General features: G+C 44.8%; 3 protein-coding genes across 19 annotated transcripts; all 3 read right to left on the bottom strand.

The window, feature by feature from the left end:
• Positions 1 to 31,447: 31,447 nt before the first annotated feature.
• rcc1 (regulator of chromosome condensation 1) lies at positions 31,448 to 40,596 on the bottom strand. Of its 11 annotated transcripts, none has more exons than XM_023807555.2 (10): positions 40,439 to 40,596; positions 38,906 to 39,013; positions 38,412 to 38,599; positions 37,272 to 37,451; positions 36,342 to 36,438; positions 36,045 to 36,167; positions 34,011 to 34,157; positions 33,116 to 33,235; positions 32,549 to 32,701; positions 31,448 to 32,048 (listed from the first exon to the last, which is right to left on the bottom strand). In XM_023807555.2, the coding sequence occupies exons 1-10, from the start codon at positions 40,503 to 40,505 to the stop codon at positions 31,873 to 31,875; spliced, it is 1,359 nt and encodes a 452-aa protein (XP_023663323.1). In that variant the 5' UTR covers positions 40,506 to 40,596; the 3' UTR covers positions 31,448 to 31,872. The 11 variants fall into 11 exon arrangements, with proteins under 11 accessions (XP_023663323.1, XP_023663324.1, XP_023663328.1 ...); XM_023807556.2 differs by having other exon boundaries at positions 38,930 to 39,013; XM_023807560.2 differs by lacking the exon at positions 40,439 to 40,596 and adding an exon at positions 39,624 to 39,874.
• A 1,854-nt stretch (positions 40,597 to 42,450) lies between these two features.
• phactr4b (phosphatase and actin regulator 4b) lies at positions 42,451 to 93,890 on the bottom strand. 7 transcript variants are annotated; one of them, XM_023807616.2, is made up of 16 exons: positions 93,546 to 93,889; positions 92,813 to 92,931; positions 79,028 to 79,072; positions 58,521 to 58,697; positions 58,013 to 58,093; positions 55,511 to 55,882; positions 53,854 to 54,234; positions 49,547 to 49,660; positions 48,176 to 48,722; positions 47,141 to 47,460; positions 46,732 to 46,897; positions 45,681 to 45,736; positions 45,251 to 45,312; positions 44,634 to 44,771; positions 44,265 to 44,341; positions 42,451 to 43,999 (listed from the first exon to the last, which is right to left on the bottom strand). In XM_023807616.2, exons 3-16 carry the CDS (start codon positions 79,038 to 79,040, stop codon positions 43,984 to 43,986), a joined length of 2,520 nt encoding a protein of 839 aa, XP_023663384.2. In that variant the 5' UTR covers positions 79,041 to 79,072; positions 92,813 to 92,931; positions 93,546 to 93,889; the 3' UTR covers positions 42,451 to 43,983. The 7 variants fall into 7 exon arrangements, with proteins under 7 accessions (XP_023663384.2, XP_023663385.2, XP_023663387.2 ...); XM_023807617.2 differs by having other exon boundaries at positions 93,661 to 93,889; XM_023807619.2 differs by lacking the exon at positions 92,813 to 92,931 and having other exon boundaries at positions 93,546 to 93,890.
• Positions 93,891 to 136,659: 42,769 nt separating this feature from the next.
• On the bottom strand, positions 136,660 to 141,277 carry LOC111841666 (endothelin-2). The gene is made up of 5 exons (XM_023807572.2): positions 141,095 to 141,277; positions 139,995 to 140,145; positions 139,328 to 139,441; positions 138,642 to 138,716; positions 136,660 to 138,528 (listed from the first exon to the last, which is right to left on the bottom strand). Exons 1-5 carry the CDS (start codon positions 141,156 to 141,158, stop codon positions 138,438 to 138,440), a joined length of 495 nt encoding a protein of 164 aa, XP_023663340.1. The 5' UTR covers positions 141,159 to 141,277; the 3' UTR covers positions 136,660 to 138,437.
• Positions 141,278 to 144,179: the final 2,902 nt, after the last annotated feature.

The raw sequence follows: 144,179 nt of genomic DNA, 5'->3' as shown, positions 1-144,179 counted from the left end.
AATGTGAGATGGGAAGGAAAGGGCAGGAGACACTGGTCCCTCCACATACCTGAAAGTGCTAACAACTTGTTAAGGAAATAAAGCCACCCTTAATTTTGCAGCGAGAGAAATTGGGGCCTTCTAATGGAAGGTTTCCTTAACCCCTCCGCCTGTTGTGCTCCGAGGGGGGGGCTGTCAGGCTCCCTGCTCTATCCCGCTTAAATAAATGGATAAATAAGTGACTGACCAACAAGGGACAGTTTCCCGTGGCTAGTTAACGACCATCAGCGTGGTCTGAGGAGCAGAATTTCTTTCAACGTTCCCCGTCTGATCTCTGTTCCTCCAAAGCCCCTTTTCCAATTATTCGTTTCAGCCACAAACATCAAAACAGCAAATCTGTGAAGTTGACAGAGAAATCATGTTCATGTGGCAGTTAGACACACTGAATTACAGTTTTTAGGTAGCAGGTTAATATGTGATTTTGTGTGCTATGCACATTTTGTGATATTCTGGCAGGGTCCTGTAACATACCTTTTATAAATATCAGCTGTTTGTAGACATTTTGCTATACTACAGATGTACCATAAAACAATAAAAGCACATATTGGAAAACCATTATTTTCATATTTCCATCCATCATCCACAACCACTTATATTATACAGGGGTGTCTATCTAAGGAAGCATAGGGCACAAGGCAGGGGACACCCTGTACGGGATGCCAGTCCATCACAGGGCACAAGGCAGGGGACACCCTGGACGGGATGCCAGTCCATCACAGGGCACAAGGCAGGGGACACCCTGGACGGGATGCCAGTCCATCACAGGGCACAAGGCAGGGGACACCCTGGGTTGGATGCCAGTCCATCACAGGGCACAAACTGTGGGTAGTTCTAATTACTGCAAAAGTGCAAGAAAACCAGAGAACCTGAAGACGCCCTCGAAAGCACAGCATAGACCATACAAGCTCTTCACACAGAGCCAGGGGCAGCAATTATGCCCACAACCCCAGATGTGTGAGGACACAGGGCTCCCCTCTGAGCCAAACCACAATCGTTTAACAAGGAAACCTGCTTCACCACTCAAAGGCATCCAGAAATGTCTGTTTCAAGGCAATGGTCTTAGTTGTACTATGACTTGCATTTAACTATATGTAAGATACACACACTGTTTATATTACTTATCTCTTGATATGTCCATAAGTGGGATAACTAAATAATAAAATATTTATAAATAAGTAATGATTAAAATGTGGCTGCAGTTACTCTTGGGGTTAATCCACCATTCAGAGAAGACATAGCTATAACCAGGCAGTGACTGACCGCACAATAATCCCAGTCACCAGGGTCAGTATATACATGCCTGTCAGTGTGGGATTTACCTGTGTGCTGTGTGTTAAAGGGAGTGAAGTCCATGCCAGTGTGGGGGTTTCGATCTCTGCCTGCCAGATTACTGTGAGGTTAGCACTGCCCTACCCAAAAACAAGCAAAGGAGGAGTCAAATTATAGCAACAGGTGTCAGGACGAACACTTTCTCCTTGTTAATAAAAAGCAGTTACAGAAAATGGATGGATGGATGGATGGATGGTCAGATATAAAAACTCTATGTTGGATCCCCATTTTACTTTACAGTGCTGTCACTCCCACACAAGGAAATAATAAAATTTATAATAATAATAGTAAAAATAATAAACCAAACTTCACAGACCAGCCACTATCAAACTCCACAGCCCAATGATTTGCTGTAGATTGTTTGAACTCTTTTAATGTTACTGGGCACTGTCAGGGGAAAACACATTTGCAAAATGATGTTCAGTAACTATACAAAAGGTTATATTTGCTTAAGCGATAACACATTTGTAAAATTCTGCAGCACAAATTGCCAGTTACATATCACACACCTAGTAATTTGAAAGAATGACTAGAACATCCCATGGCAATGACTTCTACAAATACAGACATAAAACAGTACGCCACCAAGGAGTCTTTGAATTCATATTTGTTTTGTTGTTTCATAACCATTTTCATAACCATAAAGGCATTAATTTCCAAAAAATAAGGACAATAGACTGTTGTGTTATTCCTTCAATGTCTCGAAACAATTTTAATGAACAAAAGCATAAATAATAACAACTCTAGGACTTGAGGTTGGATGACCCAGCTGTACTTTCCAGTTACAAACACATTAAATCCACCCACCTACCATACTCAGTCATCCAGTGCAGGGGCCTACAGGCAATCCCAGACAGTAGAGGGCAATCCCAGACAGCAGAGGGCAATCATAGACAGCAAAGGGCAATCCCAGATAGCAGAGGGCAATCCCAGACAGCAGAGGGCAATCCCAAACAGTAGAGGGCAATCCCAGACAGCAGAGGGCAATCCCAGACAGCAGAGGGCACCCCCGCCGTGGCAGCACATCACATAGCACACACCCGTTGGGCAATAGAGGGCCATCAAGTCACCTAAATGCATGTTTTTTTAACTCACAGGAGGAAACTACAGACACAAAGGGAAGACTCACAGCTGGAAACACATAAAGCCCAAGGCAACACCCCCTTTGCAAATTACGCTTTAAATCATAATAAAATTACATAAAATCAGACAGCTCCAGTGAAGTTCAGAACATTTATCTCGCCATTTAATGAATACTTGACACCTAACTTGTAGATAAATGCTGGAATATTTCCACTAGAATCTCACGGCAGTATTTCAGCTACAATCATAGTCTTCAAAGACAGCACGCACTGTGCTCTGTTAATTACTAGAAAAAAAAACATACAAACATGGACAAATTTGTTAGTACCCTTGCAGCTTATTGAAACACTGCTCCTGAAAAGTGATTCAATTAAAAGCAATTGTCTAATGTATACCTGCATGCCTTTAGTATGTGACAGAGTAAACTAATAAAATTGTGAAAAGAAATGATTTGTTGTTTATTTTACAAGGATATGCAAAAATATTATGGACAGATTTGTTGGTACTGCTAAAGAGACTATTTATCCTTGCATAATAGTCATGTTTCAAACTAAGTATTTAACCTTAATTAGTATCACAGGTGCCTTCAAGCTATTCATCAGCCATTCAGCCTATTTAAACTTAAAGAACATGCTACTGTGTTGTTTGGTATCATTGTGTGCACCACACTGAACATGGACCAGAGAAAGCAAAGGAGAGAGCTGTCTGAGGAGCTCAGAAAGAAGATTATAGATAAACATGTTAAAGGGAAAGGTTGTAAGACCATCTCCAAGCAGCTTCCTGTTCCTGTGACCGCAGTTGCCAATATTATTAAAAAGTATATAGTTCATGGGACTGTAACCAAACTCCCAGGATGTGGACACAAGAGGAAATGCAAGAAGACCCAGGAGGGCTCCACTATTGACAGAAAGACATAAAAAGCCAGAGTGGAATTCGTCAAAATGCATGTTGACAAGCCCCAAAGTTTCTGGGAGAATGTCCTTCAGACTAATGAGAAAAAACTGGAGCTTTTTGGCCAGTCACATCAGTTCTATGTTTACAGAAGGAAAAATTAAGCTTTAAAAGAAAAGATCATCATACCTACTATGAAACATGGAGGTGCTCAGTTTTGTTTTGGGGCTGCTTTGCTGCATCTGGCCCAGGGAACCTTGAATCTGTGCAGGACACAATGAAGTCTCAAGACTACCAAGGCATCCTGGAGTGGAACATACTGCCCAGTGTCAGAAAGCTCAGCCTCAGTTGCAGGTCATGGGTCCTCCAACAGGATAATGACCCAAAACATACAGCTAAAAGCCCTCAGGAACGGCTGAGAAAAAAACATTGGACTATTCTTAAATGGCCCATGAGCCAAGATCTAAATCCTACTGAACATCTATGGAAAGATCTGAAAATTGCAGTGTGGAGACTCCACCCTTCAAATCTGTTACAGCTTGAGCAGTTTGCTCAGGAAGAATGGGCCAAACTACCTGCAAATGCAGATGTCTCATTGTGAAGTACAGAGATCGCTTGTTGGCAGTGATTGCTGTAAAAGGTGGTGCCACAAAATATTAAATTAAGAGTACCATCTTATTTGTCTGTGCCATTTTCATTTGTTTATTGATTCAGTTTAATATTTTATGATTAATCAAAAGCAAAGTCTGATTTGTGTTAAATATGGAATAAACAATAAGGGATGCCATTAAACTTTTCTCAGTTTCAAGTTATTTCAGAGAAAGTTGTTTTTTGATTTTTGATGGAAGGGTACCAACAAATTTGTCAACGTCTGTATCTGAGAGGAACAGACAGTATTTTGCAATTCTGCAATATTTTAGCACATGTTATAATAGGGACCCTTTGTTTTAAAATCAGATATATTGACCATTTCCCATCACAATGTCAATCACTGCATCATAACCTTTACAGTGTCACATGCAGCCTGGTTTGTGACGTAATCACAGTAACACACTAAAATATATCAAGCAAAACAGTGACACAGATTTAATACTGTGTCATGCATGATAATCGCACGTCGGAACAGGCAAGGCAGGTCCCTCTTAAATAATGAAAAATGCAGCCTACATCTGCAGTCACGGGATCCATCCTTAGATAGCTGACCTAGATCCAGACAGTCTCACGGAAGCCTGAACGTATGACTGGGTGCTGTCAGCTTTCGAACCGCTGCAGAATACAGAGCGTCTCTGAGGCACTGCAGCCTGGAATGCTAATGCTGAGAGTATGTGACGTATATTACTGCTCTTAAAAGAGGAGAAACACCACGGAGCTCCCACTCCGACAAACGCCACAGGCCACTGAGTCCTTCCTAATTAACCTCAAAGACCCGAAGTAAACAGGACTGTCCTGACAGAAACAGCCATCGTGCGACAGCGGCCGCCATTTCCGTCTGTGTGTAATGCCAAAGCCAACCAGCAACTGTCGAAAATGGTGACAAATTGATGTTGGGAATGAGACGCCAGTCCGTCGCACTGCATGCACTCACGCACAGGTACATGCTGTGGGCAATTTAGGGACATTCAGCAGAACATATGCTTTTGGACCATGAGGGAAGACTGGAGAAAATGATCTACTCTGCCCATCTATCTTTTGTTAGCTCTTATGGGGTGTTGGTGCTAATCACAGAGAACGGAAGGCACATTTATGCATACAACCGGATTCTTCTTTTCATTGGTCTAATAGTGGTTCTGCTTTTGCTTCTAGGACTTCACTGCCTCCTTAACATTAGGGTTTGGGGTTTATGCCTACCTGAGGTGTCTCAAAAAACAAAGTACGACAAAGCTTTCTCAATATTTATTTATCGTGTATCTCTTGTGATGGGAAGATAGGAAGGGTTGAAACAGCGGGACTGTCGCCATGGCGGCCACCTTGAGGCGACACGCATCCGGCCTCCACGCAGGTGACCAGACACAGTGGTAGCGCCCCTCCTCCATCCCAGCTCAAGCCGGACCCATCATATTGCACTCGGGGAGGGGGATCTTTCCTATTTTCACCTAATCTTCACCGGAGAGCAGAACCTGACACCCAGCCTCCCACACATAATCACAGCTCTAAGAATCTGACATAATCTGTGGGGGGAGGACGAGATTGCCCCTTGCTCTGTGGTTAGTGCTGTCTCAGATGCTGTCAGAGCTGAACTCGGGGAAAACAGCTAAACTTAAAGTTGTGTTGCCAAAAAAGCTCGATCCACACCCGGGTGTCACTCCCCCGTTATCTCCGTGCCTGCTGGTGTCCCGCAGCCTGCTGTTAGAAGCTGACGCAGGGCCTCCGGGCCGCTGTCTCTGGCATCACTGGCCCTGCTGACGTCAGGGCTGCACGCTTCCGCACTCATTCGCGTGGAGACTGGGTCAACCACGCCGCAGCACCAGCAGCCATTGACGTCAGCGCTTCTGCGCCACCCGCCACTGTTTCATCAAAGGGACGAGGGGGCTCTCTGCTGCCTCGCTGCTCGCTAACCGCCGGTGATGCCAACACCGGTGAGTGACAGGTGAACAACATGCCACTGACAGGCCATTTTCTTTCCTTACCTTCAGTGTGAAGGTTCTGTTCATACGTCCCAATTTAGTATTCAAAGCACATCAGAAGCTTGGCAGATGCAGACGGCCAAACGAACAACAAACAAACAATAAATGAACGATAAAGCAAAGCGTCAGTTGCGGCCTTCACTCTTCTTGTCAATACACAGTCGCTATAGTGCGACTGTTACAGTAGCCTCTGCTTTCGCTCACGTCTTTGTATTTTTTTCTCAAGGGTCACAACGTAAGAAAAATCCCCGTGTGGAGGAGCTGCTAATTTCTTTGCTTATTTTTCGTCCCCAGGAGCCCACAGATCAGGGGCCGACGGAGTGTCTGTAATTATTCAGGCTATCTGAACCTTAGCAGATGAGAAGACGTGCTAATTATGGGAGACGGGCGTCCCATGGGAGCGGCGCTGTCCGCCACGATCTGAAGCTACTTCAGAGCTGTCATTAAAACACATGCCTGTCTGTAAATATTTAAACAATGTAGGAAGAGATCAACCTGTACGGTTAATGCTGATGTAAATGCTAATGCTACCAGTCACTCTCCCTGACCAACCAGAAGTAATGAATGATTCTGAGCAAGTGCAACACCTTTCAGAGGTAATGCTCTTACAGGGGTATACTGCATACTCTTTATGTGTCAATTATTTTGCACTTCAACGCACCAAATGTTTCTATTAGTATGGACACAATTTAGCAACACACCCACAAGCATACACTAATCCATTACCTACCTGCTTATTAATAATAAATATTAATAGTCAACTATAACTGGTCTTAATTTATTCCTTTATTAATTTTGCTTTTCCTTTTAGAGTTGTTTACCCCTGAAGAATTTTAGTGATTCAGTCATCCAAAGTGATCATTAAAATTCATTGCTAAGCAAAAGCTAATGTAATATATTATCTGGACACATAAACAATTAGCTTCATACTCTTTTTCATAGTACTTATTTTATAAAACCACAGGCTAATTATAAGGCAATACTATTATTTATGACCAAATTTCTACTGTGTCAAAACTGGATGTGATTTTTTTTTTTTTGTACAAGCCATTTGTACCTTAAATTACTTCCTCACAAAACACTCCTCTACAGATAAATCAATACAGCTTAGAGCGCAGTGGGCACATCTCATTAAATGGAAGTGCTCTACTTGTATAGAGTTAATGGAGATAGCTTGCAGTCACATCAGGCTGCAAGGCAGAGCATTCGGACAATTTCAGGTCTATAGCTTGATAGCTGATGAAGGATCTTAGCCCTCTTGGGAAAAAAGATGCAAATGCAGACCGTTGGCCAGGAGAAAAACCTGTGTAGGAAGCTGCACCAAACACATTTTGAAATACAGCACTCGTCAAACGTCTGCTTGCACATCCTGATATACTGTACACCATGGTATACACCATTTTTATGTATGTGCTTGCATTGCATCATGCACATTTTTGTAAATTAGGTGAAATTGCTCTTTTGGTGGGTGTACCAGGTTTACTTCAAATTAAAGTACTTGTTGGCACGGGCTCACAGCATGAGTGGACTGCAGTGGACTGCATGTTAAAACGCTTGGAAATGAAAGATTCCATCCATCGTCTAACCGCATATCCTGGCCTGGGTCACTGGGGGTCAGGAGCCTATCCCAGAAGCACTGGAGATGAGGCTGGGGACACCCTTGATGGATGCCTGTTAGATTCTTTACACCTGACAAAAATGACAAATTGACTAAGGTGTGAGATGCAGTCAATCAGTGACACCACAGTCATTTCATGCTGACTATTAGTGCACTTGTAGAACATTTGTGATTTCTGTGGTTTCCCAGGTCTGCTAGCCATGTGCTGAGGTGACAGCCCCGAGAGTCCCGTCGCTCTTCATTCTGACATTTTCCCATCTACAAGGTCATCGTCCTTCATTGTCAATTAATCAGAGGGACCCTTTAAGGACATTGAAAGGGGTCGGGTGTCCTTTCAGGTGTCCTTGGGAGGCAACTTGAAATTTGGACTAAAAACATGTTGCGGTGAGTAAGCAGGGAGTGGCACAGAAGCAGCATGCTGGTGACGCTGTGCTGTGCTCATGCTGACACATCCTTCAGAAGGTCTTTTGCTGGTGCTGAACACTGACAGGTGCTGTGAACAGAAGGATTCTCCCGGCATGCATGTGAATTATTAAATGTCAGGCATTATGGTGAGGTGAAGGAAATGGCCTTAAAGATCACAGCCACCTAAAGCTCAGTCTGGGCTAAGATGTCGCTGGATGGATTGGTGGTTTTAGTGATGCCCTGGGAGAAAGATCTAGTATCTCATATCTACTGAAACAGTTTTGATCTTATCTTCACCAGCTCGGGGGCACCCCCGTGATGTCATGCAGATACTCCACGTAACTACGACCATGCCTCCCAGGGAATCCCTGTTTGTAAGAACCATCCAATCAGGGAAGCCCATCCTTGTCAGTGGCTTACCTCACCGGTGGCCACACCCCCTCCACGCTATGATTGGGAATCGCATATTGCCTTTCCTACTGTTGCTGGTGTGCCAGACGCAAGATCTCCTTGGTTTCCCTACAGTTCGAATATTTCACTGCTGAGTCTGTCCTGTCTGTCTGCCCCTTTTTCCTGACTATGTTCTGCCCTCAGATTACGAGACCCGCCTAGCACATTGATTGCCTACGCACATCGCCTGACCTTCGCCTGCCCACTGACCACCACCTTCTTTCCTGATTTGGATTCTGTCTGGATTACTCAGGCTTTAATCTGGACTGTCAACTCCTAATAAATCAGCTTTGGGAACCTGACTCCGCAGAAGTGTCATCCTTACTGTGCATCCCCTTACATATCTGTTGTTATGCCCCAGTATTGGCATCATTCAAGCAGTTAAAATTAATACTTTAATAATTAATACACTTCTTTATACAATGACATGCCAATTTAAATAAAGAAATTTGCTGTTATGTAATCAGCATTGTGGTCAATATTTCATTTAGACTTCATTTCTGACGTTCCTGCTGTTGCTTTTCGCTCTACATGGGCCTTTGAAACACCTCGTGAGATTTTGGTTTATTCTGTGAGGTATCCCAATCACTCTGGCCAAAAATTATGGGCTGATATTTGTGCCACTAGAAACTGAACATGGATTTTGTATATTTGAATCTGCAGTTATCCGCATTACAAAACTGAATCTGAATTCCAGTAACTTGAAATAGCATTTATCCTACCTCGAAAAATTCAGTTCGCAAATTCAATTTCAATCTAGTGTGACACACATCCGGGTCCTTGAGGAAAAGTAATCGACCGCAGATTCACAACGCAACTCATTTCCACGTTTACGGCAGTTCTGCAGGTCGCGGACTCGCGGTAAAGAGGAGGCGTGTGCCCGGGTGTCGCAAGCGCAAATGCGGGATCATATACGTAATAAAAATTAAGCAGTACCTGCACTGCTATATTTTAATCTATATTTTAATTAATTTTACACAACCAGCAGCTGTTGTTATGAGCCCCAGTCTAGGGTTGGGGCGTGACAGAGGGAAAGGGGACGTGGAGTGAGAAAAGGACAGGGTCTGATGGACAAGGGAACACACGTGGACAAAGGGGTATTTTTGTATATTTTTCTGTTTTTACTGACACACCACAGACACAGAACAAATAAACCCGGTGCAAAAGGACTCAGGAGTGACTATAGCGAAAACAAATAAAACCCAGCTTCCGAACGCACCCCAAAGCTAACTTACGTAAGATCAGAGAAAACAAAAACGACAAATTCTACACCTTACTCCCTATCCAAATAACAGCATACAACATAAGCTAGCAAAACAAAAATGGCATTCACTCCCTATGCACCTGACATACACACAGAGATCAAGGCGTCAAAGCCTGAGGGCTGCGCAAAGACGTTACCCGAGGGATCGAAACCAAATAGCAAGTAAACCGAAGCGAAAGTAGCCTACAGATAAGGGCAAAGCGAAAATCAGAAATTCAATAAACCAAATAAATCATACACAGTAATATCCATCAAAGAAAAGCAAACCAACAACAATAATTAAGCATACAGCGTTGTGGGCGGAGTCTGCGCATGGAGGCGGAGCGAACGTCGAATAGAGAGCGAGTTAGAAGACGATGCTGGGCGGAGTCTGCAGGTGGAGGCGGAGCGAATGTCGAATGGAGGGCGAGCTAGAGGACGAGCTGAACTTACAGCGGCGTGTAACACAGTGCAAACTCCATGGCTTCAAAAAGGAAACGTAGTGTCATGTCCCTCCAAAAGAAACTTGATGTCATTACAGAGATACGAAAAGGAAAATCACACAGAGTTGTTGCAGACCATTTTGGAGCCTTGCACCTCATAAATATCATGTAGTTTGTATATGTACACATGTACATATATGTTGTACTGTACTGTTCGTGTATTTCTAAGTTACGGGCATTTCTTACTCACGGGCACCCCTCTGTCCCATTCTGCGCGGATAAGGGAGGTTTGACTTTACATTTCTTTCAGATGAGGCCTCTTTTTGGCTTCTCCTGGTGCTTTAAACTTCAAACAAAGTTCCTTTTCATTAACGGAGCAGAGAAGCAGCTGCCTCACAGAAATAAACATGGCTGTCTCGTCAGTTTCTCTCCATTGTATTCCAGATTCCTGTGCCCGAGCCAGAGGTTTTGATGCGCATCTCTTTCACACGCCCCTTGTCTTTCCCTCCCCCTTTTTCATATTATGCGTTACTTTCTTGTTGCTGCCAAGGACACAATTCCTCCATTAGCAGATAGCAAGCAACGGCCAAACAGGGCTGTTTTATAGGGCACCCAGGCAAGATACCAGGGCAATTTATTTCCTCCTTCAGCCAAATGGTTTCTGAATAATAAGTGAGCATTCAGTAACTTAAAAATAGCAACAATAAGTGAAGGATTAATCATTTATTGAAAACAGATTGCAGTCCACCCTTTTACATCGCAGGGGTTAGGGGTTAGGGGTTTTTGGTCCTTGGCAAGCAAAGTGAAGAAATGTGAGATACAGAGATCAATGCGAGATGTCACATGAGAGGATTGACATCCTCCAAACCAGCACTGTACATATACAGCACTGGAAAAAATGAAGAACCCACTGTATAATTTTTTTAAATCTGCATTGTTTAATCCTGCTTTAATCCTGGTTCTGATGGCAGAAAGCTAAGCTGTGAGGCAGGCTGCTTCCAGGCTCAAAGTTTCTAAGGCAGCAGTACACAACAAGTTAAAGCAGGAGACACTGGAAATAATCAAAATACCAGCCAGCCAGAGGGCAGAAGCAACTTTCTAATGCCAGAGATGACTGTCAACTTATCCGGCAGTGCCTCATAAATTGGAGAATGACCTCAAGTGACCTTCAAAAGGGATGGGAAACATTAAGTGGGGTGAAGTGCACTGCTAGGACAGTTCGTATCGGGCTCCTAGAAGCAAGACTGAAGACACATAAAGCAAGGAAGAAGCTCTTCATTAATGAGAAACAGGGAAGAACCAGGCTGAAATTTGCAAACAAATGTATATTTTACAGAGGCACACTAAATTGAGAAATGAGTGAAACTGAAAATTTTGCTCTGGTCTGTTGTGTTATATACATTAATAATACATTAATAAGTTACTACTTTCTGTGTGTTGACTGCTGGCCTTCGCATGTTGACTGAGTTTTGCAAAACTCCCAAAAAAATCTAATTTGATTTTTTATCCCAAACCTGCGATATTTTGAAACTGCAATGGGGAAACTCACGAGGCAAAATTATCAGTGATCAACATTCAAGATAAATTTGCTGATTGGCCAAGTGTTCAATTTCTTAAATGTTCATCCACAACAAACAAACAACAAACAGCATACAAATAAATGAATGTTACATAGATCACAAACAATAAGACATTTATTCACTGTTTTCATGTACCTCTGTAGCACACTGGGGATATTGCCCTTTCTCAGTTGCATGCTTTAGGATTCAGACATTAATCATGTATTGTAATGAGAGATTGATTGGCCATTTGTCAAAGTAACTGATGGTGCAGCAAGGAAAAATTATGCCGTAATTCATGATAAATCCAAAGATGTGCAAGCTTGAAGGGCATGACCTCTGAATTAATTCCACTAGTAAAAACATCAAATAGAAAAAAGAGATGGTCGTCTGTGTCATTCATTATAGATTACAGGTTAGGGAAGTCTTCCTAAGGCATAAAGCCTATTAATTTTAATAGTATTTCACATGATGACCAAAAATAAGATATTCAGAAATGCACACAGCACAAAAAAGGTCAGACTGACTTAATTTGATTCCGCTGCAGGGATTTTATTGCCCTGATGTTTATTTGTTATGCGCAGAACAAAAACATCGACCAGCCTTTCTTGAGTCTAAGTGTCAGAGGAAGAAATGGTCAGAGGATGAAAAATTGTAAAATTGGAATGTTGCTGGTGGTACTTTTCTTAGCTGGTGCCCCGTAACAGCACATTATTATGAGGCAAAACACAGTAAATGTTCCAATAACTTCCACTTCCAGCTCAGTCTATGAGCTTCTAAGTAATCGCTGGCACAGAGTTAACTCAACTCCTCACCTTTGTTCACAGACATTAGGAGATGGTGGGGGGGGGGGGGGGTGCTTCATTCTATTGGCGCCGGAACAATAATAAGTCAAAAAAGAATGACTCAGTACAGTCTAGTTGTTATTCGGAGTGTGTTCAATTTCTAGTTGAATCAAGCATAGCTAGGGGCATATTGTCGTGCAAGCTTAAATAGCCAAACACATTTTCAGCACTTCAGAGAGCATTCAGGAGAGGAAACAGAAATACATTAAGTCAGGGGTTCTCGTGTTGGACCAAGTAGCACTTTGGATCAAACCAAGGTAGCCAATGGTGCAAAACAATTATCGTAACCTGAATGCACATGCATGTGCACTCACACACATAGACACAAACACAGACACACTCACACACATAAACACAAACACAGACACACACAAACGCAAACACAGACACACTCACACACATAAACACAAACACAGACACAGACACACACAAACGCAAACACAGACACACTCACACACATAAACACAAACACAGACACACTCACACACATAGACACAAACACAGACACACTCACACACATAAACACAAACACAGACACAGACACACTCACACACATAAACACAAACACAGACACACACATAAACACAAACACAGACACACTCACACACATAAACACAGACACAGACACACACAAACGCAAACACAGACACACTCACACACATAAACACAGACACAGACACACACAAACACAAACACAGACACACTCACACACATAAACACAGACACAGACACACTCACACACAAACACAAACACAGACACACTCACATATACATGCAAACACAGACACACACAAACACACACAAACACAGACACACACACACACGCAAACACAGACACACTCACACACAAAAATTGGCACCTTTTCAGTGAGGGGATCAGCCAGCTTGGCGTGGCAAAGCTTTGACATGTCAGGGGTGAGTGCAATGCGCTTTAAGCGCGGCTCTGGTCCAGCATTGTCACTACTGCAGGTACCCGAAGGATAATCCTTCTCTGCCATAGTGGCTCTGCTCCGGTTGAGCTGCTGTCTTCCATCAGCCGTGACAAAATACCTGTCATTTCTGTTCTGTTGGCAAGTGTGGAGCTAATCTGTGTCTGTGGACGATCAAGATAAAAAAAGCTCAAGAACTGCCGCTCGCAGCTTTGAGCTACGTTAACCCCACTAATGTGTCATTACTGAGAACATTAAAAACATCTTCATCAACTGAAAAATGATTAAGGATATATATTTTTAAAGCCTGATTTATTGCTTTAAGTTGTTGGTCCATTACGTAACTGTGGAGCATGTTTCTGTGGAGGTCTTTAAGTAAGAAATGGGAACATTGTCGCTGTCAATGTAACAGTTTCTTAAAATTTCACAATGGTGCACATACCTAAAGGAAGAGATGAACCATCTTTTTCAAAGATGTTCCTGGAACATATTGCTACAGACCTTTGCACAAAAAAGGAATATAATAATTCAACCACTGTGCCTTATACTGAGATGTTTTTTTTTTAATTTCCCTTTTAACATTAACTTTACTTGAAGCTGTCATCAAAAAGTTAAAGTTATATGTGGCATTATAAACCTTCATAATGCATCATAATGATCAGTATAAGAATTAATAAAGCTTTACAGCATCTTCTATTGACAGTGATGATTATAATACTTCATAGGCTCCAATAATGCATTATGACGATATCTATAGTACGGTGTGATGGCCGAGGCCACACAGGGTAATGTTTCTGCATCATACCCTCTTTCATGTCATTAGATTTTTGTTTGCACTATTTTATTTGCAGTCACATATTTAGGTAAATCATCTTGCAAGTTTGGTTTTGTTAAGAGTTAGTGTATCTTTAAATTGTTGGTGATGGAATGCACACATACTGACAGTATGAAGGTATTTCTTTTTTGTCGTGATTAACTTTCTTTTTACTGAGTTACCCGGTGGTTGGGGAGGTCCTGTCCTACAGCAAACAAGGGCGTGGCTGACAGCTGAGGGGCAAGGAACAGTGGCGATCGCCAAGCGGTTGCCAAGTGAAGGGAGAATTTTTTTTTATCATAGTTAGATTGCGTGGGTTAATATTATAGGTGTTTAGGTGTGTCGTCGTCGTCCCCCTCCTTGTGTGTGTAAATGGCCCAGGCATGTCGCTACTTGTATCTCCTTATGTTTGAGTTGGGGAGAGACAGTTTTGAGTTTTGTTTGAGTTAAGCTCTTTTGTGCATTAGTTTATATAAGGTTTCATTATGTTTTTTTGCCTTCTTTTTGGCCTATTAGTTGTGTATATGATTTGATATTGGTTATTTTGGGTAATAAAACCCAGTTTCTTTATTAATCCTTCTGCATCCTCATGGCTTTACTGTTTGGTTCCCTAACATGCGGTATAGCTAAGAGCTTCATATAGCATTCACAATGCATAATAAATATGTGCTATGCCTATTTATAAATATTTATAGCCATGTTTATAATACTTTATGAATGCATTATAATGTGTTTTGGATATGTTCATAGATTCTTATAGACATGGCGTTCGTAGAAAGTGTTGGCACATTGATTTATTAAGCAGACACATCAAAAACAAAGTACAATTGAGAAAGCAGGATCGGACCCTCCCTGGAGCGACTGGATTTAAAGGCCTTGCTCAGGGGCCCAATGATGACATCATTCTGCTGACTTAGGATTTGAACCAACAACCTTCCAATCATCAGTCCTATCCCATCTATTATCAACTTTATGAGAGGAACAAGAGAACACCCTCTAGCATCACTTTTTATTTTTTCCAACAGGGTACACTAATATTCTGAGGAGCTCTCATCTCCAGTGCACGACTCACCTGCTTCAGCTTACATCTCGTGGAAAAGAATCTCTCTTCCACAGGCAGTTTGACAGGTTAGCAATTCCTGTGCGAATGGCTCAGCTGCCAGCCTTTAGTCTGAAACACTGCGATGGAACAGCTGGCCTGCAGAGGCCTCAGCAGTGTTTGATAAGCCATAAATCAAAGGTGAGTATTCTCGCTGGAGAAGGGGAATCATTTTGTCATTTTGGGGCAAGCAAAGGAATAACAACAGTTCCAGTTATTTTTATAACAGTTTATATAACGGTTTAATTATTTAATTAATTATTACTTTTCTTTTACATTTCATTTTTTAAAGGAATGCAAGGGCTGTTTATTGATAAACATCTATCAACATTATGGAAGTCATCACACATTTTAAAATATTCTCACGGAGCTCTGCATTTTTCATGAACCCTGCCAAACTGCACTGAAAATCGATAAATCACATTTTCTCAAATGCAACTTATGGAATATGAATACCAACAACTGCTTAGCAACCAAGAACACATCTACTGAAAGGAAGGCTGAAACATTAAATCCTAACGTCAGCTCGAAAAATTCAAGTCTTTTTTGTTCTAAATTGGGTTTCAGTAACAAAAAGACCTCGGGGTGAGTTTCCCGAAGCCTTCTTAATGCTACGTCATTCGTAAGTTCTATCTTTTAACATAGAACTTACGAACAACTTAGTGTTAAGAAGGCTTCAGGAAACTCATCCCTGTTCAAAAGAAAATCTAGAGTTGTACAAATCATACAAACCCTATAATAGCTGATCACTCACATGTAGCAAAACCATAATATAAACTTTTACACACAAAGATACAACACACTGAGTTAACGCAGATGCACCAAAGCGAGCCTATCTCGGGGCAGTGTTTCCCAACCCAGTTCTCAGAGACTGCCAGAGAGTCCACGTTTTTGCTTCCTCCCTGGTCCCAGCACACCTATACCAGGTATTCAGTGATCTTGATTGGCTGGGAGCTGGGACAGAGCACAAATATGGACTGTCTGGACGTCCCTGAGGACTGGGTTGAGGAGCTCAGTCTCGGGGTATTTAGACTGACACCTGATACGACATTGCCATCTTTCTGCCCTCGCCATTCATGAGAGTTGTTCCTCAGTGAATGGGACCACAATTAAATAACTATGGCACCAGTCTTTCACTGAATATGCATATGCACATGACAACGGTTGCTATCAGATCTCTGCAAATCTGGAAAAAAGTCTGACAAATGGTGCCTGACATTTAAAAGCTTGAAAAGGAATTTGGGCGGCTGGTGTTCAGTGAAGGATTTGACAGCTTCTCTTGAGTCACACAAGTGCCCACAAGTTTAACACATGGAGGGGCAAGAAAACAGAGGAGAAAAAAAATTAATTTCCTTAGAAGGAGAATTGGCCATAATAGACTTCCGACTACTGCTGTAGTCACTAGGCAAGTGCTCCTTTGAGTGTCCTTCCAGTGTAAAAGCTTTCTCGCCTGAATTATCAGCATATACACAGGTAGCATTCAACGTTGACACACTTGTCAGAGACATGACGCAAGACAAAGTACAAAGTTCTGCTATTCATGACGCTTAAAGAAAACTATTCATTAGTTTCAAAGCAGCAAAGGTTTGAAGCTAACAAAATAACATGTATACATTCCAAAAATATTTATGCCAATTAGTAGCAGCTGATCTCCAAGCTCATTGTGCCAGCCAATTATAGTCAACAGAATATAATCTTTCTGCTGATGAACCTCACAAAACTGCTGAGGGAACTTCAGAACAGATGAAGGGTTTCTGTAGACTGTAGATTGGCGCAGACCACATTAATATAGGTGGAAAACTTCACAGCCAGCATTAAGCATACGCCCAGTAGCTCCCAGAAAGCCAGTGACTCTGGGAAAGAATCTCACCACCTACACTAAGTATGAAATATGTAGGTGTGCTGTTACCTTGAACCTATTTACTCTGAGTTTTCTCACACTGTAGGTATTTAAGACACTAGGAGAGCACAACTCAATAAGTATCGGCTGATGGTTTTGCTTTGTTAGTGAAGGAAAAATGAAGAAAAACTGCATTCAGGAGAAGTAATCTTCAAGATTGACCTACATCTAATCATCTCCCTGTGTGACTAACAAGACCCATGAATGTGATTGGCTGGACATTGCTGTAATACACTGTAATAGAGCTGGACCCAGGAAGACAGCCATGTTTTCCTGTCAGCAAGCATCGCCATGCCCTCATTTCAGTGTTTTTTAGTCTGTCTCAAATTCCCTGCAATGTTTTATTTTGGTACTATGCAAGGAAAGGGATGTGTAAAGCTCACAGTGAACAGGTTCATCATGCTCTCTGGGTCTCAAACACATAGACAGCTCACAGTAATCCAATTCTCTGGGATTCAAACACATAGACAGCTCACAGTAATCCCATTCTCTGGGATTCAAACATATAATCAGCTCACAGTAATCCAATTCTCTGGGATTCAAACACATAGGCAGCTCACAATAATCCCATTCTCTGGGATTCAAACACATAGACAGCTCACAGTAATCCCATTCTTTGGCATTCAGACACATCGACAGTTCACAGTAATCCCATTCTCTGGGATTCAAACACATATACCGCTCACAGTAATCCCATTCTCTGGGATTCAAACACATAGACCGCTCACAGTAATCCCATTCTCTGGTATTCAAACACATAGCCCGCTCACAGTAATCCCATTCTCTGGAATTCAAACACATAGACAGCTCACAGTAATCCCATTCTCTGGGATTCAAACATATAGACAGCTCAGAGTAATCCAATTCTCTGGGATTCAAACACATAGGCAGGTTACAGTAATCCCATTCTCTGGGATTCAAACACTTAGACAGCTCACAGTAATCCCATTCTTTGGCATTCAGACACATAGACAGTTCACAGTAATCCCATTCTCTGGAATTCAAACACATAGACAGCTCACAGTAATCCCATTCTCTGGGATTCAAACATATAGCCAGCTCACAGTAATCCAATTCTCTGGGATTCAAACACATAGGCAGCTCACAATAATCCTGGCATTCTCTGGGATTCAAACACATAGACAGCTCACAGTAATCCCATTATTTGGCATTCAAACACACATACCGCTCACAGTAATCCCATTCTCTGGGATTCAAACACATAGACAGCTCACAGTAATCCCATTCTCTGGTATTCAAACACATAGACCGCTCACAGTAATCCCATTCTCTGGAATTCAAACACATAGACCGCTCACAGTAATCCCATTTTCTGGGATTCAAACACATAGACTGCTCACAGTAATCTCATTCTCTGGGATTCAAACACATAGACAGCTCACAGTAATAATACTCTCTGGGTTTCAAACACATAGACAGTACGCAGTGATCCCATTCTCTGGGATTCAAACACATAGACAGCTCACAATAATCCCATTCTTTGGGTTTCAAACATATGCAGCTCACAGTAATCCCATTCTCTGGCATTCAAACACATAGACAGGTCACAGTAATCCCATTCTCTGGGATTCAAACACAGACAGCCCACGGTAATCCCGCTCTCTGGGTTTCAAAGCTTTGTTTCTCCTATTGCTAATTTTGAAAGTTTCTACACTATCATAAAAAAGGCACAGATGGTACATTTACTTACAGGTAGGGTACAATTGGCAGACCCTTGAGAGTACAGCCCCAGTAACAAGTAATTGTACCCTCAAAGGTACAAAATGATTTTTTACTGACAGTGTACAGTGCTTCAGTCAACGTCAAACCTCACCTTCTGAGTGTGAGTGGCAGGAATCATGGAGAAAATTATTTGGGGAACTACTAGGTATCTAGAGTGATGGATTAGTGCTTCACAAGACTGGAGATTGTGATAGTCCAAAAAGGCCTACTGAGTCCCCTGGTGTACTGAGGGATACTTTCTGATATCATCATATAAATAAAACTACAACAACAATGAAATAATTTCTGTCAGTTCAAAAATAATGAACTGGACTTAACAGACTGACAGCTAAAGGAAAAAAGAATGGCCAATCACATTAATGTTAGGGGTAATTAACAAAATGTATCAACCAACAGCCCCATAGCAACCGATTAATTATTTATTAAAGACACAAATCCATTAAACATAACTTTGAAGGGTTATATGACTAGGGCAATGAATTAGTGCAATCATTCTTCTTCAGTGACTAAATATTGCATCATAAACACATCTCGCTTCTGTTTTGTAGAAAAATAGTAAGACATGTTTTATAATAATATTTTATCATTTAAATTGAAATAAATGACATAGAAATGGTTCTTGCAATTATTTTCAATCAGTGCCACAAAGAAGTCATTTTTATAGTCTAGCATAGCATATTATTTGATAGTTTGGCTATCTCCTTGATTATAAGGTGGGGGAAAATGTTCAAAAATTGATTTACAAATGTTTTCCTAGCAAGAAATAAATCCTATTTTCAGATGTGACATGAGATTCAACAGCGATAAAATCATAGCATTTCCATCTGGGTACGGAGAAACATCTATCTGCCTCACTACTGAACATCTATTATCAAACTTCACAAGCGTTACATAGGCTGCATAGAGACTAATATGTCACATATCGTTTGCCATTCTATTTGTCAAAATAAGCAGCCAACTGAGGGAGTATTTTTGATGACAAAACTAAACTTGCTTTCTTATGCTCTTTCTGCGTTTAAAACAGGATACATAAACTGAACATCGTACTATTATCCAAAATGCCCTTCCACAGCTCTGGTACATCAGCAGAATGCATCATGATATCCTGCACATGGTCGTATTTCGGTGAGAGTCAGCATGGTGGCTCACTGGGTTGGACTGTGGCTTCCTACCTCCAGCTTCTGATTGCTGTCCCAGTGCTGTGTGTGTTACCGTGGTTACTCTGAAGCTCTCCCCAGGGCCTCGAAACTGCCCTCAGACTGAAAGTGTATGCCCTGAGCTGCACTATCATCCTCTGTACAGAATGCCCTGTGCTTCCCTGGATTGGCTCCAGACTATTTATTGAAGGAATTTGTTTTTCGGTGTTATAATTAAGGAAAACATATTGGTCCTTTTTCTCTCAAAATTGCTTTTTCATTTAATATTACAAGGTTACTTTTTATGTAACGGGCAAAATAAACCAACAGCACCTATTGTACATCCTGGCACTCACAGATTGCTGGAGTTCCCCGTGGTGACGGGGGTCAGATAGATGCGTGACGTTTGTCACTGTTATTATTTATGATGAGCTGTGGCTTGGGAAACAGGCAGAGCTTACAGAAGCCCACACATCAGGCCCCAGCACACCACTGCATGGCTGCGCAAGGCTAATTCATAATTATACCTAGAGCAAAAGGAGCAAGAGTCAGTCCTACAGGAGGAGGTCCCAATGGCAAGCATGCGGGGAGAGCTGGAGTTCAAAAACATCCGCTGCCATCCAAGTGGACAGATTTATGTACAGTACTAGTGTGTCTATAAAAAGTATGAAAAACTACAACAGATATTAGCCATCAGACAGGTATTTAAAACAGAAAAGAGTGAGAAATTACGGGAAAAGAGGATCAAATACATCGTAGTGTGAAAGAATCGGACTCATTGAATGAATTGTTCCTAAGCTGAACCATCACTTTTGGGGTTAGGCAGGTGGGGACCAAGCAGACGAAGTGTACAATGGAAGGATCTACCCCCCCCCCCAGGCCTGGGGCTCTACTGCTCAACTGACTTCACTACTGCAGCTGCAGTGACACCAAGTGGCAAAGAATGTAACATATTATTAATAAAAATAAGAAAACTCTGGGAGTCACTGTCTCAGCATCAAATGCCCCTGCTCAGCCTCCAGCCTATTCTGGGTAAGCACTGAAAGCTTTTGGCATATTGGCTCGGGGCACATTTGCATCATTCTTTTGAAGGTTCCTTCATTTTTAATAACTTTTTTGTTTCTTGTATGTCTCAGAATTCTACCTTGTAATTTTGCAAGATTTTTGTTGTTGACTCAGAACACATCGATGTAAATAATTAATAATACAAAAAGATCAAATTCAAGCAGTTTTGTAACCGCATTACAAAAAGATCTGTAATAGGATGTTTCACCATGTCAGTTTTTAGAAAAAAGGCAATATGACCGTGATTCCAGTACAATTATAGGGCTATCACCTCCTTGCCCCTTTCTCTGATGGTGCAATAATCAATTGTCACTCAATCATTGTGTTGCTGAGTGGTTAACGGTCTCTAACCCCATTAACACCCAATGTACAGTGTGCAGTGGTGTTGATGCTGCACTACACCTAAACCCTCTGAACCCCCCCCCCCCCCCCCACCCCCCCCTTTCGCTGCCACCTGGAGGCCGCTGTTGTCTAGGAGATGGTTGTGAGATTCATGATGGGCTGAGGCAGCCACCTTCCCAAGAGCGTAATGTGAGGCACACTGTGCTTCATGAGTGCTTTCACACTGAAGAACAGGGGCCTGTATTACAAAGGGGGGTTACTGGCTTATCGGGGTAACATCGGATTTAAGGTACCACAGTTTAAATGGACTTCATATTCGTTCACTTACATTTTGCCCAGACTAACCTTAAATCCGACAACTTACCCTGATAAGCCAGTAACCCCGCTTCGTAGTACAGGCCACAGGTGTTTTGCCCTAGTCTGGAGTAGGGACTAAAAAAAGGGTTCCAGAACTGCCTGCAAGGAACCACAATTCAGCCAAGTTCCTGCAATGTGAACACAACAAAAGTTCCTTGTTCCAGAAAATGGTTCTGGTTCCTGAAATAATTTCCTGCATCGCAGTAACCGTGATCTCATTTTAATGATTGGTCTATGCTATGAGTCTAGCCCCCATCACCCCCACCCCTACCACCGCCCGATTAACCCCCAGGCTGTTAAGGTGTGTGTGTGTGTGTGTTGGTGCAGGTTATGGCTGCTGAGTCCAGCTTTATTTACTTAATTAGCAGTATGCTTATGACATACCTGACTATTTCAGTGATCTGGGAAATTAATTTCAGAAATTGACTGCACTTATATTCTCTGTTGCTGTAAAACATGCTTGGACCAATAGAACTTCCAGACACCCCCCTGCTGCATCTTCACCGAATCTCCAATCTTTTCCTCTACCAGCATCCCCCTCTATAAGTTATCCAGGTAATGAGCGGTAAGGACTGATGGGATCTATTATGAACCTTCTCCTAAGTAAGTGGGAGGCCATGAAGAGCTTGTCTACTTTCCTGACTTTGTGTTTGCATTCGGACACCACTGCTCAGACTCCCTGAAAACTATTCATGCAAACATTGAGCTAAAACACACAAATCGGACAGCCTAGTCGTCTCATGAGTATGCTGGATAATGACTACGGAACACCCCTGACTTCTCACAAAAAAGTCTCCTAGATCAGTCTGGCTTCATAGCTTTGGACACTCCACCGAGTCTGGCTTCATAGCTTTGGACACTCCACCGAGTCTGGCTTCATAGCTTTGGACACTCCACCGAGTCTGGCTTCATAGCTTTGGACACTCCACCGAGTCTGCCCTCCTCACTGTTGTGGAGACTCTGAGAGCCAAAATAGCTAAAGATTTGTTCTGATCCTACTAGACCTCTCTGCAGCTTTTGACACAGCTAATCACTGAATCATCTTGGCCACCCACTTTCAAATTGACATCACATGGGCTGCTTTCCGCTGCTTTGACTGATACCTCTCAGACTGATCATTCTGAGAGGCTATGGGGTGCAGCGGTGTCCAAATCACATCAGGCACAAACTGGTGTCCCCCAAGGCTCTGTCCTTAGTCCTCTCCTCTTCTCTCTTTACAATACCTCTCTAGGTCAGATCATCCAGTCACATGGCTTCTCCTATCATTACTACGCCAATGACATCCAGCTCTAATTCACCTTCTCCCCTGATGACATCACACTCTCTACTTAGATCTCTGCATGCCTGGAGGACATCGCAGCCTGGATGAGGGACCATCACCTGATTCACCTCCAGCTTAATCACACCAAGACTGATCTTCTTCTTCCCTGCCAGCCCTACAATCCATGACATCATTGTCCAGTTTGGATCCAAGCTGTCTCCATCAAGGTCTGCCAGCAGTCTATGGGTAATGGAAGACAGCCAGTTGTCCTTTGCTGAGCAAATACCAGTGATCTTCCAGTCTTGTAGATTTACCCTGTATAGCATCAGGAAGATCAGGCCTTTTTTTACCTCAGTATGTAGTTAAGCTTTTAGCCCAGGCACTCATTACCTCACAACTAGACAAGTACAATTCTCTACTAGCAGGTCAAACAGCTTGTGCTATCAGACCTCTCCAGATTATTCAAAACATGGCATGTATGATATTCAGTCAGCATTGGTAGTATCTATAGTATTGCTCTCAGGCCCAGAAAGCATCAGAGATGTTTAATATTACTAATATATTAGTTTCTGTATTGATTGCAACAGTTATATAACACCACTGTATGGTTGCATGTATTTAGTCTATATACCAAGGCAGACTATTATTGATCTTCAATGACCACATACTTGCAGGTAGTAAAGAAAACATTTTAATTAACACCTGTGGCCTGTACTACGAAGCGGGGTTACTGGATTATCACGGTAACTTGTCGGATTTAAGGTAGTCTGGGCAAAATGTAAATGAACGAATATGAGGTCCATTTAAACGGTACTACCTTAAATCCGACAAGTTATCCCGCTTCGTAGTACAGGCCACTGGACAAATGTTCAGGGCCTGTCAAATCATTAGGAACCACAAGCGGCTGCTTAGTGCAGCAACTTCTTAGAGGGCGCTGACCTAACAAACTGCTGGCTTCTTCACACTGAAGGTCAAGTGGTCTATCAGGAAGAAACAGTAACACTCCAGTCAGAAGAAAATGTGCCTGCTTACCATGCACAAGGCGTGAACGCAATCAGCAGAGTAATTCAATTCATTTTCACAATAATCAGTCTCCAAAGTAACCTGCAGGGGTCTTGGCCAGTGGCCCCCGGACTGGTTGGCTTTCTGTCCCTAAGTGACACAGTTCATTCCCAATGGTACCGTCCGGAATGTAAATAAAGTCATCATTCAACAGGACTGGAATGATCTCGCGAAGGGAATATGCCCTCCGAGTATCAGAGGGAGTATAAGTCAAGGGCACAATGGCCAGTGGTACCAGTTCAAGTCAAGGGCACAATGGCCAGTGGTACCAGTTCAAGTCAAGGGCACAATGGCCAGTGGTAGCAGTTCAAGTCAAGGGCACAATGGCCAGTGGTACCAGTTCAAGTCAAGGGCACAATGGCCAGTGGTAGCAGTTCAAGTCAAGGGCACAATGGCCAGTGGTACCAGTTCAAGCCAAGGGCACAATGGCCAGTGGTACCAGTTTAAGGCAATGGCATATAAGGATATGTCACATAAAACTTACAGGAAGTGAATAGGTAGAAAGGGGGATGATGTTAGATTGATGGATGTTCTGATTTTGTAAAGGGTCTACAGCAGGTCCAGGTCCACTGGATTATGAATGGAGGTTACTGGGGTTGGTGTGTGGCTCTGCAGGTTAGAACACTGTGATCAGAAGATTGCTGATTTGAATCCTGTGATGATTTCATCACTGGATCCTTCAGCAAGACCCTCCAGTGACTGGCTGCCCCTGCTCTCCCACTAATGTATATCACTTTGGATAAAAACATTTGCTCAGTTAACATAAAAGAGCACAAGGAAACCCACAGAAAAGGTTTCTCCGATTGCTTGATCCTGGAAATGCTGTGCAATGATAACCTGTCATAATCCTACATCCCAACAGAAATGTTCTTAGTGAAAATGTGAATTGAACCTCCATCTTCATTATCACTGTCAGGAGGATAATGTATATATCCAAAGCAACTTACAATTTTATTAATTTATAGAGCTTGATATGGGATTTAAACCAATGCCCTTCAGGTTATAGGTTCAAGTCCTTAATTAGTGTGCTGTGCTATTATGCAACTCAAGGCACATATACTATCAGTGTCCAGATTCAAACAAACACAATCAATACTAGGGGTGTAACAATGTATCGATTTGTATCGACGTATCGATTTAACGGCAAACGATCCGGTGCATCGACGTGACTGCATAAATGTCGATGCAAGCGTTTACGGTTCCAGTATTGTTTTCATGATCCACTCCGACATATACATGATTTACACCAGGGCTGCCCAATACGTCGATCGCGATCTACCAGTCGATCGCAAAGATAGTGTGGGTAAATCGTATGGCATTAAAAATAGAGGATGGATGACGCGTTCAACCGCGCCAGCTGCTGCAAATCTCTAGCAAACTACCGAGTCGCCTAGTTAGCCTCCAATTTATTTCTACTAAACTTATAAGAAAGGGTATGAAAATGAATGGGGGAGCTGGACCAAGTAAGAAGCCAAAAACCTACCAGTTCCATACGGAATGGGAGGAGGACTGTTTTTTCCCACCATGTCATATTCGAAGTGCATTTGCCTCATCTGTCAGTCTACCATTGCTATTCTGAAGAAGGGAAACGTGGAGCGGCATTTCCGGACAGTTCATAAAAACTACGACACTAACTTCCCTCCGAAAAGCGAGCTGAGAAAGCGAATGGTGAAGGAACTAAAATCCCAGTTCAATTCAAAAATACTTTATTTATTCCAAAGGGAAATTATTATTAATAATAGCAATAATAGTAATAGTAATAATAATAATTATAATAATAAATACTCTATTTTTATACATAAATATATGTTTTGCATTTTTATAGTAGGTAGATCATTTTGACTTGGTCATTTATATAAGTAGTTCGCAAGCTGGCGTACCTTCAGAGCGGTGTTTAGTACGGCAGATGACACAGGACGTTACGCTCAGAGCACAGAATCTCCTGAACACGCTGACCATTTAATTTTTCTTAAAATAACCTCTCAAAGAAGATTATTGACATACTTGTCTCATGGCCACAGCCGAGTGAGAGCGGCCAGCGATGTGAAAACAGCCGAGTGAGAGCGGCCAGCGATGTGGCCACAGCCGAGTGAGAGCGGCCAGCGATGTGAAAACAGCCGAGTGAGAGCGGCCAGCGATGTGGCCACAGCCGAGTGACAGTGATGTCACCATAGCTGCTGAACACTGGCCTCATCACCTCAAATAATCAACCCTTCATTAAAAATTAATGCAGAGAGCAACTTAAGAAGAGTCACTTTGGTGGATTAAATGAGAGCTGGAAATACATTTTCTGTACGGTACATTGCATCTACTAAGTTCTAAGGCGAGTGGCTTGTGACGTTGTATTTATTTGCATAGTTAAGCCTTACAGCGGCCTTGTCAGCATTCAGCTTGCACTTCTGGTAAAATCTAGGGAACACAGCCTCCTCTCCTGTGCCTCTGTCCTGCTCTTGAGGCAGACTTTGCCCAACAATACATTCCAAAAGCATAAGAACCAAGATATCTACACTATCAGACACTGGGCATGGAGCTCTCTGTTTGATTACTGCAGTGTCTGTAACAAACTGGCATACTACATATTCTTGTTGTTACACTGCCCTCCATACATCTTAGAATATAAATGAAGTCTTTTCTGTCTATAATTAAGAGTGATTAAAGCCTGGTACTACTCTCTGCTTCATGGATAGTAAATTAGATGGAGGGGGGGCAGGGCCTCCAGTGGGCATGGCCAGGATGGAGGAGGGTATTCAAATAATTAAAACTGGTTTTAACTACAGGGTCTGGAATGCTAAATATTCACAATTAACAATCTGCAATCCCTGTCACCCCCCCCCCAGTGGTGAGTAACGTCCTGGCGATTCTGACCATTTGTTACCCATTCCACTCCTTGTACTGGTTCCCTCCAGCAACATGTAAGTCAGGAACCTCTTGCTGAGACCCAAAGCAGATGGTTCAGTGATTAAACAATTTTAACTGTTTCTGTTTTCATTCCAGAATGGGGGTATGTACTAAACATGTCCCATGATGCCTGAGTCACAGCGAGTCACAGCGATCACACTCGTGAAACAGCAGCTGCTGAACAAAACAGAGCAAAGGCCTTGGCCTCATCCTTCAGGCAGCGAACCCTACAGCTCGGCCAAGCTGTGGAGCCACCGGCCTACGTGCCTCTAAGTGTGAAAAGCACACTCATCACTCCTGATAATGATTCTGACTACCGCTGCATGAGCCTCCTTTAATTCCAGGGTTGCCATGGTACCAGCCCTCGTCTTCACTATCTGTGATTTGACAGATTTTCAGTGTCTCAAAAGACAAAGAATGAAATTAAAATGGTTTTAACCAAAATGTAAAGAAGTCTCATCTCTTTTCTTTTCCTCAATTTCACTTGCGATAACCATGAAAATTTCACTCATGCAAAGGAATAGGGAAATACAGCCAAATAATAACTTTGGAATAAACAAACTTTGCTGGAAAGTATAATAGACAATACAAATACAAAATAGGTCAGGTATACACATCTGCTCCAAATATCCCAATCTTGTCAAACTTTCAGTCTCAAAGCAGCCTGACACAAATATCAATCATGTATCATTTTTTTAAAAAAAGGATTTGATTCTTCCTTGTTTCATATTTATTGCTGACAGTCATAAAATATTCAGTCGGACTGAAACCTATCAAAGTTGCAAACAGTGAGATAAGCTTCTCATAAACAAGGACAAATCTTCATGAATCTCTGTGCAAGCACATTGGACCAGTGTTTTCAATTTGTTTCAGCATTTGATCAGTTTTTTCATTATGGAACAAAAACAGTCCTGACTCCTTAAGGATGCAGCCAATCACAAAAGTGACAAGAGCCGCTACCAGCTTGCATTAGTAAAACACAGAGCCTCTTCCTGACAGCATGCAGCCACAAATACATGGAGAAACACAGGGATCATCCCATGTGAAGAAAGGGAATGTGTGGCTAATTCTGCCCAAAGCATCATGACCTTTTTATACTAGACAAGACAAATAAGCAAATAAAAGATTTTCCAGCAACAGAAATTTAAGAGTGCAACTGGAGGGATGGGGATAGTTTAAAGAGTTATTTTCCACAAAGTTAAACCCCAGAATAAAAAGAAATTACAATTAAAAATAATTAGTAGACATTATAACAAACATTGATCCATATTCTAACTGCTTTCCTGGCAGGGCTGCAGGGGGCTGGAACCTGTCCAAGCAACACAGGGCATGAGGCTGGCAACAACCAGGATGCCAGTGCATTGAAATATTTAGTAAATATTTTGATGGCTCTCACATATTTTTCATATCCTGAGTCACAGAAATCCATCCATCCAACGATTTTTCCTAACAATATATCTGACAGTGGTGGATAGTTCAGGTCCATAAAGTAAAAAACCAGACCAAGATTTTTGTTTCAACCAACCAGTTGAGTCCTCTGTGCCTGTGACTCTTTATGCTCAGCTGCTTGGTTCTTGGTCTCGATTTTTACTTTCTGTAATTTTCCACCACTGATATTAGATGCAGACTCACAGTGAACCTTTTGCCCATCACAGGAAAGACAGGGCAGGAGGCCAGACCTCACTGGAACGGGACGTCAGTCAGTCACACACTCTCACATTACACTTAGAACGACGAGTTATTTAGGAATGTGTGATGACGACGGAGCACTTAGAAGAAACCACACGAACACGGCGAGGACTGCAAGCTGCTCACGTATCAGAGTCCAGCACCGGGTCGGGTACCTGCAGATAGTTGCTGAAACGGGCGGATTTTAACGTCCTGGAATTTTACAGGCGGGTATGCGGGTGGGTAATTCATCACACACAGGTGGGTAGCAGGTCAATCAAAACAGTATTGTAGCCTGCAAAAATAACATATAAGCGAAACTATCTATGCATTAGACCATCATGTAGAAATTGTCATCATCACAGTGTGTTCAGTATGTCGGGGGTACCTTAGATAACCGCCTCGACAAACAAGCGAGCGGCACTCCAGGACTCGTGCTCCCGTGAGGCGTTGCGGTAGGGAATAATTTGCATGTGGGGAAATTGCGGGTATTTGTTTATGTTTTTGGGAAGATTAGAGGGAGAGTAGTTGTTATAAAATAGAAGTAGGGAATTGTTGTGGGTAATTTTTTTTGTGTTTTAATAAACAGTTGATTTGGATCCTTCTCGCCAGTCACCCTCCTCCAGAACGTTAGCGAGTAGCTGTGTGAGTGTTTGTGGCGTTGGATAGTTACTTGCACGTACCAGTGGGGGTGCTGTATTTTTTGTGTATAAAACTGCTCTGCAAGGCTCGTTGAGCCGAGAAATAAAGAATCCTTGCTGGAGCATCACAGTATGTATAGCTTAGATCTATCTGATTTGATTTTGTGTTAAACAGACTTTTTTGTTTCAATTCAAAATTCATGTAGGCCTAGCACTTGTCACGTTGAGAGGTGCATAGAAAAAATAATTGTGTATAATTTATCACGGGTATTGGGGGGTAATGGGTGGAATGTTAACGGGCCCTGATTAAACTTTGACAGGTGTGGTGCTGTACTGTGCAGGTCATGTATAGAGCTGGGGGCAGGAACTCAATCCACAGGCACGGAGATGCAAGGCCACCATTATGGAAATATGTACTGGGCAGTGTGTTATTAGCTGGTCACAAAATGAGACCATGATGCCATAAGCAGCCCAATGGCAAAAAGCAATCTGGGACACACTGAGGAAACAGGGCATAGTCTTCGCAGTTCGTGTATTGCAGCTTCAGAAAAGCCAGGTACATAAGAGAAGTTAAAAGAAAACAGCACAACTGATACAGTAATTATGACGCTGGTCTTCAGACCACAATGGTACCTCTACGAAATCCTCAGAGGGTTGTAACCTGGCCCATAGATTCCAGTTCCGCAAATTAGGCTAACTGGTAAACAACCTTTGAAAGGAGCAGTAATGCATGACACAGACTGTAAAATATTTAGTTTTTCTTTGCAACCTCCGACAGCAAGAAGATCCCAGACACTTACTGTCAGACAGACCCCTTTAATACCCGCCTCCACCATCCACCTGGGAAATTTCACACGCTGAAGAACGACTCGTGTTTGCATAGAGGTTGTACACGTGTGTGGATCCTTATCATAAGGGGGGGGGGGGAACCCGAGAAAGGACAGAACAAAAGACAGCACCAGGAGAGTTTTTAGAAGGTAGGGCAAGAGGCTGTTAGGATTTCAAAGACTTACTTAAAAACAAGATGTCACATTGAAACTAGAGCCTACATAATATACATCTCATTATGAGTAGATAATGTGAGAGGAAAGTAGCATAATCATAACATATTCACTCTATACTGCCAAGAGGCTTCAAATCATAATGTCAAACTGGTATTTCTAAGCTTAGACTGTATTATTCAAAATTTCATCTAAACACCTGTCATTTGGCTACAAATGTCATCAGAATGCCCTCTAGTGGTCACAGTGTGCAGGAAAGCAGAGTGAAAGGTCCTGTGACTACGGGCGGGTATCATGAAGCAGGATTACTTGCTTACCCCAGCTTAAATGGACTTTATATTCATTCACTTACATTTAGCTCAGCCTACGAAAAATCTGACAAGCAAGCAAGAAATCCTGTTATGTGATACAGGCGCCTGCAAAATTACAAATAGCTGGCAAATTCAAAATTTCTCTTCTCAGTTGCATCTATTTTTTGCATTTGGAACAAAAATGATGTAGACTATATATTCATTTAGGCTGCATCCTACATAGATACTACCCCTATTTAAAGCACATAAATCATGCATCTGAGTATAGCTGATGCTTTCAAATATTAAAATCTGGATTATTTAGGGAAGCAAGAAGATTCTTCAGGTAGCTGCTCATATTTTTGTACTCAAATTCCTGCCCATCCTATTATCAGGCCTCAGAGGTTTAAATCTAGGAATAATCAGATAACACACAGAGTCCTTTCCAGTTGGTACACAAACGTAGCACAGCCAAACGAACAGGAACAGCAGCTGTGATACAGCAGCCTGACAATGCATGCGGGAATTTCCCCTTCGAGGGACAGAAACCAGCATACATATAAACAAACATTAAAATATCTCCTATTTTCGGTTGAGTGCCAGTTTAAAAATGTAGGACTATAGGATTTCACTGCCTAAACGTGGGCTTAGATGACAGCGACAAGCAGGCTCAATGCACTAGAAGTGTGAGACACTTAGAAATAGGCCACACTTTGGTTGGTCTGAATTTTGGATTTTTATTGCTTTGACCAAATATCACTTTAAAAGTCTGCAAACAGGACTATTAAAAGGTGATCGATTTCCTGCACACAGAAAACTTCAGAATCCCTGAATGTCATACTAAAGGATATCATTAAAAATAATTAAGAAAACAAAAAGGAGCAAACTAGTTTAAAAAAATAATTTTGCTATCCCCCCCCCGAACATCCTGCCTTAGCCTCAGTGCGATGTTTGGCTCCATAGGAGTAGGAGTGAGACTCGGACAGCAACCAGCACCCAGCTCCCTCATCTCCCCTCCCTAAATGGCCTCTTTAGGGCGACAGGGCGCAGCACGGGAAGCCTCACCATCCCACATCCTATCGATCTACACCTCAGTATAGATCAATGGTTTATAAACCCCTCCCACATGGTGTCCAATCAGCTGTCCTGCTTGTCTTTGACCAGCAGAACTGTGTGCTGCCCCCCGCTGGACACTGTCAAAACTACACGGTTCTCCAGCTGCTTCCCAGCCATCTCCACCGGGGTCCACTCGTCATCCTCCTCTCCGGTGCCTAACTGCATGTTGGTCCCCATGCCCCAGGCAAACACCAAGCCTGAAACGAGACAAGTAACCTGGGGTTTGAGGTTCAAGTCTGGGACAAGTTTCTTTAAATACACAAGAATGCAGCAAATGTATTCAGTGTTTGAGCACCTATCACAGATCCCAGTGCAGTTGTTTTTTAGAACCACGCGCCTGGCAGCATGGAAGCAGTAAGCAGAACAGCACTGTGGTAACATCACATTCTCATGGGAGGGGGGCACAGAAACACACACAATGTTGGCAGATAAACAGATCATGTACACTATAATACACAGTCTAGTTGCCTACTTGACGGCAAGAATTTATTCCAGAACATATTTACCGTTATTTGCTTCTTGAGACACCCCCAATCAGAAGTTCAAGGGAACACAGCAGTTTGCCAACTTGATAAGAGTCAAACCCACCCGATTCGTCACAAGTGTAATGCCCAGTAGAGTCAATGGTCTACCAGTGACCACGGAAACCAAGCCCGATCTAGATGGGCATCTTCAGCGAGACGTCACGGCCGCCTACCCTGCTTTGTGACAGCGTAGCTGACGGAGGCCCCGCAGGCCACCACCTTCACCCCCTCCAGGCCGCCGATGGGAGTGGGCTCGCTCTTCTCCTCAGCACCCTGGCCCAGGCCCAGCCGGCCGTACTCAGCTCGGCCCAAGCTGTAGACCTTCCCTGGTTGGAGAGACCATGCAGACGCTGACTCAACACTATCCAGCCCCCCCCACACCAATACAGGTCAAAAGAGCTAAACTTCCAGTCAGTCACTGACTGCTATTAAGCCAACAGGAAGCAGAACTAAACACTGGAGGGGGGTTTGGGTTTGGGAGTTCAAAGCCACCCCCATTTAAAAAAAAATAAAATAAAAATATATAGCAAAAGCTATTCCCTAATGCTTGTCGTTTTTAAGACATTTACAACTTGTTACATTAAAGGAACTGCTCAGGTAAGGAATCCTGTTAAAGCGGGCAAGGACATGAACCAACAACCGCCTGGCTTACAACTCTGTGAGCCCGAAGATGCCCGCACCGGACAAATACCAGAGAAATATTTGTTGTATTGAAAACCTTCCATTATTTTAAAACTCACCCTCGGAATCCAAGCAGACTGTGTGATGCTGGCCTCCGGAGAAGCCAACCCAGGAGGTCGTGGAGTTCTTGAAGGCTGTGAGTTTAATGGGGGCAAAGCAGGTGGTGGTGCCTGGGGTCCCTACAGGGAGAACAATAAGGTCAGAGCACTGAAGTTACCCTGAGGGCCTCACAGAGAACAATAATAGGGTACTGGCCAATACTCAGTCATAAACATCCAGCCTTGGAGCACATTACAATACACAAATACCAATGCTTATCTAACAGCTGCTATTAAATCAGCTCATCTACAAATATTTGCTCAAAGGAAAGTTTTCAAATGCTGTTGTCTGCCATACAAATAAAGTTCTCTGGCAGGGTGTCAGAGCTTTAATCAAACCTACAGAACACAAAGATTAACAGTAATGAATCCAGGGAAGCAGGAAATGGGTCACTGAACAAACAACCAACACAATACTAAGCTATTAAATGATTAAATCAGCCAACAATATTTCACCCACTACCCCCCCCCCCCAAAGTTTACGTCAATGAAAGCAGGCTGAGGACAGCTAGATACTCAGAAGTCACCTATAAAGCTTCACGCCGTCAGGCCTGTACAAAGTGGATTTTACTACCGTATGCTAGTGCTGCTTACCATTTAAATAACAGTGTAAATCAGGGGTGACCAATCTTATCCGCAAAGGGCCGGTGTGTATGCAGGTAACTGGGATAACCTGTAGGTCAGCTGTTCAAACCCAGGTGTGAGGACTCTTCAGCCAATCAGTCCTCTAATTAGTAATCTAATTAGGGAGTTGCAGCGAAAACCCGCATAAACACCGGCCCTTTGCGGATAAGATTGGCCACCCCTGGTGTAAATGATGGCTGGTCAGTAAACAAATGAAAATAATCAAGCTCACCTAGCTGGTGGTAGTTGGAGAGGCCAAAGCCGTAGACGTGACCCTCTTTGGACACAGCGAACGTGAAATAGGCACCGCAGAAGACGTCGGAGAAACGGACCTTTCCTCTCGACCGAACCGGGATGGTCTGTGGCACCAGTAGTCGCTCTGAAGTCAGACAAGGAGAGAAGCAGCAGCGTTTCAGAAGCGCCAGGGTCCAGCAGACGCAGTGCAGATGCAGTGCAGACGCAGTGCTCAAAAACACACGACAGAGCAGCAAAATTCAGCACCAAGGTAATGCTGTTCATAAAGACCTTTAGCCAACAATGACAGCTGCAGAATTACATATTTTAGAAAATTAACAATAAAGGGTTCAATGAAATCTTTGGCTATACCCAGCAGTGTTCATTAGGTAAAATTAGCAGCTTACGCATGTTGTTTTCTCATGGTACCAACTAGGGGTGGGTGGTACACCAGTGTCATAGTCATCACTGGTGTGACTGTCTGCCACAATATGGATTTACACTATACCATTAACACCGCGAGAATTCAGCATGTCAATTATAAAACAGCATATTTATAAAAATAAAGCACTTTATTTCCTTCAAAGCTTTATTTGTAATGTAAATACTCATCGTTAAATAGTATATGTAACCGCTTTATCTGTGTTGTGTCAATTTTCTATTAAACGAAGAGGCGAAGTGTTGCAATAGCAAATTAAATTCAAAATAAACTGATTTTATATATACACACATAAGCGGGGTGTATATGTGCTGGCTTAGCGAATGTTATTTTAATTTGCTGCTATATATACACACACACATATATACATACATACACACACACACACACACACACACACACACACACACACACACACACACACATATATATAGGTAACCAGGTTATTTTGTTTAGTGTGTGTGTAAGATATATCTATCTATATATAGATAAATCTATCTATCTATCTCTCTCACACACACACAAAAAGCAAATTAAAACTTATTTGCCAAACCAGCATATATACACCCCGCTTCCTTCATACAAGGCGCGTAGTACAAGGCACAGTTACCCAGTTCACACTAGAACCGCCCGTTTTCCACACCAATGAATGTCAAACTCTAACTTCAGGCAGGACTCAAGTCGGCGTGTGCAGCCCATTTCTTTGCGATAATGTGTCATTAGTGTTAATAACAGCAGCGAATCTAACAAAAAGTCATAATGTTCCTAACAGAGCGGCTGCTCAGTCCTGAAATCCTACAGCTGAGAAGTTTTCAAACGCAGCATTTTATAAAATGCTGGATAAATGGATTTTAGATAATTGGTGATTTCCCGCATGTCAAAGATTACCTTAACAACTGTATAACGTAATGTTATTTTTATACAATCAGCTCATGTTTTCAGGGTTGCCAATTCACATGCATCTGGTGAGACACTCAGAAATGTTACAGCAAATATATATTATTACATTACATACCTAAAATAAGCGACATCAAAAGCGTTGGGGTAGTTTGCAAACCCTACAGACTATTTAGAAGGTAATAAAATGGTTAAAAACATGTAAATGCCTTTGCATGCGTTTGCAGACTTCTCGAATTGAAATTCTCACTTGAGCCAAAGTAGTAACTGCGTTTTATTTGGACTGTAAAATACCCTGTTTTTGGCTGAAGCAGCTTGTTGCTCGGACAATTTTAAAACAAATGAGGAAACATTATCTATGACATTTTATGTCTTTGTGGGAAAAAACCACCCAGATCCATCTAAAAGTGTTTTTAATATATTATAAAATATATATCTTTTTTTTTTTTTTTTTTTTTTTTTTACATAAAGGGATATGCTACTCCTCCCAAAACTAGCAAAAAAGTAACAGCGATATAATACCGTCACCGTCCAAAAAGCAGAAAATACCGTGATAATAATTTGAGGTCACATCGCCCACCTCTAGTACCAACACAAGACCCCAAGTCCCTCATCACCAAGCTACTGGGTGTATAAGGTAGGGCCGCAGTGCACAGCATGGCCACAGGAGGCTGCTGTCGAGGCACAGTGTCTTACCCAGGCCTTTCCGGCCCCCTCTGTTGGCAAAGCGCTCTGGGACCCGCCCCAGCTGCCCTTGCTCCCCACAGCCTGAGCTGTACAGGTCTCCCTCCATCGTCAGCATCATCAGATGGTCATTTCCTTGGACAAACAACAGCAGCAAGGGTCAGTCTCAAAGTTTCCATCTGGTGTCATTCAGAAAACTGATCTCCAGTCAGTGCCAACAGCAACGCCAGCAGAGAACGCCCTGATGCTTTGGTGCCAGCACTGCCAATGAGATCTGCCTGACAAGTGTCCCTAGGGGCGAGGTCTTACCCGAAGCAATTTTAACCACACGTTCTTCAATGGGAACCTTGACTGGTAAAGTGCATTTTTTCATGGGTTCCAGTAGACCAATTACTCCATTGTTGTCCTAAAAATCAATATGAAGCATAAAGGTGGAATATCATTAAACATAGAGATGCTGGGGCAGGACAAAATAGACAGTATATTCTGGGCTTTACATTTACTATGCATTTAAAAGGAAAGCAAAAAGCTGAAATGCTACAGATGGTGGACAAGGCAGCACACGGTACCACTGCCCGACACTACAGGCCATCAGCACGCCGACACGTTCCTGGGCCTAATGCTGCATTCCATTTGCCTCGGGATCCGATATTACGTCACATCCGCTAAAAACTCGGGAAAACCGAGTCGGATCTGTTCCATTTGCCACAGAAGTAGCAATACCATGGACCCATATGAAAAAGCAAGATTTTTTGCTTAGCCGGACAACTTGTAGGATTTAAGGTACCTCAGTTTAAATGGCCTTTACCTTCGTTTACTTACAATTAGCCCAAACTACCTTAAATCCGACAAATAATCCGACTAATCATGAAATCCAATTCTAGGCTGGTTAATTGCCATTGTTAGCAATATCAGTTGATGACACATTACGTGCGGTGCTTTACGTATAAAACTCTGTAGCAACACGTCCACAGATAAGTTGGACGGTATAGTGTGTGCGACCAATTTAATGAGCCAGAAATGAGAAGTAGTGCTTAAACAGGATAAAACAACAACTTTCCCTTCTGTTGATAAAGGGCGCAGCCATCTTCGATTCTGAACTCGGGATCCTCTGCGTTATCCGAGATATTTCTCGGATCTCCGATAAATGGGAGCGCGCATGTCGTCACTTCTGGCTTCGAAACTCGGAATCCGAGTTCCCAGGGCAAATGGAACGCACCATAAACGTGGCCCGCTTACCCTGAAGGAGCCCCAGATGTAGACCTCCCCCTCCTCGGTGAGCGCCGCCGTGTGACTGTCGCCGGCCGACACCTGCACCACCTTCTCCTTCAGCTCCACCTTCCCGGGACTCATTTCTGAGCCTTCTTCTGAGGTGTCCCGACCCAGGGCCCCCTCGTCATTGCAGCCAAACGTGTAAATCTGGGAGGGGGGGGGAGGAGCTCATTCGCTTATACATCCAGGGGCCAGAACTACGAAGTGGGGTTACTGGCTTATCAAGGTAACTTGTTGGATATTAAAGGTGCCACATTTTAAATGGATTTCATATTCGTTCACTTACATTTTGCCCAGACTACCTTAAATCCGACAAGTTACCCCGATAAGCCAGTAACCCTGCTTCGTAGTACAGGCCACTGGTCGAAGTCTCTTAACCCAGGACCAGCAGTAAAACTGCTAGTTCTGTACCTCAGAAATAGAACTAATTAACCTAATTCAGGTAAATACACAGAGCACAGAGGTTATGAACCAGTACACAGTGTAGGGCTCCTGAACCAACAGGAAAAAATTAGTTACAATAATTCCCTTGTTCTGCATGAAAGACTATGAACACAGTAAAATACACATCACCTTTTAAAATGAAAGATGACAATGAACAGACTGGACTAAAAACTCGAAGACACGCACTCATATTCAGACATGTCTAACACTGACTCTTCCCCTCAAGAAACTTGCTGGCTGTTTAGTAGTTATTAGTTCAAATGTTATGATACACAACAATATGCTATATATTGTACATATACATCATTATTGAGAACTGCTGTCCAAACTAATCAGATCTATGTGAACAAAAACTTCAAAATAGATTTTCCAAAAATTACTTATGAACGTTCAGTGGAATATAGTGCATTGTGTAAGCAAGCTGCTGCAAAGTATTTGCAGTGATCTTCAGGGGGAACCAACATTTTTGAGCAACTTAAGGTATTATTTGTGTACATGCAGTTTTGTTTATAGGCCAGTGCTGCAATCAATCCCTGTACCGAAGTGCCACAAAGATTTACTACTTAAATTACAGGGCAGTAACTGTTCATGAGCAACCATTCAAGGTGAGAGCACTTCAAGCACCAGGACCGAGGCCAAGGCGAATAAGTGCGAGCTACTCACACTGCCCGTGTCACTGAGGCAGACGGTGTGCATGCCCCCTGCCACGGCCTGTACGACTGGCTCCGGGAGGGGCACCAACGCCGGCTTCTTCCGCTCCATCACGTCCTCACCCAGGCCCAGCTGGCCCACGTCACCCTGTCCGAGCACCAGCACCAAACCGTTCTCTGTCCCATAGCTGCTGTGGGAAACTGGGCAGGAAGAGAGGACTTGTTGGAAACACGTTAGGGGATGAAACAAGGCAGGTCTGCCAGAACAGTTTACGTTGGAGTTGGTAATCGGGTGCAGAATCATAGGTCATAATAATAGGCAAACAGTCATAGCAGTGCTCTTTACATGACCATTACTTTATCGGACTACATCAAGCAAAAATATTACCACGACACAAACCATATACAGCATTCTTCCATGTGGTCAAACACACGAATACTTCCAGCATAGTTAAATGTTTATAAAACCTTCGTCTTACGCCGTATGCAAAGAAATCGGTTTCTCACGGGTATCAGGAATGGCCGGTGTACCTTTCACTTTTTTAGGACCCTTGGCGTCATCCACATGGCCCACCCTTTTCACTGCCTTCTTCGCAGGCATGTCGGCGGTAAACGCTAGACAGAAAAGCAGAGGGACAGATATTCAGACATACTGCTTTCTTTATCAGCACTATAGCTGTTCAAAAACTTCTAGATCTCATCTAACACATCAGCGTGAAAAGTGAGGCACACTGGTAGCCCACAAGTGTGCAACTCTCACAATTCACTCAACGGCGAAACTGTAACGTTTAACAAGCCAAAGCAACTCAGCCATGTCAACACGGAATTTGTAGCTTTTGTTTTTCCTCCAGAACATAGGCAAAAATAATTCATTTCAGTTAGAGGATATCAGCACGTAACTGTGAAAAGCATAACTTGAATCATACTTCGATAGAGAAGCAAACAGGCTAAGGAGTAGTCTCAGTGTAACTTTAAACAAAATACACTAATTAAAACAAAGGACCTCGTACGTGTCTTTAAAAAGAGAAAGGTCGTTTTAGGAGACGCAGCTGGTCCAACGTGCAAAGAACTGCAAAGGCGCCGTCCACGCGCGTCGGGGCTCAAGACGGTCGCGGGAAATGTGCGTCACAACAGGAGAGACACGCCTTTCAAAGCGGCAAACACGCAAAATGAACTCTTGGTTGGCGCATCCGGATTAAAAAGGACTTTAAAAAGACTAACTTACTTTGGGTGTATTGCCCTGGTGGTGTTCCCCCTCTCTGACTAACTTTCCAGTGCTTTACGTGCTTCTGGTCACGTAGCAGCTGCTGCAAACGCACAATCAGTTCCTTCTTCGAGAACCGATTGAAAATAGCATAAGGAAATATGATTGATAGGGGCCGATGCAGAAAGTAGGACAAGACGGAGTATGGCTCTTGCCCTAGAGCAGCAGCTGCTGTCACACGGCATCACGCGGCGTTTTGAACTACACATTTCTCCGGTGTCCCCCCCAGCACGGTGGTAGAGACGGGTGGGCCGATCTGTTTCCTGGTTCAAAGTGCTAAATGATGACTCCCGCTAATTTTTTAAAAGGCCCCATTTATACAGGCGATGTCCGGAATTTGGCTACGGGGCGCCTGGCTCTCATCCACTTGATAAGTCCTTATAGATAGTTTGGCTACAATTTACAAATTCTTAAAGTTAGTAAAAATTCAATTGACCATATAAGCGACAGACGGTAGCTGCTAGGAGGCATTAACTGTCTTCTTAAAAAACAACGGAAAAAAAAATCACTGTTAAATTAGCCACGGATCACCACGTACACTGAAAACAATAACCAAACCGATGCACTTATGCAAGGGTCGGTAAATGAAAATGACAGCGCTGTTGCATAAAACAGCTTCAGCTAATTTGCTAGCTAATCAGCAACAATTTTAACATTTAATATCTAACTGGTGGACACGTCCTTCCCCTTAGACGCTGCATATAGCTAAAGCACAAAAATAGCTGTTATATGGATTAGAGCGGCAAAGTTAACGACCCCATTCATTGCAAACTTACCAGATCCGTCGCTTCTCTTATTGTGTGTTAGAAACCCTCGATCACCTTCCCTACTCATTCCGTCCATGTGGCCTGTGCTTTAAAGAGACAGTACGCCCTGGACCGGTCGGCCGACAGCCCATAATATGTTATGAAGCCCCATATCTTTATCAGATCGAAATTAAAGAAAACTTGATACAGAATTAGCACATTAATTCATCGTTCGCAAATTCGTAGATAATATACACACCGAGATACAAATGCAGGGATATTATGAGATTTGATAATCTCTTTGTTATTTAATCTGGGAATTTGTAATAGTTACTAATGTTACGGAATTTCTGTTAATGCAACACCTGAAGGAGAGTTCCCTTTTTAAAGCGAGACTTGACGTCTCAGGAAATATTTCGCTATACAATCGCAATGAATTCAAAATATATCTATAAATCAAAGACTTTATGGGTCGTAATTAAATCCGATATTTATATTGATAGCGCCATTAACGAACATCTGAAAAAAACTAAGCGTAAGTATTTTACTTCTGAAATACATTTTCTGCTCTGGGAGATTTATTCGCTGATTCCGTATAATATCAGGAGATATTTTAAAGGATATATTCAAGACAAACATATTGGGGAAGAAGGGAAAGACGGCATATACAAATTCGCCAAAATCACAACCAGGGGCACGGCTACAGATTTTGGATTCCATAACAGCAAACCGTATTGGCCTCCAACCCAGATCAATCCAATTATTTCACATTTTTTAGGGCTCCTGTTAGTCGGGGGACGTTGGAATCGTACTAACCAACCCCACCCACTCTCCTTACGGCGCCCCTGACCACGGCTGAGAAACATTCCGTTTCAGAAAGATGCCTCTGTAGCAAAATGCATAGAGATATCTTTCATTCTTTTGGTTGTGGAAGTCTAGGGTGTTTTTTTTTCTTTGCTAGAACATTTATGCACCAGGGTCCTTTCCTATTTAAAATGAACAAATACAATTAAAGCGCGAGTGGATGGTGCTCTAGATTTCTTTCCCTAAACCACAGCAGTGTAACGATTACCTTAGCTCTGATTATAGTACCGTACAGCTTGCAGTTGCCAGAAATGCTTTTGATAAACAGCCGCTGTTCGTCAGTACTTTAGCCGAACAAACGCGTTTCGCCACTAGATGTCGCTAAAGACAAACAAGAAACAGGCGGACTTTTCTCATGTTCTGTGTTTTCTCAAGCAAAACACACACACTCGTCCTCGTTCAGCGACCGTTCGCATATACGCCTGCAGTACAGATAAATGTAACGAATAATGCGCGCAGTTACTACCAAATTTCGTAAGCCTGACAACAACTCACGCCGGAGTGAGAGAGACATTTGAAGGAGATTCACAAAGGATAAAAGAAATTTGAGTACAGAAGGCTTAGGTCAAGTCATAAACACAGTTGCAGTCATGCCTTGGCTACAGTAATTTTCATTTACTGACCATTAAGCTTAACGACCGCTGGAATGCAGGTCGGTCACCAAGCTAAGAGCGATTGTGTTAAATATATTTAGTAATAAATGTCATCACCAAAATCAAAAGTATCATTTGTACAGATTACTTCAATTGTACATGTTGCATCATTCTTAGTCGCTCACCATTATATTCTGGTCTTAAGTAATGTATTTGATCGTGTTTGGTTCCGTTATCCACTCAAACATTATTCCTTGTCTTAATTTCAACACATTTTAATAATCATCCACAATGCTTCTCTAAACATAATTACTCTGTAGCTGGAAAATCGACAAACACATACCTATTGTATCATACATATAAGCAGGGGCGATGCTAATGACTTGGGCCCCACCAAAGCATATATTTTAAAAATTTTTTGGGGCCCCTGTCACTGAGGAATCATCCTAAGTCCACCCCCCCCCTTTACGGCACCCCTGCATATATATGAAACTGGGATTCTGTGCACCTTTCAGTAATTGTGGGTAACCATTTACCCCCAAGACTTCATTCAACAACATACACAAATACAGGACAGAACAGTAATAATTGTTTAAAGCTTTTAATATTCGGTAGTGACCATTTTTAGCTAAACAGAGAAATCGCTGTCAATTACTAAAATTCAATGAAGTGTCTTAAAAAAAAAACTATACAACAGTAACATAAAATAGAACAGGTATGTTTATATCCCATTTCTCATAGTGTTGTTCAATCATACACGAATATTTTGAGCTTAAAAACAACAACAACCTAATACTTTTATTATATTTAAAATATTTTAAACGATAGGAAGACAAGATATACACGACAGTCAGTTTAATCTACAGGATAAATCTATACAGCAGAGGACTTGGGTCTCCACTGGGCCACAAGCAATACGGGATAAAACAAAAAGTACAAACATGTTCCTGCCGAAAGGGTTTCCCCGTCAGCCATCGCAGTGATGCGTTACTGTAGTGGTTCTCTCCTACAGAGAGCTGTACAACCCTGACTTTTTCCAAATTAAGGTGCCATGTTTTATCCCCCCGTTGTTAAATCTGGTTTGTCAGTCTGGTTTTTAAACTGCTAAAAGTGATCTGTAGTAGGTCCATTAAAAACACAAAATGCCATTAAAATGATTGGCCAGTTGGGATACCTATGGCTGTCACAGCACTGGACAGGTGATATACAATGACTGTATGCTATATTAAGAATGGAAATTAAACCATGGCAAAAAATATAAATTAATAAAAAAAAAACACTAGTTTTTCTTCTATGGCAAGGGACTGTTGAGGTCACCTCAGCCCAACTCCCCAAATTGGGGGGGGGGGGGGGGGATCACCCTGGCTCCCTTACCACAAAAAAAGTCCTCATTTCAGAACAGATCGTACATTAGGAAGAAGGAAAAAAAAAAACAACAAAAAAAACCTTGTGCATTACCGAAATCTTCATTATAACTTTCCAGGTTAATAGTCTAAGAAAAATTACAGTAATCTATACACACACACACAAATTCACAATTTTTCCAGAATGCCATCACTCTTTCCGGAGACACTTGCTTCAGGAGTCTCTCTCTTCATTGTCATTTTGTTTTCACTTCATCTCAGCCAGTATCTTGCAGCTCTTATTGTAATAATTTTCACCTTCAATATTAACTACTGTTATGATTATTATGTTTCCTGATGAAGAAGGAAAGAGAAATCAAGTGTTCCGTAAAAAATGAAGGAAAAAGGCCACCCGAATGTTCTCCAGAGGAATGGGGAGGGTGGGCTTGTGGCCTATAGGGGCCTTAGCGCCCCTGGGGGGCTGAACAGCACAGACAGCCTCTAAACCTCTCCCTCCTGCCACCTCTGCCCTCTTGGCACTATGGCTCCTCCCGAAGTCCCCGGAGAAGTACTGCAAGCACGCAGGCGCTTAATCCTGTGTGTGGCTGCAGTGGTTGTGAGCAGCTATGGGAGGAGTGGTTCTCCTTGCAGTGTTCCTGATGAGCAGTACTGTACATTCAGAATGATAAAGGCAGTCCATCCTGGGAGCATGAGGCCCAGGGGCCTGGCCAGGCTCTCTCATTCTTTAAGTGCTTCGTCTTCCAGTTGCTGGAGTCTAAGGCCGGTGAAATCTGTAAATGCGAAGAGAAGAAACACATTAAGACTGCTTCATTAAAAAGAAAAGAAAAAGAAGAAACAAAAATAGTGACATCTATTTGTGCAATTTAAAGGGCCGGTTTCCCAGATTCATAAGAACAGGACTGCAGAGAGCGGAAGAGAGCAGAGAGCGGAAGACAGCAGTGAGCGGAAGACAGCAGAGAGCGGAAGACAGCAGAGAGCGGAAGACAGCAGAGAGCGGAAGACAGCAGAGAGCGGAAGACAGCAGAGAGGACATACCTCGTATAGATCCTGCTCTCTTCATGGACCTCCATCTCAGAGCTCTTGAATTCATTCAGCTCCTTACGAATTGCGGCCTGAATGTGCAGGTGGGGGTAGGGAAGAAAAGGGAAATAAACTCCGGAAATTATCTCCATTACTCCATCAATACGTGCCGTGCATCAAATAAACTCACTGAAATAAATTCATAGTCATATAAAACCATGATAGTGGCATGACTGATGTACACTAAATACTACATACTTCTATTTTATAAAATATCAGACCATATGAAGTGATATGGCGTAATATAGGTGTTTTATGCATGAGATAATATTTTCATATAATTATTAACTTATTAGGAAATGTCTCTGAAGGGGCAGCCTTTACTTTGTCAGCAGGAGTGAGCTTGGTCCACGGCTTGTCAGCACGTCGGTCGTAGTCCTGGGCGTTGGTGACCTCCACATACTCATGGAACCTTAGGATTTTCCTGGCCTGGAGCTCAGCTACTGTTGGTCTTTGACTTAACTGGGGGGGGGGGGGCAGATGGTCATAACAAGCACGTTTTAGCAAGCAGCCAGTGAGGGACACAGTAGCTAAAGAACAGTGAGAGAAACAAATCCAACTCACAGGCAGTGAGATTTAGTACTTGGAAAAAAAAACATTGATTTTCACATTTCAGGCAGTTATGGAAAATGAAGTATGACTTTTACCTTTATGAGTGGTCAGTTTCATAAATATATAAAATTTGTTCTGCAAATGAGCCAGACAAGACCTTCGGAAATTATCGTTATGTGGCTGCCAACTATTCAAAGTTGGCTTCTCTGTATCTCTTGATACCCTGTACTCCCTGGTAATATTCAACACAACTCTGCTATGCATCTTATCAAAAAGTTGATTTTGGGAGAACCAGCTCAGTGAGCAGGTCAGCAGGAACTGAAAATCAGGACAATGCAAATGAACAAGGCAGCGGTGGACAGAGCCACACACAGAGCGCATGTCCTTACCTTCCTGGTGAGCCTTCGTTTGATCTCCCGCACCTCAGCCTGCCTGTCTGCCTCGTTCTTGGCTGAAAACGGGAGGGAAATGTGCTCACCATGGGGCTTATAACGCTATTTACGTGGCTTGACTCTATTGCTAGGTTTGCAGTATTACATGTTAAAAAGCAGGTACAAACATAACAGCCAGATTTGTTTTCAGATGTCAGCATCCAGCTATCATTGTCTTTTGCGAACGCTCTTAAATGGTAACTGAATTCTGCCTTCTCTGAATGACCAGAGGTTCGGGGTAAGGAGGGAGGCCTGGTAAAAAGGGATAGATGCTAGGAAATGAGTCTGAGGGGGAGAGGGGTCGGGCCCCAGGAAGATTAGAGTGCAAACGAGAATGAGAATTTAAAGGATGAAGAATATGGAAGCTGCAGGAAAAAGGAGGACTGACGCTGTAGGATATTCCTCTGCTCCAGCTCCTCCGCGGTGGGTCTCTGGCTCAGACGCCTGTGGGGGACAGGAGAAGCACTCATCAGCCACAGGCACCGCGACTCTGGGGCCATGAACAGCCCATCATCCTCTGTCCACCTCAGCCATCCTCACAGCACTGCCTTACTTACCAAGGCAGACTGTACGTGTATGACAACGCTTCAGAGAGGGGAGGGAAAACAGACAGAGAGAGACAGAGGGCAGACACAGCCAGAAAGGCAGAGACAGACCCGAGAGAGACAGACAGAGGGCAGACACAGATCTGAGAGAGAGAGAGACAGACAGAGGGCAGACACAGATCTGAGAGGCAGACACAAACCTGAGAGAGAGAGAGAGAGACAGACAGACAGACAGAGAGAGACAGAGGGCAGACACAGATCCGAGAGGCAGACACAAACCCGAGAGAGAGACAGACAGACACAGACAGACAGAGGGCAGACACAGATCCAAGAGACAGAGAGAGACAGACAGACAGACAGACAGAGGGCAGACACAGATCCAAGAGACAGAGAGAGAGAGAGAGAGAGACAGACAGACAGACAGACAGACAGAGGGCAGACAGACAGACACAAACCCGAGAGAGACAGACAGAGGGCAGACACAGCCAGAGAGGCAGAGAAAAAAATCAGACTGACAGAGACATCAAGAAAAAGAGGTCTACAGAAATAAACACAGCGGGAAACAGACAATTGAGAGAGACAGACCAACACAGAGAAAGACTGAGGGCAAACACAGCCAGAAAGGCGGCAAGAGACAGACAGACCATTCATTCAATGACTAGCCTCACCACAAATCTAAATATTACCCTCTTAATAGGCAAGTCCTTCTGATCTTCACTCATACACAGATGGGTTTACTGACTGACTAAAGGTCTTATCTGCACTTGAGCTAAGACTGTGCATGCCCGTTGGCCCTGTGTGAGTACTGTAAAAGGACAGACATGTCTCTGCGTGTGTCTGACAGTCATGCTACGTGATGACGCACGGACAGGCATGTGCGCAGGCCCCACGTACCGGGTGAGCGCCGTGCCGATCTGCGTGCGGATCTCCTCCCACTGCTCCCGGTTCTGCCACGTCACCGTTGCCTGCTCCTCCCTGGCCTGCCGTTCTGGAGCTGAGGGCCGGCTGCTGAGCTTCAGAGCCAGGGTGTCCTTCCTCTTCACGCGGCTAGCCAGGGCACCTGGGTGAGAGACACAGGCAGCGTACCACCGTGATGACAGAGCTCATGGTGGCTTCACGAGGATCTCCTGTCTGCCTCCCAGGAGTTACCAGACATTCCCGGCTCCCAAAGGTCTACTTGTACTACTCCGGACCTGCGTCTGTAACACTGCTTGTATTTATTTAATTCAAAGAATTAACTATCGTTTATAACACCACCCCAGCTCCCGAACAGGATAACCAGTAGGGAATGACTTGGACATACTGGGTGGGCTTTCATCCTCCTCATCCTCAGAGTCGTCGTCTTTGTAAAGCACAGGCCCGTCCGAGTCGCTGTCGTCAGGTGGGTCCTCCTCCTCGACGTCGTCCTCCTCTTCATCCTCGTCCTCCTCCTCGTCCTCCTCACTGCTAGCAGGCCCCTCCATCTCGGGGATGATGCTCACATTCAGGTCCCCCACCAAGCAACGTCGGCTCCGTGGCTCCAGCTCCGGCTGCGGAGGCGGGATGTGCTCAGGCGGGGGCAGATCCTCCTCTTCCTCCTCCTCTTCCTCTTCTTCATCTTCTTCAGAGTAGTCTTCCTCGTTACTGTTAACAAGTGAGGGACAAAAGGACAATCTCAAATTTACTACAGCGCCCCCTACAGTCCAACATTGAGATTTTACATGGCTTCCTGAAAAAGTGAGCAGTGTGCTGCTGAAGTCACGCACAGGTGACATCTACCAGCACCTCAGCTGATCATTTTTCATGACATTAACTCAAACAGTGAGAACAAAAATAGGTCACAGGAGAGGAGGGTGCAGAAACAACCCCATTTAGCCCTATTTTAATGCATGGAAACATACAGAGAAATCCACAAAACAGACATGCACTTATAAACATGCTTATTCACTGAATTTCACAAAAATTACTAGCAGGGTTACTATGTCTGAACAGGTTACATCACAATCTGCCATGTAAGTCCAGCACAATTGTGTTTTAAAAGCTCATAGATTTTATTCAGTATATTTGCTTGCTGGAAATATCCACATTTCAATGGTTGAGAAGCTCGAATGCCCCCCTCCCCCCACTCGTCAAACGCATCGTTTTTGTTACTTAAATACGACGTGACACTGGCACCATTTCGCAGCATTCACAAATGTGCCCCCACTCGGTAATAAATGCAGGCACACACCAACACCCACACACACAAACACACCCCCACACCAAAGCAGGAATTTTTAATAAACAGAAAATGCAGGCCACTGTTTTGCAGCACTGGTCAGAGGCCACCCGGGGGGCCGGGGGGGGGGGGGGTACTCACAGCTTGAGCGGCTGGATGGTGACAGGCAGGGGGTACCCGCGGCCGGCCCCCTCGCCCTGGTAATCCGGTGGGGGCGTCTCGAACAGCAGCGAGTGGGCGCGCTGTGAGCCGTCGGGGTTGGGCACGGCCGGCCCGGGGCTGGTCAGCGCCCGCTGGATCATGATGTGCAGCGGCACGGCGGCCTGGCGGCTCGGCTCCGACGTGGGGCTGGGGGGCTCATACGGGATGGGCTGGGGCAGGGGGTGTGGATACGAGTGCTGGTGGGCCAGCAGGTGGTGGTGGGGGTGAGGATGGTGAGCCAGGCGTGGAGGGGATGGAGGAACGTGGGTGGGCAGGGGTGGGGATGGTGGCGGCGGGGGCAGCGGGGGCAGCTGGAAGCCCGGCGGGCAGGTGGCGAAGTCCTCCTCGGGCAGCACGCTGGGCATGGGGGCATTAGACGACTCCTCTGAATTGCGCTTTGTAACTGGGGTGGTCCTCTTAGGCGGCATGGGCGGGGAAGGCTTGGTCGGGCCCAGAGCAATTGCACCGGTGGCATGGGAGAGCTCAGCTGTGGGAGGAGACGAGAGTAAAGAAAAAAACAAGTGACGCCACCTGCTGGAACTTCACAGAACAACATCAAGGGTGAAAAGGGTGAAATGCTACCAGCAAGGGCGCAACCTCTGAGCAACACAGACCAGCATGACCAGACAAGCAAGCCAGCAAGCGGCGGGGGATCTCCCAAAGGGTCGGCCAGACCGCCAGCTTCAGGAAAATGATCGGCTCGGAAAGGCCACTCTTCTAGGCAGCCACTGCTTAGCAGAAGCACAGTTACAAGCAAAGACACGTTAAGCGGGTTCCTGGAATGCAGGGAAGTGCAAGCGGGAGATGGCATGACGGCGGGCAGCAGCACGCTTGGCTTTGATGGGCCCAGTCAGGACCGATGGACCCACTTAGATATTTCAGCATAATCAGTACTTTCATGTCAGAGCAATCAGCTAAACATGGACTCCCCCTCCCCCACGAATCATAACCCCAATCATAGATCAGGAGACAGCAGAGCCAGCTCCCTGACTGCCATAGGAAACCCTATCAAACACTAGTAAAATGCTGCATCAACATCACCAACGGGGCAAGTTGCAGGCATGCCGCGCGGTTAGCATGCCATGTGGTTAGCATGCCATGATCCAAAGGCACTGGCGGCTCGGCATGCAGCATTTAATCGGGCGCGTTTTCTCAGCTCCCTCCGTTCCATTCGGAGTTCAAGGGCTGCCGGAGGTTAAGGGTTAGTCCAATTTCTCAAGGTGGAATGAGGCATGCGATGACAACATGGAGCAGAGCCCCCCCCCCCCCCGAAGGTGGGCGGTGCCAGTTTGAGGGGGAGCTCAGCTTTACCTGAGCGGGGGGCTCCGGCCCGTCGGCACAGGTAGACGGGCAGGGACAGGTAGACGTCGTACTCGCCCTCCCGCTTCCAGCAAGACCAGTACAGGGGGAAGTGCGTGTTATCCCCTGTGTGCAGTGCGGAAGGTGGCAGAGATGAGCGTAGACTGTCTGTCTTCCGCTGAGAAACAAGAGCTAAGCCTCCACGCAAAACGAGGACCGGCAGCCATATTGAATTGGTCCCATCTTCAATTCAACATGATTTCACACTGGAGTGCAGTTGCTCATCTGTGACAGCGTACTACTTGTGGGAAAGGCCGCAGTGAGCTTACGGAGCGGCCCCCCGGCACCGTGCAGTCACCCTCTTGGGTGGCTTATGGGTGCAGCAGCGTAATGTGTACAAAACCTCCACATGTAAAGCAAAAGATGAACCAGCAGGGGCAGAAGGGTCTCAAAAAGCATCGCACCTGCTTTTTAAATCACCCTGCAATAGCAAAGAGCGCCCATTACCCACCAATTTACACAGCTGCTTCAGGTTTATTTAGGTCCAGAGATTCTCCTCAAAGCGAAAGCGGTGAGCATACTACATCCTTGTAAATCCTGTGTGCCAGATGTCACGTTACCACCTTACCTCTGTATTGCACAAATAATGCATTGCCTTATTAACACACAAAGTTTTAGACACCTACTTTACCTTCTTAAAAATTAAGCAAGCTTTATTTTTTCTTTTGTATTTTACTCTGGGCTGTACAATATGGTTGGTCCATGTTCGTCCAGGAGGGGGCGCAGCGAGGCATCTGACTAGCCCAAGGAAGCACTGACATCCACGCGCAAAGACTGCTGGGAACTGCTGAAAGAATGAAAGGGCAGGAAGCTATGTGCGTGCGTGATCCCTGACCTGCCTCAGGGTGGGAGAGAGCTACCAGCTTCTGATGAGGCACCTGACACTGACATTTTACACCTCACAAATAACAGTAATGTGAATATAAAAGCTAAACATAGTTTACCACCATGTAATTAGGCAGGATGAAAAAATGCAATAACCTAAAAAAAAAACAACACTGATGTGAACAACAGGCCGTCAGGGTGGGCCGCCTGGGCCAGCACTGCCCCCGGAGGACAGGGATGGGAGGAAGCTCCATCCTGCAACATGCCCCCGCTTGCTTGTGCGCGAGAGAGATAGAGAGAGAGAGAGGGGTACCAAGGCCGCAGACTGTCACAAAGTGGGCGCAGCCTTGGTTTTTTTAGAGGGAGCGTCACATTACGTTCAACAAACTCTTTTGGAAGTAGGGATGGGAATCGAGAACCGGTTCCAATTTGGAACCGGTCCTTATTGTTGTGGAGAACCGGAATCATACACATCCGATTCCTCTAACGATTCATTCGGAATTTTCGTGTCGTGCGAAATGGCGTCACATGCCGCACATGATGGAGCATAGGAAGCGTTACAGGGCTTGGCTGCATTTTACCAAGAAGGACGAGCATTGTGCAGTGTGCAGCCAAGGCTAATGCAGAGCTGTTGTCACCTCTAAGGGTGGTAACACTAATAATATGCTTAAGCATTTAAGCTGTCAACACGGCATTACATTTAAAGATTGCCATGTGTTCGCCACTCCGCCGCGTGCAAGCTCTGTGGTCTCCGTAGTCATGGTTAACTAACTACGGTGCCTTAACCTACAGACACGTTTTCTGAAACATAAATGAATTATGTAGCACGTTTGTTTCATCCATTTTAGAAGATGACATGCAGGGTAACTCCTCTGAGGCAGCAATCGCGTCATGCCCGGAAAAACGGAAAGCGTTCACGGTAGCTTTCCAGGCAGCGAAACGTCATGAGGAGAGGATGAACGAGTGCCACGTTCCGGGCTGTGACAAAGTTCGTGGTGAAAGGTTTGCATCCTTTCACGACAGCAGAGCAAAAAGCTTCTCGGTAGGTACTGGCAGTGAAATGCTTTCATTAGCTTTGTATGTCAGTACATTGTAAAGCAGATGTGTAACGTTAAAGTAGGCTGTCGTCCACTTTAGGAGCATTAGTAAGGTCAACATGTTCAGGTGTTAAGAAGATGGCCTGGTTTTGTGGTAATGTGCCTGTGTGCTTGTTACTACAGTATTATAACAAATATTTTTAATTTATTGTTCCTATCACACTACAGCTAATAAAACAGCTGCTTTTGGTGCTGAAAATTACATAGGACTGTTTTTTAAAAAATAAATATGTAGGTAACCAGGTCTAATTACCTGTCCACAAAATTATAATCAGTGATTAGGCTTGGGCGGTACTACGGTAATACGGTATACCGCGGGATCTAAAAATAGCAACGGTATCAGTTTCAATACCGTTATACCATCATAAAAACAATGCACTTATATAGGAGACATGGATTAAATATTAAATACAATTTATTTAATGCCTAAAAATGCATATGCGTGGTTGTCATCACGTGACAGCGTGGAGGAGAAATAGAGAGGTGGGGAAAGACGGCGAGTCACGCACCAAGTGACCTGGTCTCGAAAAAGAACACAACTTCTGCAGTTTGGCAGTATTTCGGGTTTCGACCGAACGAGAAGGGAGAGGCGGTAAATACGGATTTATTTAATTGATTCAGGTATTTTTATTTGGTTTACGTTAAAAACAAATAAGACTGGAAAGAAGTTGTTGTTTAGGACTATTGCTTTGCAATACTTTTTATAATATGGATATGTTTATGTTAATTCAACTCTGGTTGACTGTTGTGGGTCTATTTGCACTTTTTTATAAGCTGTTCTTTGTTATTAAAAGTTGTTCAGGTTGTGTGATTTAATTTGACTTGTGTGCGCGTCTCTGCGCGAAAACTGTTCTGGATGTTTATGTTAATTTAATTCTGTTTGACTGTTGTATTTGCACTTTTTTATAAACTGCTATTTGTTGCTAATAAAAGTTGTTAATATTGTTCTGCATATTATTTTGTTATTGTTTCAGTATTAGTGTTTGATATTCAGTGTCTGAACGGTTTAAGCACAAGCCAACAGTTTGGTGACGCTGTCTGAGCCTTACGTCACAATTTTTTTATTATTCACGGTAATACCGTATACCGAGGTAAAACAGGGAGGAGGTTTGACGGTATCAAAATTTGGATACCGCCCAAGCCTATCAGTAATAAATTAATATTTGATTATTTTACAGTGATTAGGAATTGATAAGGGAATTGATAAAGAACCGGCTCGACAAGATGTCGGTGTCATCATTTCTTAACGAATCCCATCCCTATTTGGAAGGACTCAGACTCAGGGCTCCTGGAAAAGTCACACGGGGCCTGGGATTGCAGATTCCCTGGGATGTCTGTTAACATATCGGTATCGGTATCGGTATCGGGTGACACTCGCGACTTTCATCTGATTTGTCGATTCTGGCTGATATCGCTGGCCAATATTTAAAGGTCATCAATATTCAAAGATATCAGCACCAGAGCTAAAGACACAACTACTGAAATAATGGAGATGATTGCATTGGACAATCAGCCATTTTCTGTAGTTGAGGACGAGGGACTGTGTCAGCTCATTCACTACTTAGAAGAGGTGTCAAAGTACCATTCCGTTGCACGTTTATAATTGATTAGTTATTCCGGCCTGCAGATCGATCTTTCAGAGGTTAGCCAGATATCAGTATCAGGGATAAAGATATATTAATATGGGTCAGAATTTCCACATGGGTACACCACTATCTGCCAGGGTCTCTCTGATCGATTTAACGGTTTTTGAAAGTGACTAATTCCAGCCTCTCACGCTGAGATACATGTATTAATAAGGAACCAAACTGTGCCCCCCATGTCATTCTGTCACACGCAAACTGAATTTGGAGCCACAGCCACAGGCTCGAGAATTTGACTCCGTTATTAAATGCTAAATGCAGAAATAATTGTATCAAAAAATGGCTCTGACAGATCGAAAAGGCAGAGCGACTAAAATAAGGCTGAAGGAAAAAAAAAAAAAAAGAAACAGGTCATCTGCAGCTTCACACAAAAAGCTGGCACGCGGGGGGGTGGGTGGGGTAGTTACCTCAGCACTGTGGCTGTTTTCTGAGCAAACATGTCATCAGTGTCGTCAAGAGAAACTTCCAGAGGAAGGGCAAGACACCCTGCTGTCCCTGGAGGACTTTATACTTACAAACACTATGTCCCTGGCGCTCAAACACGATGGCCTGGCCCGCCGTAACACTCAGGTGTGCTTGCCAGTAAGATGCATAGCAAGTTGCGCCAAGCAATCCCAGTGGTTACGAGGGCCAGTGGGGAAGGGTCCAGTGATTTAAACATCAGTGTGCCAGCAGGGGGCGAGCGTTCACTCACCTAGCAGAGTGGGGTTGCTGTTCCGATTGATGGGCTTGGGGGGCGGGATGGGCGGTTGTTTGACAAGCTGGAGGGCGGTACCGGCAGCGGAGGAGGGGGGCGGAGCCACAGAGCCGGGTCCGTGAGTGCCCATGGTGCGCACGGGCTTCACAGCAGTGCCCACAGCGGAGGAGGTGGCGGACGAGGAGGAGGATGAGGAGTAAACAGGTCCTGGGGCTGAGGGGCCGCTACTGGTTGGGGGCCGTGGCAGGCCATCGCTGCCGGGATCCGGGGTGGAGCTCACCAGCCACTTGGGGGGCAGTATGGGCTGTTTGGGGGGCAGTGGCTCCCTCAGGGTGTCCCGCGGAGCCTCTGCCTCTGGGGTGCGGCCGCCGTTAGGCTCTGCAGCACAAAGGCGGCGTAAGAGAAGCGAGCTTTATAGCATCGTCACAAAAACCGTATACCAATGACGAGGAACAGCCAAGGTAGCATAAGAAGTGAGTATTACAGTGTCATCATGAAAACCATACAACAATCACGAGGAACAGCAATGGCAGCATAGAAAAAGTGAGCATTATGGCAAAATCACAAAAACCTTATACCAATCACGAGAAACAGAGAGAGCATGAGCGAGGTCACGAGGCAGACTACGGGCTGCCGGAGGTCACAGGGCACCAAGGTGGCAGACTACGGGCTGCCGGAGGTCACAGGGCACCAAGGTGGCAGACTACGGGCTGCCGGAGGTCACAGGGCACCAAGGTGGCACCAAAGGCCATTGCAGCAGCTCCTAAGTCTTTACTCTGTCACTTAACATTTCCATTTGCTTGGTAACTTTTATTTTTACTTGTATTATATATATATACATATATATATACATATATATATATATATATATACATATATATATATACATATATATATGCACATATATATATATATACATATATATACACACATATATATATATATACACATATATATACACATATATATATATATATATATACATATATATACATATATCTCTTCACTTCTTGCTTGCTTTTATTTACTTATATATTCATTCACTTACACAAATTACAATGTCTGTCAACTTTCTTTCCTTAAGTATTTCTTGTTAAACTGTGTTGTATTTATCGCTCTTCAGTGACACTTAACACAAATGTCCAATAATAGGGATCCAGAAGTTCCATCTTATCTTCATAAAAAAACTGAACTGAATTCACAGGATACAGAACAGAGCAAAGATGTACCACCTTCTACAGCATCTAAGTGAGCACACACACACACACACACACACACACACACACACACACACACACACACACACACACACGTGCACGCGCACACAGTCTGTTTTTGTGTCTCAGAAATACAATCAAACCAAACCGGCAGCAAGAGCCACTCATGGATGCTCAAAAAGGGAGAGATGAATGAGGCAGACGTAGCAGAGCATGGAACAAAATAAGGAGCTTAGTGAGAGAAGACCCTTTGAGAGAGGATCGCCCCCCAGCTGGGCAAGTGAGAAGGGGCTCCGATTATACAAACATAAACAGCCAATCACACGTGATGATTAGTGAGCTCCAGCACTGATGCAACAACGAAGCAATCTTATTGGCTCAAAGCGTCAGCACAAGCGTTGGACAGCAGAGGAAGTGGGGCCAGGTTTGGGGCTCACCTCGTAGTGTGCGGCCCTCCTCTGCGGAGGCGTGCCGGGGAAGCGTGGGCCTCCAGTCGGTGTCAGGGCCGGGCCGGCTGCGGCGGCCGTCCTCAGACGGGGCCTTCTGCAAGGCCGGTTTCTTGTCAAGCCGCCGGGCCTCTTCCGCCTGCCATAATGGGCCCACTTTGCGCTCTGCGTCCCCCGGGGTTCGAGCTCGGAGACCCGGAGCTCCCCTGCGCTCCTCAACCTGGGGCAGCCAAGCCGGGTTCGTCCTGTAGTCAGACTCTGAGGAGGAGCGGGCCATTTCCAGGGCCCGGCCACCGCCGCCGATCGGGCCGGTGTGACCATTCTTCAAATATGGGGGCTTGGGGCCATGGGAATCGTCTCCATCTGCAGGGCACACATAAGGATGAAGGGGGTGATCCTGCATGCCTCACTGACAGGCAACGATCTAATGAATTTGTCCATCCATCCAACTTCTCAAAATAAAAAGTTAAACTGCACACAACCCAGTGGGATTATGGGAATGAGCGCCATCACAGCCACCCTGTCAGGTGCAGGTGCAGTTTATGCCAGTCACCTTCCGAAATGGAAAGAGGGTGAGTCTGATCCTCTGTGTACCCTGCCTCCTGGTGCTCCCTCCGTCACCCTTAGGGTGAGTCTGATCCTCTGTGTACCCTGCCTCCTGGTGCTCCCTCCGTCACCCTTAGGGTGTGTCTGATCCTCTGTGTACCCTGCCTCCTGGTGCTCCCTCCGTCACCCTTACGGTGAGTCTGATCCTCTGTGTACCCTGCCTCTTGAGGCTCCCTCCGTCACCCTTAGGGTGAGTCTGATCCTCTGTGTACCCTGCCTCCTGGTGCTCCCTCCGTCACCCTTAGGGTGAGTCTGATCCTCTGTGTACCCTGCCTCCTGGTGCTCCCTCCGTCACCCTTAGGGTGAGTCTGATCCTCTGTGTACCCTGCCTCCTGGTGCTCCCTCAGTCACCCTTAGGGTGAGTCTGATCCTCTGTGTACCCTGCCTCCTGGTGCTCCCTCCGTCACCCTTAGGGTGAGTCTGATCCTCTGTGTACCCTGCCTCCTGGTGCTCCCTCCGTCACCCTTAGGGTGAGTCTGATCCTCTGTGTACCCTGCCTCTTGAGGCTCCCTCCGTCACCCTTAGGGTGAGTCTGATCCTCTGTGTACCCTGCCTCTTGAGGCTCCCTCCGTCACCCTTAGGGTGTGTCTGAGCCTCTGTGTACCCTGCCTCCTGGTGCTCCCTCCGTCACCTTTAGGGTGAGTCTGATCCTCTGTGTACCCTGCCTCTCGAGGCTCCCTCCGTCACCCTTAGGGTGAGTCTGATCCTCTGTGTACCCTGCCTCCTGGTGCTCCCTCCGTCACCCTTAGGGTGAGTCTGATCCTCTGTGTACCCTGCCTCCTGGTGCTCCCTCAGTCACCCTTAGGGTGAGTCTGATCCTCTGTGTACCCTGCCTCCTGGTGCTCCCTCCGTCACCCTTAGGGTGAGTCTGATCCTCTGTGTACCCTGCCTCCTGGTGCTCCCTCCGTCACCCTTAGGGTGAGTCTGATCCTCTGTGTACCCTGCCTCTTGAGGCTCCCTCCGTCACCCTTAGGGTGAGTCTGATCCTCTGTGTACCCTGCCTCTTGAGGCTCCCTCCGTCACCCTTAGGGTGTGTCTGAGCCTCTGTGTACCCTGCCTCCTGGTGCTCCCTCCGTCACCTTTAGGGTGAGTCTGATCCTCTGTGTACCCTGCCTCTCGAGGCTCCCTCCGTCACCCTTAGGGTGTGTCTGATCCTCTGTGTACCCTGCCTCCTGGTGCTCCCTCCGTCACCCTTAGGGTGTGTCTGATCCTCTGTGTACCCTGCCTCCTGGTGCTCCCTCCGTCACCCTTAGAGTGAGTCTGATCCTCTGTGTACCCTGCCTCCTGGTGCTCCCTCCGTCACCCTTAGAGTGAGTCTGATCCTCTGTGTACCCTGCCTCTCGAGGCTCCCTCCGTCACCCTTAGAGTGAGTCTGATCCTCTGTGTACCCTGCCTCCTGGTGCACTATAAGAGCACTACAGTAGAGCAATTCATGCTTAGGGGCCAAGAGGTTCAAGCAAATTGCTTAACAGCTACATGTTACCAGATGCTATAGATAGCAGAAGATATGATAGGGCTGGTTCAGCTACACTGAAATCAAGACCATCCCCGTAAAACTGTGGCTTCCTCCTCACCCAGATCCAACATCCGCTTTCCATATGCGGAACGCCAGTTGTTCCACTTTCTCAAACTCGTTCTTCGTAATCATACATGTCATAGGCCTCCCTTCTGTCTTGCCCCCTCGTCATTCATTCCCCATAGAATCATTCAGACCTTTGTAAGATATGAGCCGTGGTCTTCTGCTGGCACACACAATACAAATGCCCTTCTCAGCGAGTCAGGAGAGTGGCCCTTTGTATGGCCCCACATAGCAGCAGTTACACAGCACAAAGAACTGAACAAATGTTTTAGCAGCATGTTTACTCAGTGCTCAGTTCCTTCACGTACCATTGTCCGCGACCTCCTTCAGAACCCCCTTCTCGATCAGCTCCTGCCGTGGCCGCCTCATCGAGATCTTTCTTTCCAGAACTGCAAAATTGAAAAACATTTTTGATAAGAATCAGTGCTGTCTCTTTTGGAGCAAACCCGGTATCACCACATAACCAAAAACAATACAAACGTAAATACACAACAGCAGGCTAGAGAGACCAATAACACCATATACACGTCTCTCATAGAGGGGGTACGGAGAGCTTTGTTTCCATATAATGGAAATATTCAAGGGCTATTTATCCAGAGAAACACCACACAGGTAAAGCTGTAGACTAGCATGCTGGATGTAAGAGGCAGAAAGGTAGATTTGTACTCAGAACAATATTATAATATTGCCCATAAACAGAAGCGTCCCCTGCCGCATACCTATTGGAGGAGGTAGAAAAGAACAATATAGAACTTCAGACATGAAAACACTATCAGAATGAAGAATTTGAGATCCTAGGCAGGTAAAAGCAAACACCTTCTGAAGTTTCCTTAAACTTCTCACTGCTTTTCTTCTTCCTCCATTTCCAGGGTTTGAAGATCTTGCCCAAGGTGGAGAACTTGCCCTTGCGCTTGGTGGGAGGGGTGCTGTCTCCAGAGTTGCCCCCCTCGCTCCCTGTCGTGTTGAGCTGGTGGTCGACTTCATCATCTGAGGCTGAAAGGAGAGACACGGTAAAGGTCACAGACAGCACAGGGAATCTGCTTCAGGATATTCATCATATCATCCACTATGGGCCAAGGACCTTCGGAGGATGCAGTCGTTAGTACAACCGCTAAAGTCAACGTAAAATTAGAACACATCTTGTTCTGAGCACATCTTGTACAATTCGCTGTATGAGGAGCAGTAAAATTAGGGCAAACATTTATTTTTAACAGAAACGTACCATTCATTAAAGTGCAAATACTGCCGCTGCACACATGCTAAATATATTGCACTCGACTGGATAATGGAATATTACCTCAGAGCCTATTAATTTTAAGCAAAGAACAGGGAAACAGCAGCATGGAAACAACCATGGAGGGATCTGCTACCAGTTTGGTGAAACTGGAGCGTTTATGAGCAGACTACCTTTGAAGGCTATGGCACTCCAGAAAGTAACAGTAACAGTATCTATTTGCACCATGAAGAAAATAAGATGCAACCAATTTATTTTGTAAAGCAGAATGATGTTGTTATCTCACTGTTAAGGTACAAGTCATATACTGAGTGTACTTTCCATGGCGCTCACATTCCCAGACATCTGTACGTCACGTACAGTCCAGTTCCTTATCGAAACACAATCACTGTTCCTGTTCCAGAAAAGGAGGAAAACGCGAGTGCGACGGCCAGGCGAGATAGGCATTTACGACCATTTAGGTCCAAGTCACTAGGTCCTAGAGAACCCAAAGGAGAGTTCATACATACATACATACATATAACATACATGGTCAACAGCTGCAGACTTCCTGATGCAAACACAGCCCTCGCTGGCAGTAAGCACACAGAACAGTTGAGAATGTTCCTGAGAAGTGCCCTTTTCCCCATGGGAATCCCCACCTTATCCTACACTATACAAGAAAACAGGAACACATGCTGCAGACTCTGCTCTTCCTAGCCCTGAGGAATTTTTAAACGCAGACCGTACTGCACCCGCCCCAGCCTGCTAGAGAAGAGTCTTTCTTCTGAGAAAAAGATGACCCTCTGACAAAGGCGACCAGAAGGGATCCAGGCTGTTCCGCAAATAAACCTTGGGGGCCTCCAGCCTTATTTCCGTTGGCTTATCGCGGGGAACGAGGCCCCGCTCTGTTCCACCTCTAGTCCAGCACTGGAACCACTCAGGAAGAAGACGCAGTGGGAAAAGGGCCACTCTCCGGGGCTGCAGTGACCCAGAAGCCCGACTCTGCATTTCTGCTCCTTGGCACCTGTCATTCCACCCCCCACCCCCAGCCAGCCTTCACACAGATAATCATCTGAGAGGGAGGGGAACAAAAAGCACATTGTCACCTGCAGCCCTTGTAACAAACCGTTCACCGGTCTCAGGAAGACGCCAGCATCTGCTCACTGCTGGCTGCTGTGGCGATTCTCACAAGCTAACGGCCCCCCTCCGCTTTCCCGGTCCCCCGGCCACCAGCGAAACAAAACAAAACCCAAAATGGACCGTTTGCAGGAAACAAAGTCCGGCAGACCGCGGCGGTGTGAAACGAGCCGGCGTAGCCGTCACACGGAGGAGCCGGATGTCCGGAGCTGGAGTTCGACCAGTACACTCATGTACCTGGGCTCCACTTAGGCAAGACGCAGCTGCGCAGACAGGCAGCCATGGGGGCCTCCGCCCGTCTCGTCCCGTGCCTCTCCTCAGCCTGCACCTCCTTCCTCAGAGAGGAGCGGATCCCAAAAACACAGCCTGGCCGCAGATACTCCGCCGCTCAGCCCAGCAGGATGGCCGGCTGCCGGCGACGGGGGGGGAGGGGAGGACGGCCGGCCTTTCGGTGCCGACAGCCGGCGAGGTTTGGAAGCAGGCCGCCCAGCAGAGGCAGGATGGCAGAAGCTGGGAGTCCAGCAGGCCTACTGTCGGGATACTGCAGCTCAGAGCCAGCTGACAGGGAAGAGGAGGAGCAGGGATGGCGGGGGCAGGGCCTGGGAAACAGCGGAGCACGGCTAATGGGAGAGAGGAAATGGCACCCCACCCTGGGACACACACAAGCACGCACACACACACACTCCCGCAGGCATGCACAAACGCACGCACGCACGCACGCACACACACACACACACACACACACACACACAACAACTGAAGCATGGCACCGCAAAAGTTACTACTTCCAATAACAGGAACACGTTCCAATCTGAAAAGCCACACAGCCAGCACTGTCAGACAACCACAAACAGCCGCTCCAATAGCGGAACCCCCTCCCACACACCCCCCAGGGGAAAAGGCTGTGTGAGGCATTATTTCATTTCCTGAGACAGAAAATTCAATTCAATTAATAATGTACATGCACCCACACGAAAAACCTACCAGCCACCAAACCCAGTAGATAAGACAGGCACCACCGTCTCACCATTCTTGCGCCCAGACCTCACTGGGGGGGGGGGACTTGAAGGTGTAAACAAGCTCCATGCCAAAAAGTGAAGGTTCACAAAGTGAGAGACTCCCCCGCCACTGCCTCTCATGGACGCCTCCATTCCCCCCTCCCCAAAGCAAACTGCCACTGCCCCCCCCACCAAACAGAGGGAGCAAACTGGGCATAATTAAGCCAGCGCAACACCATAAAGACCACCTCAGCTGCCCTGGGGTGCGAGGGAGCCAACGCCGCTATGCTAGGCTGCCCCGCTAACGAGCCTAACCACGGTCTCTCTCACCTGAGGCAATGTGCCAAAAGCCTCCTGGGTCCCTCCAAACACCGCCGCAAATGAATCAATGTGTATGCAAATGGCCGGCCGGCCGGTGGGGGGGGGTGCCAAGCCACACCCAGCTCTCAGACACAGACACTTTAGCGGTGTGTGAACAAGGGCCGTCATACGCATTCCTCCGGCAGTGAAGGATCTGCATCACAAACGCGCTCTGAAAGGGTAATGAGCACGTACGCGTGTCCCCCGTGCTGTTTACGTGACAGTTCTGCTGGAGCGAATCTTTGACAGGGTGACAGCAGGGAGGGTCCACAGCACCTCTCAGAGATGCAGACGTTTACGGTCCAAAACGTCCATTTTACCACCATACGGCTCTGGCTTCAGGTCCCTCCCATCACACCTGCTGCCTTCACTGTCTGCTTCTGCAGCTCCACCAAAGCTGTGGCAGCTTCCTGTCCATTAACAGGAGACAAGGGGGTCTCACTGAGCCAGGGGGGGTCGGGGTGTCCTAATGAAGTCATAACGACCCAAATGGGCTCAATGAAACATACATATTGGCACCATACCCCAGCAGCAAGATGGATGCACCACACTCAACATTACAATAGCTCTCATAACTGACTGCAATATCAATACCAAATCGATACTAAATCCATACTGTAAAGCATTCCCATCTAAATATCATACTGCTTCAAAACAAACCATTTATAAATTCAAAAGCAATAATATATTAATACTATCAGTGAAGTATGTATGAATGAACTCACATTTAAGCTAAGCATGACTTGAAAAAGAAACGCTAAACGTAATGACCATTAAGTGACATCACTATTACACGTCTTAAATCTGTTGCCACACACACCTGACCATCTTTAAACTCCATATATAAATCAGAACAAGTGACATAGAAATATTGCAATATTTATCCAAAAGAGTTGAAGATTTAAACTATAGCTAAATAGGACTTTTTTATCCACCAATCGAGTCTGTCAAAAAATTCAGTGCAAGTACAGACACAAAGCAGTGCCAGTAAATCACCTGTCGTTGCTCAATATTGTGCCTATGGAATTTAGGGCTGCCACTAACGATAATTTTTCTATCGATTAACCTATCGACTATTTTATCGATTGGTTGATTAATCTAAACGATTAATTTTCCTCCAGAAGATCAACTTGACCTTTTAAGTTAGTTTTATTTTGAAAAAAACACAAACTGTATGCCACTGCAGGGCTTTAGATGATGTAGCAGAGCAACGCCACATGCGACAAGTGATAGGAAGGGACATCACCTTTTAAATGAGGAGGTACTGTGGTTAAGACGGTAAAGAGATGGTGGCGTGGTGGTACTTTTTGCAGATTAAAGTCTGACACTTTTTTTTGTAAATATTGTTTTCATTTTTATTTCAGTTCACAAATTATTTTATGTAGTGCTTGTTTTCGTTTCAGTTTTAGTTTACAATAACGACACTGGTCCCAGCAAGTTCAACACGCACGAACACACACACTGGCACCGTCAATCATGGTAGAGTAAGCCCAGATTTTACCCTGAACATTTTCACAAACACTTATTCAATTGATATTGTAATGTAGCAGACAGACAACTTTATGGCTTTAATAATGAGTGTGTTTAGCAGCTACAAGGACAAAAGATATTAAAAATCTCTCTGCACTAATGGTAATTTAAAACATGAATAGGGCTGGGACGATTATTTGACGTAATCGACAATGGCAATTATAAAAATGCATCGACGTGGAATTTTTGTGTCGACGCGGTGTGTAAAACTGCGTAAATTTTTTGTAGCTGCAATGCAGTGAAAAGCTAAAACATATAGTAAGGGAAAGTACTTTATCTCCTCCGGAGCACGTTAGCGCTGTCCTTTTAAGAATCGCGCAATAAAACAGTCTGCTAATAACTGAACTTTACTCTCCACCTGATGATCTCTTCGCCACTCGAGAGCTACAATGTTTTATTTATTGGACCTGCGGCATGGTTTTAATTTACAATACAAAGTTATTCCGCTAAGCTGGCTAGTTGTTTCACTGCAGGCACCGTTAGAACTATATCAAATATAGACTGAATTCCGATATAGTTTTGTCTAATATCACCGGTGCCAGCAGTGCCGCACTATTTTGTAAGGCATGCATTGGACAATCATGTAGCACTTCTCTCATAAATATTAACGAGACATCTCCTACCACCCTGCAAAAAGGAAATTTGCCGCCGCCCCGACCCACCCCCCGCGCACGAGGCAACATGGCTGCGTCTACCAGCAGAGCTCCGGAGCCTCTGGAGAAACACGCAGCTCGCACACGGTCTTCCAAAGTTTGGGAATACTTCAGTCATGACACCTTTTCTGCACCTCTACTGTAGCTGACGTTAATGACGCTGTTTCAGCCGTTTTATACTTTCTGTTTACTTATTCTGTCATGTAAGAGTGAGACAAATTATCGTTTACGACTACTCTTACACACTGTAGCCTAAATCGTTCCTTGCTCACTGAAGTAAGCTTAACTATAAGCTGCCTTTGCTAGTGTTTGTTAAAAAAATGTTTCTCTAGTTATGAAATCATTCCATGTTTTAGCATCTAAGCATCTTGCTAATCAAGTCAAATTCGTGTACTGAAATAATTAAGTAAAAACTATTGCAGTGATTATTAACTTCAGTCTAACATAGAAATCCTATTGAATATCTTAAGATTTGCCTTTTTTGTTAATAATGCTCTAATGCAGGGGGTATTCAACTAAAATTTAAAGAGGTCCAGTTAGAGAAAATTTCTTGAAGTTAAGGTCCGGAAGATCATGATGTCTAAATATTTAGTGTGATATATAATTAAGTAGCCTATTAGTTGTATCAATATTGCATGTAGTCAATACCTAACTGTCAAATCAAATTACTTCAGTACAATTCAAAAACTTTACGACAATATTTATTGTCACGTGACAACTGACGAACTGAACTTATATGTATGACTGCCGATACGTATAATGTTCTCTCATTTACTAAATAAAAGTAGGGCTGCATTTCAAAATAAGAGAAAATAAATAAAATGTGAAAATTATGCATGTTTAAAAAAGGGGTTTAACTTCAGAAAAATATAATAAAGGAAGGAAAGCTTGAATTTCCCCTTTTTTCTCATATTCTCATATTTGTTGGAGTAACAACGCAAACGGAATGACAAGCTGTTTCAGGGGACAACAGTGCATTTTACTTTTCATTTCAAATAAAACGCTGGGTTGCCAACTTCGGTCAGCTGGCTGGAGTTAAATTTTCAATTCGAGATGTCTGCACAAATATGTAACAGTTCTTACCTTGTAAATAGTCTGCTTTTGTATTGAACCGTGTAAATACACTTTTAACGTAGCTTATTTTAGGTTTATAATAGAATAATATTGATTTGCTGTAAGATTTTCTGCATGAGTGTCATGCCAGATAGATGCTTGAGATTTGGCAACCCTGAAAGCGTACATTTTTTATTTGACCTGAGTTGATTTATATAACAAATAACATTACTTTAAACGGTTGTTAAAAATTGGAAACTTCAACGAACATGAAATCACCAATAAACTATGTCTATTTATCCAACATGTTATATAATACATACTGTAGTGTTTGAAAACTTTTCAGCTGTAGGATTTCAGGACAGAGCAGCCACTCTGTCAGGAATATTACGGCTTTTTGGTTGCGAGTGGTCGCTTTTCTGCTGTTATTAACACTAATGGCACATTAGCGCAAACAAAGGGCTGCATACGCCGAACTACGTCTTGCTTGTCGGTCAAAGGCATTTGACGTTCATTGGTGAGGGAAACGGCGTTTATAGTGCTAAACCACTACCGAAAAGACTACTAAAGCTGTGCTGGATAAAATAGAAGCGCCTCATCAGGTTTTAAATCACAATTTTCTGTTTTGGCTATCTGTTCGTGTCCGTATGGGACTGCTTCGGGGTTTGGAACTGGACCGCGGTCCGCCTGTTAGTGACCTCTGCTCTAATGTTTAAGAAATGTTTTAATAAATTGAAATGTTAATGAGAATTTCAGGTGTGAGTGTGGGGGAGGGGTGAATTGTCGTGTTAAATGAAAATAATTGCTCATCAATAAATTTATCATCAGATAAATTCAATTATTAGTTGTTAGATTAGACGAATAATCGCTAGATTAATCGTTTAAAGAATAATCGTTTGGGACAGCACTAAACAGCCAACATGGTGGATTTGCCTTTTCTGGCAATCTAGAATATTGCCTGTGGGTTCTCTCTTCTGGTGCTCATGCATAGTACTACTATCGCCATGGTATGCTTTGTGCTAATTTGAACTACTCCCATAATTAAATAATGATAAAGGAAAACATTTCTTATAATGAATTGAAGCGTTTTAGACTTCATAAAGGTAATTCTATGAAAAAAAGTCAATTTAATATACTGATCTTGACGCATTTTCAGCGTCAACGTCAGACTGTCTAGTAATTGCGGCAGCCCTAATGTAATTCACACTATTTCTATGCAGCAGTGAATGTCTTTTAGGGTTAGCATTAGCAAGGTGGGGCACAGGAAGTGTAGAATGTCTAGCCTGGACGCCAACACGACCATGGGTGGGGAACTGTGGAAAACTGAGGTGGGGAGGCCAGAGGCCATACTTCTGGGGGGGGCCTCAAAAGCACGTTGAATTTCACACTCATATTAAGTGCAAATCTGCTAACGCTCAGGCGTGTATTCACCAGTCACCGCCTGACGTCATCGCAGACTTCGGCAAAACACCTTCAGAGACCAAGCACATATGGGAGAAAGGATACAGTCAACAAACCAGGAAAAGACAGGCACAAAAGTGAACAGTGCCTACATTCTTCAAGAGTCCAACAACAATGCTGCTTCATGGACCTACATACAGTCACCATCAACACATGGAGAAGCAATTATAAAGCAACAAGATATTAGTTAATGTTTGGCTTTGGGTCAAAATTCCATCATCAAGAATCCCAGATGAGAAGCATCCACACTGGTGATGGTGCTTTTGCTAATGCAGTCAGTGGGAACATTCAGTGCTTGGAGCACAGATCTTGGAATCTATCTGGTCACCACAAAGTTCTTTTGGAGCCAGGAACTTAACGGCTTTATGAGGAATGACCTGTGGCTTGCTTCAGAGCAAAAAACAAAAAAAAAACCACAAGATTCTGTTCATAATCCCAAGGACTTTCAGGGAAGGGGCAGGGGGGGGCGGCGGTGGTGGCACAGAATCTGCTTTCATACCATGGGTGATATGAGAGGGAGGTACAGGGGAGGGGTTACAGAGGAAAACCATGGAAATGAAAAAAAGAAAATTACCACATCTGTGTCACTCACGCTGTAATATCACACCTTCCATTTATGATACAGTTCAGGCAATAACAGGATAACAGATAGAGTAGGAGATGACTGGCAGGGGCAACCCAGAGGGACAGGTTAGATGTCAATTATTTATAGGCCATAAATGTTCAACAATTAACTTAATCACTGATCATGACATGACTGAGCAATACATCGGGATCCAGTGAATTAATAAACCTCAACATTTCATATCAGTATAAACAGCACCAAAAGGGACACAGAAAATGAGCCAGCCAGCAATCACAGTCAATGGACAAATGAATCACATGTAATTACTGAGGTCCAGCTAGAATCAAAAACAGCACTAGACTGGAGGCCCACAGGACAGGGCTGAAGAGCAGAGCAGCAGGAGGGCAGGGTCACCCTGCGTACCCCTCTCACACCATTCCGGAAGAGACAGGAAGGCCACGTACCAGCCGCGGCTCTTTTTACCATACCAGCTGAAGGAAAACCCATTCCAGAAAACAATGTCTGCCAATATGTTGATTTTACATGTTATGTAAGATAGTGCTGGATGTAAAACAACAGTATATAGTCATTCCATCTCAACATGAAGACATGTGCCAGATTGATTAGTCAGGCTCGGGCTCACGCCCCAGTTGGCAATCGTATGATCTGGCCTGTGCTTAAGTGCTGATCCCTACAAGACCATGTTACGTGCGGCAACAGCAGCAACATGCCAAATGGGGCCGGCACCTCCCCAGCTGGTCAGTCGCCCTGGCTGCAACCTCTGCTGGGTGCGATTGGCAATAAATGGCACCTTAGCCAAAGTTGGCAGTGCCCAAATAGTGCCCAAAAGGGGCAAATTTCCACTCCTAAGGGAGAACAACTAGCAAGTGTATCTGCCGCTCCCAAACACCGCGAGAAGCAGGCAGGAATCGTCACCCGCGGGACAGGGAACAGCGTTTGAGTACCAAGCATCACGCAGCAGACAGGAATCGTCACCCGCGGGACAGGGAACAGCGTTTGAGTACCAAGCATCACGCAGCAGACAGGAATCGTCACCCGCGGGACAGGGAACAGCGTTTGAGTACCAAGCATCACGCAGCAGACAGGAATCGTCACCCGCGGGACAGGGAACAGCGTTTGAGTACCAAGCATCATGCAGCAGACAGGAATCCTCACCCACAGGTAGGCCTATCACATATTACATAATCGGCTGATCGCGATTATTTAAGCTGAATGTGATTATTTTTTTGCATAAAACACTAGAATTGCCTCCATTCATCTGTATAAAAATAGCTGCATGGATGAGACCAGAATTGTCGTATTTATCACTATTTCCACGTCGTTTTTTACCGTGCAATGTCTGACAAGCGGTCATTTAATGACATTTCACAGCCTTCCGAACTAATCTGTATGACCTGCCCCATTTGTACCTCGTGCATCTGCTCAAACGCAGCGTTGGCAAATTTTACAACGGTGCCCGATTTGTACCAATTTATTTCAGAACATTTTCACAACCCAATCGTGAGTCAGTTGTGAGTGATCTCCACTACAGAGATGTTAAGCTAGATATTTTCGATTCTGGATTCTTTGTGTTCTCTGTTTAAAGAAAGTTCTGCATAGCACCTGCACTTGTGTCTGAGTACACAGGGTTCCCCCTGGAGTTTGATTTCAATTCTTCATTTTTCTTTGTATTTTTGCTTCTACTAATCAAATTCTTCACTTTTTTCAGCATCCGTTTTTTTTAGTCACTCTCTCGCCGCTTCTTAATAAATTAATCATTAAACTCACTGAATATACATCCCTTCTGACAATCACACTGTGATTGGTCAACTAACGGCATGGGCGAGTCACGAGTCTACTTGATAAGGTTGGGAGAATCGTGAATACTGTGTAAAAATTTGCGTGCTGGCGTGCTGAAAACATGATGTATATTACGCATTTCAGAAATAATATTCTAATTACTATATATATAAGGTAAGCTAATACTTTCCCGGTGTTTCATAGTATCTTTGAGAGGGACATTCTAAAACGCTTAATGTGAAAACGCTTAATGTGGTTTAATGTAACAAAATAGCGACCAATAATCACCAAATTTCGCACACACACATCTGGTCATAAAGACTTTCACCTGACAAAAAATCAAAACCGAAATACAAGGAATGTGGACTTTATTTTACGTTAAGCGTTTTCCCCTCCATTGACGCCCATTATAAGGAAAAGGCTTAATGTAACTTAAAGTACCAAGACAGCAACCAAAAATCACTATATTTCTCACACATATATCTGGTCATAAACATTTTCACCTGACAAAAAATCTAAACCGAAATACAAGGAATATGGACTTTATTTTACATTAAGCCTTTTCCTTATAATGGGCGTCAATGACCATTTATGGCCAGATGTGTGTGTGCGAAATTTGGTGATTATTGGTCGCTATTTTGGTACATTAAACCACATTAAGCGTTTTCACATTAAGCGTTTTAGAATGTCCCCACACCGATCGATAACATTTGCTACTTTTAGAACGGCCCATGCTCATTTGACATGGATGATCGACGATCGTGTGTCTGGGGCGCCGGGCCAGTTTTGATTAGGCGCTACGGGTGCTACGGTTGAAAATTGGGAAAAAATTAAATTCGACTTTTCAAAAATTCAAAATTCGTCATTTGAAAATTGAATTAGCCAGAGTGACGATTTGATGCCGTTTTTCTTCGTCACCACGGGTTTCGTTTTCGTCAATGACGAGAGTGACGAGCGGCAGCGGGAACCCTGAGTACATATTTATGGGTCTCATTACGGTGGGATGACTGTATATGTCCCTGGCGGCTGCCACTCTTATGCTGCAGCAAAGTCGGTATATTATGGCAACTAGAGATATGTGTTATTTTGTCCATTTTTTCTGATCCCAATGATTTGGAGTGATATAAATAGGTGCACATATCAGGTAAGCAAGTACATATTCTCCAGCGATTGTTTTCTTGATTTCTTGTTGTAGCAGCGCAAAAATGCTACACATGTACGCATTTGCTGTATATGCAAATGTGTATTTATTTTATGTGCATTTGTGATGACAAGAAATCACTGTGCATGTGGCTAATTTGTACTTGTTTCACAGTGCAAATGCTAAAATGCTGTGATTTCTTATAACACCACAAATGCACACAAAATTTGTATATACAGCGAATGCGTACAAGTTATGCGCACACCTGGATACAAAAATGGCTGAAACAAACACATAATACGCCAAACATCATTTCAGTTTAAAGTGAACCAAAGCTGTAAGCAAAATAGCATGCCGCTGGACAGAGGCAATTTCAACTGATGGAAATATAAACTAACATTTCAGATCTGGGATATTTAGGTAATAGTGTTGATCCAAAAACTGGAAATAGACAAATCGGAGTTAACATTTAAAACGACACACAAATTAGATTTTATTTATTTTATTTTTTTTAATTCAGTCAACGAATTTATTAACACCAGAGGTGAGCATCATGTTTCAAGAAGCCAGATTTCTTGCTTAGCCGGATAACTTGTCAGATTTATGGTATGCCAGTTTAAATGGATTTCATCTTCATTCACTTACATCTACCCCAGACTACCTGAATTCCAATATGATGGATAGATATGTTACAATATCTGCGCTATACAATTCTCATTTACCGATTTACCGCGAGTACCAAACACCGCTGACAGTAAACAAGATACCTCACCACTAGGGGCAGAGAACAGCACGCGAGTACCAAACACCGCTGACAGCAAACAGCAGAGTAATTCCATCTCAAATCAACCAGTGGAAGAGAAATTTTCCACCATCACTTCTCAGATTTTGCTGATTTTTTCACCAATTGTTGGTATTGGCATGAGAACAAAATCCCCCAATTTTTTTGTCCCAACTCCCGCTAGTTAAAAAATGGCAGCCATCTGTATTTTTGGCCTCGACGCACTTCGAGACGTGCCACGCCCCTTTTTGAAATCCTCTTTTCCTTGATATGTGGTTATGGAGATATTTCTGAAAAACCATTTTTTGGGGTACCCCTTTTCGACCCCCCAGAACCCAAGGTCTGCATGTATATATGTTACTCAAAAAAATAGGGGTTACTTCACATCACCTCATCTTGAAAATAAATAAAAACCAGGGGTGTGTTATGCCCTGTTTCATAGAAATCATCAAAAATTTATTGTCCAGGTTTTGCCACACTTTATGATTTGACACACAGAAATTAACAGCAATATATGTAGAATATTTAATGCATATTCATAAAATCTGCTCTTTTCAAAGTGGAAGTTACCTCAAAAAAATTACATAAATACACCCAGTTTCATCTCCATATGACATATAGCCAGTGAGTAATCAAGGACAAACACCGCTGACAGCAAACAGCATACCTCACCACTAGGGGCAGAGTAGTGCACGCGAGTACCAAACACCGCTGACAGCAAACAGCATACCTCACCACTAGGGGCAGAGTAGAGCACGCGAGTACCAAACACCGCTGACAGCAAACAGCATACCTCACCACTAGGGGCAGAGTAGTGCACGCGAGTACCAAACACCGCTGACAGCAGACAGGATACCTCACCACTAGGGGCAGAGTAGTGCACGCGAGTACCAAACACCGCTGACAGCAAACAGGATATCTCACCACTAGGGGCAGAGTAGTGCACGCGAGTACCAAACACCGCTGACAGCAGACAGCATACCTCACTACTAGGGGCAGAGTAGAGCACGCGAGTACCAAACACCGCTGACAGAAGCAGGATACCTCACCACTAGGGGCAGAGTAGAGCACGCGAGTACCAAACACCGCTGACAGCAAACAGGATATCTCACCACTAGGGGCAGAGTAGTGCACGCGAGTACCAAACACCGCTGACAGCAGACAGCATACCTCACTACTAGGGGCAGAGTAGAGCACGCGAGTACCAAACACCGCTGACAGCAGACAGCATACCTCACTACTAGGGGCAGAGTAGAGCACGCGAGTACCAAACATCGCTGACAGCAGACAGGATATCTCACCACTAGGGGCAGAGTAGAGCACGCGAGTACCAAACACCGCTGACAGCAGACAGGATATCTCACCACTAGGGGCAGAGTAGAGCACGCGAGTACCAAACACCGCTGACAGCAGACAGGATACCTCACCACTAGGGGCAGAGTAGAGCACGCGAGTACCAAACACCGCTGACAGCAGACAGCATACCTCACTACTAGGGGCAGAGTAGAGCACGCGAGTACCAAACACCGCTGACAGCAGACAGCATACCTCACTACTAGGGGCAGAGTAGAGCACGCGAGTACCAAACACCGCTGACAGCAGACAGCATACCTCACTACTAGGGGCAGAGTAGAGCACGCGAGTACCAAACACCGCTGACAGCAGACAGCATACCTCACTACTAGGGGCAGAGTAGAGCACGCGAGTACCAAACACCGCTGACAGCAAACAGGATATCTCACCACTAGGGGCAGAGTAGAGCACGCGAGTACCAAACACCGCTGACAGCAGACAGGATATCTCACTGGCAGGCCAAAGCCCAGCTTGGCGTATAAAGAAGGGCCCTAACGCATGGAGTGAGGGGTGAGGGCACCAAGCGCCAGCGTTACCAGTATAACAGTCTCCACATTTCAGCCATGGCAGCAACACATGCCTCATCCCCCCCCTCCCACCCCAGTGACCCCTAAGCTGAAGGCCTGATACACTTCCCTACGATACACATGTCAAACACAGAGGGGGAATCTGAAAGGAAACCTTTAGGGCCTAAAACGCACAGATATGTATACACAGGCTCACAGTCACAAACTCTCAGACGCACAGGCTCAGAGTCACAAACTCTCAGACGCACAGGCTCAGAGTCACAAACTCTCAGACGCACAGGCTCACAGTCACAAACTCTCAGACGCACAGGCTCAGAGTCACAAACTCTCAGACGCACAGGCTCAGAGTCACAAACTCTCAGACGCACAGGCTCAGAGTCACAAACTCTCAGACGCACAGGCTCACAGTCACAAACTCTCAGACGCACAGGCTCACAGTCACAAACTCTCAGACGCACAGGCTCACAGTCACAAACTCTCAGACGCACAGGCTCACAGTCACAAACTCTCAGACGCACAGGCTCACAGTCACAAACTCTCAGACGCACAGGCTCACAGTCACAAACTCTCAGACGCACAGGCTCACAGTCACCAACTCTCACACGCACAGGCTCACAGTCACAAACTCTCACACGCACAGGCTCACAGTCACAAACTCTCACACGCAGAGACTCACAGTCACAAACTCTCACACGCACAGGCTCACAGTCACAAACTCTCACACGCAGAGACTCACAGTCACAAACTCTCACACGCAGAGACTCACAGTCACAAACTCTCACACGCAGAGCTGCGTCTCGCCATTTACCGGTTCTCCTTACTGCCTCCTCAGTCACTGCTGCCAGTCTGACGGCCTGTCCCATGCTCCCATTCAAGCTCCCGTACCCAGGGGCTGCCGCTCCCCTCTGGCCCCCGGGAGGCACCACTCGCAATGGGTGTGGGGGGGAGGGGGGCGGTGGGTTAGAGGTGAGGAAAGCAGAGCAGCACTACCCGCTCACTCCGTGGCCGGCGGGTGTCCACAGATACTCCTGTAACTCAAGCCTCATTCTCTGCGCTCTCTCTCTCGCTCTTCCTCTCTCTCTCGATATACTCAGCGAACACCGCCCGCCCGCACGCCCGCATCCCTCCCACGCAGGATCATAAGGCAGCATGTCTGCAGTGAATGCCTATCATTCCAGAGTGGACACTTTTTCCTTTTTTAGGGTCAGAGGTTGGGTGGGGGGGCAGAAAGGGTCGTTTGGGACGACCCCCCCCCCCCCAGTGGGTCCAGCCAGTCAGTCATCTTCAGAGCTAATGGGTATCCAATCCAGGGTTTGGGGGGCGGGGGCGAGATAGCAATGAGTAACCTGATAGCAGGAATGTAAGCCAGGCCTAGACGTAGAGCCAGGCAGCGCCAAAGAGGAAGTGACATCACAGGGGGGGCGTGTATACCCCTCTGTCACACTTATAGAGTTGGGGGGCAGGGTGTTCCAGGAAAGGCATGTGGACAGTGTGTAATCTGCGGAACTCATCTCCACACGGTCACACTGTGTTCATGACGAAAAAAGTGAAACGGCTGCAATGAGGTCCTGACAGCAGCGGCGTCTGGGAAGGATGATAGGAGTCTGCAGATAACATCAGCATGAGCATAACGAAAGCTAGGGGATTCCTACTAACGACACCCAATCACAGACAAACAAAACCCAAAACAGCAGAATTAGAGAGACAGCTCTGAAGCATTCTGCTGAAGCATTCTGCGACACTTCCACTCACACTCATTCACTACTGGTCAGAAACCACACTGCACAGATATAAAGGCTCATTAAAAAGGGGCAGAAAAACACAGGGTCCCCTGCTCAGACACCAGGTGACATCTGTGGGCTCATGTCACCCACAAATTGATAAGAAGCTAGATGATGCAGTGCGAGTGGATCACTCTTACGTGCTATATGTGATCGCCACCCGTATGCGAGCTACCATCTGGCGCCCTCTGCTGCTGACCTCAGAGGATGCCCAGCGGGGCGTGTGTTCCTGAAGGACGAACGCCAAAGCAAAAGCTACTCCCCGCCCACCCCACCCCACGGAGCGCTTTAAAGACACAGAGTCCAGCAGGACTTCACATTTACAAGGCTGTACCAACCACTCCAATAACCAAGCAACACCCCCCGCCCCCCTCCCATTGGTTGCATAAAAGGTTTAGATCTTGCCAAGCGTAGCAGCTGCAAACTCAAACTGAGGTTCAACAGCAGCCTTAAAGCTTCTTTGCAGTCCTCCTTCAGAGTCCCTGACACCCACAGGAGCACAGTTATTGTAAAATCCAGTTACGGACGAGCGATGCACAGCACGGATAAGCAGATGATCAATCCCCACATAACAAAATTACAGTGGATCCCAATCAACTGCGCGGATCTACGAGATTTCCAGCACAGACGGGAAGCATCAATAATCAGAGTTTCAGCCTCACCCTTGTGGACACTAATTCCTAATAATACCACAATACTCCATTCTTTAATCTGGAACACCTTTCAGAAACGTACAGCTTTCGGGAATAACAGCAAATTAACAGAGCTCCGTAGCTATTTTCCCACATATTACCTTCAAACTGGCATCTGCCACTGATGTTAAACGGATGCAGCAATTTAGATCTTTATTTTCCTGTAATTCAGGACGGGGCGGGGGGGGCAAGGCCACAGTCTCCGCGCTCATAATGAAGGCGGCACAGCGAAGGCCGTGGGAGTCTCAGAGTGGCTCTTCCGTACGGCCAGCTTGTGTAATGTGCTGGCACAATGCAGTGACTCAGGCCGCCCGCCCCACCACACTCCGCCGCCCGCTACTTCCTGGATGGCGGCAGTGGATTCTTAATTGTGTCATTTAGGCTAGTGGCTGCCTCTTCAACCGTACTCACATCACCAATGCTGCACTATTAAACAGCTACGCAGCTGCGTGTTTACTGAATCATATGGTCGGAGTGCATTTACTGAACACTTCAGGATTTGAACCCACAAACATTTTCATACGATCATCCACCATCATATAGTGCAAATGAATTAATCCCACTCCGCCACATGCGATGGCTGACAGCTGTTTCTGTGGACAAAATGATGCACTATCCACCCACCCCTCAGACAGGCATATGGGTCTGGGAGAAAAAAATAAAACAGAAAAGGTGCAAATACTGAGGCACATGACATGAACTGTAACAATTAGGTCAGAAGTCAAGAAATTCCAGGGGGCTTTGTCTCCCCCTAGGGGTAACTCCTAGTACTACATCACTCTGAAGTGCAATGTCGACTGTCACATGCTGGAACTCCAGGAATGCAAGGTTATGAAGCAGTTAGACGATAAGGGGAAATTAAACAAGTGAGGTTTCATGGGAAGGTCTGCCCACTTCTGAACCATTTACCCACCATGTTCAAGGGTACTTCAACAGGCTGCCATCATTTAAATGGTTAAAGTTTTTGGATAACAGGCTTTTTCAGCATTCAAGCCCTTATAAAATTCAAGATGGAGAGCTAAGATGACATTTCATCTTCAGGGGTTCTTAGCAAACTCCAGTTAATGGTACTTACTTAGAATTTAAATTAAAAAATAAAATATAGCATGCAGTTGGGATTTCAGGTACAGTGTGGAACAGGGAAAAGCTGGGGGGGGGGCATGGAAAGAGACTGTGGGACAGCAAGACTGACAGTGAAAAAGACAAAGCAGAAAGAGGCCTGAATTGTGGGGGGTGGGGGCTGGAAAAGGTAGAGCTATTACCAACATAGCAGAAGCAACGGCCTGTGGCTTCTGCTGTCCAACACCTTGCAAACTGTGCAGCACTAAGGGGGGGCGGGCCAGGTTCCGCAAACACCAGCAGCAACTCGGAACGATCCCTGAGAGCATCTAGCTGCACCAGCTAGCTCAAAAATGCAAAAACAGTGGTGACACCTCTCCGCCCCCCAGCACCTGTGCCATCACACTGGACAAAGACTGGCCGTCGCTTACCAGACGCACATTATCAGGAACAATAAATGCAGTTTTGATTTTTCTTTGAGCTGCACTCCTCGTTCAAGGCATTGGCAAGTTTCACTGCTGAAGATGGCCGCCTTTGCTGTGCCCTAATTTTGTGTTCCAGTTCATACCGATAACGTCCTGCTGGGCGAAGGCCTGGGTGACTGGAAGCTTACTGCAATGAGGAAATGTTACGTTCTGCAATCTCATTTTCCTTCATCTAAGTTTCCTAAAGCTTTTGTCAGAGATTTGCAGAAGGAGTGATAGATCTCAACATCAAAACTAAGAAACCCAAGTAGGAAATTTACAGCATGATTTCAGTTCAGTTCCAAGGTAAAAAGGTTCTGTTGAATTCTGAGAGGAAGCAAAAGGTCACATGATGCTCAACTTGTTACTTACTGCACAACAAGTAAAAACCACCTGCTCTGTTCCACATGAGCTGCTGCAAGGCCGTAAGACTTGATGCAAAACTTAATTAGCGCTGTAGGATTAGCACGTTCCCTGTTAATGCTAACATTCTGGTTTTTGGCCAATAGCGTCGAGATGAACAAACAAACAATTATACATAGAGAAATGAATAAACACCCTACATTTCCAGCTTTGCAAATGCATGGAAGCACAAAGCAGGACGCTATCAGAGCCACCCAGAGGCCCCAGTTTAACAGAAAGAGAGCAGAGGAGAGAGGCAAAAAGAGAGACGCGCCAAGGTTATTTTTACTGAGCTGGAGCAGAGACGGCAGGCGATGATCTACTTATGTAATCTCGGTTGGCCCGGTTCCTCTGGACGCAGAAGCAAGAAAAACACTGTTTCCTCCTCACCGGACCCAAGCCTGAGACAATTTGTGTGCCCAGGAGCTCAGGACTACAGGGAAACCCATAAAGGAACTGACAGACCAGTGACAGCTTCTGAGGACTGACGGGATAAAATGGCCTAGCTGGAAAAGTCATGATATCGCTTAAACGGCGAGAAACTCCTCACTGTGATTACTCAGAAGCAATTTAATAAGACTTCCGTGCTTAGCCATGGCAGCTGAAGAGTAATAAGTCGGCTGTGCCTTAATCTTTCTCCACCATACATATATCGGCACGACCGGGTGAGGGTGTCGAAGGAATAAGTGGCAACCAACATTTCCAACAGCAGCAGGGTTCTGCTAGAACAGCAGCTCTCAGGATATGGTACCGATCTTTGGTGGCTCCATGCTGCCCCACTTACTGCCACCCACGTCGGTAATTACCAGGAACCCGTCCAGCCCAAAAGCCCACACTGCACTTGCCGTTTGCCGATGACTAATCTCACTTGTTATACCGAACTATTTTTGAGTGTAGAGAAAGAGACACCATGCCAAAGAAATAATGTACCGCAAGCATTAGACCCAGCAAGGAGTCTTCACACCAGTGTGCCAACTTGGTCGCTTCCTAGGAGGGCCTTGCCAGATCCTGCACCCGAGAACTCCGTACAAAATGAGGATCTTTTGTCACAGACCAAAAGGAAGTGCGGGTTTGAGGAAAGGCAAGCAAAATGTCAAAGAATCAAGTAGAGCTGTCGATTATTCGATTAAACTCAATTACTCTGCGAAATAGTGGAAGGAAGACGGCACATAGTGGATGAGGGTGCAAATAAAAAGTGAAAGCATCACTTTTATGGAAGCACTTCACATTTAAAGTGAATGAAAATGCAATCTGCCAGCATTACAAAGCATAGCTTTAATGAGTCTTTTCAGGACCACTTCTTGTTCACTTTTCTCTTCAATCATTTTTTGTTTAATCTCCCACAAACACACCAGACTGTCTATGAGTACAGCAAGGAGGAGAAGGATTATGGTTGTTACAGAGGACGCTAGCAGGGCTCATGCAAAAGCAGCAGTGGAAAAATTTAGACTGAATTATACTAGATAATTCTGAAAAGGAACCATCATGAGAATTGTAAAGCTTGCTAAGTTTTGTTTCCTGTCACAGAGCAAAAATGCTACAGCACAACGTACTGATGGTTTGAACCCAGCAACTGCTGCCTGTCAGGGCGGCACAGTGGGTAGTGCTGTCGCGACACGCTGCCACTTTGCGTGTGTGGAGTTTGCATGTTCGCCCCATGTGGGTGTGGCTTTTGGATTCTCCGGTTTCCTTCCATTGTCCAAAAAACATGCAACTTTAACTGAAGTGTCTAAACTGACCGTATGTGTGACAGAGCGTGCACCTTGCACCTGAGCGTGCACCAGTGGTTGGTTAGTGTCTGCCTCACGTCAACTGCAATCATTATATTTACATAAAAACAATTTTATGTAACCATCAGATTAATCAGTACATTACCTGAGTGTTGATATAATCGATAGTGACTAGAATCAAGTTAACAATGGATAACAGTGAGTCGATGGTGCTGCAGGAGCAAGACAACAGTGAAACTCGTGTACGCTAAGGGAGGATGAGCTGTCGCATGCAGCCCCATGTCACAGGGAATAAAGGCAGCTAAGCCGATTCCCAAAACCAGCCACCAGAGGCAGCTCCCAGGAACGGCAGCCTCAGCCATGATGCACCCAGGGCAAGATTTATGTAAACATTTGCTCACAGGGACTCAGTCCTTCAAATAACCGTGTAAACAGACACGACCGGGAGTCAGGCTATTGAAAATCTGGCGTTTTCAGCTGACATGTGAAATTTTGCACCCGGACTTCTGCAGGAGGCCTGGCATCTGTGGAAGTCCTCAACAGACTGGGCATGGGGGTGGGGGACTGTACCATTAGCCCAACAGGTGCAGTAGATGAGAAATAAGTAAGTTTCTACTTACCACGATTTTCCATTACAGTGTCTGAGATGCAACAATCAGTAGCTCCTAGGACAGAGAGAGACAGGTATTAGTAAAGCAGTAAGTCAACCAGGAACATCAGACGTGGTAACCTGACAGCACGATCACAGAAAGAGTAGTGAAATCAGCAGCGTGTGTCACATCCCTGTAAGAATAACGGCACATACCTACCCAGGCAGGAGTTTACGGTACAGGCCCACTGAGGACGCACAAGCATGTGGCCCATGCTCCGGACCGCAGGGTGAGCATTTGCAATCTGGCACCGGGTAACTGCTCATCTGTAAGCCATTTAGCACCCATACAACCAATATGATATTACCCACAAGCCCTTTCTCTAAAGTCACTGCAAGCTACTATGCCATGTATACAGGCAGGGCAGCTATCCTGAATAAAACTCCCGTGCCAAGGTAAGCCACACTCAGAAAAAATATAAACAAGATAATATTCTGGCATAAAGATGTATACAGAAGCTGACGTGATGACTACCAGGTCAGTTATTAGTCATACTAAAATGTATACTGGCATAGGACACGTCAGCCAACTCCGGACTTCAACACTGCCAGTTCAACAGGGCATAACTTAAACAGTGGCTTTAATATTAAACATTACACTGGCCACTTCAACTGCTATACAGAACATTGCAAGAACCCCCTTCTGTACAAAGATGATCTTTCTAACCCGCAAACTAATTAAAACAGAAATGAGCTCTACTTTTAGATAGAACTTTGACTATGCTGTTTTCAGTATACTGCCATCTATTGCTCGGGAGGCCTGGAGACACACAAGGAAGGTCAAGGGCTGCTATGGTTTAAACAGGCATCAGACGTGAAAGCAGATTATTAAAGTTTGGGTATGGGTTAGACTTCAGAATCATATTTTAAGGTTTTGAAAATGTGAATTTATATATGTCAAGCCTACCTTTCAAGTGCACTTAAACACACTTTTTGAAAAAGGAGTTACAGTTCATTCATTCATTCCTTTAAAAAGCTGAAAATGGTTAATGCGTACTTTAGCACGCTGACTATGGCCCGTGACTGAGCCGCCGTTTGCTCTGCCCGGCAGCAGCACGCTTCTGAGCACCGTGGCACCAGCACAGACACTCCGTGCCGACACCTCACAACCAGCAGCAGGCCGCCGCTCTCCGCATAGATCATCTCTGCCTGCTGCCAAACGCACATATTTGCACTGACCTGTTAGTCACTCAGGACTTAAGAGCCAAATAAAATACAAATTATTAAACACACTTTTTGAAAAAGGTGTTGCAGTTCATTCATTCATTCATTCCTTTAAAAAGCTGAAAATGGTTAATGCGTACTTTAGCAAAAAAAAATTTGCATATGCATTTTTCTACACACAAATTACTTCCATTTTGAATTCCCCTTGAATGTGTATAAAAATTATGGGAAAAAAACCTATACTTGATCGTACCCATTCAGTTTCGGCCCCAGTTTAACAGAAACAGCAGCAGATCCTTCAGACTGTCAGCAGGATGATGGAACTCCCTCTACAAGCCAAAATAGACGGAGCACGGCCCCGCTAGCCCAAAAGGCGGCGGGTGGAGCGCCGGCCTGTTAGCCCAAAAGGCGGCGGACGGAGCACGGCCCCGCTAGCCCAAAAGGCGGCGGACGGAGCACGGCCCCGCTAGCCCAAAAGGCGGCGGGTGGAGCACCGGCCTGTTAGCCCAAAAGGCGGCGGACGGAGCGCCGGCCTGTTAGCCCAAAAGGCGGCGGACGGAGCGCCGGCCCCGTTAGCCCAAAAGGCGGCGGACGGAGCTCGGCCCCGCTAGCCCAAAAGGCGGCGGACGGAGCGCCGGCCCCGTTAGCCCAAAAGGCGGCGGACGGAGCGCCGGCCCCGTTAGCCCAAAAGGCGGCGGGTGGAGCGCCGGCCTGTTAGCCCAAAAGGCGGCGGATAGAGCGCCGGCCTGCTAGCCCAAAAGGTGGCGGACGGAGCGCGGCCCCGCTAGCCCAAAAGGCGGCGGACGGAGCGCGGCCCCGCTAGCCCAAAAGGCGGCGGACGGAGCGCCGGCCTGTTAGCCCAAAAGGCGGCGGGTGGAGCGCCGGCCTGTTAGCCCAAAAGGCGGCGGACGGAGCGCGGCCCCGCTAGCCCAAAAGGCGGCGGACGGAGCGCCGGCCCCGCTAGCCCAAAAGGCGGCAGACGGACCGCCGGCCTGCTAGCCCAAAAGGCGGCGGATAGAGCGCCGGCCTGCTAGCCCAAAAGGCGGCGGATGGAGCGCCGACCTGCTAACCCAAAAAGCGGCAGATGGAGCACCGGCCTGCTACCCCAAAAGGCAGCGGATGGAGTGCCTGCCTGTTAGCCCAAAAGAAGGCGATGGAGTACGGTCCTGCCGAGGCCAGGGGCCAGCCCCTGTGTACGACCCAATGATGTCCAGTAACAATTACGGGCTCAAAATACAAACAGAGACAGCCGAGTTTGGAGGTAATCTCTCGATCGAGTGGTCCTCAGTTATGCTCAAGTCCATATTTTAAACCTTACTACCTCCTTAGCACCAGATCACTTATCTAAACGAAAGCAGCCGTACATGCATGCATGCTAATGAAACACATTCAAGGCTTTCTGCCACGCAGTCAGAAGTCGGCTTTCTGATAACATGCCTGTTTACAGCACCAACGCAAACGCCCCCACCATCGCCATCTTCTACACCTGCCCCCCCCCCCCACCCCTATCAAGGACCACCACTATGTGTTGTGGACACCTCATTTCACACCTTAAAAGCTACTACTCAGTCTTTCTACTGCTGGCTGGATTCTAATTACATATACCTGCTACTGCCAGCGATGACTAACTTTGTTATTTATATGTGTATGCAATATATATTGTTTATATTCATTTCTGGTATTGATGGTTTTTATCGGTATACACAAAGGGTATAACAGACCCATTATATATGAATATGAATTTACACATGCACTCCCATGATATACACCTAGCTCCCTGACTAATTAGTAACCAGATTGCCAGCTAAAGGCACTATATGACCGTTACCTTCAGCCGCTCCCACTGAGTAACATGAATGAATGGCAAGAGCTGTGCAGATGCCATGTGGCGTGTTTGATAGGATAGGAAAAAAAAAGACCTGCTGATTCTCCCAACTGAAACACCTCACGGCCCTTCACATCTCTCACGCAGCCTCTGCTCTGCAGCCCCCTGCGCTGCAGCCCCCTGCGCTGCAGCCCCCTGCGCTATCCTCACCACCAAAGCAGCCTGCTGAAAGCCGCTGAAATCTACAGAGCCTTGTTTACTGCGACAAGACGAAGGGCGAGTGAACGCCAAATTCACCCAGCAGCCGCTCATGGTGATGCAAATACACACCACAAAAACAGCTGAAGGCCACATACCCCAACAACACACTACACACACATACACTAATGCACTACCACATAAAACAATGTATTTTACTTGATTTTATGACTTATGTTCAATAATTCAATGGATATAATTTGTATTTCAATTGGTAGGTGAACACGACCTAGGATTTTACTCTACTTTTATTTTTAATTTGGTGAAATTTTAGTTAATTTTATCCATGCTATTTTCACATATATTTTTTACTGTAAAGCACTTTGAGATGCATTCCTTGAATGAAAGGTCCTATATCTTTTTTAATTATTATTATTAGTAGTAGCAGTACTACTATAACACGTTTCTTATGACATGCAGATACTAGGGATGGAATAGTTCTCCGAAAAAAGCTGCACCGTTTGGCATGTCGAACCAAGGTTATGACAGTTATGATTAGCAATTTTAGTCATCCTGCTCTCTGCTTTAAAGTTTTTCACACCAGCTAACTTAGCTGTAAAATGCACGCAAATGTTTTTTCCGTGTGGGCGTTGCCCGCGTGAGAGCTGCAGCCAATCATGAGCAAGTTTCATGCTTTGCATGTTGTTTCCAGTTTGATAAGGAAAAACCAAACATGGCGAGCGGTGGCAAGAGATACAGACGCCCCCCCGATGTACAGGTCGTGCGTGTGGAAGCATTTTGGTTTCCCAATACTCTATTCTATTATTATAGCGAAGGTAAAAGAGTGGGTCAGTAAAACTGAAACTGTCGACATTGCTTTACGCATCCTGAGTATGCTAGCAGCACCGTTTGGGATACAAGTGCCCGTAAATGCCGAAATCACCTTGGCGTGACGGTGGATGCTGCAGCCAAAGAGGAGAGCCAGCCGCTGCATAGGAGCCGCTCACACTGGCAGCCGCTTAACTTCACCTGACAGACACAAAGCTAGAACAAAAGACTAGAATCTGCAGCCCCACTCTGACTACGTTAAATCTGACCTATGGCTCCATCAGCTTACAGATTATATTTTATTTTGCTCTCGCTGGCTACGTCACATCAATTGCTGAACTTTGACATTATATGTTGAACTTTTTTATTAAAATATACATTTTTAACTTGTTCAACGTGTTAAAGAAAATAAAATTAGGAGATGTATTTGAAATTGAAATGGAGTTTCTTTTATACATAGAATACAAACCGCACCAGGTCGAAGCAGCGCCTCTTAAACCGAGCCGAAAACTTCTGAACCGTCACACCCCCAGCACACAGTAAATGATGAAAGCCGATGGAAAGCTTCAGAACAGAGCTGGCCGGCTGCACTCCGCAGCCACGAAATGGCGGGCAACCTACATTCACTGCGGAAGGTCACGGGCCTCAGGAAGCGCTCTACTGCAGGAACGGGGCTCTCTGCGCTCCAGCATTCAGGGCCAGGGCGATTTCGGGGGGGGGGGCCCTCATTCAGCAAGGCGCCTGGCACGGAAGTGGGGGGCAGGGCGGGGGGCAACAATATGGGTGAAGATGGCAGAAACCGCACTGCTGCTGCTCATGGGCAACATGGAGGACAGAATGAACGGCAGCATCCCAGAATCCCTGATAAATGATATACCATGCGGCTTCGTTTGGGTCTTTAACATCTTTCAATAGACATGACAACCCAAGGGCTGTGGTCGTCTTATTTATAATCAGTAATACATTACTGAAACAGCTGATATATTGAAAATGTTTCAGTACATTTTATTCTTTCCTCCTAAATTCACGGCCTGATATATATTTTTAGGTCTTTCTTCTGCATCAAGGTCACCTCCTATCAGTAGACTTGGTGATGTTTTGGTAACAATATTAGTAGCTGAAACACAGACCTAGGGACGTTTCTAACTATCAGTGAGGGAAAAAAAAAAAGAATCAATTCCCCATTAAAAGGACAGAAGGTCTTGAAGAGTTCGATGGACTTCCGCTTTGTTCAGCCGTGTTGAGCTGTGACAGTAATGGCAGGGAAAGCTTTAACCGCTGCCCCGATCGATCAGCACGCCGCCCTCCCTCCCAGAGACGATTAGCCAGAGCCAGCATTCTCACACAGCAGCATGAACGTCAGGGCCACCAAACAGCTGCCATTAGCACACATGCCTGGCCAAGCAGCTCAGCAGCCTTCAGCACCACCCAATAAGTTACTTATAACAGCCCAAAAAAGACAGCCAGTCCACCCAGGGGGGCGGGGCCTAGCTGAAGTAGCCCGAAGAGCTTTCCCCAAAGTCCTTGTCCCGCACCAGTGAATATAGCACCGCACCACTCATTAGGAGATATGGGGTGGGTCTGGCGGGCATCCAGGGTGGCACCAGCAGGGAGGCGTGGGGGACGGGCCTGGGCCCAGAGCTCTCTGGCTGAGGAAAGAGGCAGCAGGAGAGTTACTACAGAGCTTGGGGCGATGCCATGGTTGATAAGTGAATAAATAGGACAGACACCAACCCCAGCAGGGCCAGAGAAAGCGGGGGCACTCTTCTGCTGCAGGGCCCGTGTACTAATCAGGTACCAATTCCTCTCTGACACCAAGGCGGCAGCTCGCACACCCGCACCAGCATGTTCACACGGCATCACAAATGACCTCCATCCATGCAATGCACCCTAACCCTAAAGCCTCCCCACCACGGCCCGCTCACACGGGGATGAATGTCGGGAGAGATGCCCTCAGACGTGCCCTCAAACCTCACCCTCAGGGTCCATTCGCACAGGGTTTCAGGAGAAGTGCCTTCAGGACTCACCCCAACAGCCCACTTGCACAGGGATGAGTGAGTCCACAAGCCTCACCCTCACAGACCGCTTGAACGGTCAGCCAGAATGTGCCACAGAATAAGCCACTGCGGCTTTATGGCCATTGCAGTGAGATCAAGGTACAGCCCATCACATTACCTCAGAAGACCACTAGGGTCAATGTGTTTCCAAGTGTAGCCAAACCGGCCAGAGGGAGGCCAAAAGTGAACAAAGCCGAGAGAGGAAAGCAGGCTGCCCAAGCCCAGCCAAGCAAGACGCAGCACGGCCCGTACTTATGTCAGTGACGGTGGAGGCAGGAGAAGGCCAGGGTGGGGGGGGGGGGGTAGGAGCATTCGTTGAGATGAAGGCAGTTGTTCCTGCTGTTGTACCATGTGTGAGGTGTTGTGCACGGGACTGCAAGATGTGAGACATGCAAGAAAATCTCAGGGAGAGATCAGCCTCTATGTAGTCATGACTATGTGCATATAACTGTGAGAATTCACTTGTGAGCCTGAGAGTGTGTGTGTGTGTGTGTGTGTGTGTTTGTTGAGGGGGCAAAAATGGGTCATCGTCAGAAATCCAAGATATATGCCAAAATGCATGGAGGCCACTGCAGAAGAACACAAAGTCCCCTGACCAGAAGGGGAAGGAGAGGCCTCTCAGACCCGTGCCGGAGAATCTATCAATGCAGACAACGGAAGGATTAAGGCAACGCGCAGTTAGAACAGAAACTACAAAAGAAAACCATATTCGCAGCTGCTAGAAAAGCAAACAAGGCTTTGGGCAATGAACACATCCCAGTTAAGCTTCTAAAAATAACAGATGAGTCAAAAAATACATAAAAAGGACTAAAAATAGCTGTTCTAACAATAACAACGGCACGGTGCTCAGATTAACACTAACTGTCACTCGGAAGCATGTCACTCGGAAAGGCGAGTGTGAGCTGGAGGAAGGTGATGGAATTCTGGAATGCTGTGCGAGGGAAGAGAGCTGAGAAGCAGTGACTACACCAATGCAGCTTACAGTGAGGTACCAGCTGCCTCGAGTCCACACTGCAGTATGTTAAATGATTAGAGTAAGGGACGCCACCAGGTAGTATATAATGGAGAGCTGAGGCCCCACAGAACACATGGGTTCTCTCACATTCTCTCACAGATGGGTTCCCTTTCCCACACAGATGCAGATTCTCTCACCCATGAATTATCTCTTTCCCACATGCACACCGGTTCTCGCAGAGCGGTTCCCTCACGTCCTCTCTCGCAGAGCGGTTCCCTCACGTCCTCTCTCGCAGAGCGGTTCCCTCACGTCCTCTCTCGCAGCGCGGTTCCCTCACGTCCTCTCTCGCAGCGCGGTTCCCTCAAGTCCTCTCTCGCAGCGCGGTTCCCTCAAGTCCTCTCTCGCAGCGCGGTTCCCTCAAGTCCTCTCTCGCAGCGCGGTTCCCTCAAGTCCTCTCTCGCAGCGCGGTTCTCTCACGTCCTCTCTCGCAGCGCGGTTCTCTCACGTCCTCTCTCGCAGAGCGGATCTCTCACGTCCTCTCTCACAGAGCGGATCTCTCACGTCCTCTCTCACAGAGCGGATCTCTCACAGAGCGGATCTCTCACAGAGCGGTTCTCTCACGTCCTCTCTCACAGAGCGGTTCTCTCACGTCCTCTCTCACAGAGCGGATCTCTCACGTCCTCTCTCACAGAGCGGATCTCTCACGTCCTCTCTCACAGAGCGGATCTCTCATGTCCTCTCTCACAGAGCAGTTATCTTACATCCTCTCGCGAACCGGTTCTCACTTTCTCCACATACACATGGCTTCTCTCTTTCCCACATACACACAGGTGGTCTCACTCTCTCACACACAGGTCCTCTCTTTCCCATACCCACACAGGTTCTACTTTCCCCCACATGAACAGAGGTTCTCTCACCTCTTCTCACAAATGGGTTCCCTCGCATCCTCTCGAATGCAGGTTCTCCATTTCCAACATACGTGTTCTCATACCTCTCATCATACACAGGTTCTCTCTTTCCTACACACACACAAATGGGGCTCATATCAAACGTGCAATGACATCTATGTTAGCACAGCTGCAGATGACCGACTGCGATGCTCACAGCATCCTCCAGCTACATTAAAGCTCTAATTTTAACTCACTACTCTAATTGCCTGCACCTAAACTCTTTTTTTCTTTTTTAAGAACAGCATCGTTACCAACTATGCCAGTCTTTAGACTCATTTATCTATAGAGATCAAATCATGGCCCCTGTAACCCCAGTTAATAGATGGGACTAATCCCTTCCTAAATTGCCCCAGACAAAATGAGACAAGTAATTAATGAGCAATAACGAGGCAGAGGGTATATGAAATGCATGGGGATGCACTCAGAGCCAAAGCTACATGGAATGCCTGCGCCTGACCACTGGGTGGCGCTCATATGTGGCGAGTTACCAACAGGTAGCGAGAAGTAACAGTAAGGTTGCTCTTAGTTGAGCCGGACTGCAGGCTCTGCAGTGTGCCCGAGTGTGTGTGCGACTGCATGCACTCCGCAGGCAGGGCTGGACACCCATGTCCTAAGCCTGATTCAACACGCCCACTCGTCTCTTGCCGTGACGCCGGTTCTCTGACGTCACAGGCATCAGCCTCGTCGTCACGCTGCAGGCGTGACCCTGCAATGCTCCATCTCACGCCCACCCTGCCTACCCCCATCACGTCACGTCAGTAGGGGCGACCGTGACCTAGTTCCCATAACCCTTAACACCTACCCCTCCACAGAGGAACCAAGCGTGAACCATCATGATCAGTTTCCATGAGGGAAACGAGAATCGCCGCAAGCACTACATGCAGCCAAGTGCTCCGCTAATTACGAAACATGCAAATAGGGTCATGACACGTTCTGTGCCCTGCGACGTCCGAACCAACTGCACGCGCATAAGCGGAGCACTTATCTAGGAGCAGAAAATGCAAATAGGAAGCAGCCATTAATGGAACGGCTGGGCCAACAGGTTTCACAGCTTTTTTTCAAGCACATCTTGAGCAGTCCTGGATGGCAGGCGCATGCAAAGCCGGGGGGGGGGGAAGGGTCAAGGCTTCACTCTCTCCGGGTCACATCCATGCCCCCCCAATCAAACAAGGGCACTGCGTATCTGTTACCCACCGTAAGGCAACAGAGCCAGACCTTCTACTGTGGTGAGCATGCCACACACCCCAAAGGAAGCACACTAAGGGACAGCACGGTGCCCTTAGCATGCAGGGTGGGGCCATGGGGGCTGGGTGTCCGAGCAGCTAGCACAGCTGTGCCGCCTTTAAATAGCCTTTTCCGCGCTGAACTATCAATTGCGGCCAAAAAGCCCAGACTGAGGCTGGAGACGATGGCTGCGGACACCATCAGCCGTCGGCAGCTGACAGAACGCGAATCCCACTGCGGGGTCATTCGGACCCAAACGGAGGAACAAAAACACGGAGACGGAGGGGGGGGGGGGAGCCACAGCAGGCACAAGGAGACGCTCATACTTACAGAGCCAGAGGGGTGCTGGGGCCTTGCTCGGCTGGGACACCCCGTCGAAAAGCGCCTCGGCACACGCAGTGAGGAGCACAACTTGCAGTAGCTCCCTCTCTCTCGCTCCTCCTCAAAGATGTGAATGCTTCCCCTGCCCAGCGCTACCGAAACGGACCGGCCGCACCGGCTGTTCCCAATCCAGGCCGTGCGCACGTCATCCCTGCTCCTGCCCTAGAAAAGTGCCGTTCACCGCAGGGACCGCTGGCCCAGTTCTGAAGGAGTCCGACCCCCCACCCCCACCCCCTTACGCTCTGTTCTGCTCCTCTCCTGTTCTCCCCTCCATCAACTTTACTTTTCTTCTTTCTGTCCCACTCCAGAACCACGAACCGGACGAGGCTCCGCTGCCAGTGTGCAGGCAGGGCCGAGGTCTAGCAGCAACAAGTCTACGACTGCAGTCCCAGATGGTAAAGGAGGCTCCATTCAAACATCCAGTCCTGGCTTGTATGAGACCAGCCTAAACATCAGCAAGCTGGAGCTCAAAGGCTAGGGCAGGTTCACTGTGGCCTGCTTAGGCTCTGCAGTCACTTCCAGCTAACTCTCTGACTCCAGGACAAGAAGGAACAGAAAGATAAATCACTCTTACCAAAGCAGAAGCCCCTGAGAGCTTCAGCTGTTCAGGCTCTCAGAACCTCGAGAACCTGCAGTCAGACGGGCTTTCTGGGTGCTGAGGAGCAGCTTAAGCCCTGCAAAATACATCGTGTTCAGCCCTCATGCAGGGTGTGGAAATCAGGTCAAGCCAACACACCCTGTACTAAGACAGCCAAGCTGAGACATGTAACAAGGGCTACAGGCCGTGCATAAAAACACCATCACAACAGCGGTTGGACAGTAGTTACACCAACCATTACCACCAAATGCTACAGCTTGACTGGTGTGCAGGATCATAGTACTTAAAGGAAACCCAAGTATTTCCAGTCTTCCCTGTGATTTTAGCAAGGAGCTAACAGTACATTTTTAAAAGAGCTGGAAGACACCTGACAGACAGACAAACAACAAAACAAGATGCTAATTAAAAACCTTTCACTAACAGTTGAACAACTGTAATGGAAAAATCACTACAAGATATTTTATCAAACCAAACAAAAAGCATGAATCCAGTGGTGCACTGTAAAAGTGCCAAATAAAACTGGAAATGGCAGAACCCATTTTGACCACTGCCCTGAGTGCAAATCCCTGATATTTATGGATGAGATGAAGAAATATCTGTAAAGATGTACAAACACTACGGCCAACTAGAAGCTGTTCTGGTCCTTAGCAGAGACAATGCTTTGGGGAAGTGGGGAAGGGGAGGGGCGGGTGGCTCGATTGGGGAACCTGCATGTTTCACAGCGCAAACCACAAGCACCTCAAATCAATGCACTTCCTCTTATAACAGAGCATCACTTCTAGCCTGGCCCCTCCCGCTGCTGGGGAGGGGGTGCCCAATTAAAATGCAGACCAGCAAACAGCACATCAATACACATTCCAGGCATGCAAAGGGAATCATCCCAGAGGGGGGGGGATTCTCCAGCACCAGGGCACCCCCCATAACCAGAGAGACACCATACACACAGAAGCGGGGCTGCCGGGGAGGCTGCAGCCTATTCAGAGGTCCTCGGGACTCCACTGACGCATAGATCGGACAGAATCCTCAGCGATCGAAAAGTACATATCCGTTAGAGGACATTTTCTGGCAGAGGGATATGTGCAAATGGCTCCGCGCTAAATGTGGGACAGCTCTAGTACCTTCTGGTACGATCATCACACAATCCAGGCTCAAAAGAGAGGACGGGAAGTCAACTAGGACTCACTGCATGGCATGGAGGACTGGGGGGCAGGGTCTAAATGCTGCAACAGCTACCCTAACCCCCCCCCCAATCCGCAACATGCAGGATACACCAATTCCCCAAGGCGTACCTTCTTTCACTGGTCATTCCCCCCACGGAACTGAGTCAAAGTGTGCATTTTAACGAAAATCTGCACAGCGGCATTTCTCGGGCTGCAGCACGCTTTTGGGAAAAGGCCTGCAGCTTGATTTCTGAGCCAGTGCTGCAGCGACAGGTCGGCAGTGCAGGGGAGGCTGGGAGATCATACAGCTCCATCCAGTTGTGCACAGTACTGCAAAGGGGCCGGCTTTGCATTAACACCTGGCCAGCCCCCACCCCATTAAGAAAAGCAAATTTCTTTTCAAGCTAAATCCACAGTACCTATAATTAGAATATTGTTATAGTAAAGCCTGGCCTCCCCTTTGTATTCCCTTTAGGAAATATAATAGCCACACAACATACCAAACTTCTTTTATTAGGAGGAACTGAAGCATACATTTATCAGGACTGTAAACAGACATGCCAACAGATTGATGCTCAATGGAAACCTTAACACAGAAGCACAAGAACTGTTTCTCCGTTTCTGTCTTGTCTTCACTCAATTACAGACATTTTCCCAAGCGATAGTAGACATGCTGTTAAATTTCTCCTCTCACCTGACTTCATGTCAACTTTGCCACGACCACCACATAACACACAGCAGCCTCATGTACTAAAGCACGAGAGCAAGTGGAAATTAATTTCAGTCACAAATCTTGCAGATAAGAGGCACTCCTTCCTTTGTCAAGGCAACGGCACTGATTTTAATCCCTTACATTACAGACTTTCCGTTTACCAAATCATTTCTGTAATTTAAGGCCTGTTAACAAACAAAATGGTTTCCTGAGTAGCACAGGTGTCTCCATTTTCCAAATTACACATTTCAACTTAGAAACACTGAAATGAGCCTGAACTGCTAATTAACACAAAAAAAGGCTCTCATGAAACTGCCCTAAAAACTACACGAATTAAGTAGCAAAAACAGTTCATAGCCCCAGTTAACAAATAACAATGCAAAAAAAAAAAAACTATATAAAATGGGCTAAATTAAATAAAACCACATAGATTAAAACTTGCTTTTCCTCTATAAGAAGCTTTATGGACCAGACGTCGTTGCCAGGGAGACACTGCCACCACTGAAGGGGTTCACTGTATGATGATCACAGGCTCATTCATAGAGTTTCACATCTGTAACAAGGTCATACCGTTCTACAGAGCTCCTGTCCCCAAGCTGACGGTCCAGGGCGCTATGAGCTCAGCTGCTAATTACGATGTCAGCCACGACCCACACGGCCGCCCTTCCAGGTCGAGACGGTTCCTGTGCCGGTCTGAACGATTCGAGGATTTGGCTTGAGAGCGAGAAGCAAAACTGGACGTGGCCAGATCTTCTACTGGCTCACCTGGCTACAGTATCAATGAGGAGCAGGGCAGGCTGGCAGCCACTGGTTTGGGAGTCTCTTACTGGGAATTACAGCACCACGGACAGGGAGGCAAATGGAGGAAGAACAACACAAAAAGGGACCATTTTTCAATGCACCAGAATCAGTAAATGTCACCAATCAAAGATTATCAGACTCTCACTAGCAGGACAAACGGCACAGCCATACAAGCCTGCCTTCGGAGAATGGCGTAGAGCTCTGCTGCAATGAGCCCAAATTCACTCGGTTACTTTACAAGAGCATTAAGCTCCACGTTTATAACTATCTGCTTTAAGCAGGTCCTGATTCCAATCTAGGTTTAAGCAAGGCACACCCTACCGTAGAAGAAATGACACACACTGTCACTTTAATGCCCAAACCCTGGTGTTCCCAACGCAGCCTTACACGCCCGCAGCCGATGTTCTGCAGAAAGACAAACAACTGAAAAAGATGGGCTTGATCTCACCCATTAAAATAAAATGTTCCACCCATGTGACAAAATGCATGTTTCGTCCAAAATACAATTCAGTCTATTCAGAAACACCTGCACAAGTACAGCATCGATATATATTTTAATAAAGAGGAAACTCAACCATCACACATGCAGCCAGACATTCCTTCCTAGAAAGAACCTTTTTCACACGTTATTGCACGGCGCCTCCATCTTTAAACATCACGCAACGCTTAACATGTCCACATCTGCCCTATAACACGCCCGCCCCAGATCCACATGGCAGGCAGTGCAATACTAAACCGCTCGTCTGTGGGTCTGCATCAGTCTTAACTCACCTGGAACCGACAGGAATTAAAATACGAGAATATCGGAGGGGGTTCATCGTCATGTAACCCTGCCGCAAAGGTTTTTCAGACAAGTGGGACACGGCAATGCGAACCCACCGGCTTGCAATAAAGAATACATACCAGAGAGAGGGAGCGAAAGGCATCGCTGCAGCGCTAGGGATGCTGGATTTCATAAAAGAGGAGACGATGAGCCTGCCTTTCCCCTCCTCTGCCGAAAAAGCCGCTTCAAAGTTCAGCCCCTGCATAGAAATACAAAAGGGGAAAAATGCAATCGCGCGCGAGCTCGTTAAATAACCAGCTCTTTTTGGGAAAGTAACTGGTGCAGCTCCCAGTTTCTGACCTCGAATACATGGCCTGAAGAATAACCGCTTATCCTCAACCTACAAACCATTCAGCTGGAGCGGCTTACAAAACAATCCAAAAATCTCTGTTAAGAAGCTGCACGGCCAGACTCTAAATAACTTCGTGATGCATGGTGCCACATTTGGGCTTACCAACCAGACAATATGTTAAACTGAACTGGCATCGGGGATCGACAACAGCACGGTGGTGCAAATAATTGGAGAAAAGAGCTGGCGATAATCTCCATCTCTACAAAAATCTGCCTTTTGAAAGACAAAGTTTAATCACATGATTTCTATTCTACAATCATCTAGTAGCGCCTACATTTCAAAAGCATCCATTGTGCCTATAACGGTTTTGCTGTGCTAAACGACGTTGCCATAAATTCCCAATTTACCAACCGCGTCCCACAAATTTACGTATTAATTAGGCAAGTTTAAATTAATACAGCTGTTAAAATAGCGAACGAAAATGTTACCGGGTAAATAAAACGAGGGAAATCTATGCTTACTTGTCGCCTGCACGTCCTAGTGAGCGCCGAGTGCGATAACTTTCATTGTGCTAACGTTTCCAGTCCTTGTTTTTAATGTCTCCAGTCCTCTTCTGCGCGTCTGCAAACTTCTTACCTTCCCCAGTAGCCAATTATGATTTCTCTGAGTAGCCTTCCTTTGATTATGGTTTCTCTAGATTTAAACCACAAACCGGTGACTTCCTCGCGTTTTGCTTTTTTTTCCACTCCACATTAAACAAACTTTTTATATCATTTTCCGGAAAACGTTTCACGTTATTTCGGTACTTGTAGTTTAAATGTATCGGACGTTCCCGTTATATATTATACCATTCTGGGGGCACTTTCCAAAACGAAAGACTACAAAACCCACAATGCTTTGTCAAAGAGAAGAGCGCACGCGCCCAGCTTTCGACCCGTTAACTGAGTTCTGTAATATTTCGTCTGTATCGTTGTCATAAATAACGGTATTTCTATCTAAAATGTGCTTCGGACAACACGGTTCTGAAGGTCATAAAAACTTAACTTATAAATAGTTGTTTGGGAATAAAAACAATATATATTTAATTTTTCAACAATAACAAACGTTTCATTTAAATATGAGAAGTTTTGCTTCTCATACTTGAAGCAATTAAACAGGATATCTTGGGGCTCAAAATACTAAAAAATAACATAAGTTATTTAACAATAAAATTAACGTCCGATACAAAGTAGTATTACCTGAATCTCTTTACTGCCATCATGCAACATTTGTTTGGTTTTGTTAATATTCTATACGTAATACCTTTGTGTTACAACACAAAAACACGTAAACATTACGTAATATAAGCAGTTTTAAAAAAAAATCAGTGATATCTGCCCTTTAATTCATAAGTGTAGCTTCGTATGACTAATATGACATTCACACTTCTTTATTCGGCATATTGTATTAGCGAGACAGCACACGTATACAGCTTATTCGGGTTTAGTGGCTCTTGGGTAAGATTGATCAGGAGCAGTTGCAAGATATGAGCTTGGGAAAAGGAGTTTTACAAACACTGCTGAATACACTGAGTTGAGCTGATGGATATTTAGTGTTCAAGTATCTGGGTAACAGGTTCTCTGATCAGAGGGAGGAGCTGCTTGTGAAAGAGGAAGTCATTCCGAGTAAGAATCCCTGGGTGAAAGCAGTCAGTGAGCCCTTTAACCAACTTAGCGCTGCACTTTCTACAGGGATGCAGAACTTGTTAGGCAGACACAAGTGAATACAGAGGGTTGTCGGGGGTATATTACCATGAACTGTACAAAGTGCACAATTCACGATAGTCTTATCCTGTTTCAATAAAGTAATTTCATCATGGGGGTGATAGACAGGTTATGCCTGGGACACACAATAATGGGCTTCCTGGCTCCGTCAGATATTTTTATAAGATCACAAAGCCTTAGTGGAAATGTGCTAAGTGTGAGGCTGGTTCTCCCACTTCCATTACTGCTAAAATCAGTGAGTCTTGCAGGAAACCACAGAGAAATCAGCTTTGCTCACACTGTCAGGGTTACAAACATGGGAGCATAAAGACAGGGATTTTCAGGCTTGTTTTCAATCAGTATCAACATTTTCAATTTCATTTATCCTTATGCGTTTTTTATTTGTCAAGTTGGCAAGATACACAATACACACTAAAGAGTATTTCCTGATTATAGAATAATTTTACATTGGAGTTTATACAGGGGTGCACTGCCACTAGAGATTTAGGGTTGCATGACAGCATATCATATGGGCCCAAAACTCAGATCAAGCAAATTACGTTCCAAATACTAAGGACCCCTATCACTCAAGGACCCTTGGAATCATCGTAATTACCCCCCTTAGGAAGCCCCTGAATCTGTAAATCAGTTTTCCGGCATGAGGAAGGAAGCATGTCATTTTTGCAGCATATATTTCTTTTGGTTCAAAAATATAGTTTTCAGATATAATGTTTGGGGACATCAGTGCTGTGATGCCTCGTTGGGAGTGTGTGCATGTATGTGTGTGTATTATGTTCATATTACATTGTGGGGACCAAATGGCCTCACACATTTCCTCTTGCAGTTTGATGAATTGTAGCTATGCTAATTATGGTTGCCAAAATTGCCCAGAGGTATCCATGTGTGACTGAATGGTGTGTGTGGGTTGGTGGTGCTCCATCCTGGATTGTTCCCTTACTTGTGCTCATATGCTGCATGACCACCCCCCCCCCCCCCCCCAACCCTGAATAAGATTACAGAAGGTTACGGAAAATGGATGGATGGGTGTTCTGTCCATAGGTTCCAGGTTCACCCCAAGGATCGATGTATTAAAACATGAAGTGCAGATTTCTGGCAGTTATGGTATTACTTGATCAATGTCAGCTGGTGCTTTCACACTGAAATCCCAGAACCTGGTCCTGCTTTACAAGTTCTGGCTCTTGACCTGGAACTTTTGTAGCTCTTGGCACTTTTGTGTGTGACTTTCACACCACACAATGGGAACTGGAACCTATATGCTAAATAAGCATGGGATGCGCAAATAGTTCGTAGGTTAAACTTCACAGATATTTTTTATAAAACTACACGTGTGTAAATAGCCCTTGTTGCATTGTTATAGTTAATACCTGTACTTCCCATTTGTGGCTTGTATGTTTACCTGTGTCTTGTGTGAACTCTGTTCGATCCTTGCGTGTCTCTACTTACTGTGTAAACTAACCACCATGTGTATACCTTGATTTCCAGCCTCCCCGACTTTCCCTACTTATAGTTGATTCGATGCTTGTTGAGTGTTTGTTACAATTCTGTGCAGGACTAGAAAAAATAGTGTGTTCCATTCCGACAATCAAGTTTCCATGCCTGCCGCTGCACTTGTGACGTCTTCTCGGTCTGTCCGGCGCAACAATATGTTGCTTAGCGATCAAATTTTGCGATGCAGAAATATGGAGACGCAAGCAAAAAATATATTAATACATTAAATGTAATTGAGGTAGAAAAATAATTAAATTTGCTCAATTTTTGCTCCACTTCCGCATTTGCTCTGCACTTCTGCATAATTGCCATGTTAGCCCCCGTGCTTGTGTTCAACCAATCAGCAAGTTATGGCTGTAAGTGCCTCCTCAGTAGGCCTAGTTTGTGTTCAGATGAAAAGTACTGAGTCAGTACTAAAACAGGTTCTGGAAATGCCTCAGAGGAATTACAATCGGGCTGAGATCCTGCAGTGTGAACTCGACAAAAGTCCCTGGTTCTGGAAAAAGGCTCCAGTTCCAGAGAAAAGTGTGAAAGTGCCTAGTAATGAACATTTTGGAATCACATATGTGGCAAAAATTAAACTTATTGTAAACGATAGGGGGGGCGGGTGTTGCAGTTTTAATAAACAAATTTATTTTTGGCCCCTTTTTTAGTTTAGGTCCGTGCGCTAAAGCACCCCTGTAGGAACCAAAACCCGCAAATATGTGATAGTCCTGATTCGGACATTAATGACTATTTACTGCCATCTAGTGTTTATTTTGGCTTTACAATTTTTCTTGTTTGCCGTGGCACATTTCATAAAACATACTTAAAGAGTTTTTCTCAATTACTTTGGAGCCTTTCTCAAATGATAATTAACATTTGCAAAACAACTAATGTAATCTGCACACTATGTCACTTCTGTACAGTAGAACATCATTTTTAATTTCTTCACAAATTTGTTTCAGTACATATATGCATATGGTTTTGTACAATTGCCACCATTTGTCGTCAGTTAAAAAACACTCTAGAACACAACAACAGCAAAATGGCAACAAAATCATGTACTCTGGGAGTCAAAAATACAACTTTGCTGTATCACTGCAATTTCTGAGAAATATTTTTGAATCGTTTTGAAAATTCGGTGAACTCTTTTGCATGTGGTGGCTAACACCCTGATCCCTTATATATTTTTGGGTGTATAATTAATACAACGGTAAACTATATAATACAGTTTTTAACAACAAGACTAAAGCAACTGAAAATTATGCCAAATGATGACTATTGCATACATATGATTGACGACAATTTTTCCATATTGTATACTACAATATTTGGAAATTTGTGTGAAACGAGACATGATGTTCTGATGCGCAGAAGTGACATCATGATGTAGGAATTTGTTGTTTTGCGAATGTTAACCGTCACTTGAGAAATGCGCCAAGGCAGTCGAGAAGAACAGTAAATACATAGGTGGATTATGCAGATCGCCACGTTTTTTAAACTGACACTTATACTAAATTTAAAATTTAAAAAATAAATTTATTCTGATTAACTCGTGCTTATCCCTGCGTAATGTTAACAGATGATGTATTGACAATTACTAAAAGTAATATAAGTAATATAAGTAATGTATTTCAGTTTTTAACGAATCCGTGAAAGGAACGCTCTTTTGGAAACTCAATTAATTTCGCCGCCTTGTGGTCATTAGTTGAAGTTGTACGAAAACCAACGCCTATCTTTTTGCCTTGTAAACCAAATTTAGTAAATATGAAAATCTAATTACATTTGATATTGTTTCAGTGATTTGGCTTAAACTAACAATTTTCAGTGCTGTCTATACTTCTCCATTCTTCATCAAAGAAATGTCAATTGAGATAATACACACATATCTGTACGTGTGTGGTGTGCAAAGGTCTTTGGCAGTCTAAGACAATTATGTTAAAATAATTTCATGTTGGTGTAAAACTTTGATATCTGTCTACATGTGTCAGCTTAGCCATTTCATTCACCTTCACTCCAGTATTTGTAGCAACCACCTAATACACCCATGTACTTTTAGACTCGACCATTACCCCAACTTAGTGTATATGACTAATCAATGCTTCTTTGACTTTTTAAAACTAAATTGATTAATTGATCAATTTAGCTGGACGTGAAACGTAACAAATACATGGAATGTCTGGGGTGCCTCTTAGGAGAGGTTAGGGAGCGAAATCTCCTCAGAGGCACCCCAGATATTCCATGTATTAAAAAATTCTGATACCTTATTGGATGGTTAGATGCATTCCGCATCTAGCCATCCAATAAGGTATCAGATTTTTTTGGAGACTGGGGAAATTCTTGTTAGTTTTTGTTGCATTGCTCTTAAATTTCACATGTTTTTATGCTAAAATTTGTATTTGTTCTGAGCACACAGACTCAGTGAACTGAACAGTGAACTGTGGTTTGCGTGTGGTGACGCACAAAATGATATCTTATATGGTTTTGGGTGTATAGTTATTACATTGGGAAACTGCACCCATGCAATCCAAGACTAACAGATTTGTACAAGACTAAATCAATTGAAAATTGTACCAAATGATCACAATCGTTGAAGACCATTTGCATACATGTAAGAAAACATTTGGAAATTTGTGTGAAACAATCAGAAAGGACGTTCTGCTGCGCATAAGTGTCATCATGGTTTGGGGATTACAGTCGTTTTACAAATGTTAATTGTCATTTGAGAAATGCTCCAAAGCAATCGAGAAGAACAGTAAATACATAGGTGGCTTATGCAGATCAGGACACATTTTTTTCAACAGACACCTAATAATAAATTTAATCTGATTAATTTGTATTCATCACTGCGTAATTTTCACCAATGATGTATTGGCAATTACTAAATAAGCAATGAGCTAAAGTTTTTAACGAATTGGTGAAAGGAACGCTCTTTTGAAAAGGTAATTAATTTTGCCACCTTAGCAATTGAGAAAAACTGCATGACAGAAGAACAATTAAAATAAGCAGTGTAACATTAGTAAATAAACACTGGTCAATAGCTTATTTTACTGCTTGTTTTTCTGCTCGAGAAACTTGTTTTGCGTCACTGTGCATTTCTAAATAAGTCTGTATTTATACAGAAAAAAATATTGCAAACAAGTTCCCCTCAGATCCTGAGTCCAAAACCGATTATTAGAATACGCACATATAATTTCCATTATGCTTCACTCCCCTCAGTATTCATGACCTCTAAGTTATGAACCCTTTCTGGCTGGCGTATGTTGCCCTATTGTCGTTTCATTTCAGCTGCATAAAGGTCACAATGAACACAAGTGAAACTGTGAATAGGAACAAAAAAAGCTGAAAGGGCGTTTGACGTCAAACGTTTGCACAAGCACGCACTGCCTGAACACACGTACAGCCACCTGAATATGCATCAGAATGTTGTTTTGCTCTGACATATTGGATATAGAGAGTACCCACGTTTACATCTGATCTGCTTTACGTTTCATGCATATTTACCGCTTTTGACATATTCTTTGTCTAGGAGTCCGTAGATGTAAGGCTGACTTGAAGACACTAATGCATGCCAAAAGGAACACTGAGTAAACTGAGTTTTGTCTTTGGTCTCCGCCCCCTCCTGGCTTTTAACCAATAAGGAATTAGGGCTGTTTGTCAGGTATGTTAAATTTATCATCTTTCCATTTGCTCAGAAACATGTCTGACAGCATTTCTGCTGAATATTTTGGATATTTTGTCAGATATTTTCTCATGCTTTCTGAACACAGTAATGCTGAGCAAGATTCAGATATAGTTATCTGTTATTATTTTAGTGTTTTACTATTTATAATTTCTCTCAGTTGCTTTGGTACATTTCTCAAATCATCCTTAGCATTTGCAAAACAGTAAATGCATTTCTCGAAGCAATTTGTACAAACCGCACCATACAATGGATTTTATTGCAAAAGCCTGTTACTTTCTCAAAATTCTTAGTTTATCCCTCAAAGGTAAATAAATATGTCAATGAACTTGTCAATGCCATCAGAATGACAAGTCCTTGTGTCATTGTTCACAAACAAGATGGTGAAAAAGTTATTCCTTTCAAACAAACATTCCATTCCACCATTCCTTCCAAACAAACACATGTACCTGCACATTGTGTTAATGGCAATAAAAATTGTTTTGAATTGAATTGAATTGAATTATGAGCTTAGCCATGTTGTCAATATAACAGTATACATTGTACGTATTTTCTGATGTAAACTATGGCTAAGGTTTTGATGACAATGATTTGACGTACAAGGGTGCATTTCTTCTGCATGGTATATATCAATTTCACAAGTACTGTACTGTATGTGGGAGATTGTAAGAGATTGGACAGAATTCACACATACTACTCACTCACTCTACTGTAATTTATTGACAGACCATGTCATCGCATTAAAGAAAAGTAAAAGAAGACTGTTTCACAGCACAAATAAAATACATACCAAAACAAAGGAAACTGAAGTAGAAGTGTACCTGCAGTGTATGGGGAATTTCAGTGCAGTGTCTCTGTACATGCAGTGCTGTATGGGGAATTTCAGTGCAGTGTCTCTGTACATGCAGTGCTGTATGGGGAATTTCAGTGCAGTGTCTCTGTGCATGCAGTGCTGTATGGGGAATTTCAGTGCAGTGTCTCTGTACATGCAGTGCTGTATGGGGAATTTCAGTGCAGTGTCTCTACACCTACAGACCTTTTTGTCTGTCAGGCCACAGATTCTCAGCAACATCACAACGGATATCTTCCCTCACAATGCAGTGTGGAAAGAATCTTTTAGAAAGACTTATCTAGCTTCTGCAGGCATCTGCCCTCATGCTGCATCCATAGCAGCCAGCAGGGTCTTCTGGGTATGTGGCTGGCCATCATAAACCTTCCACCTGCACATTGAATAGAGCTCCTCAGTTGGGTTCAAGAATGTGCGTTCTGTAGTGGGTCGCAAACCTTTGTCTGATAGTGTTTGAGTGATGGAAACTCACATTATCCCAAATTAGCACATACTTTGGTAAGTCATCTGGAATCACACCTCTTTCGTCATCAGGGATGAGATTCCTGTAGAGGGTGTCTAAGAAGGTAAGGAGATGCTGTTTGTTGTATGACCCTATAATGGGAATATGCGCTAGCACACCATGCTCTGAAACAGCGGCACACAGAGCGACGTTCCATCCCCGTTGGCCTGGCACATCGACAGTAGCTCTGTGGCCGATGACATTTCGACCACACCTTCTGCTTTTGCCAGGTTGAAGCCAGCCTCATCCAAGAATATGTAGCTATGAGGAGGGTCACTTGATTCCAGTTCCATTATGCAAAAAAATTAACTTTGTGAATTACATGTATTTTCAGTTTAGACAACATAAAGTTATATCAAATGTATACATATTGCATGTATGTTATTTTCTATAGCCATAGTGAATGTGCACAGGTGTCACTGTCCATCACTGCATATCACTATATAATGTTTTTCCGTTTACTGTAAAAGTACAGTTACTAAATGCGCATAGATGTTTTACGTGAACATATTGCTACTGAAGCTCTTTCACTCTGTCACCATTCCTTTCGAATGGTACACGGTACAGCTGTTTCATGCCCATTTGAGTTCTTTTCGGCACTCTGTCAGTAGTTGAGATGCTTACAGGGTGGATGAATTCAAAGATATCATTGTCTTCTGTGCTGGCACTCTGTATCTCCCTCAGTCAAATGGCATCATTTGCTATGACCATGGCGTGACCTCCTGTATGGGTGTGAAAAGGGCCCTTCTGCCTTCACTGTGAAGTAATATTGCAGTCCCTTGTGGGGAAAGAGACAGTGCTGAAAAAACATTTTCAAAAAAATGTCACGGTGTATACACACATATGTATGCGTGTGTGTTTGTGTGTTACGGTCTATGTACACTATGTATCTGTATAAAGGATATGTACTGCGTACTATAAAATGCAGGTGGAATACTGTAATACGAATCATTACAGTAAGTATACCGTATACATTGTTGTATTACACACCTGTCTATGAAACATTTGAATGACTGAGGATACAGTTGTTCTCCCAACATTTGGCTTCAGCCATCGTAAGGCCATGACTGAGGACATGGTCCACAGTTGTGGCCCTTATTTTCGTGAGATGCACCTTTGAGCTACTTTAGAGAACCAGTTGATCAGTGGTTGATCTAACGCTTCAAACATTCCCTTCCACCTGATGAATGTCACAGTTTTTCTCGATTGCGTTTGGCACGTTTCATGAAACATAAACATTCTAAAGACTATAAGAACATTTATTAAAACAGTTCTTGCTTTCAGCACAACACAATGGTTTAGCTGCAAAAGCCTGCAACTTACTCCAAACAATTAACCGATGTCTCAAGCAAATGAATTAATCATTGCCACCAAAGTGAAAACTACAATCAGCATCGTTTTAACCATGAGAGAAAAAATGCTTAGATATATTGTCAAAATGTTAGTGTAAGTATGTCAGTGTAAATATGCTCCTGAGCTCTACAATTCTGAATAATAGTTGGTTCCCAATTTCTCATTGTCACTGAATGATCATTTTTCTTTAGCAAAGTGATACTTATTCATGTCAAAAATACCAGTTTCAACATTACAAGGCTCTACATTACAGTATGTGAAGTTCACTGGCAAAACATTCAAATGCACATGTAACTTCTTCAGATCTCAAGACAGTACAATAGCAAACGAAACAGTCACACAGCACTGTATACTGTAACACAAAAACAGAAAAATGACCAAAAAAAAGTACCGTTGGAACCAAAAATACAATAATGACGTGTTACTGCAATTTATGGAATATACTTTTAAATCATTTTGCAAGCTTGGTTAACTGTTTGAAATTTACACAATGATCACTTGCATATATGGTTTTTGGAGTAAAATAATTTCATTGTGAAACTATTTTGATATGTTGTACATGATCATTTGCATACTTACACTAAAGTATGTGCAATTTGTGTGAAACAATGAGAAAGTATTTCCTGCTATATAGAAGTGACATCGTGGTGTGGGGATTACACTCATAGTTTTCCAAATGTTATTTGTCATTTTAGAGATGTGCTTAATAAATTGAGAAAATCTGTAAGTTGAAATGACAAAAGCTTGTCTAGACTACCTAAAGCAGGGGTGCCCAGTCTTATCTGCAAAGGGCCGGTGTGTATGTGGGTTTTTGGGATAACCTGTAGGTCAGCTGTTCAAACCCAGGTGTGAGGACTCTTCAGCCAATCAGTCCTCTAATTAGTAATCTAATTAAAACCCGCATACACACCGGCCCTTTGTGGATGAGATTGGGCACCCCTGACCTAAAGGAAAGCAGTCTTTGCATATCCATCCATTTTCCAGAGCTGCTAACCCAATACTGGGTCATGGTGATCCGCTGCCTATTCTAGGAAGCACAAGGCAGGAGCATCCTGGATGGGATGCCAGTCCATCACGTGGTACAAATTCACAAACTATGGGCAATTTAGAGAAACATAAGCAGTTTACATAAGCAAACAATGTTTGGACTACAGGAGTATTTTCAACCTTGTTTTAAATGTAGTACTCATGTGGCCCTCACTCCACACTATACATACTAGACGGTAGACAGACAGACAGACAGACAGACAGACAGATAGATAGACAGATAAATAGATATATAGATTGATAGATAGATAGATGATAGATAGATAGATAGATAGACAGACATAGATATATAGATAGATAGATATAGATAGATAGACAGATGATAGACAGATAGATAGATAGATAGATAGATAGATAGATAGATAGACAGATGATAGATAGATAGATAGATAGATAGATAGACAGATAGACAGATAGATAGATAGATAGATAGATGCCTATATGGGACATGTAAACACTACATTTTATGTTTAGAGAGCAAAGTCATTATTTTAGCAGGTAGGCTGCATTAAGACTATCCTGTCATACACTGGATGGCTGGACCGCGAGGCTTTTTCTTGAAGGAGCTAGAGCCAGCTGTCTCCATATCAAGCATGGGGGAGCGGCTCTGTTAAAACTTTGATCATCAGATATGTTTCTTGCTAACAGGATTATGTAATTAGGGTGTGAAATCGTTGGTCTGGCTGGGTGGTGACAATGAGGTTATCTCTAGCTGGGGCAGAGACGATTGCAAACATCCATTATGGCTTTTTATAGCAAGTAATAAGAGGGAGAAACCACCTCCATAATGCCGGTGTTATCAGTTCCAAGAACTTCCACATGCTGTAAAAACTGCTGCCAATCCATAGGTTTGAATGAGCGACCAAGACTGAAACATGCTCTCCTGGCAGAATGCTGAACTCTAGCAAAGGTGTCGCATGACTTGATACAATGAGCTTGCAAGCATCTTTGCAACAATTAGACATTTCTACCCACAAACTGAAAGATTTTGTTGGGTTTTTCACAGGTACTGTACAGCCAACGTACCTTATACAGACACAATATACTCACTTCATCCATATTTATTCCATTCAGTGTAACTCTGAGTGGTAAAAAAATGTGTAACTCTATGTATGGAAACACCCTGAAGTATCTGTTGAGGTAGAAGTATAAATATTCAGAAGTTTTTTACATACAAAACATTGCAATTTTCTGTGTAAAAACCTACTAAGCTTTATAGCAAAGGAGGGCAGTGATATCCATCCATCCATCATCCATCTTCTGTAACTGATAATCCAGTACAGAGTTCAGTGAGTCTGGAGAAACCTTAAATGGGATGCCAGTGGGTTTAATAGGCAGGGGAGACCTTAAATGGGATGCCAGTGGGATTAATAGGCAGGGGAGACCTTAATTAAATGGGATGCCAGTGGGATTAATAGGCAGGGGAGACCTTAAATGGGATGCCAGTGAGGTTAATAGGCAGGGGACACCTTTAATGGGATGCCAGTGGGTTTAATAGGCAGGGGAGACCTTAAATGGGATGCCAGTGAGGTTAATAGGCTGGAGACACCTTAAATGGGATGCCAGTGAGGTTAATAGGCAGGAGAGACCTTAAATGGGATGCCAGTGAGGTTAATAGGCAGGAGATGTCTTAAATGGGATGCCAGTGAGGTTAATTGGCAGCAGATGTCTTAAATGGGATGCCAGTGGGGTTAATAGGCAGGAGATGTCTTAAATGGGATGCCAGTGAGGTTAATAGGCAGGAGACACCTTAAATGGGATGCCAGTGAGGTTAATAGGCAGGAGATGTCTTAAATGGGATGCCAGTGGGGTTAATAGGCAGGAGATGTCTTAAATGGGATGCCAGTGAGGTTAATAGGCAGGGGACACCTTAAACGGGATGCCAGTGAGGTTAATAGGCAGGGGACACCTTAAATGGGATGCCAGTGAGGTTAATAGGCAGGGGACACCTTAAATGGGATGCCAGTGAGGTTAATAGGCAGGGGACACCTTAAATGGGATGCCAGTGGGGTTAATAGGCAGGAGATGTCTTAAATGGGATGCCAGTGGGGTTAAACTGAAATGTGCCTCTGGAGGCAAACTGAGGCATAAGCAGGACTCTGCTTATAAGGCACTTCATCACTCCATAACTCCATAAGGCACCTGGCTGTTTACCGACCGCTTTGCTTTTCTGAACGTTATGCACAGTTAGGTTCCATGGCAGGAATGGAAGTGAAGTCGATGGCATTGTTGTTATAGTCAGTCATTTTATATCTCCTGATAGGAGTGAGTCACTGTGGACAGTCCCCAGGCCCTTTACCCCGGGCAGGGCAGGTTTACATCATAAACGGGAGTGGGAGGTGCAGTCAGCCAGTCATCTGTACCCATCAAATGCGGCTTGCAGTGCAATGGGGTGGGGGGGGGAGATACCAGGAGCCCAGGGCAAGACAGCAGTTGACGTCCGACTGGGAGCATCTGACCTCGTCCTTTCAGAGAGCGCCGGTCATTAGTTTTGCTCAGCCCACAGATCACCCTCTGCGCTCCTCACGCATCCCGGCCGCCATATTTCACAAGATCTTGCTTCATGGCTGGTTTTTGAAGCAGCCCGGCCTGGATGATTAAACCACTACGACCATTGTTCGACTGCCACAGTAAAAATACATTTCTCATGCCAAGACGCTTCTATTGTGTGAGCAACAATGAGGGACTCATTTTTGCCCACAATCCAAATGGAAACTCCACAAATAAAATGGCCAAAAAGAATGCAACCAGGCAGCGGGGAGGATAATGCTCCACCTTATACCCCCACCTTGTTTTCAAGCCCAATTCAATTTCTATTTGTGGCAGGAGGGTGGACCTGTCGCTGTCTGTGTAACATTGTAAAGAATGCTAAATTTCAATGCCCTAATTATATCATGCATGCCACAGCAGATAGCACTGCCGCCGCATATCATCAGGGTTGTGGGTTTGCTTCCTGCTTCTGGCTCTGTGTCTGGGTGTTCCACAGCCCAAAAGCATGCCGTTACATGAATATCTGTCTCTAAATTGCCCAATAGAATGTGAGTATGCGCTGGTATGCCATGCCCTGTGCTCTGTGCACTCAGGCTCACCCAAACGCCATGTTAGATATGAGTGGATATGCAGGATATGTAAAAGAGATGCAAAACAGATAGACTGTGGTCTCTTTTGACAGAAAAAAACACAAGTACCTATCAGGCCAATTAAAATACACTGTAGCAGAAAGCAAGGACAGCTTATTTGGAGTCCTGACAATGTTCCACTTTGAACAGATGTGAGCGTCATTCCCAGAGAAATACATTCTTTACCCAGGGAACCCTGAAAGAATGTTTTGAAGACTATAAATGAATGATGCCATTAGACTTGTTATTGAGAAAAAAAAGGGCCTGACTATTTTCTGTTCACACACTTTCATCCTAATTCTGAAGACCATCTGAACCACAGACAGAATGAAAGGTGAAAATTCCCAGACCAACTGGCATGCTGGGATTTTCATGTCCAGGGAAGAACAGAGGGAGGGGAATAGGAAGGTAGCCCAGCAAAAAATGATTTTGCATGGATTTCTTTTGTGTACAATGTAATGGAATGTGGTTTAGTTTTATAAGTGTGTGCCCAGTGGCGTGGGTCCATCACAGGGCACAGGGCAGGGGACACCCTGGATGGGATGCCAGTCCATCACAGGGCACAGGGCAGGGGACACCCTGGATGGGATGCCAGTCCAGCCTAAGGCATATGTAATCACTAAGGCAGAATTCACCTAACCACACACTGCATTGTCATTGTTTTTGTTTCTGTTATATTCCAGATGAAAAGTAGTGTGTCAGTGATTAATGATGCAAGCATCGGAATACACACGCAGTATCTGCTAACTGCTCCTAGGTTTCCTGCAGATCTATAATCCCCGTGGCAGCAGGGAGTATAATTCAGGATGTGATCTTATGGCTTTGTGTCAGCTGACTGATGAGATCTCCACAGAGCAACAGCCTTTGATCATCCTCTTAAAGAAATAATGAGTCACTGTAATATTTTTCCACTAACTGCTAGTGTTTAAATCAGTTAGGAATGTGAGGAATTTGAGAAACCAGCCAAACATGAAAAATCTGTGCTATTTTAGGCCTGGGATGCTGAACACATGCATACTTTAAACACCCACTCTGGTCTGGAAGAATCCAATTGGAATCTATACCAATTCCTAAAATGGGCTGAATAGATGTGGATTTCCCCTGCTGACTCGACTAACACGATGCTCTGTATATTCCGTTACCCCAGAGCATCTGCCAGACCCTGTCCAGAAGCTTAAAATGAAACAGTGTGCAATAAGCTTGCAGATGAGTATGCCAATAATCCTCACCAGAGATAATGGGGAAGAAGGCTAGATAACACCTACAGGTGCAGCCTCATTGCAAGGTCTCGGAGGTGTCCTGATGTTGTACCTTTGGACATGGTGCCCATCCAGCACTTGAACTGCTACTGAATCAGTGGGTAAACATTTGTTTTTGACAATAACACCAAAGACTGAAGTAACATCTATCTGGTCCTAGCTATTAATCTGATAACTTTACTCAGTCAACTTTGAGCATCATATTTGTTTCCCATTCAGTTTAATTTACACAGTCTGTGTTTGTGTATCAAATGGGAAATGGGGTGGGCATCAAGAAACACTTAAACCTTGATACCCGCACTTTGCTGTACCCCTTTCCAGGACCCAGTTCCATTTCAGTTTCCCCACGTTTTCACTCGTGCTGAGTCCAAAACAGCAACAAATCTTGTTATGTTCATCACCATTTTCCCCTCCCATTCCCTCATCGTGAGATTCCGTTTGCTTTCTTGCCCGGAGTGGGTCTCTGTTATCATTCAAGATGTAGATCGCATTACATAGCTTTGGACAAAATCCTGTGATTTTTAATGTCACACATTGGGGAGGGGATACCACAGATGAAAAGAAACACCTTTGGGGGGTTTGAGGGCAGTGTGACATTTTAATGATGTTGAGACAGTAATTAGCAGCGGTGCAGACGCAGCCATCTGTGCGGCCAGTCAGCAATGTTCACTGGGTTATTCTGTGTAGCCATCTGTGCGGCCAGCCAGCAATGTTCACTGGGTTATTCTGTGTAGCCATCTGTGCGGCCAGTCAGCAATGTTCACTGGGTTATTCTGTGTAGCCATCTGTGCGGCCAGTCAGCAATGTTCACTGGGTTATTCTGTGCTGCATCGTCTGTGGAGGTTCAGAGGCTTGTAGGTCTTAATCTGGGGATGTTTGTCAGAGGTTGGACGAAAATGAACAGGGACCTTTGAAATGCTTTTAGATGTACGAGTGATAAACATAAAAGCTGTTTGTTGGCTTATCCAAGTGAGCAGATGACCACCAGACTAGTGTGAAGAAGAAGATCAGACTGCAGTTGTGGGGAAATCAAACCCCGATCTCAGGAGGTGCGTGACCAGAGTGCGACTCCCTGCTTTATATAATAAAGCCCCTGGCATCTTAAGTAAAACGGGTGACTAAAGCGGACTGCTAACCAGCCAGAGGCATGAAGTCCTGTCTAAGAAAATGTTATGGAGTGATGAGCTCTTAGGCAGATTTGGCAAGTCTCTTATAGCTGTTCATAAATTTACAGTCTTATATAGGTGTTTATGTATTTATCTTGAATGATATCAACATGATATCATTTCTCATTTCTGTTACCGCATGTCAGCTTGTAATTTATTTAGCTTTGTACACACCTATTTTAATCTAGGCGTGACTTCAATGCATCACAGAGATATTAATAACTTTGTATCTAATCATAGGTGTAAAAGTTTGCTTTGTTTGTGTGTGTGTGTATATATATATATATATATATATATATATATATATATATATATACACAATGAGGGAAATAATTATTTGACCCCCCCACTGAATTCCTAAGTTCACCCATTTATAAAGAAATGAGAAGTCTATAATTTCAATGATATGTTTATTTCAACATCAGAGGATAGACTTTTTACAAAACAAACAAGAAAAAATCATTATGTAACAGGTACAAATCAATTTGTCATTTATCTAGGGAAGTAAGTATTTGATCCCCTACAAGTCAGCAAGAAATTAACACATTAACACAACACAAGTAGTAATTAATTAAGTATTAACAGATACAGTACCAAGGCAGCATTCACATTTAATGGCATTACTTTGTTAAAAGAGTATTCTTTGGTCACTAACCTTTCTAGATCTTCAATCTTATCTCCATGAGAGACACCAGAGAGCTGTCTAAGTATGTCAGAGACAAGATTGTTGACCTTGATAAAGGCGGAATGGGCTACATGACCATCAGCAAGCAGCTTGGTGAGAAAGTGACAACTGTTGGTGGAATTATTTGCAAATGGAAGACAGAATAACTGTCAATCATCCTGGATCTCGGCCCCCAAGGAAGATTTCATCTTGTGCACCATCAATGATCTTAAGAACAGTGAGGGATAACCCCAAAACTACATGGGAGGAGCTTGTTAATGATCTCAAAGCAGCAGGGACCTCGGTTGCCAAGAAAACCATTGATACAACAGCATGCAGTTATAGTTTGAAATCCTGCAGTGCTCACAAAGTACCCCTGTTCATGAGGGCTCATGTTCAGACCCATCTGAAGTATGCCAGTGAACACCGGAATAATTCCAATGAGGCTTGGAAGAATGTGATGTGGTCAGATGAGACCTAAATCAAGCTGTTTGGCATCAACTCTACTCACTGTGTTTGGAGGGAAAAGAATGCTGACTATAACCCCAGGAACACCGTCCCTACTGTCAAACACAGAGGTGGAAGCATTATGCTTTGGGGGTATTTTTCTGCCAAGGGTACAGGACGGCTGCACTGCATCGAAGGAAAGATGGATGGGGCCATGTAGTGTAAAATCTTGGAAGAGAACCTCCTTCCTTCAGCCAGGGCACTGAAAATGCATTGTGGGTGGGTCTTCCAGCAAGACAACAACCCTAAGCTGCTTCAAGAAGGAGCAGATTAAGGTCATGGAGTGCCCTAGCCAGTCTCCGGACCTTAATCCCATAGAAAACCTATGGAGGGAACTCAATCTTCCTGTATCCAAGTGACAGCATAAAAACCTTAAAGATTTGGAGGAGATCTGCAAAGAGGAGTGGATGACAATTCCTGCTGAACTGTGTGCAAACCTGGTGACCAACTACAAGAAACATCTGACAGTAACAATGGTTAATCCGCCAAGTACTAAAGCATATGTTCCAAGGGATCAAATACAGTGGTACCTCAGTTCTCAAACTCATTATAACTCGAATTTCTTAAAAGTCGAACCAATCAGTTTGAAAAAAAAAATACCTAGAACTCGATCTGAATCTCAGAAGTCAAACCGTGAACGCAGACCTAAGATAACTTGTACGCGCGGGGAAATGAGTCACGCGGCACGTCTCTCAGCGGAAACAAAGGATAACGCTTCAGTCTCAGCCTCACATTAGCTGTGATAGCACCGTGCATGTTTACACTAACTGAATACAGTGGTACCTCGGTTCTTGAACTTAATCCGTTCCGGACTCAGGATCGAATCCTAAAAAGTTCGAGTTCTGATCGAATTTTTCCCATAAGAAATAATGGAAAACCAATTAATTGGTTCCCGCCCCCCCCCCAAATTACACCTAAATATGTTTTTTTTTTAGCATTTAAACACAAAATGAACAGGATAAAAAAAGATCGTCCGCTCCTTCCGTGTGTCACGCCCCCTCGTTAAACTCGTGTGGGATCCCCATGTGATCAGCAGTTTCTGCTTGTTGTCATTAGTCTTCTGTATTAAGTCCGCGTTTCAGTTTGTTTCCCCAGTCTGGTCATTGGGTGCGTTCGACTTGCTTACAGCGCTGGCTTAAAGCAACGCATTCTGATCCCGACGCAATGCATTATGGTTAGATGCATTGCAACCTCTCACCCGGCTGCACAAACTGGACCCGCCTCCGTGACGACACACCTTTGCCCTTATTGGCTGAAGAGTTTAGTTACACGCATGACGTTTGTATCCCAGGCAGTTCCGATGCGTAATCTGTTATTTCACCCGAATATCACGTAAAGCAGTGAGAACCGGTTTTCAGTTAATTTACCGGGTAAAATAAAGTTTAAATAAATAACATAAATGCTCTAATAGTACACATAAGTTAGTGGTTTATTTATTGTTAGTTACTGTAATGTTGCGCTGCTTTATTTGGTTAATCGTCCAGTCTGTGAAGAAGGCATTCAAGTAAGAATTGCATTGTAGTATGACTCATTTCCTGTTCACGGTTCGACTCCTGATATTCAGATCAAGTTCTAGGTCAAACTGGTTTGTTCAGCTTTCAAGAAATTAGAGTTCTAGTGAGTTCGAGAACCGAGGTACCACTGTACATATATTTAGACAGTAAAAATACATTTAGACAATGATAGACATTAACAGCAATTATTATTATATAATAAAATGCATTTAAAAATAAAGATTTCTTATTCATTATTTTAATATTAATAACAAACCAATAATACATTTACTTATAATAATATTGTGCCCAGCGGGGACGGAACGGAGTCAAAGGCGCAGACGTCAGGGTATCAGGGAATACGGGGTTTAATTACAGGTAAGGCAGGGAAACGCAGACGGACAATACAATGACCGAACTGGGGAAACAAACTGAAACGCGGACTAAATACAGAGGATAATGACAACAACCAGAAACAGCTGATCACACAGGGATTCCATACGAGGTTAACGAGGGGGCATGGCACATGGAAGGAGCGGACGATCAGGGCAGGACACATTGTTTGGATACATTTATTTTCTTACTTTACAAATTACTATTTTGATAAATGTGCTTTGATGTGTTTAGTGCAGTATATGCTCTTCTTGTTTTATCCGGTTAATTTTGTGTTTAAATGCTAAAAAAACATATTTCAGTGTATGTTTTTTTGGGGCCGGGAAGCAATTAATTGGCTTTGCATTATTTCTTATGGGAAAAATTTAATCAGAACTCAAACTTTTTAGGATTCGATCCGGAGTTCTGAACGGATTAAGTTCGAGTTCTGAGGTACCACTGTACTTATTTCCCTAGATAAATGACAAATTGGTTTGTAACTGTTAAATAATGATTTTTCTGGCTTGTTTTGTTGATATATCTATCTTTTGCTGTTAAAATAATACTACCAGTGAAGTTATAGACTTCTCATTTCTTTATTAACGGGTCAATTTAAGAATTCAGCAGGGGGTCAAATAATTATTTCCCTCACTGTATGTACATATATGTGTGAGTGTTGTGTGAGCATACAGTATGTGTGTGTATGTGTGGATTATGTCCCCCACAATGTAATAAATACCTGTTATTCTGATGTTGTGGGGACCATTCATCAGGTCCCCACAAAGATCTGTGAATGCAGTAAAAAAAAAAGTAAAAATGCCAAAAATCTTGTATTTAGTTTGTTTGCTTATGGTTAAGGGTAGGACTGGGTTGGGGTTAAGGTTGTCATGTTGGGATTAGAGTTTTCCCCATAGAAATGAATGGAGAGTCCCCAGGAAGATGTAATTACAAACCTGTGTATGTGTGTGTGTGCACATATACATATAAAAAGGGCCATATCCCCCAATGGAATGAAGGGGGTGGTATTCTCTGGCGAACAATGAACAATACTCAAGCTCAGAAAAATATTTCACTGGCTTAAGTAAAGCAGAATTCCAGGCGGGGTTTACCAGAAGCAGCCTGCTATCATGTTGTGATGGCGTCAGACACTTCCAGCTCAGCCGATAAACAGTAGAACGCATGGAAGGTCCCCTTCCTTTTACCTTCTGCCAGGGCGCCCCTCTCCTCTAGGTGAAGCATGAGCAGCTTTCGCTTTTTGCCCCCGATAGGATGTGGTACAGGAAGTCAGCATCAAATTCCATCACAGGCTGAGAGCTAACAAAACCTCACTGTCATTTTACTGGTTAAACATAGTTTTAATAGAGTCTCATTCTTCGTCATCACATCAACACCCAATTGCTACAGTATGTGTCATGTGACCCACAGGGAGCCCTCATGCAGGTCACCATCACGTCACCATCAGCTCATTCAGGCCGTCACCTTCTCAGGTCAGGGGCGCCGCTAGCAATTTTGGGCCCTATGACAAAATATGAGGTTGGGCCCCCCTACGGTAACTTATTATTAATAAAGCAGATCTCTGGGGGGCCCTAAAGGGCGTGGGCCCTTAGAATTGTCCCAACTTTCCCCCCCTTAGCGGCGCCCCTGTCTCAGGTACTTGCAGCCTCCTCACCTTCCAAAACAAAAGGTTAGACGTGACCTATGTCTAAATTCAAAACCGTCGGATACAGGCCAGGATATAATGAGATTTTTGAGAGAGAATTTCTGGTGTCTTGTTACCCGAAAGGTAATGTTTACGAATGCGACAGCGTTTAAAATATATCATTTTCTTCACTTCCCGACAATGTACTACCTGGGTGAAGTTGGTACCTGATATGATTAAGGTTTTAACCAACCTTGTTTGTACAGGTTGGTTACATGAGAAACCAAGAAAAATATTATACACAGAATATTATTCATAAATAATAACAGCATGAACATTTTTAAAAACATGACACAAACAATTGAGACTGGTTTGGTCCAAATCGGACACAAAGTGGTGACCTCACCACATAAACAAACATTTACATCTCAGAAACTAAAGCAGCACAAAAGAAATTTTTGATTGCGACCATAATAACTGGATGCAAATAATATTTTGTTCTGCTCTTGGAACATTTTTGTGTAAGTAAAACTCCCAAGAGCCAAATTCACAGTAGTGAGGTCACCATGTAAATCTCAGAAAATAACACAGTACAAACATTATCACATGTTATCATAGGTGCATATTTATGCTATTATTCTTCTTAAACTATATTCTTTTAAACAGTGATGTGTAATTATTTTTATGTTGGCTTTGCTTATAACTGAATTTATAAAATTTGAAATAGCTCCTCTATCTGAACCAATTGTACTAACAACACGCAGGTTGTGGGTTTTAATCCCTTCCTTACATTGTAAGTCGCTTTGGATAAAAGCATCATATCTATGAACAGATGTTAATGAAATGTAATGGAAACACTAAATAATCTCCACCGCCGTCATTTGACCTTGCGTCCTCCACACCGTGAAATTCGCCTTCAATGATAATTGTTTATTTCTCGGAGGAATTGAACTGCTTTGGGCAAGGCCCACGGAAAGCAGCAGCAAGACCAGAGCTCACAAAGTTGGCACTCAGCTCTATTAATATCACCCTCAGGGTGAAGAAGTGGAGAGAGACACTTTCATCTGAATAAAAAAACAGCTTGCAGTCAATGTGGTAAATAACACAGAGTCACGAGAGAGGCAATTAGAGTGTCATTACTGTACCAGAGCATTTTTCACAAAGAATTGAAACAGAAGATAACCTGTTAACTCTGTCTAACATCTTTTGCCATAGACAGATCATTTGATTAAGGGGTAAAATAATCACTCCGCAGACAGTTTTCAGCAGAATGGCACTTAAATTCACAATTCAGAGGCTGTCAGTAAAGCCCTCAGTGCTGAGAAAAGCCTGCATTTTGCATCAAAAGTTCTCATGGTCTGTGAAACAGTTGTGGAGCATAACATCATGTGACCCTGTCATGTGACACGAATCCCTGGGCACATAAAATGACGCAGCACTGTAATATAGCTATCATATAATGTAATTTGTAACACTGATGGTGATGTCGGTACCTGGTAATAGTGGGTTGTCCTGGTCTGTTTTTATAGAATATCTTGATTCTTCATAGCCTATGCTCAGAAACAGGATAATTGCTGTGAATCAATTAAGAAAAAGCAACTAAATAAAATTGATCGTTTCACCAAAGGGTGGAGTGCTGGCTCTGAGGTTAGGGACCCGAAGGTTGCTGGCTTGAATCCTGTGAATGCCTGGAGTCATCCTACTCTGTTAGGTCCTTGAGCAAAGCCCTTAACCTGCAATTGCTTCATCTTAGATATGATGTTAATCTACATCCAGCCCTGCAAGCAGGTTCTCCAATTTACCAGGAAAATTTGGAGGTTGGTGGCAGGATTGGCACTGCAGCCACTGTAAATAACTCACACTGGTCCATTCAGACTAGTGTGGTGCTGAAGTATCACCTGCCACATGGATGCACTCAGGCTCTCATCCCTGAGGTGGTTTGTTGTGTGGTGGGTGTGGCAATGCGTTGTAATCAGTGCATGCTCCTTACACACTGTAATAAGTGCATGCTCCTTACGCACTGTAATCAGTGCATGCTCCTTACGCACTGTAATCAGTGCATGCTCCTTACGCACTGTATCAGTGCATGCTCCTTACGCACTGTAATCAGTGCATGCTCCTTACGCACTGTATCAGTGCATGCTCCTTACGCACTGTGATCAGTGCATGCTCCTTACGCACTGTAATCAGTGCATGCTCCTTACGCACTGTAATCAGTGCATGCTCCTTACGCACTGTATCAGTGCATGCTCCTTACGCACTGTAATCAGTGCATGCTCCTTACGCACTGTAATCAGTGCATGCTCCTTACGCACTGTAATCAGTGCATGCTCCTTACGCACTGTAATCAGTGCATGCTCCTTACGCACTGTATCAGTGCATGCTCCTTACGCACTGTAATCAGTGCATGCTCCTTACGCACTGTATCAGTGCATGCTCCTTACGCACTGTAATCAGTGCATGCTCCTTACGCACTGTAATAAGTGTATGCTCCTTACGCACTGTAATCAGTGCATGCTCCTTACGCACTGTATCAGTGCATGCTCCTTACGCACTGTAATCAGTGCATGCTCCTTACGCACTGTATCAGTGCATGCTCCTTACGCACTGTATCAGTGCATGCTCCTTACGCACTGTAATCAGTGCATGCTCCTTACGCACTGTAATCAGTGCATGCTCCTTACGCACTGTATCAGTGCATGCTCCTTACGCACTGTAATCAGTGCATGCTCCTTACGCACTGTATCAGTGCATGCTCCTTACGCACTGTAATCAGTGCATGCTCCTTACGCACTGTAATCAGTGCATGCTCCTTACGCACTGTAATCAGTGCATGCTCCTTACGCACTGTAATCAGTGCATGCTCCTTACGCACTGTAATCAGTGCATGCTCCTTACGCACTGTATCAGTGCATGCTCCTTACGCACTGTAATCAGTGCATGCTCCTCACGCACTGTAATAAGTGCATGCTCCTTACGCACTGTAATAAGTGTATGCTCCTTACGCACTGTAATCAGTGCATGCTCCTTACACACTGTAACAAGTGTATGCTCCTTACACACTGTAATCAGTGCATGCTCCTTACACACTGTAACCAGTGCATGCTCCTTACACACTGTAATCAGTGCATGCTCCTTACACACTGTAATAAGTGCATGCTCCTTACACACTGTAATCAGTGCATGCTCCTTACACACTGTAATCAGTGCATGCTCCTTACACACTGTAATAAGTGCATGCTCCTTACACATTGTAATAAGTGTATGCTCCTTACACACTGTAATCAGTGCATGCTCCTTACACACTGTAATAAGTGTATGCTCCTTACACACTGTAATAAGTGCATGCTCCTTACACACTGTAATCAGTGCATGCTCCTTACACACTGTAACCAGTGCATGCTCCTTACACACTGTAATCAGTGCATGCTCCTTACACACTGTAATAAGTGCATGCTCCTTACACACTGTAATAAGTGTATGCTCCTTACACACTGTAATCAGTGCATGCTCCTTACACACTGTAATAAGTGCATGCTCCTTACACACTGTAATAAGTGTATGCTCCTTACACACTGTAATAAGTGCATGCTCCTTACACACTGTAATAAGTGTATGCTCCTTACACACTGTAATCAGTGCATGCTCCTTACACACTGTAATCAGTGCATGCTCCTTACACACTGTAATAAGTGCATGCTCCTTACACACTGTAATCAGTGCATGCTCCTTACACACTGTAATCAGTGCATGCTCCTTACACACTGTAATAAGTGTATGCTCCATACCTCTCTCTTTATTTACCCAAAAGATAACTGAACTTTAAAAAGGAGAGACACATTGTAAAGGCTTGGAGAAAGCACAGTCACTTTTGAAGAAACCAGTTGCCTTGCCTAGTGTGTAACAAAATTACCCCTGAAGCTACAGGTATCAGTGTGAATCGAAACTCACTTCAGAGCTCTTTAGGAACGAGGACCTCCCTTTCGCTCAGAGGATGATGCAGGCACATAAGGGACACAGCCGTGAAGCTTGGACACCTTCCCGGTGAGTATTGGGGAGACCAACTCTAAATGCCAGCAGTTAAATGGGAATCTGTATCTTCATTCCTGCACAAAAACACGCAGTGATAAACCAGACGTTGCTCCTAAGATGAGAGTAGTGCTGGTATATTGTGCTCCTGCTTGGGTTGTTGTAATATGTTGCCCAAATGGACCTCAAAACTGGGCATGAGGACTGAGATGGTTATGTGGGCCCTATTGTGATCTCCGGTTAGAGCAGAAGATGGGGCAAGAGTGAAGGAATTTATTTTGAGTATTATACGGGTTTAGAGGCCGAGTTATGAGAGGAGCAACAGCTATCATGTACATTTACTCTGGGTGTGTTACCTTGATGCTGAACCCACAATGTAAACATGATGGGATGATTGTCATCGAACAGGTTTGCACAAAGTTATCTTCAGATGAAAATGCAAATCCATGCTTCAAGCATGGTACTGAAACACACTTTATACTAACAAAACATTTCATACATTTAATTAATAATTCTTTAAAGGCAATCCAGAACATTTATCCAGAACGATTTTTGATTCATTAATCATTTTGTTTAAGCATGCCAGGATATTCCACATTCATAGCTACTCCCTAAAATAATTAATATATGATTTCTAATATTTTTTGTGGCCTTTTATGATTTAAATGCTTTTTAGAAACTTATGGCTATAATGAATACTTTTACAAGTTATGTGGAGAAATCCCATGGTAGAATTAGATGTCCATGGCAGATAAATGATGAGTTTGAATTTAGCATTATCAGTTACATTTTATATTTGTAACAAGATCATCAAGTAATCAAAAGCTATTTGGAATTTACATTTCACGTGTTGATATAGTATGAAGACAAGTGGGGACAGTGGGAGGCCTGGGTACAGTGAGAGGACAGTGGGAGACCTGGGGACAGTGAGAGGACAGTGGGAGACCTGGGGACAGTGAGAGGACAGTGGGAGACCTGACAACACTGAGAGGTCTGGGGACAGTGGGAGGACAGGGGGAGGTATGGAGATAGGCATGTTCCCCCTGAACGCTCATAATTGACTGTTAAAATTTAACACGCAGTATTCTGTAATAAAGCTCGTAGTAACTTTAGCATGGCAAACTGTCTTATACAGATTTTCTCCTCCACATAAACAGCAATATTTTCTCACAGCCTATGAAATTGTGATTATTCTCCCAGTCTCTTGACTTGGCCCACATTCTGGGCTTTTTGGATGTTTTTTTAGGAGCAGTATTGCAAATTACAGACAGTCTCCATGACTAAGAACTTGGAATATTTTCCTTTTTGCTGATGTCATGCTTCAGGGCTGATTCGTGTCTCAGGGAGTTTCTGTGCAGGTGACTCTCCTCCATAGCATAGTGGGCCTCCAATCAGGATGGACTGAAATGGGTAAATTAGCTTTGTTAGCCTTGTTAGCTATAGCCTCCAGTTGCTGAGCAGGATCAGGTTGGCATGAAAGCCAGCTATTGTGGCTGATTAGATAAGGTTTGCTTTTCTTTCTTGGGAGTGTCAGAATTCCTACTAACTGTATTCCCCCTCTCACCACCCCCACCACTTCTGAGAGATATCAGTTCCTAAGCTGTAGACAATTATATCATTAGCACAGACATGTAAAATTATTACTACTAAGCCCAGCTGAATCACCATTGCTTCGGATGCTGCCTGCATAACATATTAACCTTAACAGCACTGCTGCTCTGCCTTTTTCTCAAAGCTGTCACTACAGTCCGGAAACATTGCTTTTTGTATGATATTCTGCCCATGTTCCCTTTCAAACCCTTGCAATAGCCCTGTAAAAGTCTGGAAAACAAATAAACAGCAATGCTTACACCTATCGTCTAACCACTGGTTTGGATCAGGGGAGCTCAGAGTCCCACACAGACATCAAAGGGCAAGAGGCAGGGGACACCCTGGACGGGATGCCAGTCCATCACAGGGCACAGGGCAGGGGACACCCTGGACGGGATGCCAGTCCATCACAGGGCACAGGGCAGGGGACACCCTGGACGGGATGCCAGTCCATCACAGGGCACAGGGCAGGGGACACCCTGGACGGGATGCCAGTCCATCACAGGGCACAGGGCAGGGGACACCCTGGACAGGATGCCAGTCCATCACAGGGCACAGGGCAGGGGACACACTGGATGAGATGCTGGAAAATTTCAGGGGCATTTTGAAACATGACTTTGTTTAATATTTTTGGCCTGTGGGAGGAAACCAGGGATACCGTGCAAACAGAAGTAAACATGAAACTGCACATGCAGACCTTGGGGCAGGAATCAAACTGGGGGTGTGAAACCACAGCACTGAGCCTCCAGACAGGATTCCAGTCCATCACAGGGCGCGAGGCAGGGGACACCCTGGACGGGATGCCAGTCCATCACAGGGCACAGGGCAGGGGACACACTGGACAGGGTACAACCAGGGCAATCTCTGCATGGGATGGGCAGGGTTCAATATAACACCAGCTACCGACACAAAGAGTGGTTTAATTATAGTCAGTTGCTGTTTTTTTTAACTACAAAATCTATCTGAACATGAATACTGTGCTGGAGATCTAGTTCTTTGTGAAAAGCCTTGGAAATCATATCAATATACTTACCAAATACTGGATGAGTGACAATGGTTCAGATGTTCTTTGCATCTTAATTGCTTTAATTATGATTGACTATTTTCTATTTTTAATTCTAATTACTGCTTTTCAGTGCAGTAGCATCTTCTGTAGACCCTTCAGATACAAATTTGCTGCGCCAAGTGTTAGGTTTACATCAGCAACGGTGAACTGTTATGGAGAAGAATTTCCTCAAGGGCAACAATGTGTTTTATTTGTACATGAAAGCAGTAGTAGTCAAGTTACTGACGCTCAAGTGCAGCAGTGAATTGTTTTGTGAAATTTAATCCTGGTTCATATATCTGGTGTAGTACCGCTGTTAAGCAGTCCCATTCAGAAGTATTCTTACGATCAGGTTGAGTCCTGCACTTTTCCTGACCGTGTCTCCATTACAGGGCGGCTGTGAGTTTGGAACCCAACCCAGGCAGCACAGGGCAGGGACACCCTAGAAGGGACACCTGTCCATGCCAGGGCAATCACTCACACACAATGACACACTCTGGGCAATTCAGACACACCAATCCACCTGCTGGCATGTTATTGGACTGCAGGAGGAAGGCAGTTTGTGTGTGTTCGTGTGTGTGTGTGTGTGTACGTGTGTGTGTGTGTGTGTGTGTGTGGGGGGGGGCTGTCACCCTGTGAATGTCCAGCCACAAGGAGACATTGTGCCACCCGACCATCAAATTCAAAGCCAGATGGGTGATTAAATGTTTTATAGTAACGTGCTGTATCTGTACACACATATGGGTCTTCAGGACGATTGTGCTTCAATCAAACTCCAATCAAGGTTGGGCAGCAGAGTGCGAGATGCCGCACAGAGATGAGTGATAGAGAGGCAGGAGCAGCGGAGCGCAGACAGACTGACACCACTCCCCCCCCCCCCCCCCGCGTCAGGGCCACCCTACGCCCTCCCTCCCAGACAGCGGCTGCCCCATGTGCCATGCAGAGGTGGGTCACGAGACTCCAGCACCTTGGCTTCACCTTCAGAGTTTGGTTGTCTCTCACGCTGGAATGTGCCTCGGGACCCGGATGGCCGTCCCTGATCCCCGCCGTGGGCCTTGTACCCACAGCTCAGGGCCTGTTGTCATGTGTAATGTGCGTTTCCCCAACACCAACCCTTCGTTTCTCTTGCACACGTCTGTCCCCAAATGAAGCCCCGGTTCATTCCTCCTGTGCCCATGTCAGCTCTTATCAGTCATCGCTGCCCTTGCATTGTGCACAAACATACCTTCATTCTCCACAAAAACTAAACGAAGAAAGTGTCTGGAGGCCCTCATACCAAGAGGGCTTAGCCTTGCAGTGCGGCTCTTGATCCCCACAGCCCCCTCAAGCTGACAGATGGACTTCGGAGGTCAGACAAATGTGCTAAGTGAGGGGTGGGGTGAGAAAGTGGGTGATTTATACCCTGACATCATACCCTGACCCTCTCATGGGATTGTGTCAGATTGCTTGGTTTTCCAGCGAAGCATGACTGTTCCATCAAATTATTTGCAGAATAATGTATTTATTATCTCTATTCATATGTTTTTACGTTATTATGTTGCGTACACTTATGATAATTAAACACTCATTATGTAATTTCCTTATTATATCCATGTAGATCACCTGTTCTGTACATGTGGGCTGTACAAAGCAGTAAGTTAATTAAAAATATTCACTTGGCATGGTGATTAGGCTGCTTTATACTGTAGCCTCACACCTCCAGAGATCACAGCTTCTGTGTCTGTGGACATTCCAGGTTCCCCTGGCTCCTCCAGCCACCCAAAAGCATGCAGTTTGACCGAATTGACACCTCTAAATTACCAGGGTGTCCCCTGCCCTGTGCCCTGTGATAGACTGGCATCCCATCGAGGGTGTCCTCTGCCTCATGCCCTGTGATGGACTGGCATCCCGTCCAGGGTGTCCCCTGCCTTGTCCCCTGTGATGGACTGGCATCCCATCCAGGGTGTCCTCTGCCTCATGCCCTGTGATGGACTGGCATCCCGTCCAGGGTGTCCCCTGCCTTGTCCCCTGTGATGGACTGGCATCCCGTCCAGGGTGTCCCCTGCCTTGTCCCCTGTGATGGACTGGCATGCTGTCCAGATTGTCCCCTGCTTTGTGCCCTGTGCTTCCTGGGATAGGCTGAAAACCCACCACAACCCTTCACCTACATGACTAATTAGAGGACAGATAGATATGTGGCAATATTTGGGTTCTGTCTAGTGCCAACCTGGGTCAATGCTCAGCCTATTTCTTTTTTACTCACACAATTTACAAGAATCCATTTTTCCAATCCCGGGAAAGTTTTTGAATCAATGTGTATCTCACTGACAGGGGAATTTCTCACAGTGACTCAATTAGCAATACATATGTGGTGCACATCTCTCCACCAGTCAACCGGAAGGAAAATACTCTGAAATTCCCCTTCTATCTATCTTCAGTATTAAAAATATGACCTAAGTGCAAACAGTGATAAAGGCTGATAACTATGTGATCATGCATTCATTTCTATATTAGCCCAAGCTAATAAAAATACCCTTTTCTCCTTTGGAACCATGTCAAATGTGCCCTGCGTTTCTGACTGGTCCTGAGTAACTGTGCTCTGAAACTTTACTGGAATTCCATGTATGGTAAGGTGACAACATCTTAAAACAGATAAGACAAAACTAAAATAAACATTGAAAAATTCTGAAGAAGAAGCAGGAAAAACATTCACTACCAGACAAAAAAACCTGAAATAAAACCATTGTGCATTGCTGAAAAAGACATAGCAGTGTGAATGATAACAGGTCAATGCTTGCTATAACAGCTATGCTATTTGAACGAACTAATTCAAATACTTCTCTCTTTTTGTTGATGATAGTTTGGGACGATTGGGATGGTAACTGACGGTGAATAGTGGTGGTAACCAAAGCGACGGAGATAAAACACATTCTTCCCACACCCCGCGTCACCTGAAGGCATTATTGTGAATATGGTTCCTTAATGAAATTCTTATGCGATTTCACCTTTTTACTGCTGCGCTGCTGCTTGGTTGATGCCCCAGACGGCATATTTGTGTGGTTGAGGATGCCAAAGGAGCATCACACTGTGCTGAAGACCTCACTGAGAAGAAGGAAAATTATCAAAAATCTAATTCAAAAACACTTCACGTTTCACATCTGCATACATAGTTCACCCACACAGCCAATTAACAATTACACAGCTGAACTGGATGCAATTATAATTATGCGGCAATTACGTTTGGTGAAACTACCCTGATAAGGGCACAAATATAGATTTCACCAATAAATACATCAAGGTGGTATATTTCCATAAAATTTCAGTATTTTGCTGTTTTTTTTACATCTGCTTCACAATTACCTTTCCTAGAAGACACTTTTAATCAAGCTGATTTTTATCTTATCTTATCATTATGATCAGAACCCCTGCTTCAAGGCTGTTATGGTCATGCATTCATAGTGTGGAAATAGTGGGTTTTAGTTTGATTTCTGATAAAGACGTTCCCATCATATTTTCTTTGTGCAGTAATATCTGGTTTGACAGCAAACATGGTCTAATGAGTCAGATTTCAAACAGCCGTGGCAGGTTTCGGATTCTTGTGCATGTAGCGTAGTAGGTACCTGCAGCAGATGTGCTTGGCTGTGCAGATGTAGCGTAGTAGGTACCTGCAGCAGATGTGCTTGGCTGTGCAGATGTAGCGTAGTAGGTACCTGCAGCAGATGTGCATGGCTGTGCAGGAGTCTGAAAAATGAAGGCATGAAGTATAGCAATAGGCTTCGAAGGTTAATGCTGACCCCTCCTTACTTTAAACATTCTGTGAGAGTATTTTAAACACATTTTATTTGCAGCTGTCATCTATAATGCACTATAGATACCTTCATAATGCATTATAATAGTCCGTATAAGAATGAATAAATCATTACAGCATCTTCTATTGACAGTCACAAGGCATTATAGTGCTGATTATAATACTTCATAAGATCCACTGAAGCTCTTATCTATCATACCTTCAAAATGCATTACAATGGCCAGTATAAGTATTAATATGCTTTGTATTGCATTATGAAGGTAACAAAATAGTGGATTACAGATGAGCGTGTCATAAAGTATTCATAATGAATAATAAATATAATTTGGCTTTTTATAAATATTTGCAGCTTTAGGAATGCATTGTAATGTGTTATGAATGTATTCATAAACTCTTATTTTGATGGAATTCTTAGAAAGCATTCATATGGGTGACTTGCTTTGCATTTCGCCTGAGAGCAGAGCCCACAACCCTCAAAATAGGCTTTATGAGACCTACATGTCTTTTGTAAGACCTATGTGTCCTAAAGGGTTTCTCCCTGAGAGATGATGGCCAGGAGAGGTTGTTGGCTTGGACATATCTTCTGTATAACAGAATCATATAATGCTGAGCAGCATTAGCTTCTAGATCAACAACCCAAGCACAGGTTAAGGGGACCTGCAGGGTGATCATCTCATCAAAAACCTAGAAGCCCAATTTTATGTTGGTTGCCCTTCCATACTGCACGTCCATCCATTTTCCGTAATCACTTTTCTGGTATAAAGGTATGATGATCCTTATCCTAGGAAGGAAGCACAGGGCACAAGGCTGGGGACACACTGAACAGAATGCCAGTCCATCACAGGGCATGATGCAGGGCACACCCTGGATGGGATGCCAGTCCATCACTGGGCACAGGGCAGGGAACACCCTGGATGGGATGCCAGTCCTTCACAGGACACAACTTGGAGGACACCCTGAACAGAATGCCAGTCCATCAGAGGGAACAAGGCGGAGGACACACTGAACAGAATGCCAGTCCATCACAGGGCACGATGCAGGGCACACCCTGGATGGGATGCCAGTCCATCACAGGGAACGAGGCGGGGGACACCCTGAACAGGATGCCAGTCCATCACAGGGCATGAGATGCGGGACACCATGAATGGAATGCCATTCCATCACAGGGCACAAGGCAGATGACACACTGAATGGAATGCCAGCTCATCAAAGGGCATGAGGCAGGGACACCCTGAACAGGATTCCAATCCATCACAGGCCACAAGGCAGGGGACACTTTGGATGGGATGCCAGTTCATTGTTGGGCACAAGGCAGGGACACCCTGAGCAGGATGCCAGTCCATCACAGGACACATGGCAGGGGAGACCCTGAACGGAATGCCAGTCCATCACAGGGCATGAGGCAGGGGATACCCTGGACTGGATGCCAGACCATCAGAAGGCAGCAGACACACTGGAAAGGATACAAATCTATCATTGGACACAGTAAACGGGACACCCTGCATTGGATGCTGGACAAACGCAGGGTGCAGATTCACACAATACGGGACATTTTGAAGCATGGCTGTGGGAGGAAACCAGAGATACCGTGCAAACAGAAGGAAACATGAAACTGCACATGCAGACCCGGGGGCACGAATCAAACTGGGGGCGTGAGACCACAGCACTGAGCCTCTAAGCCATCATGCCATTCATTATCATTGTTATTCAGAGGATGTGATGTAATTAAGCTTTACCTCAAAAACAGAACAGAAACGTACATGTACACTGTCTGCATAATAAGGCGCTGTCACTGTGAATTCCGTGGGAACAGGAATGAGGATTGACACTTCCAGTTGACTCACTGCTTGAACACTTACAAGGACACACCCCAGTGACAGAAGTTTTATATCTCAGTGAAGTAAACATGTATTAGACTGAAAATATGCAGGCAGTATTAATACATGACTCACATTGAGGGCAGTATCGATTTAATGAAGTGTGACGTTAAAAACAGAACATAAACATCATTGGCCCCTCAAATTACCCTCCTCTTCTCTGTCTGTGAGGAAAGAGTTAACGTGGTGTTTCTATCATGGAGCTGTGCCGGGAAAAACTCCTCTGCCAGATTTGCCTAAATATGTGGCCAGTATGACTGGCACCTGATTATCAACCGATTAGATGCATAAGAGCAATCATGTTAGCCGGAGGTGCGAGAAGGAAGAGGTAGTTAGACATAACGGCTGTCTTTCACACTGTGACTCTCCCATGACTACAGCACTGAGAGCAGGATTCTTGGGCCAAGTGGATAAGGATGAGTAACCATGTTTATAATGTTAATCAGTCACACTAAATTCTAAAAATCAAATTGAAACAAGACAAAGCACTTGAAAACCTGCTCCGAGGTGTGAACATCATCTTTGATCTCATTCAGCTGAATTTGAGGGTAGGCTGGTGGTTTCAGCATTGCAGGGCAACATGGCATGACACGGGGATGGGAGGAAGGATGGGACTGTTTGGAGGCCAGACCTGAGATATATCTGACAATCTTGACGGTGATCAAAAAGATGGTGATTTCCGCGTCAGCATAAGAGGAAATGCAAGAAAACAACAAGGGCACAGAGACAGCTGTGGGCTGAGAAGAGGCACCCGTCCTGGGGGGGGATAAAAACTCATATGCAAAATAAGACACAGATGAAGTGTATGAGAGGGCTTGTTACCTGATTCCCCCGACCCAAATCATTCACTCCCTGTAAGCTTCTCAAGAGGAAACCATCTGTTTGCAAGATTAGGGCATGTTTTTGTTAATCTGTACTCATGATCCCTGGGCATAAATTACGGGGGGGATGGGGGTGTAATAATCAAAACCAGGCAATACAACTCCCCCCTCCTCAAATAATCACTAAATGGGTGGAGACCTCAACCCAAAGTTACACCCTTGGCAGGATCCTTTCTTTAACAGATCTGGGTTTTCTTTCCTCTTCCTCTATGTATTTTTCCCCTTATCGACACTGATCTCAGATCAGTACACAGTACGTGGCACCCTCAGCCGGGGCCTTCTCAGTCCAGCAGACTCCCTCCAGGCAAACACTCGTGCACAGAATCCAGTTCTGTGTTCGGTTTTTAAATCCCATTCCATTCATACAAGTAGACGTCTCAACATGTTGATACATTGCACGTGTCTACAGGTTAAGTCAGCCGGTGTGTCTGAAAGCCAGCTAATATACTCCATGGCTTGTGTCGAGCACTGACCTGGGATCAGTGTTGGCTTCTGTAAGGTGGATCAAGGTCATGCTGATCTGATCAGTTCCTGGTTACTCAGGGTATGCTGCAGGTGAAGGGATCATGGATGTTCTTTCAGGCCGATATTAAATGGCACACAGACAGTAGCTATGAATCCACCAAGCTGGACACCAGCTGATCCCGGACCCCGTAACTCCACAAGCTCATTGTGGATCTGCTTATCAGAGGTTCTTATCCAGAGCAATTTCCATGAGCAATAAATGTTAACTTGCACAATCTGTTGTTTAGCAAAGCAATTCAGGTCAACCACATTCCGGACCCCTGCACTTCCTGGGAAGCTATTATGGAAAATGTATGGATGGATGGGCACATTCCACATGCCAGAGGCATAAAATGAACCAACTCAGGGAATTTGAACTTGTGACCTGGTGCTTGAGACAGTTTAAAGGGCAACGAGTAGGCAGGAGGTCTGTGGTCCTGCATTTATCTCATTAGCATCCTGTTCTGTTGTTAAATGCTGAATGTATCGCGGAGAGTGGGGAGACAGAGGGTTCCTGAAAGGCAGGCTGCGGAGGTGGAGCCGCAGGCCAGATATCAGAGAGGGGAAGGCGGGTACACCGTTTGTTTGTCTGGGTCCAGACTACTGGCTGGAGGAAACAGGCCCATCCTGTTGTGGACCCAGCAACACGCGAGAGGCGGGCCCAGCTCAGCGGAGGACATGCTTCCAAGCAGCCGCATGGAAAAGTTGAAAGCCCAGCGTTGCTGCGCTGTTCGATTTGGCAGATGTTCGGAATTCTTCATCGTTGCGTGCAGCCCTGTTTGCACTGCTGTGGCCAGGCCTATTGTCCCGTGTTTATTTTGCTTTGCCTCCGGTACAAGTCGCTGATCCCCAGCCCTCTGTAACCAAGGGAGCGTATTCATGGCTTTTATTAAACAAATAAACAGACATGTGCCTGCTGGGGGAGTCGTGGAGCACCCCATCCCACATGCCTCAATGCCGCCGGGACTGATATTCTCAGGTTTGAGTAACGGACCTTGCGGGACCGGCGTCTCGCTGCACGAGTGCCAATATTGAGCCGCCGTCCTCCCATGTCAGAGTAGCACACATTTGCTGCAGGCTGTTTATACAGAGCTGCCTGTGTGGTCTGCACCTCTCGGCTTACGCGAGGGCTGTCATGTCAACCTGCACGAGCGCGCAGATAAATGCGTCTGTGCAGCCCCTCACACAGCCTCCTGCAGCAAACTGACACTAACATGCGATGTCTATCACTTTGTAGCTGAATGGGAAATTAAGATTGGTATCTGGATTTGTCAAATTGGGGGCACAGTGGCTGTTTACAGAACATACCAGATGATATTTAGTTAGACACAAGTTCCCGCCTGGGTCCCTGGTCACTTATAATGCGGTTATCCGTCCATCGGGTGTACGTGTGGTGTAGCGCATGGCCATGCATGGGAGAAAAATATATGACAATAAGAAGACGTGCAGACTGGAGAATGAGCCTAAGTGTGTAATGCGACAATGTGCCTAAAGACCATATAGAGAGGCTGCTCTGCCCATCGATATCCATTTTCTCTCATTATCCCGAAAGAATTGCACAAATATTACGGGTGTTCACAATCTCGACATTCCCCCCCCAATCCGTTGCCACCACTGCACGTGCAGCCTGTTCAGCTCTCATTACGTTACTAATGTTACAAAACTCAGTTTTCATTTCACAATTAACATTATAAGACATGTAAATCACAACATTATTATTATATTTAATGTTAGGGCAAGCTGTATATTTTGTAAATATTACACATTACACCTAATTTATTGTCCTCCAGTTGCGTGTCACGTGACTAATTCTGGTCCAATCATGATCAAGTGTAAAAGCTAGACTAGTTTCATTAGCTAAGATAATAACCTTGAAACTGCAGGCCCCAAAGGCACATTCATGTATTTGTTTACATAGTTATTTTGTGTTGTTGATCTAGCACATTCTTTAATGTTCTTCTCTTTAGTGTTTCAGATTGTTGATGATTAATAAAACCCAGATTTTTTTCCCTGTTTATTCTTATTCACCCCACCAAAACAAACAAACAGTCAGACAGACAGATAAATAGATAGATAGAAACCGAAGTATGAACTGAACTGCAGCTCAAAAATCGAGATCTGAACCGAACTGTGGATCTGGAGAATCATTAGCTCCTTAACAAATATATCCACCCTTGTCTTCTGCAAACCTAACCCAGTACAGGGCTGCAGTGGCTCTGTCACAGAAGGCACAGGACACACACTATTTAAGGAAACCTATTCACTTCACTGCATGTTTTTGGGCTACAGGAAAAAATCAGAGTACGTGGAGGAGACACACACAAACTTGGGGAGAACATGCAAACTCCACACAAACTGGGGGAGAACATACAAACTCCACACAAACTCGGGGAGAACATGCAAACTCCACACAAACTCAGGGTGAACATGCAAACTCCACACAAACTCGGGGAGAACATGCAAACTCCACACAAACTCGGGGAGAACATGCAAACTCCACACAAACTGGGGGAGAACATGCAAACTCCACACAAACTGGGGGAGAACATGCAAACTCCACACAAACTTGGGGAGAACATGCAAACTCCACACAAACTGGGGGAGAACATGCAAACTCCACACAAACTGGGGGAGAACATGCAAACTCCACACAAACTGGGGGAGAACATGCAAACTCCACACAAACTGGGGGAGAACATGCAAACTCCACACAAACTCGGGGAGAACATGCAAACTCCACACAAACTGGGGGAGAACATGCAAACTCCACACAAACTGGGAGAGAACATGCAAACTCCATACACACTCAGATGGGGGGGGGGGGGGGGGCTGGGGAGGGTGCCATCTGGGGGTTCCTTACATTGTGCCGCTGAGTTTCAGGAAGAGGCATAAAGATCATCACAATCCTGTAACCACCATCCAGTATGTGAGCTGGATGCACGTGCAGTGTGATATGTGACTCCATGGGGCTAGCTTGGGTTAGAAACCCAGCAAACAAGGTTTTTATATCTTAGATGTTCTATTTTTCTGTGACCTGTTTTGACAGTCTGATCCTATAGAAGTGGAAAGTTTTTCTCGATTAGATCATTTCTCTGGGATTTTAAATTTTATCGCGGGAAAGATGCTGGAATGCTATGTGGGATGTTTAGGATAAACGAGAGCAGGAGACATGCTGAAACACACAGCCCGTATAAAACGGGGAAACACAAGACATAAATGGAGATGGAAAAGACTTGATCTCTCAGCTTGTTCACTGAAATGAGATACGGCCTTGTTGAACTTCCCAGACCTTAATCATAAACCATAATTTGTTTTCTATTAACCAGTGGATTTTCTTGTAATTTCAGCAGAATTGCTTGTATGTGTATATTCATAGAGGGATAAGATCTGACAAGAATCTTTATTGTCACTGCGCAAAGAGCAGTGAAATCATTTAGTAGCACACTGCATCCAGCAGTATTGCATATACATCATGCATAAACAGGACAATAACTACAAAAACACAATATACAAATAAATAAAGTATGAGACCAGAAAAATGTGCACAGTATTTGTGTATCAGTGCATAAAGGCGACAATGCAACATATCACAAGTGCAATTAACAGAATGAGTTATAACTGGATAAATTGATCCTGTTGCACATTGGTGTAAGGGAGGTGTATCATTTACAAAGACGGGAGGGGGGGGGGTATTATTGCAGCCGCTGTGAGGCAAAAGTAGTTTTCAGCCATGTTGTGCAGGTAAGGTATGGCTGGGCCCAGGGGTGCCGTAAGGGGGAGGAAAGCAAAGGACGATTCCAAGGGCCCCTGAGTGACAGGGGCCCTAAAAAATTAGGAAAATAACTGGATTGGTTTGGACTGGGGGGCCTAATATGATATGCTTTCATGGGGCCCAAAATCTCTAGCAACGCCCCTGCTGGGCCTTTGGTGAGGCCGAGGGCCTAACGGTGATTCTTGACAGATTTGGGAGTTTCACAGCAGTGGTGGGTTGTGCCATCTTTACCACCTGCTGCAGGTTTCTCCAATCAGCACCAGTGCAGCCAGAATACCATTCTGTACTGCAGTAGCCGAAGATGTTCTCCACAGTGCTGTTGTAGTAGCTGATCAGATTTGTCATCTTAGCTTGGCCTGTTTCAGTTTTGGGTCTGGGAAAGATCCTCTGTCACATAAATCAAAGAAATTTGATGTGGTACCTAACCCAAACCGAACTAGTGATGACAACGCAAAGCTGAGATATAGAACCGTACTCATAAATACTTGACATACTTGACACATTCTGATACACCAATCAATCTAAATGTCATCTGTGGACTTGTTGGAGGAATCCAGAAAACTCCACTGAAATCCACAGAAAGACAGGTAGGCCCACACACAGAGCTGTGGCTGGACTCATACCCCCCAGACGTGAAGCCAAAATGCTACCAGCTGAGTCACCACATGTCTGGCACTGTGATTAGCTCCAGGATGGCAGGGGTAATGCCACATGGTGCCATCTAGCATGCAAAAGCTACTCTAACACACTCGTTAAAAAAGAAACAGCGTTATTTTGTACATGCCCCCGTCTTACCTTAGCAACAATGTGCACAATGGCATGCACTCCAAAAAACAGGGTAACAGCACTGTGCCCCCCTCCCACATGCCATATTCCCATTTTCCCATGCCCCCCCCCCCCCCCCCCCACATTAGCACCCATTCAGCTTGGCCCACTACTAAGGCAGAGGGGCTCTGGAATCTCACGAGCATGGGGGGGTATCGGCACCACTCATGGCGAACAAAACCAGGAAGAGACGGAATGTTCCGATACTGGCCTCTACTGTAATCGGAGGCACCCCTCTGCATTGGGATCCAACTGCTGGGACAAAACAACACACACACACACACACACACATATACATGCACAGACTCACATACTCGTCAGGGAACAATAAAGAGGAACAGGGGGAGAGAGAGGAACAACACAAACAATGTCAAAGACAATCCAGCCATTAATCACCCTTTATCAACCTCTGTAAACTCCATATCAGCCCTCATTATTGAGGCCCAGTATGCTTCTGTTTTCCTATGTTCTTTCTCTCTCTCTTTTTCCCTCTTTGGGGGGTAGGAATGTCACAAGAATGTGAGAAAAGCATCCTGTTTTTCTCTCTCAGCCCAAAGAGCCGGAGGAACGGTGAGCTTGCATAAGCTTGCTAGTAGCATGGCTGGGGCAGTGTCGGCTTGCCACACGGGCATCAGGCAGCAGCCGAGCGACAGGCAAGGGGAACGTCAGCTGACCGTCCCTTGGCGGGGACAGGACAGGGCTGGATGGGATGGGACGAGACGGGGTGGGACGGGGCGGGATGGGACGGCATTGGGGCGGGATGGGACGGGATAGAACGGGATGGGACGTGATGGGATGAGACGGGACGAGATGGTACGAGACGGGACAGGGTGGGACGGGGCAGGACGGGATGGGATGAGATGGGATGGCACGGGACAGGGCAGGATGGGACATGATGGGACTAGAAGGGACGGGGTTGGACGGGATGGGGTGGGACAGGGCAGGTATGGCACGGGACAGGATGGGATGGGACGAGATGGGACGTGATGGGACGAGATGGGACGTGATGGGACGGGGCAGGATGGGATGGGACAGGGTGGGATGGGACAGGACAGCTGCATGCTTGACTGGCACGGCTCAGATCACATCAAAAGATTCACAGGCATACAAGAGAGATAATGCATGATGCAAACACATGTTTACTGCATCCCAGCAAAGTGATCACAATTAAAGTAACATTTGCATGACCTCTCCCTTTCCCTACTTCACATACCAAAAATCTTAGCTCTGCATTGGCAGGCACAAGACCAAAAAGATAAGACACTTACAAAGAAAAGGCTAAAGATAGCTAATACTTAGCAAACACCAGCGTATTTCAGTAATGCCACATCCATCACCGGAATCTGACTTGAACTCAGCGTAAAGTCTTCCAGCATTCAGCCACCGAATATGATTACAGTCTCTCCATACACACCATCCATCAACACTCAGAAGCTTTTGGCTTTCCACTCCCGTTCACATGAATTAAAGTTAATTATTTTCTTTGTTATGTCTTCAACCCTGTGGCAACAATAAAACGGCATTATTTATGGGCTCTGGTTAGGAGCAGAGGAGGAAAGACCCCCCCCCCCACCCCACCCCCAAAGAAGGGAAAGTCACATGCTGATTTCCCAGAAACTGCAACAAGTACCCAGACGAGAGTTTGTGATTGCAATCTTGTTTCTGTCTCTTGGATAAACAAACGGGTGGTAGACAAAGAGATGTGGCACCTTGAAAAGATAAAATGCCAGAAGGCCCTTCTTATGTCACACAAAAGAGATGCGGATTTACTCCTTGGCCCTTGGTTTGAGCAGCAAGAGCCGTCTGCCGTTTGGTGGCACGTTCACATGTTACTGTGCGGGGATTCCCCTGTCCTCTGCCTTTGGCTGTTCCTGCTCTGTAGGGTGGCACAGTAGCTGTACAGGTAACACAGTAGCCTTGCACATCCACGGTTAGCATTCAAACACTGCCCCTGTGGGAAGGTGGAGTTTGAATGGCTTTGCTGGGAGTTCCTACTATAGCCCAAATCATGTGGCCTGATAAATTATTGCCTTTTAATTTCCTGGGTTTAGAGACAGCAATTTACCAACATGCCCGTTATCGGATTCCAAACTAGATCACTACAGGTAAAGATACTGGATCTCTACTGATAAAGGGCTGGATCCTTACTGGTAAACGACTGAATTTCTACTTGTAAAGGGCTGGATCCCTACTGGTAAAGTACTGGATTCCTACTTGTAAAGCGCTGGATCCCTACTGGTAAAAGACTGGATTCCTACTTGTAAAGAACTGGATTCCTGGTGGTAAAGGACTGGATCTCTACTAATAAAGGGATGGATTCCAACTAGTAAAAGGATTGAATTCCTACTAGTAAAGGACCAGGTCCCAATAGGTAAATGACTGGATTCCTACTAGTAAAGAGTTGGATTCCTACTTGTAATGGATTGGATCCCTACTTGCAAAGGACTGGATCCCTACTTGCAAAGGACTGGATCCCTACTGGTAAAGAACTGCACTCAAAAAGAGAAAAACCAAACACAAACTACTTCACCTTTATGAAGCTGGACTAGTGGCTTATAAGGGTCATGGTGTGCATCCTTTACCTGCTTCTCTGTGGCTCTGCATGTCTCCATAGGTCACCGTTAAATATCCTGTTGACATGCCAACATGTTGATGTACGGCAGCTTTCCAACCATGCTTCTATAATGCCAGGGCACAGAGAACCTGGAGTACTTCCTGGAATGCACAGAGAACAGGAGACTCTGCATGGAATCTCAGTCCATTGCAAAGCATGCCTACCAGATCAATTTGGAGACATAAATTCCCTAAAAATATGTGAATGGACTGTAAGTAGAATCCGGAGTACCAGAAGAAAACAACAATGTTCATTTCCAAATTTAGCATTTTGTTCCTGATGTTTTGCTGACCTTTAGTGAATTCAGGCTGATCAGAAGAATGTGATAGCGGGCCTTTCAGCAAAACCTGAACTAAAAACTCTGTCTTGAAAGAAACAATGTTGTGAGTAAGTACAGCCAGTCCTGAGGTTATGAACGAGATGCATTCCCTAGGTCGGCCTTTAAGTCGAAATTGTAGGTATGTGGGAACAATATTGGTACAGTACATAATAACAATGACACAGTAACAATAAAAGTAACTACATATGGTGTTTTCACGCATTCTTTATTACAAACCGTTGTATTTCACTTGGATATTGAATATATTAGGCTTTATGGCAGTCCTTAACCTGGGGCCTGCCTGTAACTTGTATATTTATTATTATCATTATTATGCCAGTCCATCTTTGCTACTTTGAAGCCCTTTGCTGCAGAAGAGAAAAGACACACAAGCCCAGCATTGTCCTGCTGAACATGAGCATGTTACACAGTCAGCATGTGTCTGTTTGCAAATCAGAATTGTGGCGTGCACAGTGCAGCTTCGTGTGCCAAACAAGCTGCCGTTCACTCTCATTGTGCGAGGTGGTCATTGTCCTGCGTCCTGCACATTGAACGTGATTCACCTGTGAAGCGCCACCATGGGGAAGCATTTCCATTCAGTTTCTACAGCGGTGCTGTGGGGGGGGGGGAGATTATGTGACCCCACATAACTAGCAACAGCTGTTTACCCTCAGACTGAAGTGCCACTGCTCAACTTGCTATCTGTAAACATCTATGCAGTTGTAAACAACAGACACCTTAACTTCAGAGAAAGCAGCTTCCTGCTATTGGAGTCTGGAAGCCCAATCATGCCTGCTGGGCTAACATGTCTGTGGTGACGTCTGGGTCACACGAGGCCGAACTAATGGGGGTGTGAGAGAAGCCCTGAAGCTGGAGCCAGGCACAACCGAGACGAGAGAGGCTTAAGGGCTGCGTGTCAAAGTCTTGACTTCTCCACCACCGAAAATCTGTGGGAAGAGCAGACGGCCATCCGTGCTTGATTCCCGAGCGAAGACGAGCAACAAATCCCACCACACCCATTGGCAGGGACCCACAGCTTTGATTGCTGTGCTCTGAGCAGTTGCATTCTTGACATATTTCTGATTCCAATTATTTCATTGCTAGTGCTTTTTCCTTTTAAATTAAGTAAGAATTAAGATAGAACACCTTTGGAAAAAAATTGTTCAAAAATGTTGGTGGGTGACTTTTTGTATACTGGGATGCTAAAGAGGACTGACAAGACACACCAAGCACTGTAATGCAGGCTATTCATTGTTTCCGCAGGCCTTCGTACAGTCACACAGATAATCTGATACTGTGGTTACAAGGCAATTCTGCAATGAAAACAATAATAACAGCACAGTATTAGCTTAAGGCAGTGTTTCTCCAACCCCTCCCTGGAGAGAAACGGGGCTAAAGATAGCATGGGGTGTTTCTTACATGCAGAACATAAGCACACATTACAGCTTATCAATTTTGTGCCACTGGCAATCTCCCACTGGCTAAACTAAATCAGTCACGAGCCAAGAATTCTCAGGGAGTCAGATATTCATTTATTAAACCTTTAGCCTTCACAGAGAAAGTTCAGTCAGTACATAAATACAATCCATCAAAAACTGATTAAATACAAGTCCTACACAAATGCACAATAAATAAATGTCGTAACAAGAAGTCAGCAGGTTGGAATGAATGAGCGTACATGTGCCAGAGACACAAACTATCAAGAGTGATTCTGTGTTTTAATGAAGTGCATGTTGAAGATGAACAAGCTTTCCTTCTGCTGATAACGTCAGGCATAAATAAACAAAACAATAGTCTTTCTACACACAGACTTAAATAGATTGAGAAACAGACTTAAATTAAATATGAAACATTATCATAATTATACAGTATTGATTAATCCTGAGATCAGACTTCATTTCAGCAGCACAGACTTCTCACATACATCAGCAAGCTAAACACTGTCTAATCGCTGACAATAAGCATTCTACGCTGACCCTACATCGCTATCGCCTGCGTCTTTCCTAATGAGCAATTAAAGCATTCGTTTTTTCCATATGTCTCAAACAATTGCATTTCTTTGGCAAGCTCCCTGCCATTGAAACCCCTAGCTGCTGAGAACAATCGAAACATTATAGCCACACGTGAAGCACTCCCGTCCTGAGAGAGGGCTTCACTTTTCAGCTGGCGGGGAGAGAGAGATGACTGCTTGGGGCAGAGGCGCCGAGGGAGAAATATGGGGGGGGGGGGGGAATAAACAGCACTCTAGCAATCAGGACGTTAGGGAAGTTTCACTTCAGAAGATCTGCCCTCTGGGGGGCAGGGGGCATGGATTACCCCGCGTGGATGTCCTGAATCGATCCTGCCAGTGACTAAGCAGCGTTTACACGACTCGCTGCTGAAAGGTCCAATGTCCACACCCTTTCTCGACCTTCGCCTTCTGTAGGACAATTAGCTGCAACAAGTAAGAGAAGGAGGGCGGGAGGGGGGGGGGGGGGAGTGGGCGAAGCAGGAGGTGACCTTTCGCTTCCATCAACACCCCCCACCCACTTTAGTGCATGACAGATGTATCAAGATGGACTCTGTTGCCATTTCCCTATTGGAAATGACAAAATGACAAAATCCTCAAGAACATCATTTTACCTGGCTTGCAGCTCAGGCTTTTAGAGTCTAACTAAGACTAGTTTAAACAAATCACACTGGTGTATTAAAATGAAATGTCACTAAACAGAATTTAAGTGCTTAGATGGCCCCCATAAATAGAGAAGGCCTCTGTATGGCTGGGTCTTTATGTCTTTTGTCTGCATGGCATCTGGGTTGTCAGTTCATCTCAACTGGATTCAAAGCGAATAGCAAGTATGTTGAGATCTTCAGATTTTTTGCAAACGTTCTATAGGCACCATCAGAGTCAAGATAGCTCTGAGGTACCAGTCCAGAAGCTGCATGTTCCCTGTTCCTGCAAGGGATGTCCATGCTGCGATCAGGAGGAGCTGTCCGCTGAGCCGGTGATGGAGCGACAGGGATGTGTAAGCCGGGGCTTTGCAGGCACACTGGCTCTGACCCAGTCCAGATACTGTGACGTTTGGGAGATGTTGGCGGCCCATGGTTCTGGGGCCTGGGATCCCTTGTCAGCCAACCTTCTCCAGCTTTCATCAAGAGGCACTTTCCTGGCCCCCCTCCTCATTCTGGGCCGCTGCCTCACTCCTCCTCCCCTTGTTCTCCTGGCCATTTGTCAGGCACGTGACTCACGCGCTGCGTCGTTTTGATCGGGCACTCGCTCTCCGCACTAATCCTCCTTTCACGGCTCCCTATCTGTTCCGGGGCCCTTGTGGTTCCGGGGACTTCTTCCTGGGAGAGACACCCCAGCTGACCACCTGCGTGTTGGTCCTGGCTGCATCCCTAAGGAGACGGAGAGGGTCCCGGCTGAGTGACATCAATTAGGGTGTTGGGCAACGAACATTCTGTACGTGAGCAGGTTGGGGAACCTGCACACCACTCAAACCATAACTCACCTGAGTGACGCCAGCAGGCTGGAGCCTGAACGGCCTGAGATGGAACTTGGCTCCCAGGTGGAGACGTTCTCAGAGCTGAGGAGACAGAGAAGGGGACAGTCACGACAAGGTCAGCCTGGCGCTGTGGACTTCAAAACTGAGGGAGTGGCTGATCATGTGACACCCCCCCCCCCCCCCCCACATGAGATACCAGCCCCCTCCTCCACAATGCCATCGCCTGGCAGGTTAAATCGACTCTCCATCACCACTATAGTTTCATAATATCTGGGTAACGCGGCCCGTCAACCGGGAACGGCGAATCGGGGCAGGGATTCAATGGCACCCCTGACTCAGATCTCCCAATGGCGTGCCACGAAACTCACACACCTTCCCACCCTAATCTCCACCGCCAGCCACTTCATGTTCGGGTTTTTGTTTTGCTGAAGAGCTGTTATTCAACAGGGCCTGTCTTGGTCTAATCTGTGCCCTCAGGCAGAAACAGTTTGTGGAAAGAAATTCCTTGAAATGACACTCCCTCACTAAACATTTTTTTTTCTCGAAAAATAACGATACAATAATGTAATCCTATGCGACATTTTTCGATTTAGAAACAAAATCGGTGATACGACGGGTTTGTCAGAGTTTTGTCGGCCATTCGGCTGAGCCCAGCCTTTGCTGGCACGGATGTAGGTCAAAACCGGGCTCACCTCCTGCGGCAGAAGCTGGAACAGGTGCGGTCAGAGAGACTGGCACAGGCACAGCGCTGGGCGGAGCGACGGCGACGGGACAGGGGGCTGCCCAGGCCGTACAGAGTCATCTTACTGGGACCGCAAAGAAGAAAACGAGCGTCAACGTTAAATCTCAGGGAAAACAACAGTGTCTCTCATGCAGCGAGCCTGGTCTCTGAAACACTGCAGGCTTTTAAGAAAACATACAGCTCTTATCAGATGTTAAGTAACAATATTTATGGCCATATAACTGGCAGCCTTAACTATGACAATTAACCCGTTACTATTCCTAACGAGAAAGCTCAGTTAGCTGGTACAGGTAGTAAATAATGCTATGAAACCGTGAAAAAGATGAAGATTTAGCTTTTTTCCATCAAGTTCAAATTTAAAGAAGCTCTAATTTCATTCCACCGTAAAAGTATTTTAATTAACTCAATAACTAATCAGAAATATGTCTCAATAACCATAAGAATTGCATAGAATGTAATTTTATATTTAGGCCCTTTGCTAAACCACATAAATAAGTTAAAAAAAAAATCAACAAAAACGAAAATAAAAATTAAACTAATTTACACGAGAAACATCAGTGGTCTCCTGAGCTCCTCTGAGTTACACAGCCCATCTCCACATACCGTTCGGGGCTTACCTGGGTGTGTTGACCCAGATGATGTCCAGGTGGCAGAAGTAGTGACACTCAGTGTCCATCTGGTTGTTGCAGGAGCAGCGCTTGACTCTCACGTGCTGGGGGGTCAGCTTGGGAGGGAGTTCAGACTGTCGCGAAAGGGGGTGTCCAAACCCTGAAGGGAGCAAAAGATAGGGAGACAGGTGGGGGGGGGGGGTTTATTAATATTCTGAATTATGTCTGGCTGCCCAATATGGACCTGATGAACGGAGGCACCGCACGGTCACGCAAGATGAACGCGAAAACAGCTGAGTCACGCATGTTGATTTTTCTGCTGAGTCATGTGTCCCGACTGACTCTCTATCCATCTTTGTTTATTGCACCTAGACAGCCAGACACGGGACTGAGCAAACCTAGAGATCAAAGCATAAATATTGACATTGCTGTGGATTGACTGCAGGCCAGCACGGTGAGAACTGTTTGATAGATTTGATACATTATTGCTGGGAGTAACGTTATGAAATGTCACTCTGGCTACAAAGACATCGACCCCTATTACCTCTCTCTCTCGCTTTGGATCTGTAGTGCAGCAAATTCCAGAAACTAGAGTGGCAACGCAAATGATTCCAGGGGCAGCATACCTGTAACCCCTGATTTGACAGCTGCCCCCCACCCCCAGCTGCGTCCCCATATTATTTTGTCTGAAAATGATGTCTTGACAACATGCTTGGCAGGAGGAGCGCAAGCACACGTGCTTGTTACTCGGCACAAACACTGTCTCCATTCCCACGCTGCGCCAAATATGCAAATCAGCACTTGATTCTCGAGGATCACAGAGGTGCCTCAACGTTTATAGGCAATGAGAAGCAAGGCATTGCACAATGTAAATGAACCTGGCGTGCAAGTTTTGTGACAGAAGGAATGTACTTAAAACAGTCTTTCTGCAAATAAACATCCCTAACATTTCTTAAAAGAAATACAATATAGCTACACTGGAATGTTAGAATTACCCACTACAAATATGTCATTATGTGCGTATTTGTCTTTGACATGAAAAGCTCCTAGATGCTGCTAAAATGTTCTCAGAGGTGTTACACACAGGTGTGTCCCAGCTGAGGTCTTACCTTCCTGAAGGGACAGGCAGAGGATGAGGGTCACAACTGCAAGAAAATGCAAACAGGCTGCCATTGCTGGAGAGTTCAAGGTGCGTGTGAGAGAAGAGCAGGTAAATCCAGACAAGACAGGTAAATCTCCGACTGCTGCCTGCTGAGCTGCAGCTGACTTTGTCTGGAGACTGGCTGCCCTACTCGAGATATATAGTCTCGCTGATGTCATATGCAAAGCCCCGCCCACCCACACCTCCCTCTCTTCCTTCGGCATCCTGCGGTACTGAAGCTTTAACATTCCAGGAATCTTTTTGTCTTTCCCTCACTGGGTCTCCCGATTGTGCGTAAAGGGAAAGAGGGAAAAGATTTGTCCAATTCCATGAATTAATGTGCATTTTGAATTAAGATTACATCAAAACCGACACGTCATTTTTATTTGGTTTATAGGAACAAGCCTTATCGTTAACTGGGACTGGGACACATCAAGTAAAGGGCAAACCCAAAGGGGCTTTTTGTTCGGGGGGGGGGGGGGGGGGATTTTTGTAGGCCAAATATTTGGTTCATTTAAAATTAAATGGCACCAATTTTTTAGGAAACTAAAAATTCTCCATAAAGACAGTGAATCACAATTAATTTTAATAGAACAGTTTCACCCATAGGGGCACCCACAGACTTTCATAAGGCAGCTGAACTCTCAGAGGAAGGTGAAATCCACAGACGTGACTACTGCTAATCCTTTGGCTTGTAACCCCCCCCCCCCCACCCCCCCGAAACATATCAGTGCACCTGGATATAAAATGTCACAGGAAGAAAAACAGAGATAATAGGCTGTCTGCAGTTTTGCATACGCCTCTACGCCTCCAAAGCACAAATGGCCAAAGGCCACGGAAAGTGAGGTCATTGGTTAAATAATCTGAGGCTGCAGTTGCCCATATATTCTGGACATGGGAGGAAATAGAGTGGAGGTTTGAGGATGCCCTGAATGTAATCTGTATGCCCCCCCCCAAAAAAAACAGGCTATTCCAAGTATGCGACTATCTGTTTGTTTCCACTTGACCAAAGGTTTCAGCCTTTCCGGGATTCGGTATGCGAAAGATGGAAATTCCCTTCTTTAGATTTCGCTTTGATTTTAATGTCAGTCAGGCTTGATAAGGCTGTTACAGAATGTCTATTGATCCAGGTCTTATACGACAGGAAGCAGAGAGGCTCGGGGCAGCACCGTCAACCAAGAACCCTGCACGTTCCTCCCGCATTCATGCAGGTTTCCTCCTACATCCAAAAACATGCGGGTATCTAGAACATCCCTTTGTGAGTGAATGTATATGTGTCCTGTGTTTCCAGAAAGGGGCTCCAGGCTCACCCAGATCCTCTCCTCGATATGAGGTCATGGAAGATGGAGGTAATAAAGTAAGGTCCATACATCTATCTCCAAACTGCACCTCCAGTACAGTGTTTCTGGGGCTGCTGGATCACATCCCAGTCAGGGCGCAAGGCAGTGGACTGTCCTGGATGGGATTGGAAAGAACAAATACCCAGCATTTCAATAAATGAAATATTAAGCAATCAAATAATGCCTGACTGTGGGCAGAGGGTCATGGTGCAATGCAGTCTTGTGCTGCTTGGGACAGGCTCAGTGACCTTGACCGGGATGAATGGTTAGAAGATGGATGTATGTTCAGCTAGATTTAAACTGTAACCATTTTGATATATACAGTAGACATATTTCACAATGGATTGTGTTCTATATGTCACTGCCTGTAATGAGCTTAACTGCCACTGGGAGGGGAAGCTGTGGTGCAGGGCTGAGGCCATCCATCAGCAACCCCAGAGGCCTCAGCTCATAAGACCAAATGGCCCAGGTGCTGAGTTCGATTCCCACCTGGGCTTCATGTTTACGGACTTCATGCCTCCAGTCTAAAAACATGAAAGGGTTCTGGTATTCCACCCAGAGTTTCCCCTGCCTCTTCCTGGGATGGACTGACTGCAACCCAGCACTGGTTAAGTGCTTATGGAAGACCAACGGCTGAAACCTGCAGCCAGTTACCACATCTTGTCTATATGATGGACCTGCATATGTCCTTGCTTTGGTTATTGAAAGTCATGTGATCTGTGGGGCTATATGTTTTTTACTCTTGAGCAGTCCATATAAAGTGTTATATAGGAATAAGGTATGTAGGATATGTATAACTATACAGGTGATTAATAAGTGTGATTTCGATCACCTTTTTATTGGACAAAATTTTCCCAGTGCAGGGTTGACTTGAGGGTTAGCAGTGCAACCTACCTTTCATCATAAGCGTGGGCCTCACTGCATTTGGCTTGGAAATATGGACTTGATAAAGCACCAATGGGACATTCCGGATGCGTTATCAGAGCATCGTGTGAAAGTACAGATAAGGTGTAAGTAGCTGCTCTGGGCATCGCAGTTATTCTGTACTGACACATCCCCGCCGCAGGCTGTCCCTCACAGGACATCATGACAGACAAGTTCCTGGGATAAATCGTCCAAACCATGATAAGCCACTGACGTGCCTGACTATCGGTATTACCATAGATTCACCCCGGGCCAGGCCCCGATGTGATACACCCACGAGCGTGAAACCGTTATACTCGGGAGATACGGAAATACCATGAACTATCAGATTGGGGGTAAATGGGAGGTGGGGGGGGCACACATGGATGGGACAGCCCAGGAATCATTCCTGCTTCCCATCTTCTCATGAAGAAACATCTCTGGATCATGAGCGTTTCATCCTCGCCGCCCTTCAGATGGGGCAGAAGACCCGGCCTTCCCTGGGCCACATTACTGATCAGCATCACGTTTTGGCAACAGCTGCGCTAAACATGGATACATCTGGATGAATGTGGAAAAAGAGCAGCTGATTACTGTGTGATATTTAATTCCACAAGCCCTGATATGGTCTCCATTTCCAGGAATCGCTGAACAAGAGGACAGGGCTATCTTCTACTTTAAATTAAGATACTCGGGCTTGGCCACACCCAAGCACACCCAACCACACCCAAGCAGACATACCAAACACAGTGGCCGAGAACAGCCTCAAGATCTTGATTATTCTTATTTCATTCTGGTTGTTTTCCTGTG

The sequence above is a fragment of the Paramormyrops kingsleyae genome, chromosome 9 (genome assembly GCF_048594095.1).
Source record: "Paramormyrops kingsleyae isolate MSU_618 chromosome 9, PKINGS_0.4, whole genome shotgun sequence".
Lineage (NCBI taxonomy): Eukaryota > Metazoa > Chordata > Actinopteri > Osteoglossiformes > Mormyridae > Paramormyrops > Paramormyrops kingsleyae.
This window is presented reverse-complemented; position numbering and strand designations above follow the sequence as displayed.

Excerpts from the sequence above, each read along its gene's own strand:
- rcc1 (XM_023807555.2), bottom strand. The coding sequence starts at position 40,505 with ATGGACGGAATGAGTAGGGAAGGTGATCGAGGGTTTCTAACACACAAT. Across the intron at positions 39,014-40,438 it reads TAAGAGAAGCGACGGATCTG|CGTTTACCGCCGACATGCCT; the intron begins GTAAGTTTGCAA and ends TTTTCTGTCTAG. Across the intron at positions 32,049-32,548 it reads CTACGCTGTCACAAAGCAGG|GCTTGGTGTTTGCCTGGGGC; the intron begins GTAGGCGGCCGT and ends GTCTCGTTTCAG.
- phactr4b (XM_072716333.1), bottom strand. The coding sequence starts at position 73,142 with ATGGGACAGGCCGTCAGACTGGCAGCAGTGACTGAGGAGGCAGTAAGG. Across the intron at positions 46,898-47,140 it reads GGAGGATGAAAGCCCACCCA|GTGCCCTGGCTAGCCGCGTG; the intron begins GTATGTCCAAGT and ends TCTCTCACCCAG. Across the intron at positions 45,313-45,680 it reads GCAGAGGAATATCCTACAGC|CCAAGAACGAGGCAGACAGG; the intron begins GTCAGTCCTCCT and ends TCCCGTTTTCAG.
- LOC111841666 (XM_023807572.2), bottom strand. The coding sequence starts at position 141,158 with ATGGCAGCCTGTTTGCATTTTCTTGCAGTTGTGACCCTCATCCTCTGC. Across the intron at positions 140,146-141,094 it reads CTGCCTGTCCCTTCAGGAAG|GGTTTGGACACCCCCTTTCG; the intron begins GTAAGACCTCAG and ends TGCTCCCTTCAG. Across the intron at positions 138,529-138,641 it reads AGCCTGCTGGCGTCACTCAG|GGATGCAGCCAGGACCAACA; the intron begins GTGAGTTATGGT and ends CCGTCTCCTTAG.